Here is a 144,179-nt window from a genome sequence, read left to right on the forward strand (position 1 = left end):
CCCTACGGCGCTTTCACCCAGAAGCAGCAGCGTTAGCTAAACAATGCTCGGCATCAGCACCTGTCGACTCTGCAAAAAATGTCCCTCGATTGACGTTGACACTGAGGCGTGTTATATTTCTGCTGTTCCAGTGACAGGTTGTCTGCTCACAAGAGGTAGTTATGTTTATTGCCTCGGTTTCCTAACTCTTATATCTGACATCTGCTCCCCGCTCCACAAACACAGCTGAGGATTAAAAGAGCAAAGATCAGTCCGGGGAAATAACCTGATGGCTGTGTGGTCTTTGTGTGTGTGTTTGTGAGAGAGAGTGTCTGACAGTTAAAATCACAGCTCACTGGTTGAGGAAACCACAGATGTGTCATCATCAGAACAAGATGTTTGAATAACGTGCTGTTGTAAAACAGATCCTTTATTCACAGTGGATTGTGGATTATGTTAGTGTTCAGAGACATATGGGGGCCCAACACCTAAACCTCTTACCCTAGGCGTGACGCAATAAAATGGCAAGCCATAAAAAAGCTATGCTAATCCTAGTTCCTGTTCCTACTATTTTGCATTTCTGCAGCATTGTGATGGGAAGCCACATTCACACGGGATAATCATTGGGCGAAAATCAACCATTAAAAGTTTGAAAATGCCCAATTCTTTGAAATGCCTTTTGACAATATCAGCATAAATTCTTACAATTTTGTGAATACTTAGCATTAAAAATGGACAACACAAACTTTGAAAACACGTACTACCATTCGTAAGATTGGGGTCGGTAAGCAGGGTTGCCAGGTATGGGGGGGGATTTGAATTTTATTATATTTTAAAAGGTAACTGATTTGCATAAAGGTTAAAAGGTAACTGATGGCAAAGCTGAATTTTCTGCAGCCATTACTCCAGTCTTCAAAAGTATAAGAAAGTAACAAACAGTTGTGCTGCTATAGATATGTTTGTGGAACCCATTTTTTTATTTAAGGATTCCTTGATAAATAGAATGTTCAAAAGAATGGCATTTATTTTAAAAAATCTATTTGATCAATTTAATGCATCCTTGCTCAGTTAAAAACATTTTTTTTTTTTGAATTTTAAATGGTTATTTAATAAAATATATAATGTTTAATAATAAACTAAATAAATAAAAAGGCGCATGTCTGACATGTTTATATTGCCATTATGTAATGCAAAAGAAAAACATTACAAGTTAAGATACTTTACTGCATTTATGACAAGAAATGGAGGATTTATGCCAATATTGTCCAAAACCCCACTTTTCCAAACTTTTGGTGAGCACTATATTTAACATCAAACATGGATGAGCCTTAAAGAATTTGATTGTGGCTGTTTGTATGAAAAATCTCTCATGATAAAACATAAAACGGATGACGTCTGGATTTGATTTGATGCATCACACAGCTTTCAGTGTGAACGCACACATTTGCTGGAATCACGCCTGGTTATGTCACAGTGAGTGTTATTCATTTTCTTATGTTGTGTGTGTTAACATTTGGGAAAGCACCAGGTGTGCACATATGCTGGAGTTATTTGGGCCCTTTTACCATTAGATTGATGCATGAAACAGTTGACATGACAAATACACAATAACAGCACAATAAACACGTTAGAGTCCACGGAAAAGCACACACTCACAATTAGAGGACACATAGTGGAATGATCCCACAAACCCGAAAGAGTTAAGAACTTAGCCACACACACACACACAAAAAATAACTTTTTGACTTACACACTGGTCCAGCATGCAGTGAACATGCACATGAGAAAGAAAGAATGAAAGACAGAGGAGTAGAGAGAGAGAGAGATAAAGTATTGAGGACAGATAACAGAAAGAAGCAAAAATAAAACAAAACATGGTGTGATTTCAGCATTGAAAATAACAGACATTGTGATGACATACAAATGAGGGTGTTCTGTAAAAGAAAAATACATGGCTAAAGCTCTGTCTAACAGCCAAACAATCTTTGCAATCAATGACAGATTGGCAAAGTTGTATGATGCAACCACACAGAAATTGGATAATCATCATCATATACCACAAACAACACTTAAAGGGATAGTTCGCCCAAAAATGTAAAATCGTGTACTCACCTTCATGTCATTCCAAACCTGTATGAATTTCTTTTCTTCAGTGGAACACAAAATGAGATGGCAGAATGTTTACTCTTTTCCACATGATGGAAGTTCAACAATTATTGCTGAATTGGCGGCAATTTGAATGCACGTGAATGAGAAGCTATGGCAGAGAGCATATTTTTAAGCAAATCATTTATATTTGTGTGCGTTTCATGAACAAATCTATTGTATGACTTCAGAAGATTTGGAATATAGTGCAGAAGTTGTATGGACTACTTTTATGCTACTTTTTTGAAGCTTGACAGCTTCTTTTACTTTCATTGTATAGAAAACAACAGCCAGAACATTCTGCAAAGTATTTCCTTTTGTGTTCCACAGAAGAAAGAAACACACAGGTTTGGAACATCATGCGAGTGAGTAAATAATGACAGAATTAAAACAATTTTTTGAGTGAACTGTCCTCTTATTTACTGATTAAGGCTAAAGGACTAATTCAGACACACTTACAGAACATTATTACATATGTGATATGTGAACATCAAAAGAACCTTAAAGAGTTTATGTTGTTTATTTCTTTTTGTTTATCCTTTCTTAGGTTAGTTAGAACTCCTCCCTAAATTAGTTAGTGGGTTGTATCTGGTATCATCTTCACTCTGGGTCAAAGAATATAAGTGTGTGTTCCCCTTCCTCTTTCTTACTTTTTTTTTTTTTTTTTACATTTTACGCTTTTTCCTTTGTTACCTCCCCTCCCGACCCCTAGACGGGTAGGGGAACGTAACACCCAGGTAACAAAAGAAGTGATCTGACCACTGGAGGGCAAGAATGAGCTGGGTTGGGGTAAGATCCACCTTACTTTTCCTTCCTTACTTCACCCCCTACTCCTGTTCTTCTCTCTCCTTGCTGTCATGAAACTTACCTTCTTTCACAGGAATGGCCGGCTTCTTCTGCCGCAAGCCCAGGAGTATGAAGAAAAGCACCAGAGGGATGAAAATCTCAAATGCAAGAACCCACTGCAGAGATAAACAAAGAGAAACAGGTTATGAAAGCCACATGGGCTGCAGTGGCTGGAGCTTATGAACATTTATATTGCATGGATGGTTGCAACCTCTTTGGTTGAACATCTGAAGTGTTACAAAGTTCAACTAGGGGTCGTCAATAAAGATGGCCTGCTCAATTTCGGGGGCCAGTGTGAGAGAGTTTCAGGCCAGTTGATGGAGGTTGCCCTGAGGATGGTCGTTTGACCGAAAGCTTGGTGATTAAATTTGCTTAAAGGATTTAAGTGTGCAGACAGTTTATTTTTTGAGATCTTCAGTCTTGTTTGTCTGGCACCTTGGTCATCGTGAGTGCGGTGTAACTCCTTCAAATCAGGCCAGTTGATGAAAAAATTACTTGCCCTTTCCGGACAGTTTTGCATGTACACTGAAATCTGTACATTCAATGAGCTTGAACAATAATTTATTGTGCTTTGGTTTTCTGTTGCATTCTACATAGTTGTTGCAAATAGATGAAGTGTTGTTAAAAAATTGCTAAAATTACCTCTTGAAAGCATCAGCAAGAATATGCTAAAAACTACAAACTAATCAGTAATGAATTGCACCATATTCCATTGTTCAATGAATTAATAGTTGCATTTTATCTGAATCATTTCCATCTTATTAACACATTTTCTTCTTGTAAAGAAAAAAACCCATAAAAAAGCAAATTAATAAAAAAAATATTGCACTATTCAAAAGTTTAAGATCAGTAAAAAAAGAAAGAAAAAATGTATCATAGTTTCCACAAAAATATTAAGCAGAACAACTGTTTTTAACAATGAAGAAATGTTTCTTGAGCACCAATTCTAATATCAGCATATTAGAATGCTTTCTGGAAGATCGTGTAACATTGAAGACTGAACTAAACTCTGCCATCAGAGGAATAAATTAATTATACAAGCAGTAAAAATCTAATTTTTAAGCCTTGCCAACTGATTGAGTCCAGTGTCAGGGATTGATCCGGTAAATACAGACCGGTGGCCTGGCCAATTTAAGAGTTTGCTTGACATGCAATATTTGCAAGTGGGTTGGCTAACACACCTGCTAGAGCTTCCAAACAGCCCGTTCCAACGATTATTAAAAGAGGTGGAGGAGAAATGAAAGATATTGCGCACACACACACTCCACAGCAGGTGGTGGGAAGGAGATGTCAAACGCTTTCAGGCACATTGTTTAAAGTGTGCGTGTGCAAAATACAGCAGAAAAGCTGCATATCTTAAAAATTTCCCCTGCATCATTTCCTCTCTCTCTCACTCTCTGCAGGAGTCTCATTTTTAGACAAATCTGAACTGAAGTTAGTGAGAAATAATCTGTTGGTTAAAGTGTAGACTCACATGGTTATAGCTGAACTGAGATCAGCCTGTTATTATCACTCCCACTACAAATGCGTGAGGTGCCGTCTGTGCTTGACTAAGAGAGGCTGATCTCAGATCAGTGTCTAAGGGCATCCTGTCCCCGACCACAATGTGTCTTTCACTGCAGCACAGCATCAACAACACTCAGTCCACATCCCGTCTTGTTGACAAGTGACAAGAGAAGGTGAAGAGGTTTTTCTCTCGCTGTTATACGTTCTCCCCATGCATCTCTGCCATTTCTGAAGGTCACAACAAACAAGAAGCTCCTTTTACATGCATCTCTCACAATACACAAAGCCGCATCTGACATGACACACAAAGCTTCGCTTACGAGACCCTCGGAGCTGAGCACGGGGGGTGTGCACACCAGCCAAAGAGAGCTTGTTTTCTTTTTGTTAGAAAGTCCTGTGGCTCATAGAAGAGGCAAAGACAAACATTTGAGTTGAATCTCAACTCACAATGAGTTTTAAACTGTATGTTGGAGGTTGTTTTTCTACTATTTATGGAGATATTGTATCTGTTTATTAGCACTTCTCACAAGCATTACACAGAATCGGCCTGTAATTTTATTTAACATATGCACACTTTTACCAAGCTATCTAAATGAGGATGTACAATAAACGTCTATTGTCATTGGTCTAATTTTATCTAATCTTATTATATAGCAGTTAGATCCAATTATCTAATTGAATGAGAGAGCAGAGTGCTGATATTCATTCCACATTCATATGATATTTAGAACATGTATGTGTGTATGTATTTATGTATGTATATGTGTGTGTGTGTGTGTGTGTGAGGTGGACAAAGTACACAACTTCCTTACTTGAGTGAAAGTACAGATACTACTAGTCAAATATTACTCCGTTACAAGTAAAAGTTGTGAAGACCAATTTTTACTGAAGTAAAAGTACAGAAGTACTCGTTTTTAAAAGTACTTAAGTATCAAAAGTAAAAAGTAAATGTCAATGCATTGTTTTATTATTGTTGTATTGTTGTATGTAATTCTTACAGTACCTTATGCCTGAATCTATGCCTGCCTACCTACCCTCATATCAATATCAAATGTATTTCTAGAACACAGTTCCAGTAGTGGGATTGAATGTGAGATTGAATAAGTGCACTCAATAACGTCCACAATGGTTTCGGACACCCAAATGGCTGTTCCCTCAAACAGTGCCTCTAAAGTTTTTTGGCTTTTAGTATGACTATGTTAGCCTTACTGTTATCTATAAGCTAGTGTGCTCCAAAACAATGACAAAATTTGCATGTAGAAGACCAAACCCAACGTTGAAAATTAAAATCAGGTTGACAGAATCCAACGTCAGATTGACATTAATCTCCAACGTTGGACAGACGTTGAATTGTGGTTGAAAATAAAAATCGTGTTGACGTCAGAAACCAACATCAGTGTTGTTACTGTCCACCTCTGTGTGTGTGTATGTGTGTGTGTGTGTGTGTGTGTGTGTGTGTGTGTTTGTTTGTGTGTGTTTGTGTGTGTGTGTGTGTGTGTGTGTGTGTGTGTGTGTGTGTGTGTGTGTGTGTGTGTAGTTCTGTGTACACACAGTATGCATATAACTATGCCCACCCACACACACAGTGCATCAGTGCAATAACACTTCTAGTTAAAAATACACACCCAGGCACCATTATGCACTAGAATAGTCTAGTCAGTGTCTTTCAGCTGTCCACTCTTTATACTTTATCAGCTAAAACACACTTTCCATTCACCCAATGATTGAATTACATCTTTGTGCCGCTGCCCACCGAGCACAGCATCCATCACCAACCGACAGGCAAATAACGCAAGCTAAAACACTTATCCTCCAATAACAATGCATGCTGAGAGATATGAGGTTTTCTGTCAAGTAAATTTGAGATAATGGAATTGCTTTTACTGTGCGAGAACTGAAGAACGTCTCATATACCTCCATATACACCTCTGAAAAATCTATCTTCTCTTTGCTCTGCCTGTCTCTCCCCAGAAATCTCATATGAACGGAGCTCGCATAATCAGATAAAACTCACATGCACAAAACATCATTTAGCATTCATAATTACATTCTAACCAACAAACGCAAACAGGCCCCACAATCGCCTGGGATCGAGACACTGAGCACTGTTTGTGTTTGTGTTTGTGCGATCGGTGTTTTTGAAACGGGTATGTTTTGTAATTATAATCTTGTGCATGATCAGAAAGTCTGTGCGTTTCAGTGATTTTACCACAAGTAAGGGGGTCTTTATTGCTTAAAATGGAGGTAACAGCACCACTGTCCAAAAAATTTGTTACATTTATTATCAAAAATTATTGGAATAATTAGTGATAAGTATTATAGTACAAATCAAACACTGTAGCAACATTTATAGCCATTTTATGGGTCATCCAATTAGAATTAGACTCTGAACCATCCCCGTTTTTATATCTGTACCTGCTTGTAAGTGCAAGACTTGGGCGTTAGGCATCCAGCTACTGTAATGAAAGGTGCTTTACAAGACAAATGTGACTGTTAGAAGCCCAGTACAAATCTGAACTAAAATGAGTAAGATTAATTAATGGCAAGTGTCGAATGTGCTTCATCTAAAAGGTGTAATGCAGTTACTCGTTCCTCGACTCTACCCTCGTGCTCTAGGCAGCCAGGGTTTGAGGAATGGATCTGTGGTCATTCACACTGGATTGATTACCCATCTCCCCCTCTGTTAATACGCAACAGCTCCAGGCTATAGACATATTTCTCCCGAGACTCACTGGGACATTGCTGTATTTCCATTCCAAGCAGGTTATACAGAAACAATTCCACCCAGACAGCATCAAAAGACAAGGGATCTCGATACAACATGCAATGCTTTGTTTTTCATTTGAATAACCCAACTAGATGATGCATGCATGGATATAATATTTCAGGCACTGAGCACAGATCATTAAAGTTTATCTGAAAATGGAACCCATTTCAGTCAGTCTCCAAAAAAAGAAAGAAAGCTGAAACATTAGTGGGTTTGCTCAACCTCAATACAACAGCACATTCAGAAGTGATTAATAAAGTACATAATGTGCTAAAAGTGTATCTTGTATTTTTAATCAGTAATAATGAGATTTGTACCACAAGCTCCTTTGCAAAACTTTTTCTGAAATTAGACACCCACCAGGGTTACCAAACCTTTTCACCAATGATTTTTCTTTTTGTTTGTGATTACTGGATAAGGATTAAAATCATTTTATGTGTGGGATCGAGTGGATTTCCATTTGTACGTCAGCTAGAAATCCTTGGAATTAATGGTTTTAAAAGATTAGGCTTAATATACAAATGTCTCCAATAAATCTGTCCTAAAATGTCCTGAGGTTTGAAGGCTTTTACCCTCAAAGGCTAGATTGATGTTATCGCCCTATCTAGTGCTCACATTTTACTATATAAAAGCATTCATGACGAACAAAAACTAGCCAATGAAAAATATTTTAGAGCGTACCATAACCGAAAATAATAATAAAACAATATTCACCAGGGATGCGTGAGATATCAGTACATTGTCGGCTGACCTTTGTGGTAGATTTTTCCCTAAACCTAACTATCTGGGTCTCGTCTACAAATCGACGTCCCCGAACGTCTACTGTCGACGTTTAGTCTATCTGGGTCTCGTCTACAAATCGACGTCCCCATTCAATAATAGTCACCTAACTAACTTGTTCCCCTAAACTAGCTTCCTTCCTAAACTAGCTTCCCTCGCAGGAATAATCGACAAACAGACTCAAGCAAATGTCCTTTAAATGCTTTAATCATGGCCAGGAGATCTTCCCGAGCAGTTCTCAGGGAATCTCGCCCAAGAAGCAAGGCCGGAGGATCTCAGACAAATTCCATTGAGAATCCCACCACCGTAAAACACGGATACAACAGTTTTTATAGAATCGAGAAAACAAATAAGACTAACATGTCACCTTCAATATGATTGGTTCAATTGGTTCAAAAGCCCCAACCTTTTCCCTCTGTCACTGTCACAAACTCTGTTTTTGTGATTACTTATCACAAGGTTTGAGAACTAGTAATCTGTCTAGTTTCACTTTCCCTGTTTGTTATTTATACACACACACACACACACACACACACACACACACACACACACACACACACACACACACACACATACACATACACACTCAAAGTCACAAGTTTTCCCCAAAGAGTTTGGAAACATTTAAAAGCATATGAATGTCGTTCCTGCAAGAAAAACAAATGTTAGTTGATCAATTAAAAAATCCATCACACCTTCAATTGACTGATATTAAAGATTTTTTATTATTTAATAATGGTATTCTAATAATAATGATATTGGATATACACAGCTATTGGATATTTAATTGCACATGCTCATCTCCCCTATTTTTACATTCAGATTAACAGCATCTAATGCATTCTTAAAGTTGATATTTTAAAACACTAATTTAATAACACTGTTAAATGTAATCATTAGCAAATCTCAAAATGAATATCCATTTTCACACTGTACATTACAATGTTGCAATGCCTAAATTCACTTGTAACATTTAAAATGGTTTTAGTTTAAAATTAGATTTTAAATATATTTAGAAAAAAGTAGTATTTAAAAAAAAAAATTAAAAAATTTTGTTTTAAAGGAATATTGCAGTATTATTATAAATGTAAAATAAATAAATGTTTTAATAAATAAATTTATCTGTGCACATCTTTTTTTTATTATTTTTTTTTATTCATTTTAATTCATCCAACCATCCAATCAATTCCCTATGGACAAAATCAAGTCCCACCCTAAATTTTTCTTGTTGAAGAAGCAGTTTCACTCAGATATATGTAACAATATGGAAGAAAAGACTATCACAACATTGGTCTCATGGCGTCTTTAAGATTGCAATTTATTGGTATGGCCCAGAATTGTAATATTGGTGCATTCCTAATATTAATGTTATCCATGATAGACGGTGAGAAAAAAAGAGTGAGGCACTGAGTGGTTTCTCTCAAGGTCGATCCTCCTGACCCTGTGATCCTGCTCACATCTCACACAGCAGTGCTTAAGGTATCACTCTGAAAAGACTCTGTTCTTCATCTACTATGACGTTACGCTCTATTCAGAGATCCTGTTTCTGTTACTCACAAAGGCAAGACTGTGCTTCCCCCTGTCTTTATTGAGCTAGAAGAGTGTTTGCTCAGCCATTTCTGGGGAAGATTTGTGACACCTCATTTTGACAGAGCCGCTTTGAATTGATTAATCTAACAAAAGGTATAAATCATACAGATATATTTGCTCAGAAAAGTGTAAAAAAAAAATATAGAGGCCTATGTTGAAAACAAAACCGTATATGAATACTGCATATGTGAAAATGCACTGGCCCTATCTAGCGGCCAGTTACACAGATGGCAGAATTACAGAAAACGGCCCGCCTAATTTAAAGGTTAATTAACCTCCGTGTTCTTCCAGTTGCTAATTCATCTCAGTGTAATGACTGAGAGAGTCATTACAGATGAGCCCATTAACTATAAAAAGCTTCCGAAAGCAGGAGTCAGAAAAGAGGTGGAATCAGACAAGACATTTACACGCATGTGTTTAAAATTGTATGTAATCTTCTCTCTGTGGGATCATTGTGCATGTGAATTAAATAGAGTGGGAGTCAAAATGAGTGAAAGAGAGAGGTAGAGATTAAGAGAGGGAAAGAAAGAGTGAGAGAGCGAGAGAGAGAGGAGGAAGGGTTAAGCACAGGTCAGTGGTGGGTGGTGTATTTTACATTTGTTAACTAGCTTTACGACATGCTTCCCGTATGTCAACACGACCACAAAGCAAGATAGCACACGTAATGCAAATAACTGATAAACGAATATGCAATATGTATTTCCTGAACAACTTTTTTTGTAGGGATCTGCATGCAGTTTCTATGTAGGTACGGTAAACCTAATAATGACAATAAACCCTTGTAATATTTTGCATGATATTTCTACAAGTATACCAAGGACGAGACATAACTAATAAAATTACACCAAATTCCGTCCTCAAGAAACAATGAGTCCTAACCAAAACAAAATTAAACCGCAAATACCCTTGACACTCAGGTAAAACTGGTAAAAGTAATCAATAGCAAATCTCAAAATAAATGTATACTTTTCATACGATGTTGTGATGCCTAAATTCTTATGTAGCATTTAAATAATCTACAAATATATTTAATATCGCCATTTATTGGGATGGGCCAGAATTGTAATATTGTAATATTGGTCTCTAATAATATGAAAAGTGATGTATATGCGAGAGAAACGGCTTCTCGAAACATTGTAGGGCGGGACTTCAGGAATTGATTGGATCGTTGCTGTGATTTCATGTGAGTGACAGGTTGTACAGTATATATACACAGCATGAAACATTGAAAAAGAGAATAAAAAATTAGGCAGCCATTCATAAATGTCCAGTGGGCATTCAGTCTTTTGTACTAAAACAGGTGTCTGAGAAAGGGCAAAGGGAAAAACAGAACTCGACTGTGCCGCTTCCTTTCAGAGAGAAAGCGATAAGGGGCAAATGACAGCATGTCAATCCTGCCATAAATTATGCACGGCCGAGAGAAGATGAATAGGCATGTAAAGCTTATCGGAGCTCAAGGTCCGGAGCCTGCCGATGGCACAGCTGCTGTAATCTACTGTAGACCTGATCAAACTCATAACCTTTAAACACTCCTCGACTCGACTCTTTTTCAGATTATAGCAGTTCAATAAAATTTGACTAAGAAAAAGGATGGGAGAAAAAGCAAACAAGATAAAGAAAAACATGAAAAGGATAGTGAGGTAAAAAAAAAAAAAAAAAACAATGCTTAAAAAGAGTAAATGAGGTATTCAAGTTTAAAAAATGAGTATGTTTCTGTAATAAAAATTGTTATTTGTGGGCCTTAGTGTAAATGTCCAGAGACTGTAAATGAAAATAAAGCAAAAATTATTTAGGAAAAAAAGAGAAAACTTGCACAAAAGTAGTTTCTCGTTATCTTTAATAAAAATTAACTTTTACCTGGAAATCAAAGTTTGCCACAAGATGCATGGCATGTTGCAGGACTTCAAAATGCAAGAAACATGTGGCAATAAAACCATAAAACTCAAACTGAAATAAGATACCAAAAAACTTGATTTTCATCACTCAAAAATTCATGTAGGCTACTGCAAATAAACAGTCTGATTTTTTTTACATTGAAAAAGATGCTTGAAACAGAAGGGACAAGAAAGAGAGAAAGAAAATGGAAGACAAACAGCCTTAGTGAGAAAGAATGAGGGAGTAAAAGCTCCAGCTTCGTTTGGTGCAATCCAGTTTTTTTCTGTTTTAATCGGGAACAATCAAAAGCGGGGTCGTCAGAACTAACGTAACTACATTTTTCATTAGTGTTAAGTAACTCAGCTGTTCAATAAAGAGTATATAGCTTTCCAGTAACAAGCCATTTGTTTCAGGAAGTAGTGGTTTAGTGAGACAACATTGCAACATTGCTGGTCATTACATCACATTGTATAAAGCAAAAATGAGCTTAGGCAATAATTGAGAACACTCTGAATCCAACTCATTTTAGCAAACTGCTTCATTGGGACTGTTCATTTGAATAAACCATTTTAAAACGGCAATTCACTGATTAATTTGAGTAGCCTCAAGTCCCTGAACAGTATTCTTTACAACATTACACTCTTAAAGGGACAGTTTACCCAAAAATGGCAATTCTGACATTGTACACTCCATGTTGTTCCAAACCTGTATGAAAAATAAATTATATTCTGAGAAATGTCTCAGTGTTTTTTTCAGGGTTGTCCATACAATGGAAGTCAAAGGTAACCAAAATTCAAATCTTCTTTTGTGTTCCACAGAAGAAAGCAAGTCATACAGGTTTGGAAAGACCTGAGTATGGATTAATTCATTTTAGGGTGAACTATCCCTTTAAATATCTTCAATGTAGTTTAGTGTTACTAAACTACTTTTTCAAAAGAGTCGGCTGACTTCAGCAGCACTTTGAATTTTAAGTAGCTTGTAACTTAGCAAGCTAGTTTCAAAGTAGCGTCCCGAGCACACAAAGACAGTATGGGGGGAATCTCAAAGGGTTCACAAATCTCACTCGTTTCTTCATCCTTATTCCGTCACCATTTTTCTATACAAGCAATTCTTAGTTCTTTACTTTCTCCTTCTCCAATTCAAGGCCTCATTTCTGCATAAAACAAAAGTCTGCCCTAGTCTCTCCCACATGGCATTCTTGAGATTGCAGACAGTTTAAGGTCTCTCGTCGTCCCTAATCACATTCCTCCCCTTTCTCCGTCCTTTAAAGCCACTGAGGATGGGAGATAATCCCTCTATCAGGCAGAACTTAAGATCGTCTCATGTAGGAGTCTCTTGGAGGGCAGAATAGTTTTAAAGACTCCTTTCCCTCTAGTAAATGGAGCAGTTAGCATTTTTATTCTAACGGCTGTGCGCTCTGCAGAGCGTAGGCTGCACTGCGATAATGAGCGCAATCGCACAATATGTCCTCACATGATTCATTCACAATGAGAATGGGATTTTGGACGTGAGAGCAATTCACCATAACCTTATTTCCATATTGAAGCAAGTAAAGGTCAAAGGCAATTTCTTAATACTTTTTGAAACTCATTTTGAACCTAAAAGCTGCCCATTTTTAGGGTGTTTTTACATGACAACGATGTACTAAATATGAAAAAGTTTTTCCGCGTACAGATGACAACGCCGTCAAAACGATCCCCATTCACAAGGATCCACGAAAACGACTAAAAAGCTGTATTATGCTGCCAGGCCAGTAGTTGGCATTCTGACTTTGTAAAGAAACACTACGCCCCTCTAGACTGAAAACATAATTCGCATGACATCACCGTTTTCACAAATTCTCTCTTTTTTTTTTTTTGCATGTAGACGACAGCGGTACAGTATTCAAAACTTACACTTTAAAGGAGAACTCCGGTCAATTTTAACATTGAGCTTATTTTTTGTAAATTTGGAGTGCTGTCAATACAGAGAACAACGACAAAAATCGGTGTTGCCTACACCGTGTTATCCTCTTTTTAAAATTTGCACCCTGTTGACTTCAATGGGGCAAGTTTTAAACCTGCTTTTAGCCTCTTAACATCCTTGATGTGTCATTACAAGTGCACAGCCATGTGAGTGATTCCTTCAGAGTGAACACGGTGAATCTGACTGCAGTAGATGTGAAAGATATGAATAAAAATGATGTTAATTCAGCCAGCGCACATACCTGTATTTACTTCCTGTTTTCGGTCGAAGTCCACAGTAGTCGATTGTCGAGTTCTCCACTGTTGCTTAGTTATCTATGATCACGCGCGTGAACTCGACAATCGACTACTGTGGACTTCGACCGAAAACAGGAAGTAAATACAGGTATGTGCGCTGGCTGAATTAACATCATTTTTGGAGTTATTTATTGGAGTACATTTTTCAAAAAAAAAAAAATACTATTTCAGTCTGCCTTCAAAATGTAATTTTTAATTCAATGTTAATTCCATTTGTTAGTAATTTTTTGTGTGAAATTTACTAAAGTTGCTTACATACTAAACCCTAGATGACCTAGCATCTATTCACAAAAAATAACAATGTCCAAGACATCTCTGTAGGCCACTGACTGCTGAAGACAGGTCCAAACTATCTTTCTTTGCCCATGGGAATTCAACCGCAATGTTCCGGTTTGTGTCTGTAACCTCTGTGCTGTTGACACATTATTCCCTTAAGAGGACTGTTTCCCACTCTGTAAGTGCATGAAGGTGACAACAGTGAAGACAGCAGCTGTCACAGGCACAAATTAAACCACAGAAAGGTAAGCCTAATAAGAAAAGTCTCACTTTGAGCTGCATCATTTAATTGAATGGTGGCATATGGGATCCAACTGACTTGGAAATAACAGAATAGAGCACAACTGTCGGGTTCCTAAAAAAAAATCTATTTATTTTCTCAATAGAGAAATGAATTGTTAGTATATGCTTATGTTTTGGCAAATAGACAGTGTGAATTCTATCTCCATTCTTTAAAAAAAGATTGGTTATTAGCCAAATTCCTGTTGAAGAACTACTAGTTTAAACAACTTTCATGCTTGTATACACTACCATTCAGTTATCTATGTGCACAAACCATTTCTTTGATCAAAGATACAGTAAAAATAGCAATATTGTTTTAAAATATTATATTATATATAATTATAATAATTATAATATTATATTTATTCAGCAAGGATGCATTGAATTGATCAAATGTGACAGTAAATGCATTTGTTTTATTGATTTATTTTACTTTGATTTTCAATAACACAACAATGGTACCTGGATTTCAAGGCGGTATATACAACATACACTAGCTTGTAAATACATTCACATTGCTATACAAGATTCCTATTTTAAATAAATGCTGCTTTTTTTAACTTTCTATTTATCAAAGAATCCTGAAAAAAAGTATCTTCAAAAATGTTAATCAGCACAACTGTTTTCAACATTGATAATGATAAGATGGCAGACCAAGGCTGCGGACACAGTGGGCAGTTACAGTACCATTGTGCTCCTGTTACACCTGCACCAACATGACCCTCCTGAGAAAATGTATCATCTTACAACCAGGATACTGAGTGTGAATCGAAGATGACAGGATCAGTTACAAACCCACAAAATAGACCATCTTCCTATAACATTTCTCCTTTTTTGACTTGGTAATCTCCCTCCCTCATCCTTTCTCTCTTTCTCTCATCTCCTCTAATTCCATTCAGTGTGTTCACTTTGCATCTGACTTGATTAAAGGGAAACTGCAGTTTTCTTTCCCTCTGTTCTCTCTATCTCTAAGTACTGGGCTGTGAAAGGGGAACATCTTGGCACATAAACACCCTCTGCAGAGAAAAGAACAGAAAAAAAAAATTGATATTTCAGTCGGCAGTAGAGTGCGAGTGGGCCAGGAATATCATGATTCATTAGTTCAGTGTTTGATGCGTGATGCCTGGGAAGAATAACACTATCCGACAATAATAGAAGCCTTCTGGGAACACCTTAACACGTTCAAGCCTACCAGATCTGTAAAGGTTTGGATAAGACTGTAGTACTCTCTGTTTAAACTGAGTTACTTACCACTCAAACACACACAAATGTGGAAAAAACAACAACAAAAAAACAGGTTACTACGTCAAGGACCAAACAGAAGTATATCTAATCTAAAATCTATCATTTTCCGTTTTATTAGACATTTTTGATTAAATATTGTGTAAATAAATATTTTTATTTTCATAGTTAATTTATTTCATTTAAATGTTAACAATTGTGCAATGTGCATGTATATTGCATTCATAATCTTAAATTGTTTTATATCATTCAAATGCATGAGTGAAATATCAACCAAGTCACCCTGCATGTCTATCATATCAGCAGTGGAACTAATTATTGAAAAGCCCATATCATAAAGCATAAATAGCAAAAAATTATCAAAACAGTTTAGAAACATCCATTTCGTTGTTCAAGACTGTGACCAATTCTGCTGTCTTTCTAATAGAGTATTTCTCTTATTGTCTCAGAGGGTATTAGCAAGTTTGCATGGCAAATTAAGGTGAAAAGGAGCATTTATAATAGCTGAATATTTTATGTTTTTCAAAGTGGTAAATATTTCATGAAATGCTTTATACATGAGGACAAAATTAGCTCAGGCTGAGAGCAATTGCACCTCATTTCAATAAGAACACACGCTGTTATTCCTCATGAGGAGGGCGAGGAGGAAAGACAGAATGTGAAAGCAGGAAGAAGAAAGGAAGAAAAGAGTTGAAAGAGCAGTTGAGCTGTGGGAAAAGAGAAGTAGTGTTCTTGAGAGCGAGTGAGTGAAGAGACCAGTCGAGTTCACACTCCCCATGGTGGATACATAAGGGAACGTAAAATGAATAATAATTTCTTTGATATTAACAAAAAATTCAATTAAAATTATACAAAAAAAATGAATGAAGTGGCACATTCATTTGATAAGGCAAAAGTTTAGATTTGAAACAGAAGTAGCAAATGTCTTTTCTTCACTATTTTTCCGCATATCCGAGTGTAACAGCTTCTTGAACTAAATGTAGGACAAGGCTTGATTTTGTCCATAGGGAATTGATTGCATCTTTGGATCATTTCATTTTGGATCATGGTTTGCTACTGCTGTGATCTAGTTTGAGTTAAAGGTTGTCCATGTCGAACCAGCAAACACGTCAGCAAATTAATAAATACTGCAATATTCCATAAAAACACAATAATTGTTCATTTTGATTTCATGCTGACTTTAAGGAAATAAAGCAGTCTGTTCATTTTACAATTGTAAACAGATCCACACTTAAAGAGCAGACTTTCTTTCTTTGTCATGGATAACAGGTGACTCACACAGCAGGACTAGGAGAAGAGCCATCTATGGAAGGAACTTACACACACACTGCATGTACTTACACTCTTGATATCCATCATAAAAATCTAACAAAAACAGATCAATAAGACACTTCCGTGACACTGTTTGATGGACGCTTTTCCCTGCATTTTCCAGGAACTGGGGCAGGTGACAGTGAGTGAGGAGCGTTTTAAAGCATTTAAAAGACAAATGCATCAATGAAAAAGGGTTGGAATTCTGTACTGTTGTTGAAACTGTGTTTCTCATCAACTTTTAGGTGATGATTAACTGTCACACAAGATAACTGTTTTTTTTTTTTTTAAATGTCACTTAATAGATTACAAACAGCTTCAAAAAGGAAAATACATTTATAACATTTTATAAGACATTTTATTTTTTGTATATTCATCAAATGCATCGTCCATTTTCACAAGTACTACACAAGAATAATGAGGAAATATTATTAAAAATATTATCAGAACTTTAATCATAGGCTGGGTAGTTGATGTGTCATGCAAAATGTATTGCTTTTTACTTTAACTGCTGGATCACTAACTCCTGCTCACAGTAGGGTTAGGAATATAAACATGGAATATAAAACTTTAGAGCATAACTTCCTTATTTGCACATTATAAATATTTTTACCATCTTAAAGGAGAAGTTCACTTTTAAAATGAAAATTCTGTCATCATATAATCACCCTCATGCTGTTTCAAACCTGTATGAATTTCTTTCTTCTGCTGAACAGAAAGGAAGATATTTAGAAGAATATCAGTAACCAGACAGTTTTTGGGTCCCATTGACTTCCATAGTAGGAAAAAAATATACTATGGAAGTCAATGGGACCCAAAAACTGTCTGGTTACTGACATTCTTCTAAATATCTTCCTTTCTGTTCAGCAGAAGAAAGAAATTCATACAGGTTTGAAACAACATGAGGGTGATTATATGATGACAGAATTTTCATTTTAAAAGTGAACTTCTCCTTTAAATAGCTTGTGATTACATAAAGATGAAGTCAGTGGAAATATGGGCCGGTTCACAGACACCATGTTCTGGCATGAGAAAAATAACTATTTTGGTGAAAAAGTTATGATCCAGAACTAACCCGGCTCTTTCCATCTCTCTCTCTTTGCCCTAATTTATGGCTCCCTGTCTGAGCTTGGTTTTACAAGGTGAACATTGCTGCAATAATTATCATTTAAGAGGGACCGTCCCTTACTCCGGACACATATTGTCATTCAATTAAGGTGGGCACACATTGAGGGGCTTAAGGGTCAGGCTTTTAAATGAAAGGATTGCCTCACGAGTCCTGTACTCCACAATCCCTCTTTCCAGTCTCAATTCATTCCATTTCCATCTCATCTCACGTCCCCTTTATGTCTCTCTTCACACTCTTTCTAATACCTCTATTTTCTCACTGGATCCTCTTTTAACACAGTGCCCTACCTGTCCTCATTACAGTCTCTTCTCTCGCTCCAGCACTCACGTCATTGGCTTTCGCTTGTCAGTGCCGCAGTGGCAAAAGACATTTCCGTCCATCAGCTCTCTCCTACTCAAGTCCTGTTCCTCCTGAACGGCTGACCATTACAGTACTTTCCTCCTGTCGCTCTCTCCCTCATTCCCTTTCTCCTCCAGCTCATGTTTATTTCATCCAATTTTCCTCCAGTGCTGCTTTTCTCCCAGGAGCATGGATAGATCTCAATAATTCAGCAGGCTGTCTGAGCTATGCTGGGCTAGCAGGACACCCATCACTGGACATGAGGAACTTTCAGTGCCCCACTTACTCCATAAGCAGATAATCATCAATATCGCTCCAAAGCACTGCTTTCTACTGACGAGATCACTATGATATAAACTGTCCATGAACATCGATGCCATTTTCAATGCTGCTTTTTCTTTATGAAACCGATGGATGAGTCACAAAGCTCCATTATTACACAAAATGTTAATGACATTCATGTCACACAATTATCCTACTGTAGTAAATGTTACTTTGCACTTCAGTTCAATGTGTCCCATGCACGTCTTCCACACAAACCATTTACATCTAATAACAATAATAATCTTGCGCATGCATAAATAATAACTAGATTTGCAAATACCAGTGCTCGCAAACCAACAACAGCACCATGCTAAAGTTTTAGGGAAGGTTGTTGGCGTAGGTCTTGCATACATTTTGTGGTTCTCTTGATTTCTGTCGTGGTGTGATGTGTGGTTCCGTAAATGCAGGACAAAAGAGGGTCACATGAACCTTTAGAAAGCATTATAATTTGCTGATTTGGTGTGTAAGAAACATTTCTTTTTATTAGATTTGCTACAGATAAGTGGTTGTTTTTTTTTAAGATGAATTTTAAATAAGCATTAAATGATAAAGATAATCATATGGTACCAATATATTGTGCCTGCCTATTCAATGTTACATTTATTTAAAGTATAAAGTTTTTAAAGACCAAAAAGAGAAATTATAAACAAACCAAAGTTAGAATGGAGTTGTGGGCAGTTTGTAGGCTGAATTAACTGATAAATTAGTTGAGATAAAAAGAAAGAACTGAAATTAGTAAGAGAAATTAATATCAGTACAAGAACAGTAACTGTTGCCATATTACTGTACTATAACATATTCCATAATGTGATTACAATCCAATGGATCTCAAATACATACTGCTTCTCAATTAACTTCCTTTTAAAGTAATTGAATCATTTTGTCCTTGTATATATGAGATCAGTTTTCCTCTGAAGAAAGCTTAATCTCAAAAGGGGCTCACTACTGCAGTATAACTTTATTGCTTGCTGAATTAACAGTCTTTGAACACTTAATATTTCTCATGGATCTTCCATCTAATTTTCATCACAAAAATGGAGCCCAGCAGTTTGCCAAACTCATATTAAATTTCGGCCGAAGTAGTATCGGAGACCACTGACTTGCTCTCTTATTTCACAACACTGACAGGAAGTTAATGCAACTAACGTCTAAGGGCGCAGACTTTCTGTAATGCTATTCTGTAAATGGTATATTCACATTGTCTTAAAACGCTTATGTTAATATAATTGGCATATAGGCTAAACGTTACATTATTATAACACAAATCTATGATGTCATCATAGGAAATCTGAGCCTTTTAGACAGCATTTTAGCAGACGTTCTTAATGGAAAGAAATGTGCAATACCCTCATCTCCACATAAACAAAGTGAATTTTTAATGATGAAATGGTAGAGTATCTGCGTTTCTATTAGTGAGATCACAGCATAAAACCAGCTCACAGAACACATTCTGTGATTCCATTAACGTACAGTCTGCATGTATAATTCAGACAGCTGGCATACACTAACTCGCTCTCTCTTGATGACTGTCCAGTTATCAGACTGCTGTTCGTGTCTTGACTCTTTCTCTTTCTCGCTTTATCCATCTATCAGTCTCTCTTTCTATCTCTGTATCCATAGTTACGCAGACAGTTTTGCCCATCCCTGCCTCAACCAATTGTTCAGGGATTGAAGCTTGTAGGAAGTAGGTCAGCCTGTGTTGCACTTGGCATAAGGTAAAGGCAGCCGAGGCATTAAAATACCAATTTTGGGTTAATATTCATCCAACCTTCGAGCAGGGACCGTAACACAATCCATAAAACAGACTCAATGAAATGGGAATTTTTTTATGATGGGATAGGACGTGGAGATATCGCTTTGTTAAAAAACAGCAACAGTCACCCAGACTAGTGGGTGAGAGGGTTTAATCAGGGCTCCAGACTGTGACCAAAAGAGTCACAAATGTGGCAAAAAAACAAAACAACAAATAACAATGGTTTATGAACAAATGGCTCTTATGATGAGTCTTTTTTAAGAAGAAGTCTCCATCTCAAAAGGTATCGCTTTGAATCGATCGAACAACTGACTCGTTTATTATTTTTCAAAAAAAATATTTTTCGTCATGTCTAATTTGAAATGAACAAAGTCGTTACTGTGATGTGTTCATTACTGATTGTGTGTTCATATGACAATAACATTTCTAAAGTTACACATTCTGAACAGAATTTATAATAAATGGTTTTCTAAGTTAAAAAAAATACATAATTATAATTTTTATATAGCACAAGTAGAATACGAATTCACTGTGACATTAACAAATTGGAAAGCAATTTTATACAAAACATAATTAGAAAATCAAACCAAAGGCATCTTAACACAGCCGAGTTAAAGGGGACCTATTATGCAAAATTGACTTATATATTGTTTTTGAACATATTTGTATCCGCAGTGTGTGTACACAACCACCCTATAGAGGGTATGCGTGTGGCAGAAAGACTAAGCGGCAGCATTGGTTTTCAGCGTGAACAGGAAAGAGCTTTGAGATTGACTGTATAAATAGATTTGACAAGAAATCTGAGGTATATTTTTACAGACTGCTGAAAGCTACAGAACAGAGAAGGATTGCTACAATTCACAGAAACAACTGGATCCAGGCACCGAAAGGTGGATTTGCAGTTATCATTGTGTCAATATGCTGAATTTAGGGGTAAAATCATACCCTATATATTGTTTTGTTATATATTGTATTGACAACTCATCAATTAAATATTAACCATCGTATATTCTGCATAATTGGATGTATTTAAATAAACACTGACAAAAAACTATACAAGTTTTAGGGCTGGACGTTATGATGATATATATAACATTGATATAAGTGATCTACCTATATTGTACTTATTTAAAGTGTTTTTACACAGGCAAATTTGCTTTATGTATTTCCCTAAAATTTGTATTTCATCAAAATCAGGCACATTTAAATGTCATGAAACACGATTCCTGCCTGCATGTCAATATCCATGGATCACTGGATCTTTGGTCAGTTATAAGTTGTAACAAACACTAAATCGAGTCCAAACTTTAGTTTAAACTAATAATCGTTTGTATTACTGCCGTTTTGGCAGTATCCCCTATTAAATCCAGTCATGCAGCAGCTCTTCTGCCACTCAGTTCGGCTGAGGTGACGTGTTCCAGCGGGAAAATGACATCAATGCATACCCTCTATTGTGGTAAAAATCCATCTATTCCATTTGTTATTTTCCCAATAATTCTGAAACAGTGTCTCAAAATGAGCTGTTCAGGAATGTGATGTGTTGTCACATTGGAACAGGCCCCGCCCACGACGACTGGCACGGAATCTGCCTAATTATCTTAGCTCCTCCCCTTGAGTGAGGTGTACACAGTCCGCCATGTTCATCTCCTCACCAGAGCATTTAACAGCAGCATTCACGTATTCTTTATAAAGCTACTAAAGTTATTCAATTCAAATCAATTCAAACAAATTTTCTGTTTTTCTTTTGTTTTTTGAAACGCATTAACATCATATACACAGCAATAGGTTATATTACGATGCTTTCACTTGAATACACGGATCTAATACACACATGCGATTTCTTTCCCTGCGGTTTACGTTCACAGACATAACCGACTGTGTTTATGTGAATTTCGGGTGTTTTTGCCAACCTTGTATGTATTTGACGGTCTAAGCACATTCAGCACAGAAATTCGATTAATACTTACGGCACAAGGCATCTGACAGCCAGCTTTCTGTGCACGTGCTTCGGGTGTGTGCGCTCAGAAAACCATAAACTGATACTTAATAACTGAAAATAATAACTTTCATGATGATGAAGAACTGCAATGTCACGTGAGCGTGATCGCGAGATAGGGATGATCATCAAAACCAAACATATGTTTTGTTACAGATGTTTGTTTTGTTGTTGGCAGAGTTTCCGAGACAGGAGTTGTAAAGGCTCCGCCCTCTTTTGGAAAGGGGGTGGGGTGCAGCAGCTCATTTGCATTTAAAGATACACGCATGTTTTTTCTTTCACTCAAAAAAATGGCATTTACAACATGGTATTATAAATGATCTGTGGGGTATTTTGAGCTGAAACTTATATTACATCTTGTAAAAGGGGCATAATAGATCCTTAAAGACTGCTCTATGCCTGCTCAAAATTCAGTGTAAAGACGCAATGCTGCATAAAATCCAGACTAAATTATGCCTACTCAGCCCCTAGTATCACAGTATACAGCTGTAATTGTGTTACACTTCAGAGGCACTTCTGTGCCACCTGTGCAATGTAAATTTTACAATAGTGATAAAAATAAGCATTCTAATTTTGATATTATTCACTCCAAAAAGAAAAGAAAAGAAAAGAAAAGAAAAAGGTCAAGTAAATGGACACTTTTCACATTTTTGGTCTAATTTGAGCGATTCTTTTGAGTTTAAGGAGCCAGAGATTCCCTGGTCATTAGTCTGGAGTCCCATTTTTGCTTGATCAAATATTGTGATTGGGTCATAGAGAAACATCAGTGGGATCCAGACAGCTGAGACAAAAAATACAAGCTGTGAGGTATTTTATGGAACATAAATGCATCCTCATCATCAAATCAGCATAACATATCAGTCTTAGAGTGCAAACATCAAGATAATTGTCCTACATAAAACTGTTAGCCACCAACTGCATCCCCATCAACTTCCTTTTCTGTAATCAACCCAGATTGCACAGTAAATCATTACATCAAGTCTAAATCATAAAAACATCATCCATACCATACAACTTTTATATGTGTATATGCGTCTTTGACAAACATCTGAACACACCTGCACTCCACCCCCATTAAACCACAAACACTCTTGACAAAGAGCTGACAGCAGTCATCACTGACATTGGTGAGTAACCAGTAAAGGCAGGCAGCCAGTAGAGAGCTGAACTCACTAGACCTCATTCATTTAGCATCCACAGGACAGAGCAGGCTGAACCTTTTGCTGACTAACCACTTCACAGGGCCCCATCTATCTACAAAGCCTTCAAACTCCCCCTGAAGTGGACCTATGTGATCAAACCAACCCAGTGACGTAACTGTTTCTATTCTTACTGGGGCGATCCTTGCCTCCAGGGTGCATGACGTCTGCTGCTAACATGAGCTATTGTAAAATGCTACTGCTTCTAAAAATAACAATGGAGCAGCAAGACTCATAAAGATAGGAACAATGCTTAGTAATTCAGTATCTTCTCGAGGTCAAAAATGTTACTCAAGGTAGTGTTGCTTATTTACTAATTGGGCGTTAGGGCAAGGCTCTTGAGAGCCCACTTTTGTACCAGATTTGGTTAGACAGTTACAGAAAGCTAATTTGATAAAGATAATAATAAAGTTACAAGCACTCTTAAAATCCTGCTACATTTACTCGTACAATAAAATTGGCATGCCCTTTATATAAATATTTTGACTGTTTTATCACTCCCAGAAACTCCCAGTTGTGAGCCAGTTTGCTCTAAAAGAGCACATAACGCTAGTATTTAATATTCAAAATGTAACATGTAAATGTTGTGTTGTCAATATTATATTTCATTTAGTATTTTGTATATGGATACTTAGGCACAGTGTATTTTTTTCTGTGCATTGTATATCGCATGTACAGTAGGGTCCCAAAATCTGCGAACACAAACGAAAAAGCATCCTTTTTGCATTTTTTTTAAATAACATTTTTCCATTACAAATAATATTAGCAGCATACTAATTAGTGAAAAACAGTAATTGAAAAATGAACATTTAATCAGATCTGAAAAGGTGATTTCAGACTTTTGGATTCCACTGTATACTAAAAATTACTTTTTGCTCCGCAGCCAGTGGCAAAGAATGCTATTAGTAATAATACCCATTACATTTGGGTATTTACATTAAGGTTTTCTGTGCAACTGGGCACAGTTTCAATTTTTTGCTTTTGCATCATTGCATTTACCCCTCCCACGAGGATATATAAAGGTTACTCTGCTCCTACAAACGTATTAAATTTAGCCCTCTGGAGATAAAAATGACAAAACTGCATGATAACTAGCACTAACATTTTCATTCAGGGCTGGATGGTGAACGCCACAGTACTTTAGTCCTTGAAGCACCAGGATCATGTTTCCTGGTAGTTAAAGGCCAGTGACATATCATAAGGCAGACATTTTGCATATTGCATGTTTGTTTAATGTACCTGAACGTTAGAGGGGGTTGAATTTCATCTGGTTCAGTACACTCTGATGCACAACAGGGATAAAATGGTTATTTTCTCAACATCAGCACCAGCTAACAATCTCACCCTGCTAACAGGTTGCCTGAGATGTGTGGTCAAAGTCAAACTAACATGCGTTGTTCAGACAACAACCTGTTAGTTTCCAAAAACAACCTGTTAGTAGGCTATGTGATCGACTGTCAACTTCCTTTAAGCTATTTGGTTCCGCCCACGTTGTTTCAACAGATTTAGAAAAACCAAATCGAGATGAAGCAGTAGCATATTACAGCCATGATAAACATTTTATTTGCCTGTAGACTGTTTATGCAATAGGCTACCTCAATCCGTACTGACACCCGCCTGCTCGTGCATCTCTAGCGATGTTTAAACAAAAAAAATCAAGGCCTAAATAAAATAATAATACTTTTTTTTGTTTTTAAACGCGATACGTGTAACACAGTCTTACCGGTCCCCTCCGCTTTAAAGTCACGTTCTTCCACAGGAGAAGGTGTAGCTGGTGAAGAAATCCCATTTTCGATGAGTTGGAGAATGAAGTCGCAAATTATAATCTATTCATCACAGTGTTGTTGTTGTTGTTGTTGTTGTTTTGAGATTCCGCTTTAATTGCATTTTGTCCTCCCCGGCGTGTGACAATGCCAAACATCCTGAAATAGCAGGGCTGGGTTTGTGATCAGCTCTTTTGGTAGCAGCAGATACAGATATTCGCATCTCATTAAGCAGTGGGCGGATACCCCTGTCAGCTTTGGCCAAACGTAGCGAGCGAACGTTTCTTATTGTTATAGTAGCCTATATTGAGCTCTTCATTGAGCGCGCGACCGATGTGTCAAGTAGATCAGATGTGATTTTATGGTAATCTAGCGGCTGCCTCAGCTGGATTACTGATGCGCTGCTGAATCCTCATCATTCTGCGACGCTGGGCTATTTATAGAAACTCCATCGATGTGAGAACATTTTAATCTCCTCATCTTTAGCTTTACTTCTGGGACTGAGGTAAATCCCTCCTGGGTGGACAGATTTATCCGAGATCACTATTTTGTTTTTTTGTGGCTGTCGTGGATTGCATGAAGTCTGTGATCTTTGTTCAGTGTGTTATTATAGCGAGTTACCCTTGAAAAGAGTTTTGAGAGTGAGAAAAGCGAATGGCACCCTCTGCAGCATGGCACTGGTTTCAACAGTAGGCGGTTGGAAATAAATAGCACGACTACAGTTCCTACAGGCATCACGATTTGTACAGAAAAAAAAATATGACAGATTAATAATTATGTTCCAACAATCATTAGACACGCATAAAGGCCAGATGTTCTGGGGCAACTCTGTGGGAGACCATTAACTGGGGGATTTTAATATTGCAGAGGCAATAAGCAAATAGTTTTGTTTTTTTTAACGAATCATTTGAAGGAGTCGTTCTCTTTAACTTCAATGTTCTGACTCATAGACAGAATACAGCATACTACTCTTACTATGTCTACCTTATATAGTAAGATTAGAATTCTGTTCTGAAACCCATAGGGCCTATGCCAGGAAAATCGTTCAGGGAATGTCGCTCCCTGTCCTTTCTGCGATTAAATATATTTTTCACTCTCTCGCGGTACTTTGCTGTAATTAAAGTTCATTAAAGGACATACAATCATTATGAATGTTTATTAATTATGATACTTAACCCAGTCCTTTTCATTTTTTATATTATCTTTACATATTACCTTGTTGTTCTTTGAGAGATGATTTTTTCTGTTCACTATAAACTTCTGTCATCAAGACAAATTCCTTTTGTGTGTAAAACATACTTGGCAATAAATCTCACTTCTGACAAGACTTGTTTCGGTTGATTCCGTGTTTTTAAGAATCGGCTAAGTGAGTGATTAAATGATATTGAACCACTTGATATTTTTTAGGCCTTGTCCACACGGAGACGCGTAGCGCTGTGGCTATAGTAAAAAAAAGAAAGAAATATTGTATTGGCGTTTGGGGTAGTTTGCATGGCAGAATATATTTCTATATAGCATTGCTTGTTCCACCACGCAAATGACTGTTTTTAAGGTGAATCTGTTACACATTTGAAGATTAACTGTATCTTGAAGATTGTTGTATTGTATTATTAGATGAAGATTGACATTTCGTTAAATAAAAAATAAGCACATAATGTTGTAAAAAATAAACAACTTATGTTCTGTTAGATGTTCTGTGTTTTGACTACTTTTTAAATTTTGTATAATAATATCTCAAAGTAATGAAGATATATTAAAGGTCCCGTATTATGCCCCTTTTCACAAGATGTAAAATAAGTCTCTGATGTCCCCAGAGTGTGTATGTGAAGTTTCAGCTCAAAATACCCAACAGATCATTTTTTACAGCATGTTTAAAGTCCACATGAAATCAAAATTGACCATATTTAGCAGGGCTGTGCACAGGGGGGTGGCCCGGTGGCTAGAGCCACTGCCCCTCTGCCCTCATCGACTGAGGTGCCCCTCTTCCCCACCCCCACCGCTCCGCTCAAAGCATTCCGCTGATTCCGCTAATCCGTTACAGGTTTTCCCGCTCGCTCCGCAGCATCACTCACAGTATACGACAGTTCACGAAAGCTGTCGCATTAAAGGAGAAGTTCACTTTCAAAAAAACTTTTGCTGATAATTTACTCACCCCCATGTCATCCAAGATGTCCATGTCTTTCTTTCTTCAGTCGCAAAGAAATTAAGGTTTTTGATGAAAACATTCCAGGATTTCCCCCCATGTAATGGATTCTATTGGGACCCAAACGGTAGAAGGTCCAAATGACAGTTTAAGTGCAGCTTCAAAGGGCTTTAAACGATACCAGATGATGAATAAGGGTCTTATCTAGCGAAACGATCGGTCATTTCCAAAATAAATAAAAAAGTTTAAGTTTTATAAGCACAAATGTTCGCCTTGCTCTGTTCTGTGATGCGCGTTCGTGACGTCACGTAATACGCAATTACGTTGAAAAGGTCACGCTTGGAAAATTTCTGTCCTGAAGAAAATGTTCTTTTTGGCTTTTTAATATTAAAACACACAGGATACGCACACGAAATGGGCATTTTAAACGATAAACTGACACAAATACATTTGAAAATGTGTATATGGTCCTCCTTCTGCACATTTGTAAACACGTCAAGCGTGACCTTTTCAACGTAATTGCGTATTACGTGACGTCACGAACGCGCATCACAGAACAGAGCAAGGCGAGCGTTTGTGCTTATAAAACTTAAACTTTTTTATTTATTTTGGAAATGACCGATCGTTTCGCTAGATAAGACCCTTATTCATCGTCTGGTATCGTTTAAAGCCCTTTGAAGCTGCACTTAAACTGTCATTTGGACCTTCTACCGTTTGGGTCCCAATAGAATCCATTACATGGGGGGAAATCCTGGAATGTTTTCATCAAAAACCTTAATTTCTTTGCGACTGAAGAAAGAAAGACATGGACATCTTGGATGACATGGGGGTGAGTAAATTATCAGCAAAAGTTTTTTTGAAAGTGAACTTCTCCTTTAACAGGTAGGCTATGCAAGACAGTGGTTGAATCTGCGAAATTAGTCATTTGTTTTTGTTGTATTTATGTCGGTAATGTTTTGCTCTTGGTCTTCTGGCTTCTGGCTCTTTCTACTAGTGCTAACAACTTGTAGGCCTACAACCAGGGCTGGACTGGCCATCGGGCATACCGCGCACTTTCCCGGTGGGCCGACGTGCTTTTTGGGCAGATACATCTCATATACTCATACATTATTTTTATTATTAGGCCTATTATTTTTATTATTAGGCCTATTATTTTTTCTTTTTCTTTTTAACGGCCCATAAAATTTGTACATCGGCGGCCCATTCGTTTTGTTTTGTTTTGCTTAATTGGCGGTGCTGGGTTTGTGCCGGTGTAATGCACTGGTCAGAAAAAGTCAGCGTTAGGGTTTTTTTTTTTTTTCTTTTGACAGACCAGTCCATGAAACACGTAGATCAGCGGCCCATTGGTTCTTTTCTTGATTGACACTGGGCTGGGCCAATCACAACTTTAAACGAGTGAGTGAGCGAGCGTGCAGCAGTGTCAGTGTGTATCTGTCAAAATAGTCAGCAAGATGGAGAAGAAACGCAAGGAATGTGCAGAAAAACAGCGTGAAAAAATAGAAACAGGCCCTTGAAGCAGACACTGTAAAATGTGTCTAAATATACACTACCGTTCAAAAGTTTGGGGTCAGTAAGATTTTTTAATGTTTTTAAAAGAAGTAGCCTATCTTCTGCTCACCAAGGCTGCATTATTTGATAAAAAAACAAACAGTAATATTGTGAAATATTATGACAATTTAAAATGACTGTTTTCTATTTTAATATATTTTAAATTGTAATTTATTCCTGTGATCAAGGCTGAATGTTCAGCATCATTACTCCAGTCTTCAGTGTCACATGATCCTTCAGAAATCATTCTAATATGATGATTTGATGCTCAAGAAACAGTCATTATTATTATCAATGTTGAAAACAGTTGTGTAATTTTTTTTTTTTCAAAATTCTTTGATGAATAGAAAGTTAAAAAGAACAGCATTACTCTATATTCACATAGAAAACAGCTGTTTTAAATTGGAATAATATTTCAGAATATTACTGTTTTTGTTTGCATTTTTAATCAAATAAATGCAGCCTTGGTGAGCAGAAGATTCTTCTTTTAAAAACATTAAAAATCTTACTGACCCCAAACTTTTGAACGGTAGTGTATGTTTTCTGACCTTCATCAGCTCCTGTGGCAGATGATGATAGTGAGGAGGATCAGGAGAAAGATGAGAAAGCGTAGAGCCTGCGGTAAGCAGAACTAACAGTTACTTTCAAAACAGTTAGGCTATGTCATGAGTGTAGGAACCCATAACCGAGTTACAGATCATTTCCACATTGGCATAGTTGACGATTACCGCAATTCACTAGAAATTTAATGAGAGGCGTTTGTAAACCATGTTTTCCGCCAAAATAAAAGCTTGATGCAGTTTCCGTCAAAATAAAATAAGATCATGTGCTTATCTCTTTCAAGTACAGAAATTGGTACAAAACTAATTATGAAAGTTTCCTTTATTGTTTTACAAAATATGGCTATTACTGTCATTTGATTAATATTATAACTATTATTATGTAGTAGGTGTAATGTAAATAGACACTAACTAAAAGGTTTGAATATTTCTTTGTTTAATTTGCACACTGAATATGGGTTGGAGCTTTTAATTTTGAACTCTCAAAGTGCACCAGATTGATGAATTTAACATTAAAATGCACAACATTTTCTGGAGGCATGCCCCCAATGATTGTTGACCAATGATATTATGATCATATAGTGGGCCAGTCTGGACCAAAATGCCAGGGCCGATTTTTTTTTTTGTTGCCCCAGTCCAGCCCTGTGTACAACATATCCACGTTCTTAGAATTAGCTGCTTGTCTAATCAAATTATTGTACTCTCGATCAGATCTAATACAAATAACTACATTTTCTGTTGTTGGCACACTTTATAGTGCCCCTTTTTTGGTTTAGGCCACTGCCCCTTAAAATGTCTGTGCACGGCCCTGATATTTAGCCTACTTTGTTTGCCTAAATTGATCGTTTTGTGGTGAACAATTCATCCATGGAAGTCAATCCACACAAAAAAAATTTTTGGCTTCGTAATCTTTAATCAAAATCTGAAAATGCCCCTCCCCTCTGCATTGGAGGACCTTCCCTGATGACGTAGGTTTGAGGACTTGGGTTGGGAAACGCTTAACCACTCCCCTCAAACCGTTAGTCTGTTATGAGCGAGAGATGGAGAGGAGGAGCGCTAGAGTAAAGGCCCGTTCACACCAAGCACGATAACTATAAAGATAAAGACAAAGATAACTATATATGCGTCCACACCAACGAACGATAACGGTATTTTTATTCTAAGCACGCGCGCGCGCGCGCCCCATTTTAAATGCGCGAGACCTTTAAATTAGAATGGATTCTGATTGACTGTCAGTGTTTTATCGTTTGACAGCTGAAAAAAAATCGTTCTGAAAGTGATCCCAACGATATCGTTCCTCATATCTTTATCGTTATAGTTGTGGTGTGAACTCTGTTATTCTTTAATATGGAGAACGATTTTTAGAATTATATCTTTATCGTTATCTTTATAGTTATCGTCCTTGGTGTGAACGGGCCTTTAAACCCTGCCCTCTGTTCAATATTCCTTTTCACTGGGAAATACGTCACAACACTGGAGAAAAGTCGTTTGCAACTTCCGGTTCACGCGGACTTTAAATTGTCATTTTTTGGGGCTCAGAAAAACGCGCTGTTTTAGTGTGTGCCCTTTAAATGCAAATAAGCTGCTGCTGGACGACCCAGGGGGCGGAGCTTCATGAGCTCGTGCTCAGTCTCTCAGGACAATTTCATCTCACGGAATGATGATAATATCAGAAACTCTCAGTAACGGTGTTCATTTCGAGTCAGACAATAATGCCTACAGAGTCAGAGTGCTGTATAGAGATGGAACAGGTATAGTTTTGTAGTTTAATTACGGTTATCATAACATATTTGTCATCTGCTTGTTATGTATCCATTATTATACGCTAGCGAAAGCGGTCATATAGGGATTGTCAAAGTTTTTTTTTTTTTTTTTTTTTGTCAATCTACTGAATTTTACGTCAACGATACCAGGGACACCGAAACACCGGGGAACATGAAATTTGGTGGGCATGTAGCCCCACTAGACTTTTACGGAAAAATTTCGTTTGGTCCCCGGGGGCCAGTCCCCCCCCCCGCACTGGGCCCCCCCAAACCCAAAAAATGCAGTTTTTCCTAAATAACTACCTGAACCGTGGCACCGAGGATGAAGAAATTTTTATGGTATGTTGGTCTTAAGGGCCCACATCAACCTAGCCCATAATCACTCATTTGTGATTTGCGCCCCTCCCATAAAAAATGAAAATGCAATATTATTCTGCTTTAATCGCCCCTATCTTCAGTTGAGATGTTCAGAACTGCACCATATTTCATGTGTATGATTAACTTGACATCCTCTGGGGGTATGCTAAGTTTCGTAGAATTTCACCCATGGGGGGGTATAAAATAAATTCATTTATGTGCACATTTAGTGACTGTACACTCATCGGCCTGTAGATGGTGGTGTTGAGCGAAGGATTGCTGGTTTAGGATGATACTTACTGTCACACACACACATGCAGGAATACAAACAAACGCAAGCATGCACACACACTGACATCCACACGCACAGACACACACCCATACACACACATACAAATCCACATGCACAGACACACACACACACAAACACACACGCGCACACACATGTACGCACGCATACATACACGCACAGACACACACACACACATACACAAACACACACACATACACACACACACACAGACAGACATGCACATACTACTACTTTTTTTAGGTATCAGCCATATACCCGATTTACCAATACCCAATGTGTTATGCTTGGGCAGTATACTAATGACGTGGGTGGGACATGTTTCATGCCATGTTAGATCACATCCTGAGAGTCTACGCTTTCAGAAAATATATAGTTTATATAGTTGAATCAGTTTTCTCTTCATGGTACAGACCAAAATGTATTATGTGTACACTTTCTTCACCTAAATCCATAAAATCCCATTAATTTCAATGGGACATTTACTTAAGTGTTCTACTAGGTACAGTGGGAATGAGTTTAATTTTGTTAACATTGTTTTTTTACAACTCTGAGACCAGGGCTACAAGATAAAACCACTTTTTTGGGGAAAAAATGTTTTTTATTTCAGTAAAACACAACAAACCCATGCCGAAATCAGATAACTGACTTTTACCATCAACAGGCACCTCAACTGTTTGGTAGAGGTTTGTAGAAATTGAATGGGAGGGTCCTTCGCCCCTATCTTCAGTTGAGATGTTCAGAACTACACCATATTTCATGTGTATGATTAACTTGACATCCTCTGGGGGTATGCTAAGTTTCGTAGAATTTCATCCATGGGGGGGTATAAAATAAATTCATTTATGTGCACATTTAGTGACTGTACACTCATCGGCCTGTAGATGGTGGTGTTGAGCGAAGGGTTGCTGGTTTAGGATGATACTGTCACACACACACATGCAGGAATACAAACAAACGCAAGCATGCACACACACTGACATCCACACGCACAGACACACACCCATACACACACATACAAATCCACATGCACAGACACACACACACAAACACACACGCGCACACACATGTACGCACGCATACATACACGCACAGACACACACACACACAGACACACACATACACAAACATACACACACACACAGACAGACATGCACATACTACTACTTTTTTTAGGTATATACATAAACACGCAATACAGCCAAATTACTCCACGTCATTTATTTTTGTGGAAAGCCAGTGCAGGCCTGAGCGGCGGTCATATTTTGTACCGCCATGCGGTACATCTAGTTTATTAATAGCCTACAAGTCTGCTGTTTCGGACCAGGTCCGAATGATGATCAAACATATACTGATGAGTTTAATAAAGTTTATTGTACATCACACAAAAGATGAAGCGTCAGTTTTACTTAAGAAAATCACCATAAGAGCTGAGTAAACACAGTAAGTTATAAGAAGTGCGCAAGTACATAAACGAATTTCGGTAGAGTTGAGGGAGCATTCCTGTGGGCGGAGGTTAGTCAAAAAACTGTTCTAGTGACGTCATTAAAGAAGGAAGTAGAGAGATGTAGTCCAAATGGGCCGTTCGATGTAGGCGACTTCTGTTAAATAAAATATCTCGCTTGGCATTGAACTTTGAGCTTTATAATTTTACAGATATTATTTATGCTCTAACAGCAACATTACACACTAACTAAAGTTTGAAACATGGGATCACGAAGAATGGAACCTTTAACAAAAAAAATCTTATATATTATATAAAACATATATATATAAAATACATATATATAGGCTATATAAAAAAGGGCCTCATTGATTAATTATGCCTGGGGCCCCCACTCAGTGTTATTTCGCCTCTGTGCTCACCAGTAACGGCGTTCGCTCAAATTTCGCTCCAACATTAAATTTCTCTATAGCCTACTGTAGGCCTATTATAGGCCTATGTTGTAGCCATCAAAGAAAACGTATTAGTTTCATATTTATGTTTAAATAATATATTTTGAATCTATGCTGATTATATGAAAACTGAACAGAATGATAAAGATAGGATCATAACTAAGATGCGCGACGGGTCAGACATAATTTCGACCACTTCATAAAGTTTTGTTTTGTATAAAACCTTTCTTTAAAGTGAATTTCGTTTTGTATTAATTGTATCGTAATTTTAATCAATTTAATGAAATTCAATTTAATAAAATAAAAATAAATTTAAATAAACTAGAAGCAAATTAACATAATCAGGACATGGAGGCGCTGGCGCGATAACTTGTAGTTGGAAACTATAGCTTTCCCTATAGAGTACGCAAAAGATTCGAGTCACTGGGATGAATCATCTCCCCACCGCTAAATGTTTGAATCTCCCTATAAATAAAGAGAGCTTGCAAATCAATAATGCAACAGTATGCTCGTTTTTGTGTATATTGTGCTAATGCCTTTATTGATTCAATGTATTGTACATAAAAAGCTTCGACATGATAGTTTCATCCAAATTTTTTGTCAACACCTCCCTCCAGTGTCTAGAAATAGGCTAGCCTATTAGCGCATACCATACTAAGTAAAAACGATAAAGTGACAAATGAATTTACTTAGGTGAATAACGTTTGTGTTCACACTTCAGATAGAGAACAGGTTGTGGTTTCCTGTACAGCATCAGCCCACAACAGGAAAAAGAAAAATCCACCCACAAAGTTTTCAAATCATTTAAATGGCCAACTCACAAAAAAACAATAAATCATTAAGACCCCAAAACTGTGACATCCACTAAACTGACATCCACTCTTTAAAATCTGAATGTAAAGTATATTATATAATATTATACTGTAAGAAAAAACCTGTTTAATGTATGCCTAGGCTACTGAAGGAAAATTAGCCTACCAGTAGCTGTACATTTTCCGTCAAATGTACTAAAATACAAGTAAAACACATACGGTTGTAAAAATCAACAGAAGATTAATAACACATCATATATTGGTCCATTGTGAATATTATATTATATTATAAATAATTTATTTCCACACAAAATAATTACTGATCACATTATTTGCCAAACAAGGGCAGATTCTAAAAATATCTTTGAATTTGGTGTTAGGATTTAAAAAAGATTGCAGTGGGACCAACCAAAGCATTTCAGATGGACAACAGCTCAATCCATACTTTTAAATGTTCATTTTAGATGAACAAATGTTTCCTTAAACCCCTTATATTAAAATCCTCTCAGTAATTTCTGTAAAATATTATCTGAACCACATGTACAGTGCTAGAAGTTGTAGTTTTGTATAATATCACCGAGACATCTTGCCTGCTCTGTGCCAAAATAGGTGTGGCTTTTACACATGTGCAGGGTGAATCTTTGCACCACATTGATTTCATGTGTCCAACATTCTGCATTGTGAGTTTGTCTGCCAACAGGCGGGGCAGGGCCGGATACGCACTGTCACTGTATCATTCGCCCACGAAGTAGTGGCACTCTGCTTACTTAAACTGCTTGCTACAATTGCTTACTTAATTTTCATTTCGGTCCTGGACTCTGAAGCCAAGGTAAGTAGCCTACATTATTTAATTGTGCCTGCATTATGTTAGAAAAATACAATAACAAAAAATAAATATATTTTTTATATGTAAATTATTTACCTTTATTGTGAACATATTAGAAAAATAAATATATTATTTTGCTATTAAAATGGCAGTGCATAGTATGATTCCAACCTGCTTTAATATTAATGCAATTTTTTTTTTTTGTAACAAACATGCAAAGTTGTTACTGAAACCATGCGAAGTGATGAGTAAGTGATGCCATCACATCAGGGTTTAGTCATACTTTCAAAAGGAAGAGACTAAATTGATTTGATGCTGTCTGATATCTGTAACCACCTCACTTCTTTGTCTTCACAGTAGTTGTGCCATGCAATTACTGAAACAACATAACCATGCCCTCTGTTGTGTGTTTGGCTTTGTACTGCTCTACAATTTTTTATCCTGGAGTATAAACATGCTACTCTTGAGTCAGATTGAGACCAGCGGACCAAAAACTCTTGACCATAACATCACCATCCTCCTGTGGCACTGGCCTTTCGGAGTTCACTACAGAGTCGGGAGAGGCATCTGTATGGATAAATATGAAATCCCTAGATGCTCTCTGGAGGATAACCAATCCAATTTTGCTCAAGCAGATGTCGTAGTGTTCCACTTCTTTGAGCTCTGGACTGGTCACTCCAAACTTCCTCTCCACCTTACGCGTCCACCAATGCAGAAGTGGCTTTGGTTATCGCTGGAACCTCCCACAAACAACCACAACCTAAGCAACTACAACGGCTTGTTCAACTGGACGATGAGTTATCGCCGTGACGCTGACATCTTCATGCCATACGGAAAACTTGTTTCTAAAAGGACTAATGCCACGTACATCATTCCGAAGAAGAGCGACTGCCTAGTTTGCTGGGTGGTCAGCAGATACAAAGCCACTCAGAGTCGCTCTCTAGTTTTCCAGCAGCTGAAGAAACACATTCCATCAAATCTGATAGAAGTATACGGTCAGTGGTCCAAGCGGCCGCTCTCAAACGAAAAGCTGCTTTCCATGATATCTCGATGTTACTTCTACCTTGCCTTTGAAAACTCAATATCTACAGACTATATTTCGGAGAAGCTGTGGCAGAACTCCCTTCAGGCAGGGAGTGTGCCGGTGGTGCTCGGCCCACCCAGGAACATTTATGAACTATCAATTCCACCGGAATCATTCATCCATGTAAATGACTTCAGCAGCGTTAAGGCGCTGGCTACTTTCTTGAGTCAAGTGGCCGCTGATAGAGAGCGTTATGAATCTTATTTTAGATGGCACCATTACTATGATGTTAGAATGTACACAGACTGGAGAGAGAGACTCTGTCATATTTGCAAGCATTATGACCAGCTCTCTAAGCATAAAAAAGTGTACAGTGACCTGTATAGCTGGGTCAACAGTTAACCCTACCTCTGGCATCTATTTTTTTTTTTAAATGTTTTTTTGAGTCATGTGTTTGATGGAATATTAAATAAATCTATAATAATAATAAATTAATATTTATAATACAATAATACTGTGTTTTTCCCTGTTTTGTTTTGACTTTTCCCTTGTTTGTTGTCATGGTTTTTAATTTGACCTACCTGTGTCTAGTTAATCATTTCATTTTCTGTGTATTTAAACCCTTGGTTTGTTTCAGTTCAGGGTCAGTTGTATTATGTTGGTTTGCTTCATTTTCTGTTCTCTTCTAGTCTCTGCTGTTTCTGTTTTGGTCTTTTGTAAATAAAACTGACTGTTGCAAAAAGATACTGCTTCTATAGTCTCTTGAATTCCTGCAACCAGCCATGACATCTATTTTGTAACCTTTTTGTCTTAAAATTTGTGAGTGTTTGAAAGAACATTAAATAAATCTGTATATTATAAGTGCATTGTATTTATAATAAAAAATCAAATTTAACACTTTATTTTAGTGTCCTTGTTACATGTACTTACCATAGTAATAACAGCAAATTATGCATAATTACATGCAACTAACCCTGCTCAACCAAATCCTAATCCTACCCTAACCTAATAAGTACATGTTGCTAATTAATATTACTCAGTACTTAAATATATAATTTCTGTCACGATTTGAGTCTGTTTGTCATGTTTTGAGTGTAGTTTTGTTCTGATTTTCGGTTCATGTCTGAATTCTAGATTAGTTTTCATTGTTCAGTTGTTCATTGTTCCCATTGTTCATGACTGTGTACCCATTCCTTTGACCCATATTTCCATTGTCTTATTGTTTGATTCCTATCACCTGTTGTTTATCAATTCCCTCGTTAGCTGTCTCGTTACTTTGATTAGTCCTTGTGTATTTAAACTCTGTGTTTGGCTCTGTTCAGTCTATGGTTAGGTTGTTCTGTGCAAGTTTTGTGTAAATAAATAGGCCTACTGCCTGCATTTAGATTCTGGGACTTCAATAAGTGCTAGTGAATTATAACATTAATTTATTCCAGTGTTACTTTATCAAAATACAAACAATTGGATCTGCTTTCAAGATCGAATGTCATCGTGTTACCGAGTTGTTAGCGCCACTCACTGTGACTCTCCATTGGAAATGAATGATTTCTGGTCCGACGGCTGTCGATTGTCATGTGCAGTGGAAAGGCGGCTTCAGCGCCGCTCACTGTGTCGGAACACCCTTCCGCTGTGATGTTATCAAGTTTTCATCAAGTTCTCTTAAAATTTAATAAATGCAATTTAAAAGCATCTATGCATGCTTCTAAATCATATATTTTTTAAAGTTATTTTTTTAAATAACTTATTTGCAAGATTTCATAGGAGCTCACTTTAATCAAAGTAAACTAAATCTTTACAATGCCATGGTAAACAATTATTGTGAGACCGCCACACCCGCTGCCCACAGAGAAATAAAATTAGTCAGAAAGAAGCATGGTTGCTCACTCTTGCATCCGTAGGGTGTTGGTTGTGTAGGCTATGCCAGGCACACACCCACCCACCCCCACCCCTACCCACACACACACAAAAAAACTATTATAACAAGCTGGGTGTCAGGGGTGTATAACATCAGGGGTTCTATGAGTCCTTGCAAGATCTCAGTTTTTTTATAGTGTTATTTTATAGTTTATTATTATGTTAAGTGCCTCAGAAGGTATCAATCTCAGAGGGCTGTAAATTAATAATACATTTGAGACTCAACTCTTCCTATTTTCTTTTAAAAGCTGAAATTTTATGGGGGCAGTTGTGGCCTAATGGTTAGAAAGTCAGACTGGTACTCCAAAGGTTATGGGTTCGATTCTCAATACCGGCTGGAAATGACTGAGGTTGCCTTGAGCAAGCCATCTAACCCCCAATTGTTCCCTGGGCTCCACAAAATGGCTGCTAACTGCTCCTGTCCAAATAAGAAATCAAAGTTTGGAGTGAAACCATGCAACACCTTCACAACACATCAGATCTGTGCAGGATTTTATGCTTTCTAAAATCTGTGATCAAATCACATCTTTGTCTTTTTAGGTGCTCTTCTGCATAACCCAAAGGAAATAAGATCTCAACTATTGACATGTTTTAATTTGGACTGATAAAAATCAAGACGATTGGCACCTTAAAGTATCTTTCATCTTAGTGTGTTGATTTGAAAATTCTGATCACAAAACCCTTGATAGTAACTTTACAGAGCAACAGTTCATTGTGACCAATGTAATTTTGCAATCGATGTCTTAAGATCGGAAAAAAGCTCACAGAGGACACAATCTCACATCCTCTTCGAAAATGAGACATCTTAAACTGTCTGTTTCTGTGGTTTCCTTTCATGCATCTAGAAACTAAGTTTCAACTTAAGTCCCACTCCGATCATATTTTGAGCTATTTTTAAACATTCTCAGTGGTCTTTAAATGATGATTATGCCGTTTTTAGCCAAAATCACAAAACCTGTGCCGTTTTCTGGGACTTTGCTTCAGCAGAGCGGCAGTAGCTCATTAGCAATTCGCCTCTGCGTTGTGGGCGGAGCCGTTGGCACGGAGACGACCCTCCCCCTCGTTCACACCGCCGCCGACTTGAGCTTCCGAGAAAACGGAGGAGAAGCTGATCATCGCCGTTGCTGGGTTTCCTATCATTATCGGATTAATTGCAGTTTAACCATCAGAGTGAAAGTTTATCATTTGCATGTGTTTTTAAGTCCTGTAAGTTTAATAGGGCGCGCTTGACAGGGCATATAAGAACGCAGAGAGATAGCAGAGAGAGAGAGAGATCCCCGGCCGCGCGCGCGCACTCACTATTAATAATAATAAATAATAATGTGACCAAAACGGTTATACAAATGCTGTCATTATAAAAGGTTTCTAGTGTCAATGTATTGCTTGTTTATTTTGTTTACTTTTCATGGTGTGACACTTCTCTTCTCCCATGATCGAACATAGAATGCTGCTACGTCAGAGCGGCCAAAGCGTCAACAAGCTTCCTCGTACTTTTTGACAAGCGTCCTTAACAGGGCGGCCAGAGCTTCTTTGCCGCTCAAGTCGGCGGCGGTGTGAACGTACAGTTAGCATTGCAACCCGCTACCGCACATAGCTGTACGTTCACACCGCCGCCGACTTGAGCTGCAAAGAAGCATGGCCGCCCTGTTAAGGACGCTTGTCAAAAAGTACGGGGAAGCTTGTTGACGCTTTGGCCGCTCTGACGTAGCAGCATTCTGTGTTCGATCATGGGAGAAGAGAAGTGTCACACCATGAAATGTAAACAGAAAAAACAAGCAATGCATTCGGCAATTTAGGATATCGCGCAAGATTTGTCAACACAGAAAACATTTCATCCCTGGAGAGTTTTTTTTCGACGCCATCGTATCAATTGATTTTGATTAATATGCGCGAGGGAGAGAGAGAGAGCAAGAGTCTTGCATTGAAGACAGCGCTCGGATGAGTGCGCGCGCGCGGCCGGGGCTCTCTCTCTTTCTCTGCTCGTTCTTATGCCCTGTCAAGCTGACAGGACTTAAAAACACATGCAAATGATACACTTTCACTCTATGATGGTTAAACTCTGCAATTAATAATTTTTTCTCGGAACTAATGTTTTGGTAGGAACGAAAGTTTACATCGTATGTTTCTCCGGAATCAGCCAGCGCGAAGGACGTCTATATTCCGATTGGTTACTGGCGTTTGCCGCTGCTTGCCGCTGAACCGCGTCATAGCTCATTACCATAAAGTTGAGCTTCTCTCAACTTTCAGATTGACGCTCAAAACGCTCAAAACGCCCAAAACGCGACGCCGAGGAATTTGACGCTCCTTGCAGCTGAGAGAAGCCAGCTTCCATTGAAAATGAATGACTTCCGGTAACTTTGGAAGCTCAAGTCGGCGGCGGTGTGAACGCACAGTAGGTGTTGATCCGCCATCGTCTTCTCTACTCCTCAGAACCTGAGCCACGCGGGCGGGGGCGGAGGGGAGTATGAGCTTGTGGCACCGCCCAGTGGAGTTACTACGTCACAACTCCAGTCTATTTTAGCCAGCATTTTAGCGTCTGCTACTGATTCACAGCCATTTGAATGCAGAAATACTCAGAAATACAACTTTGAGCTTATTTTTCTCAAGATATGTCCTCTAACATCAGAAAAATGCCACAAGAACATGTTAACACCTAGAAAAACATGATTTTCATCGGAGTGGGTCTTTAAGCTTTTTGACAGGTAGGAATTTTTTTTGATTTTGTAAGAATTTTTTAATGGAAATTCAAGAGATTCCAAGAGTTAAAAACCCATAATTTTATCCTGTTTCCTGTAAATTTTAGTGGTGGCATTGTGTAGAGGATCTTACTCTCATCACTTTGTGATCAGTAAACTGTTAACTTAAAGGGGACCTATTATGCAAAATTCACTTTTGTATGGTGTTTGGACATAAATGTGTGTTGGCAGTGTGTGTACACAACCACCCTACAGTGATAAAAATCCACTCACTCCTTTTTTTTTAAATCTCCATAAATCAAAAGCAGTCTCTCCAAACGACCCGTTTTCAGAATGTGGCTTTAGTGACGTCACTAAAGCCACAGGCCCCGCCCACGAGTGTTGACTGACACCGCCGTTATAACTTAGACCCGCCCTGATCGAGTTCACTGCGAGTTGTACACATCAGCCATTGCTGCAGCAATGCACTCACGAGAAGCGTCGAAGCATCTCCCAAGCGTTGAAGGTGTTGTAGCTGGATGTATTCATTCACATAGCTCTCTTTATTTACTCTTGAAATCTGCCAGCCACTGAAGACGAGGTGGATTCATTTTGTTTTCAAAGAAAATGCTCCCTCAACTCTACAGAAATTTTTGTAAGATACTTATGCACTTCTTATACTGTTTACTCAGCTCTAACAGCGATTTTCTGAAGAAAAACTGATGCTTCATCTTTTGTGTGACATACAGTAAACTTTATAACTCATCAGTATATTTTGTGTCATCATTCAGACAATTAAATCGTCAGACGGAGTCCTACAGCAGGCTTGCATTAATAGTGTATACAAGCAATGCCAAATAGGTTATAATCGTAATTAAACTAAACTATACCTTTTCCAACTCCATACAGCATATATTCTCTGACTCTGTAGGCATTTTTATGGTCGAAATGAACACCATTACTGTGACTGTCTGTTTTATTATTATCATCTTCCCTGTTCTAGCTCTGATCGCGGGATTCGCGGCTGCTTAGGCTCCGCCCCCTGTGACGTGAACCAGCAGCTCATTAGCATTTAAAGGAGAAGCACTAAAACTGCGTTTTTCACAGACCCAAAAAATGATGATTTAAACGTGCTGTAAATAAAATTCTGTTGGGTATTTTGAGCTAAAACTTCACATACACACTCTGGGGACATCAGAGAATTATTTTACATCTTGTGAAAAGGGGCATAATAGGTAAGCAGTAGCAGTAACTTAAGCAGTAGCCTAGTCTAATGTAAACCAACAAACTGTTGCGACATACGACTGGTATTGTCTTTTCTGCAAGAGCTGTTGGACGTGGGCAGCACCCCCTCCACGCTCAAAGTCTATGTGGCGGCCATAGCAGCATACTTAATACAGGAGGAGTAGGCTTCTAAAGACTTTAAACATTCAAATGGACTTCAATAAGTGATAGTAAATTTGAACTTGGTCGTGAAGCAACCGTTACCCTATTCAAAAAGGTAAAATTAATGATTTTAATGAATGTAGGCTAATGCATGCATGAATATATCCACACAAAACAAATTACCCTCAATACATCTAAAATAAAAACATAGTAGATTTTATATAGCTAATCAATATAAAAATGGATTTAATGATTATAAAATATTTCTACCATGATTATTAATAACCGACATTTTACATAAATAGCGTTTACATAATGACGTTGAAGTGTTAAAATATTGATAATTCTAGCTTCGCGCTCATAATTTTGATTAGAATACATCACATCCGGTCGACCGGTCGCATTCGGTCTAGCCGCAGAAGTTCATATATTTCAACGCATTCGAAGCTCAAATCGGATCCGAAATTTCCGCATACGCATATGATCGGAACTCCCCGCAGCTCCCGTACGACCATAGATATTATAGAGATGTCTATGCGTACGACTCTCCATTGGAAATGAATGACTTCCGGTCCGTCGGCTGTCGTTTCTCATGTGCAGTGGAAAGGCGGCTTTAGTGCCACTCACTGTGTCGGAACACCCTTCCGATGTGATGTTGTTATCAAGTTTTCGTCAAGTTCTCTTAAAGTTTAATCAGTGTAATTTAAAAGCATCTATGCATGTGTGGCAAAAGAGCGGTATTACAGGTAGAAAGAATTTCGACTACGCCACCCGGGGAATTTCGCCCCGGGAAATATGGACAACACTCAAGTTACTATTACTAGGTCACTCAGGTTCGATTCTCTAATAAAGGTAGGCAGAGACGTGGATATGAAAATATACAAAAAATTTATTTATACAAAATTTAATTTAAAGCAGCAGGGTAGTCACGTTAAAAAGGCAACCTGGAGCTATACTGACAAGGTTTTGAGTTACAAACACATTCAAGTAAACAAAAACACATTTGAATAAACACACACTCTTTCAATACACTGGTTACACAGACACCATAGAAAAAAAGACACAGACTAACAGGGCTGAGGCAAACCACGGGAGGAGGGATCACTAAACTTAATTTACCAAAAGCACACTCACACACACAGCAAAGACTTCAAAAGTGTCACGGCAAACATTCGAAGAAAGCACCACCACCACAAGAGATCCTCCACCCGTGGAACCTCAGCACCTGAAACGAAAATCACAAAAAATAATTAATAACCAAACTTCAACATACCAACTGCACTAAAGCCCAGTTGGATGATGTTTAGGGTACGGTCATGAGCAGATAATATCACCATTAATAGACAATCACGAATAACATACAAAGGTGTAAACACAGACCATAAATAAATAACTCAATTCACGCAATGAGCTCACAAGCAGATAGTTTGGTGTTCCATTTTTGACACCAAGTGTTAACCTCAAAAGTTCAATAAAAGAAACATTAAATCAACAAATAATAAATAAAACCAGACAGCAACGGTCCCCCTCATCAGTGGGGTGACGATCTTCTCACAGATGGCAAAAAGTTTGTATTGCACACGGTAGCGACAGTGGAGCAGGAAAATACGATGCGCTCTTAATCTGGCAGCAAGGAATCGACGGGGCTGTAATAGCTTTTTATAGCACCAGCAGGAAGAACAAGATCGCCGGACGAGAGGGAAAATCCGGAAGTAGACGATGCATTCGCACAATGTGCTTGTCCTTTCACAGGCACGGGTACTCAAATCATGCAATCCGCTGTTCAGATAGACTACAGGGACACTGAAAGGCGAGCAGCCAGCAAATGCAACCACTGCGACAAACCGAAGGAAAACCGGAGAAGACAGACAAGCTACAGCCACTGTAAACAATGGAAGGAGGCGGAGTCGAACATGACGCATCCCGGGCTACAGCCAACCAGCTCTTAAATAGGGTGGATTACCTGCTGATAGGTGCTCACTAATGTCCATCACCTCATTCATCCGGTTACACATGCTTCTAAATCATATATTTATTTAATTAAGGTATTTTTTAAAATAACTAACTTATCTGCAAGATTTCATAGGAGCTCACTTTAATCAAAGTAAACTAAATCTTCACCTATAATGCCATGGTAAACAATTATTGTGAGACCGCCACACCCGCTGCCCACAGAGAAATAAAATGTGTCAGAAAGAAGCATGGTTGCTCACTCTTGCATCCGTAGGGTGTTAGTTGTGTAGGCCTATGCCAGGCACACACACACACACACACACAAAAGAAAACAGTGTGTGTGAGGTTACTGTAGCTTCAGCGGAGTGCTCATTTTCAAAACTGAAGCTAATAAAATGTTTTTTGCTGAACACCATGTCGCAGAACATCTTTTTCACTGAGATGTTCAAGGCCGCACAAAGCCGAATTAAACACCAAGGACATCGTGGATGAATTTGCCAAAAGAAAGGCCTGGAGAATGCAACTAAAATGAGTGATCAGTTTTGTGCTTTTACATTTTGCACTGCTTGCTTTTTTAAGTTCTGTTCTGGTTGTGAAAAGTTCTTGGCAGAGTGTGTTTTTTATAGTATTGTTTGACAGCAAAATAAATGGACACAGCGACCCCACTGGATTCAATGGAGAAAAGTGAAGTCAATTAGAAGCACTCACTTCCTGATGGCTTACTACGCAGACTCAAACTGAGCTTGACGACGTAGATGTGACGTGAGCAACCCGTCTGTCTTCAAGTAGCTGTGCCAAGAGAAATCTGAATCATTCCCTTCTGAAACTTGCACAGACGGAGAGTGTGAGTAGGAGGTGTCCATGAGCTAGGAGCAACTTTTGCTAAGTATTCTGATTAATTATTTTGTCATTTTGCCTCCACGTCCCCCCGATTGCCCACAAGCTTCTCCTCCTATTCATACGGTAATCTCTCTACTGTGCGACAGAGAGTCGCGTGGTTATGACGCAATCGTTAGCCTATTTTTACAAAAACGGCTTATATGGTGCCATAACGTAAGATACAAGGTAATGGAGCCTTTTATACATTTTCGTGTTTCTTTAGAAATAAATAATGGATAAATGGAGTCTTTAAATGCCTCAGATGTACAGTTATTCGCTGTCAGAGTGACGCTAAAATGAATGGGAGTCAATAGGCTTGTTTGAGATGAGCAAAATCTGCGCAGAACCGATCACCGGTGATCAGCGCGAGATGCATGCCGGTTAGAAATGTGTCCGAGTGCGTCCGCCTTGCTCTGATGTCATGCTGACGTATGTCAAAAATCTCTCGCGAGCGCAAGGCGCACGTGTCGGATTCTGCAGTCGAGCGCAGTTGCTCTCCACCGACTGCGCTGATCAAAAGCACGATGGGAAACGACTTGCTGACGACACAGCTTAATGCTCATTGGTTTAAACAACTGTGATGTATTGTTCTCTTTTAAAATGTTTTGATTTTAAAACTCTAATATCATGTTTTATGTGTATATGTTATGTGTGAATATTCCCAAACTATCTGACAGTGCGATCTCTTTGGGTTATGCAATTTAATTTTTATAAAATAAATAAAAACACATATGTCTGTAAAGAAAAAAAATATTGATAAACATGTATTTGGTATGGAATTAAATAACAAGTACTTTGGGTGTCTTGTTCATTTAATTTTTTTTCATATAAAAGCAACAGAACTTGAATTACATCCAGTTTATTAGCAACACTGTGCACGAGCGTGAATCCCGCGATATCCATCTTTGATCTCACAGGTGTCAGATCCACTGCGAGAAGAGAGATCTGTCCGGCTTGCCTGCGCTTTTTTCACTCCTCCCCTCACTGCAGCCGCCTACTCTCGCACACATTTCAGGCGAGGCAAGGCGCATCTCAAACAAGCCTATTGGAATGCTAACAGCAGGTGGGGGTCCGCTAATCAATGGCGGCGCCCAGGGAAGCTTCAATGTTTTCCGAAACATTGGGGGCTTGGTTTTTACACCATATATTGTAAAATTAAAACATACCCAAATGTCAAAAAAGTTACTTGAATCAATGAACAGCACTAATAAAGCCCCATTCTTACAGATCATTAACTAAAAAAAGTTGTTTTAGGGTTTAGTTACCCTTTAACATTTAGGTGTAACATTTAATATTTAGATTTAACTATTTAAAATATCTCTAAGTTGACAAATATTGTTGTAAATGTGCTAAAAAGTGACCGTCAAAAATTCATACCAGTTTTTTAAACAGTTTGAAGCTAAATGTGACAAAATGTTGCTGTTATTTTCAGCGTGAGCCGCTTTACAAACAGCGCCCATAAGGGTGCCCGTTCAAATTTTTATTCTCCTTCAGCGACGATCTTCACGTCGCATTGATTCTCCTGCAAGAAAGTCTTCTCACCGTCGGAAGAAGCCCAAGCAGTGGAACAAGCTGAATCCTTACTAGGCCGTCTGACAGATCAGCGCGCTCACAAGCAAGCTGACTCGGCGCTGCTGACAGCTGATTTCACCGTTCCCCATCGGCCATCCGTCAAGCATTAAAAAGAGCACATTTCCTGCAACGTTGATGCAAATGTTGCGCCATGATTGTGGCACGTGCAGAGCCCCTCTGCACCCGTCTGACAAGCACACAGACTGGACGAGCACAGTGAGTACGTTACCTGTCTGGGGAAATCCCACGCAGAAGCCGTGCTCACAGAGACGAGCTGCTCTCATGGCCGTAGCTAGAGGATTCGGGGCCTCCTGAAAAAATATTGATGTGGGCCCCCACCACCCTCCACCAATATCATATAGGCTACTGTACAATAGATGAGCATGGAGGCCCACATATAACAGAAGAAGGTGATGTAGAAAGTTAAGAAAGTTAAATGTAGCCTATATAAAAATTACAACTAATAAAAAGAAATTGTTAAATAATAATAAAACCAATTTTTAAACAGTAACAGCAAAATAATGTTTTTGTTCCCCATCAGTCTGTTATAATTAATAAATAAAAAAAGTAAACATTTATAAATTGACAAGAATGCAGTCAAATTTAAAAAATAAAGTCATTTATTGTCTTTTTAAAAAAAAAATTATAAAGATAATATTAATAAAGCTAAAATGTATTCATTCAAGTGCAGTGTGTAGGCTATTCATGTTTTATTGATGTAATAAATACATTATCAGCCGGCAGGTCAGGTGCATAATGCAATGCGTCGTGACTCGTGTCAATTTTTAACTCTATTTACAATAGTGTAAAAAGCAGGGTTCGAATTATGATTTCATCTTTGTGGGGGTCTCTTTAAAAAAAGAAGAAAAAAGGTAGCCTATGAGCAGGCGCGGTAGCTTAATAATGTAATATAAAAATATAAAAATTTGTAAATATAATACAAATTTAATAAAAAAGCGTTGGTAACACAATTCAATTTAAATAGTACATTTGGTTTAATTTGTCGTTTAATGAGGTCTAATATATGCTGTTAGTTGTAAGAATTTTCACGCGAGTAAATAGATAGATCCGACACATTCGAGTCCGTGTACTTAAGTGGTCCAGTGGTAGAACATTTGTCAAACGCGTCAGAGGTTTTGGGTTCGAATCCGCACTCATATAAGTTTTTTTTTTTTCATCAAATCCGATTATGTTTATAAGTGGTTCTATATCAGGCAGATACACGTTTGTGTGCATTTTGTTTTGTAATTTTACTGGAACGAATAGAGAGTCTCCACAACGGATTGAAGCGCGCCCGAGTGAAGACTGTGCGCGAGCCACAAACAAACACAGTATCCGCGCAGCGGCACTTTTATCACTTGATTTAAGCATAAGGATGTACCGTAGTGTGATGACGATCCGAGATCCCGCGAGATCCATGTGTTTGGCATCTTGTCCTATCTTTTAAGTCATGCTACAGTAGTCTGAAGGAAAAAGTGCTTTATTTGTAATTTAAAATAATGGTGCTGATGATTTTTAGAGACCCCCACAGGTGTATGATTTTACTGCTTTCATGGGAGCTTATCCTCTCTCTATGGGAGCTCAGCTCCCACTGGCTCCCACGTAATTCGAACCATGCCTGTGGGGGTCTCTAAAAATCATCAGCACCATTATTTTAAATTACAAATAAAGCACTTTTTCCTTCAGACTACTGTAGCATGACTTAAAAGATAGGACAAGATGCCAAACACATGGATCTCGCGGGATCTCGGATCGTCATCACACTACGGTACATCCTTATGCTTAAATCAAGTGATAAAAGTGCCGCTGCGCGGATACTGTGTTTGTTTGTGGCTCGCGCACAGTCTTCACTCGGGCGCGCTTCAATCCGTTGTGGAGACTCTCTATTCGTTCCAGTAAAATTACAAAACAAAATGCACACAAACGTGTATCTGCCTGATATAGAACCACTTATAAACATAATCGGATTTGATGAAAAAAAAAAAACTTATATGAGTGCGGATTCGAACCCAAAACCTCTGACGCGTTTGACAAATGTTCTACCACTGGACCACTTAAGTACACGGACTCGAATGTGTCGGATCTATCTATTTACTCGCGTGAAAATTCTTACAACTAACAGCATATATTAGACCTCATTAAACGACAAATTAAACCAAATGTACTATTTAAATTGAATTGTGTTACCAACGCTTTTTTATTAAATTTGTATTATATTTACAAATTTTTATATTTTTATATTACATTATTAAGCTACCGCGCCTGCTCATAGGCTACCTTTTTTCTTCTTTTTTTAAAGAGACCCCCACAAAGATGAAATCATAATTCGAACCCTGCCCACAGGTGTATGATTTTACTGCTTTCATGGGAGCTTATCCTCTCTCTATGGGAGCTCAGCTCCCACTGGCTCCCACGTAATTCGAACCATGGTTTGGAGCACAGTCTCTGTCTCGCATGCGTGCTCGCTCTAGATTCTGGGAGATTTTTTAACTAATTTGCGCCATAACTAGTGGTCCATCCAGTAGTTAAGAGCCTGAATTGTTTATAGTAATTCTGAAATTTAGTGCACATGACTGAAAAAAAATACAGCACAGAAGAATGTCTATTTTTCTTTGTTGAGCGTGAGAGCGTGAGATTGAGGCTGAATCAGGGGCGTAGTTTGTGGGGGGGATGGGGGGGAGATAACCCCCCCAATATTTAAATCTATGCATTACAACCCCCCCAATATTTATACCATGATCACAATATCAGGAGGCATACCCAAACTTCAACCCCTCCAATGTTCAAACCAAATCTACGCCCTTGGGCTGAATGCGTGACTGTCACGCGAGATGCGTGAGAGTTGGAAACCCTGGGTTCCGGGCTCGGTATTCGGCCCGAACCCAAAGTACTCCCCTCGTATTCCTGGCTGTGGAAGAACAAGCCAAGAGTGAGTGGAGGGATGCTGAAAACTGTCAAGGAACGTTATGTCAGAATGAGAGTCTTAGATCAAAATGCAAGCAGTTTATTGAAAGCAGATAGAACAGATGAAACATTCAAAACACCACGTATAGCAGGCGGGCGACCAGGATATAAATACAGCGGAGAGGATGAGTGATATGAATGATTCTGGGTGGATGCCAACCGGGAACTGGAATGAAGAGAACTCCACACGATCTCCAGAAGTCTGGGAACACAGATGAGATCGAGGAAAACTCAGGCACTGGAACTGGGCAAGAGAGCACAAACAAGAGTGACGAACCGACACCAGGCAATAATCACTCCTATACTAGATATAATGTTAGGCAGCTAACAACAGAATTAATCATTTTTACTTTAATTACAGACATGTTATATATATATATATATATATATATATATATATATATATATATATATATATAACATGTCTGTAATGAAAGTAAAAATGATTGATAAACCGTTGAATGCTTCGAGAGGAAAGTCAGCTGTTCCCTGCGGAAGTGGTTAGGCCTACCACAAAGCCTCAGTGATATCGCCTTGTACGGGAGGAAGAACAAGCTAAAACTGCCCTTCAGCAGTCTGAAGGAAGAGTTTATGGTAACCCGATCAAGAGAGGTGCTACTGTACAGAGACTCCAGTGACATCAAGGTCTCTTCGGCAGGCATAGAGGTCAGAACCGGCAGGAAGTGGAAGGCCCAAGAGGCAGTAGACCAGGCTGAGTCACGGCAGACATGTTATATATATATATATATATATATATATATATATATATATATATATATAACATGTCTGTAATTAAAGTAAAAATGATTGATAAACCGTTGAATGCTTCGAGAGGAAAGTCAGCTGTTCCCTGCGGAAGTGGTTAGGCCTACCACAAAGCCTCAGTGATATCGCCTTGTACGGGAGGAAGAACAAGCTAAAACTGCCCTTCAGCAGTCTGAAGGAAGAGTTTATGGTAACCCGATCAAGAGAGGTGCTACTGTACAGAGACTCCAGTGACATCAAGGTCTCTTCGGCAGGCATAGAGGTCAGAACTGGCAGGAAGTGGAAGGCCCAAGAGGCAGTAGACCAGGCTGAGTCACGGCTGCGACACAGTGAGCTGGTGGGGGCAGTGGCATCTGGATGGGCAGGACTCGGGAGCAATCCAAGACCTCGCTTTAACAAGGCCCAGCGAAAGGAAAGGCGACAGCTGATCCAAGATGAGGTCCGAGCTGGGGTGGAAGAAGCCCGCTGCAGTAGGACAGTAGGGATGTGGCAGCAGGGGGCATGGACCCGATGGGAGCAGGTGGCAGACCAGAAGATATCGTGGACAGAATTGTGGAAGTCTTTTTGTTTGGATATTTTTATTGAAAAATATGGCACATTGAAAAATACATAACAATGAGGTAGAGATGACACAAAAATAAAGCCATACTTCGCTGTTTTTTCTTTTTTTAAACGTACAATACATAAAAAATAAAATAAATAAATAAAAATAAAATAAAAACGAGTACACAATGCAAGCTAAGTGCAAAGTTCAAAACATACAGGCATTCACAAATTCACAAAAGCAGAAAAAAAAAAAAAAAAAAATGAAACCAATAACTGATAAACAACAATGAGGGAGTGAGGGAGTGAGGGAGGGAGGGAGGGAGGGAGGGGGGGCTCAATCAATCAGGGGGTAAAGAGGGAAGAGATTTAAAGAAAGTTAAAAAGGGCTGCCATATTCTGTAAAACTTGTTGGAATCACCTCTCAGAGAATATTTAATCTTTTCTAATTTCAGAAAAAACAAAACATCCCTTAGCCATTGAGCGCTGGAAGGGGCTTTTGTAGATTTCCAGTGGAGAAGGAGATGTCGTCTCGCCAGTAAAGATGTGAAAGCAAAGATGTCTAATTGCTTTGATGTAAATCTATCATAATCCTCTGGGCATCCGAATATGGCAATATGGGGAGAGATAGTTACAGTCGTCACAAGTATTTCAGAGATAATATCAAAGTACCTCCGCCAGAAAGAAAAAACTAACGGGCAAGAATAAAACATATGGGTTAGATTGCAGGGAGAGGTATGGCATTTATCACAGCTGTCGGTGACAGTGGGAAAAATTTGTGACAAACGTGCCTTGGAGAAATGGATCCTGTACAATACTTTGAATTGTATCAAAGTAAGACGGGCACAGGTTGAGGTAGAGTGGATTTTGTTGAGGGCAACGTCCCACCAAGTGTCATACAACTCCAACCCAAGTTCACCCTCCCAGGCAGCCTTACTTACTTCTTGCTTAGCGTCCTTTACACCCCTGCAGGGTTTGGACGACATCCTGTGTAATGCACTTCCATTGTACTCGGTCCATAGCCAAGGTTTGAATATGTCCTTGCCATTCTTTGTCATATTTCTTTCTACTCAATCCAAAGGGTACCATGATAAAGGATTCGGCAGCCTTGTGAAAGTATCTTTTCGTTGTCATACGAACGCCTCCTTTAGGGCGTTTCCAAAGGGGGCCAGGAATGGCCATAAAAGTTTGTAATGGTAAGCGATTATTTTGCATACGTAAAACATGTCCAATCCATTTCCAGCGGCGTTGCATAAGCACTGAAGACAGGGACTCCTTTAGGCCACAACGTTCACGGACCTGTTCATTTGAGATGAAGTCAGACCAACGGATTTTGGCTATGCGTCTTAGGCAGCGGTGGTCGAATATTTCCATCCTTTTTTGTTGGTCAGCTTTTAGAGGCCACGTTTCAGAGGCATACAGTAGTGTCGCCCGAACTATAGCACAATATATTCTTGTTTTTGTTTTGATTCGGATGTCACGTCTATTCCAGAAATATTTCAGTGCCGCAAAGATTGAGGAAGCTCTTTGTATTCTCATTTGAACTTCTTCATCCGAGCTTCCTATTAGGGCAATTTTGCTTCCTAGATATGTGAATGAGGTGACAAGTTCCATTGGTTCATTTTCGATGGTTAGGTTGTTATTGGGATTTATGGAGTCAGTGTTAGCAGTCATGTATTTAGATTTTTGGCAGTTTAATTTCAGACCAACAGAAGCTGCCATTTGAGTAATATGGTCAATCATTATTTGCATGGACTCCATTGACTCTGCAAGGACTGCTATATCATCTGCAAATGTAAGATCAGTAATCGGTCGTTCTGATGGGTAAATGGTTACTCCAATAGGGTTATCATCTAGCGCTTTTTTAAGCACATAGTCAATGACAATGTTAAAGAGGCAAGGTGAAAGTATGCCCCCTAGGCAGCCTTAACTTTAGTGATGGATGAGGTATCATGATTCAGGAGTTTGTTATAGATTTCTGAAATGAATGACTTCTGAGGGGGGTCCGGAGAGAGAAATTCTTCCCACAATTGGAGTGGGGGAGATGAGGGAAAGGCCGGGAACAAGGATTTGGCGCAGTGTCTGATTTGGAAATAGCGGAAGAGGTGAGATGGCGGGAGTTGAAATTCACTAGACAAATCTGCAAAGCTACGGAAAGTACCATCTCTATAGAAATCTTTAAAAGTTTTCAGGCCTTTGTCATACCATGTAGAAAACGTGGGATCAGATAGAGAATTGTGGAAGTCTGAGCCACACCGGATCAAATTCCTGGTTCAGTCTGTCTATGATGTCCTCCCCAGTCCATCCAATCTCTTCCGCTGGGGCCTGGCAGACACACCACTGTGCCCACTCTGCCAGAGGAGGTTCATTGGAGCACATCTTGAGCTCGACCAAGTACTGAGGGTCATTGCAGAAGTCATCAGTACTGGGATCGCCTGCAGTAGACACCAGCAAGACAGAACATCGCCTTTGTTAAAGCCGGGGAGAAGCCACATCAGCGCCTGAAGGAATCAGGGGGGCTGCTCGCAACAGCAAAGGACTGGCAGCTGAAGGTCGACCTAGGTAGACAGCTCAAATTCCCAGGAAACATCGCAGTGACCACGCTCAGGCCAGACATTGTCCTGGTGTCAGAAATAACAAGGCAAGTGGTCCTGCTGGAGTTGACTGTTCCCTGGGAAGACCGGATAGAGGAGGCATTTGAGAGGAAGAGGGCCAAGTACGAGGAGCTGGCAGGCGAATGCTGAAGCAGGGGGTGGAGGACCCGATGCAATCCCATCGAGGTCGGGTGCAGAAGATTCATCAGCCAGTCACTCATCAGGGCCCTCAAGATGCTTGGAGTGAAGGGACTGCACATCAGGAAAGCCGCCAAGAACATCACGGATGCCGCCGAAAAGACGTCAAGATGGCTGTGGATCAAGCGGGGCGATCCGTGGAGCATACAAGCTACTCAGACACAAGCCAGGGTCTGATCAACCCTGGCTGGGTCGCCTGGGCAAGGGTGTATGATTTTGTGAGACCCGAAACACCCAATGAACCCAGGATACATCACTGATGATGTGTCTGAGTTGCACCAGAGGTGTATTTCAAGAACTAAACACGTCTTTGGTATGTAATTAAATGGGTGTCTACTAAAATGTGTATTTTATCTAAAATATTAGATAAAATATTTTTTTTCTCATGAAAAACAAACAAACATTTAAAGCATAGATTGGATATAAAGTCACACAACAATGAAAAAAAAAAAAAGATTTCTGAAGGATTTTAATCATTATATTTCATGGTAAAGTTTAAAAAGAGAGAGTGTGGTTACATGCAACAAATGCTATTTATTTAGTGTTCTAGTTATTTTTTATTAATGTTTTTAATCATACATTTTAAATTTGCAGGTAGCTTAATGTGCGGGACACTTTGCTTAATAATAAAATGTATTTTAGAATTAATTTTCATGGGACAGACATGTCACCCATTCGGTGGAATGGCTCTTTTGCATTGTTTGTGCTTGTTGTTTAATAGCCTAATTGAAACAGCAAACTGGCAGCTCCAGTAGTAATGAAAAGATTTATCCTGAACTCTGTTATGGAAACTAGCATGTATAAACCGTTATCGTAAGTAAACAATTTAATGATCAATTAAAAAGGATGATATATTATGCTGTAATCTATTAATTACAGCTATGTATTCTCTATCTATCATCTCTATCTAAATAATGATATAGGCAAATTATCGGTGCTGGTACTACTAGACCTCAGTGCTGCATTTGACACTGTTGATCACAACATACTTCTTGACAGGCTGGAAAACTGGGTGGGGCTTTCTGGGATAGTCCTAAAATGGTTCAGGTCATACTTAGATGGGAGAGGTTATTATGTGAGTATAGGAGATCATAAGTCTGAGTGGACATCCATGACATGCGGAGTCCCTCAAGGCTCAATTCTTGCGCCACTCCTGTTCAACCTGTATATGCTCCCAATGAGCCAAATAATGAAAAATAACCAAATTGCTTACCACAACTATGCAGACGACACACAGCTCTACTTAGCCCCATCGCCTAACGATTACAGCTCCATTGACTCCCTGTGCCAATGCATTGATGAAGTCAACAGTTGGATGTGCCAAAACTTTCTTCAGTTAAACAAAGACAAAACTGAAGTCATTGCGTTTGGAAATAAAGATGAAGTTCTCAAGGTGAACGCATACCTTCACTCTAGGGGTCAAACAACTAAAAATCAAGTCAGGAATCTTGGTGTGTCACTAGAGTCAGACCTTAGTTTCAGTAGTCAAGTCAAAGCAATAACTAAATCAGCATACTATCATCTGAAAAATATTGCAAGAATTAGATGCTTTGTTTCCAGACAAGACTTAGAGAAACTTGTTCATGCTTTCATCACCAGCAGGGTGGATTATTGTAATGGACTCCTCACTGGCCTTCCCAAAAAGACCATAAGACAGTTGCAGCTCATACAGAACGCTGCCGCCAGGATTCTGAGCAGAACCAGAAAATATGAACATATCACACCAGTCCTCAGGTCTTTACACTGGCTCCCAGTTAGATTTAGGATTGATTTTAAAGTATTATTACTGGTATATAAACCATTCAATGGCCTAGGATCTCAATACATTGCAGATATGTTCACTGAATATAAACCCAACAGATCACTCAGATCATTAGGATCATTTCAGCTAGAAATACCAAGGGTTCAAGGTGAGTCCGCTTTTAGCTATTATGCCAGCCGCAGCTGGAACCAGCTTCCAGAAGAGATCTTTTTATTATTTTAATTTATTTTATGTAAAGCACTTTGAATTGGCATTGTGTATGAAATGTGCCATATATAAATAAACTTGCCTTGCCTTGCCTACGCTGGACCAGCGCGGTTTGGAAAATGGATGGATGATTGATTCAGCTGCGGCGCCATCTCCTGGCAAGACGCGGGAATTCATTCAGCGCGCGACTCACAGTGCATTATGGGTATTATCTAGCCGTTGAGCGCATAGACATTATAAAAAAACTAAAATAGAGAAAAAGTGCTTCTAGCAACTAAGTCTACAATTTTGGTATTGACAGAATGTCTGCTTAAATATTACCACAAATACAAATTTCCTTAATTTAATTTGAATAGGCTACAGACTATTCTTGTGTAAACATGCATTATTTACTCAATGCATGTTTAAAATGGTGCTTTTGATTGAAGACAAAGGTAGTTCAAATTCTAAATGTGTTGCAGAAATCATCATAGAGACATTTATTTACATGATAAAACATTTCACTATCTGACACTGCTGTAGCCTATTCGTTATCGTATGACTAGTTTAACGATTCATTCTATTAAAAAAAAAAAAAAAAAAAAAAAGACTTGTGTTGTATGGCATCCTTAATACATAGCTGTTTTTGTTTAGTATTCCTTTACATAAAAACAGATAATTTATAAACAAAGTTGATACATTGACTGTAGTTGACATAACACAACAAACTAGCGAATCGATCACGATCAACGAACCCACAAATCGACTGTGCAGGTTCCATTATCTTCCCTGTATTCAGTTATGTTGTCGATTGTCGATTACTTACGCCTACAGTGAACGGCAATGGCTGACGGCAAGGATGAAACAGTGGCAGCTTCCAAACCAGAGGTTTTTTACAACTATCGGGAGAGGATTACATGTTCACCCGAGGAAGAGGCGCAATTAGAGAGACAGCATTTCTGGAATGTCATGAACGCGTTTAAATACTACAGGTAAACATTGCTGGAGCATCAAAGTGAAAATCCCATCTGCTCAACACCAACACAAGATGAGCCACTGATATTTGAGCTTTAATTTTGAACATGCGAGAGCATTAAAATATCCGTATTGATATATATATATAGATATAGATTTAAATCTCCACTGCTTATAAAATTTGGATTTGAATGGTAAAATAACGCCTGTGGTGCCATCAATTAAAGTCCAGATTTTATAAATACAATTATCTATCTATCTATCCCTCCCTCTCTCTCTCTCTCTATCTCCCTCCCCCTCTCTCAGATTTAAATGTCTTCATTGGAATGGTGAAAGAAATCTTTACATTGCCAAAGCATTAATAACACGATACAAAAAAAGAAAAGAATAATAATTAATCATAATAATAAAATAAAAATACAAAATTTACATTATAAACAGAAATACTTTTTTAAAATCTTCTAATATTTATAACTGTCTCTAGGAATATAGTGAGTGTTGGTAGCTCTGTCCCACTGGAGGCTCTTTTAAGACCTTACAGGTTTCCGCTTGCTGGGCTTTTTCCTAGCAGGTACGGTAGTTTGTCCATAGAAAGGTTCCCTAATGTTTGTATAAGAAGGGCAGGATGTCAGGAAGTGCAGCTCCGTTTCCACTTGATTTTCTTTGCAGTGAGGGCACAGCCGCTCTTCCTTTGGCAGCCAGGTCTGTCTATATATATATATATATATATATATATATATATATATATTCCCTTTAATTTACTTTGTCCTCTGTCCATATATATTGTGTCTTCCACTGTTTTCAGAATTCACGTTCACGAACGAGTGAATCGAGCCGAGCGGCAGTTCCGATGCCTTCCAGATCACCACCAGCAACTTTTGACAAACTTCCTGCCCAATCTGAGCAAGATCCGCTACTGTGTTGACCGAAACCAGGAGGTGATGCAGGCCATAGTGAACAACTGCCTAGATATGTTTGAGAACATGGAATATGGACAGGATGTAGGTGGCAATCAGTAGGTCTTATAATTAATGTTGTATTTTTTCATTTGGTTGTTGTGATGACAGAAGTGTGGCTTTAATTATCCTGTTTAGTAGTAAGTCAATTAATATAATAGTTTTCCTGCTTTTCAAAGGGTGACCCAAGGAAAGTACGGCCTTCTTCAACTTTTGACATGGACAAGCTGAAGTCAACCATAAAGCAGTTTGTCCGTGACTGGAGTGCAGCAGGAAAGGCTGAAAGGGACAGCTGCTACAAACCTATTATAGAGGAGATCCAGAGACTATTTCCTCCAGACCAGTGGTAAATATACTTTGATGTCATTCTGTGGTTAAGTATACGGTCTACTGTCTAAGTATAAGGTGCATGCAGTATCTATGTACACTACCTAAAAAGTTTGGGGTAATGTTTTTGAAAGAAGTCTCTTATGCTTGCCAAGACTTTATTTTATCAAAAATACAGTAACACAGTAATATTGTGTTACAATACTATTACAATTTAAAATAACAATTTTAAAATGTAATTTATTTCCAGTGAATTTTCAGCATCATTCCTCCAGTCTTCAGTGTCACATGATCCTTTAGAAATCATTCTAATATGCTAATTTGGTGCTCGATAGATATTTCTTATTATCAGTGTATTATCAAGCTTTTACTTGATGTAGAAATCTTTTGTACTTTTGTTCAGTTACCCTAGCTGAATAAAAATGTACCCAAACTCTTGGAAAAATGAATTCTTTTTGGAAAAATGTCTGCTGATTAAATGAATTTAGTGTTCTTATGTTTTGTGTCAAATGGGCTCAACTTATAATTTGGAAAGAAATGAGTTTTGAGTTATATTTCTCTCTACAGTGATGTGTCCCAGGTAAGAGTGTTAGTGCCCGGGTCCGGTCTAGGTCGACTTGCATGGGAAATCGCTCATCTGGGCTATTCGTGCCAAGGCAACGAGTGGAGTTTCTTCATGCTCTTCTCCTCTAATTTTGTTCTGAATAGGTACAACACACTAAAATCTTCACAATTTAAGTAGTACCATTAACATAAATATAGCTTATTATATATGTTATATTTATCTTCCTAAAATAATTGCCTAAGTCATTTTTTGACAAAAATGATTTTTTTGCATAAGTCATCTCCTCATGATGCTGGCCACCTCTGGTAAAATCCCCACATCCTCAGTTGAACAGATCATGCAGTTCTACCCCTGTAGTGTAATGGCCTATGTCAAGAGTGTGACTTAGGCCGTTTTATTTGGCCTAAGTCAAAAGATTTTACAAGCGATTTTAAAATTTTAAAAGGCAATTTTACAAGCTTTTCAAGATGGGAGCTGCATCAAGAAGAACGAACCTCTGAAGTTATTTTTCATTTTTTTGTGTGTTTTCTGAGAAACCTGAAAAATGACTTAGGCAATTATTTTAGGAAGGTGACGATATTCAATTATTGGTTCCGTTTTTGTGTTTTCTGAGAAACCTGAAAAATGACTTAGGCAATTATTTTAGGAAGGTGACGATATTCAATTATTGGTTCCGTTTTTGTGTTTTCTGAGAAACCTGAAAAATGATGTAGGCAATTATTTTAGGAAGGTGACGATATTTCTCTCTTGGTCTTAACAACATGTTGTAATAATATCCTGTTGGGGTACGCCCTCTATTTATTATTGGTGACATGTTGTGTAATTTAAGGGCATAAGGTAAAGTATAGTAGAACTTGTATCCCTGGTTGAACTTCTTTGAGTTCTAGGACAGCAAATTTGAATCGAGCAATCAGAATGGTATATAACATCTTTAGTGAGGAAACTAACTGATATTTTGTCTCTCAGGTGTGATGAGGAGAATGCTTTTACTCTGTATCCCTGGATTCACCAGTTCAGTAATAACAAAATGTCCTCAGACCAAACAAGACCCGTTTCCTTTCCTGATGTCAATCCACAGAGTCTTCCAGCAGACTCTGACTTCTCTATGGTCGCTGGAGACTTCCAGGAAGTATACAGTGACCCTGGTGAGTTTTTAATTTTTTTTATAAACATCAACGTAATTGTAAATGGCACTTAAATGGAGACAGGGAAAGATCTGAAACTTGAACATTTTAAGTTGTATCTCCCATACAGAAATGTGGGATTGTGTTGCTACTTGCTTCTTCATTGACACTGCCCACAATGTTCTTGATTACATTGAAACCATCTGGAATATTCTAAAACCTGGTGGTGTCTGGATAAATTTGGGTAAGTCATATTCTGTATAATCTTAATCATTCACAGTCAAACGTTATCTACTTATGAAATGCTGAAAACAGGTGTGGTTGAAAGATATTTTTTGTATTTGTTCTCAAAGGTCCACTACTTTACCACTATGAGAATATGGCTAATGAATTGTCCATTGAGCTGAGCTATGAGGACATAAAGGATGTCCTTTTAAAATATGGATTTGTCCTAGAGGTAAACAGTTAATTATCAACTGTTTAAATTATTATTAACAGTAATACTGTTATAAACTGTTACTGTATTTCTTTCCACAGTTGGAGAGAGAGTCTGTGGCCAGCACATATACGGAGAACGATCGCTCCATGCTCAAATACCTTTACGACTGTGTCTTTTTTATCGTACGGAAACCTGCAGAACAGTTGATGAATGGAGATCTGACACCTAAAGATGGCCAGATTGAGGATTCTTTACAGATAAGAAACTCAACATGATGTTTAGAAGGCTGAACTTAGGGCTGAATTCACAGACAAATGGCCCAAATAATAAACTGAGGATTTTAATCATGAATGTCAGCATTATATTCCTGGTAATACAATAAGACTGGAGCTTTATTATGTACTGAATTATTTCAGACATTTACCAAAAATATGTCATGTTTTGGTGCATTGCTTTGCAGTCATATTCCTCAGGTTTCAGGTGCTGGTTCACACCTTACTAATGCCGCCTGTCACTCCACACATACATTTCAGTGTTTTTCTTGCAGTTGTTTACACTACCACAGTTTTCATGTCCAAAATCGTATTCACAGAGCCTACTCTGGATCTTGACTTGCGCAGTTACTCCAGCCCTTCTGAGGAAACTTGCTGGCCATTAAAATTGTATTAGTTGGTAGCACTGAAATAAAGTTGTTTTAAACTTAACAGATTTTCATGATCTTGTACATACTGTAATAAAACTGTTTTACAATTAAGAAAATGTGGAATGTTGTTGACTGAATGAAAGCCTTTTAAGACTGTTTATTGTTCACCACACAAATTTCACATTAGTTATTAGGAAGTTAGTTCATGTGTTTTAACATTTACTTTTATAGTTGATATGGATATTATTCACAACCGTTTAGCTTTTTACTATAAAATAAAACATAAACGATGTTATTGTTGTTCGACCTCTCTGGCCACAGAGGGCGCTGTATTCAAACATGCGGTTCAACTTCAGTTACGACGACACAACTGTCGTAAATGGCTAGAATATTGAATGCCCCTCTGCGTACTAAAAAAAAGTCTTACCGCTCTTTTGTATAGGCTAAGTTTTAACTTTTCTGGATAACTTAGGTCGTACGTCGCACAGATGACCAAGCGGAGAGCAGAGAACATTTTGCCTCCCGAAATCCCCAGTAAAAGAAGTTTTCGTTCTCTCTTCAACATCGATAAACCTGTCGCAGGTGTGAATGGGATCCAAAACGCCAATCCATCCTCGTTGTCATTCTCTGGACAACGCTGCAGGAAAAGACCAAAGTTTATCGATGACCCGCTGGATACCATTAACCTACCGAGAAAAGTGTCTGCAAGCAGGGTTGATTCAGTGCTGGCAGACAAGAACACATGCAAGCCTAGAACATTCGAGGATGCTGGTAGATCTGCTGTCACGCGGCGGTCATCTTGCGCGCTTCAAACTGAGTCAAATAAACAGCCTGACGAAGAAAATAACCTTACTGCAGGAGACAAGGTAAAGTTTCACACATACTAGTGCAAAGTCACACAAGAGTGTGGCGTCCCGTAGAATCCTGTGCAATGATGGCTGATGAACATATGGTGACGGTACATGATCTCTATCTATCTATCTATCTATCTATCTATCTATCTATCTATCTATCTATCTATCTATCTATCTATCTATCTCTCTATCTCTCTATCTCTCTCTCTCTCTGTATATATATATATATATATATATATATATATATATATATATATATATATACGGTCTGGTTTCACAGACAGGGCTTAGATTAAGCCAGGATTTGACCATAGTTCAATTAGGACATTTAAGTAGCCTAGCTTTTATAAATGTGCCTTAGAAAAAAAAAAACATCACTGGTGTGCATCTTGAAACAAAACAATGGCACTATTTTTAAGGGGTCCTATTATGCTTTTCCGCTTTAGTTAGTGTGTCATTTGAGCATAAAAAAGATCTGCAAGGTTAAAGCTCAAGTCCACTCCGAAGGTATATTATTATTTAAAGGTCTCACTGCAGAACCATACGTCATAGCAGTGTGTCTGATGCCGCGGAAGTGGGCGCAGCAAGGCATTGCGCTACTTCCGTGTTTTGGAACGTTTCAAAGTTTAAAACAAAGTTATTATAAATAATTTTTTTAAACGATTTAATTGAAAAGATATATTTAAGATATATCTATCAAATAGTATAAAATATAAGAATTATGTTTTTTCCTATTAACAAAAGACAGTATACTACTACTAACAAATGTTAATAGTTTTTTTAAAGTTAAAATGATACTTTATCCATTTGTTTTGTTGACTCAAATGATTAACAATATAACTGAACAAAGCTTAAAAAAAAAAAAAATACAATGAAAAAAAGCTTGAGCGTTTGAACTTTTGATTTAATTGAAAATCATTTTTAATTCTCAACCAACAATTTTTTTTCATAGACCATACACAACAATATATGATGGACTGAAAAAAACAAAAATTATTAATTTAAATAATTTTTTTTTCTTTCTCTGAAATATCAAAAGAATCACACACTAGCTGTACCTGCTCCAAATAAATAATAGTAATTAAATACAAATACAAAATCGAACTAAATAATAAATAAATTATATAAAACAAAATCAAACCAAAGAAAATAAATCTTATAAAAGTTATGCAGGCACACATTTAACAATAATTCTCAAGAGAAAAATAAATAAAATAAATCAAAACTCCATACAAATGGAGTTAATCCTGATGTCTTCTTTAAACTGGAACCGAAACATAAAAGGCTCTTTGGCCAGTTCCAGATCATCTTGTTTTTCCGCCTGATCAAGTTTAAGAAGGGCCTTTTCCTGGTCTTCCATTCTTTAAGTTCAGATACCACGGATCTTCCACAGAACCTCTGAATGAGTGGCAGTTTTTTCGCAGCCATCCAACTGCGCTCCTGAGGTCTTTGACTATCTGTAGTTCCATCTGTTGTCCCTGGGGAGATTGGAAGTGTCCTCAACAATACATTGTGTTTTAATCAGGATGCATGTAAATTAATGTTTTGAAATTATGCTCTTTCATGTGCTCGTTTGAGATGATAAAAACATACCTCATCGCCGATTTCAGTCTCTTGTGCTTTAGGTGGCACCTGCACATCCAACTGTAAAATAACAATACGTGATCAAGTGCCTTCGTCACAATTCTCACTTAGTCACATTTATTATATAGCGCTTTTTACAATACAGATTGTTTCAAAGCAGCTTTATAGGGATAGATTTAGCTTTAGATTTAGCTTTCTAGACAGATCTAGAACAAAATAGTGTCATAATCCAGCTTAAGTAAGTTCAGTGTTGATTCATTTCTGTTGTAAAAAAGTTATTAATTCAGTTAACGTTAATTAATCTATATAGCCATTCTGGAGAAAACCGTAATGTCATCGTCCAGCTCAGTTCAGTTCTCATATAATGGTGTCAATGACAGATCAATAGTATTGTTGATTATTACATTGCTTGGTTGAATTCTAATGTAGAATGCTGTGAAGTATAACACACCGTTGCCATGAAAAACAGAGCGTTGCTATGGACGCAGGATTCTAATCGTAGAGACGAAACGGACTATTTTCTTTAGCGGAAGCAATACAATCGTTTTTAAATCAATAAACTCCTTTTTAAATCAATATTTTGTGTCAAATTATTGATTTTTTTAAATTAATATTTTGTGTCAAATTATTGATTTATTTGGTAGTCAGCCATGTAATAAGCGGGATAATGTAGAGCGAGGCGGATGTTATAGCGAATACAACCCAGACAGGCTGATCAGGACCCCGATGCGAAGCTCTACATTATCCCTTACATATTAACTTACAAAATACTTAGATCCGTTTTGTATAAGCGTGTAACGTTAAGTATGTTGCATCCAACAAAGATATAACTATTTTTACCTTCTTCTCTTCTTCTTTTCCTTGTTCTACCGTGTGCTCTGCCATAGTTAAACATGAACTCCGTCCACTTCTGGCATCAGACTGTTAGGCTGGCGCTGTCGTCCTCACACTGCTATGACGTATGGTTCTGCAGTTCTGCAGTTGGTTAATATTGGGGGCTCTAAGCGATGTCACGCGTTTTTTAGGCCAAAACATTTTTTTGGCACATACAGCAAACATCTCCTCACCATCCGCTAGCTGCCTGTCCCCTGAACACACTGTAAAAAAAACGCGGTCTCTGTAGACAGCCCAGGCTCCACAAACGGCAACAAAAACAAACTGGGCCAACCTGCACCACGAAACATAACAAACTGTTCCAGCCAATAACCGACAAGAAGGATTTGGGGTGGGGTTTGGGGGGTTAGTGCGCGGATGAGGAGGAGGGAGGGTCTAGCTAGCCTCCGTTTTGTTTGACAATACTTTAAACGTCAACAAGAAGTGACGTCACCCAACATCACTTAGAGCACCTTTAACAGAATCTCTGTTCAAGAACTACAACAAACGGCTCGTTTGGACTAAAACGCACCTTTTCCGGATCTTATGAAGTCATAATGATCCTCCTAATAATCCACGCCCACAGAATATGCAAAAAATGTAAGGGTCTGTCTGTGTCCCGGAGTACTACAAACCACGCCCCTCAAAGCGTGGATGTCATTGACTAAACAATCTTTTGAAGAAAATTATTGGCTGCTGGCCAATGGAGGTCGACGTCCGCACGTGGCGGCCATCTTGCCACAGACAGCTCGCTCACTCGTTTAATGGTGCATGTACTTTTAAATAACCATAACTTGCTCAATTTTCTACCGATTTTCAAACGGTTTGGTTTGTTATAAACGTCAGAGATGTAGTTATGACACTGCATACATACACTGCATACATATGAATAATTATAACATACATGTTCAAGCATTCGGAATTATAGCCACGTTAATAACGTTTGTAAGAAACCAAACCGTTTGTAAATCCGTCAAGATTTCAGCGAGATAAGAGGATTTGTGTGCGTGCTGATCACTCACCTTACATTAAGCCTGCCTGTGACAAGATGGCCGAACGGTGATGCCGGAAGTGACTGCGCCATAAGACATCTAGCGTTTATATATGATATCTATGGCTCTGATGACATTACAAATGGCTGTTTCATTATAGGGGTGTAACTTGAGGTAGGGGGTGTAATTTGAAGGGGCGTGGTTTGTAGTACTGTGGGACGCAGTCGGACACACTTGAAAAATTTGGCTAGGCCTGGTTGAGCTGCTCTAAATAAGATGAAGATTGTTGCCGCTGTTGTTGTTTTTTCTCTCTGGAAAAAGTTTGTCCTAAGGCTGACAAACTTAGACTGGTTAATTTATTTTTAACACTGTTCCTGAACATTATAAAATCAGCGTTTGTCTGTGTGCTGCACATTTTACGGAGAACAGCTTAGAGAGTACAATGCAGGTTATACCAAGCGTGCCGCACAAGCCCTGAAAAGTGAAGCCAAAACGTCTCGATCGCCCCCCGGTGACTGGTCCTAGTATAGGTCATAAGCCCCGCCTCCCCATGTTATTCAACGGGACGTGAGACCAACTAAACAATTAAATTACACTTCAAATATCTTTTTTCCAAAGGTGGTTTCTTTCATTTGCTGTCGTTTTTATCACGCTGATGTTAGTTCAAGTGTCTGTTTCAAAAATAAGTTGTTTTTTAGTTAGTTACGTGATGCGGTGGTGTAACGTCATGACTGACAGCTGTGATTGACAGGTTCTCTGAGCGAAGTAGTCACTGAAGCACCAACGGACATTTTTTCGGGATCTTCGGAGGACTGAGGAGATTGTATTTACTTTATTTTAACAAGCCTCTTGACGTACTGCAATCAATTTTTAAAAAAGTGTGCAGAATCCACTCTCCCTGAGTGCATTCTGCGAGAGTGAGGGCGGAGCGTTGATTTCGCGGCTTTACTTCCTGCTCACTACTGCGCAGGTCTGGTCCCGAGATCGCTACTGCGCAGACTCAAGTTCCAATATGTCAGCGCCATATCGGGACTCTGGCGGCTTCAGTTCTCATCAATGGAAGAGAGCGTCTATGAGCGTCTTTTTACAGTCTATGAGGTTATACGCACAAAAGCTTTTGTCGGGACAATCTGTTGACAATCAATGGTATTATTTGTAGTTGTTTTTTCTATTAAAGGGGTAGCTCACCCAAAAATGAACATTCTGTTTGTAATTACTCACCCTCATGTTGTTCCAACCCCGTAAGACTTTCGTTCATCTTCGGAACACAAATTAAGATATTTTTGATGAAATCTGAGAGCTGGCTCACTCCTTCATAGGCTGTTAGGAAAAAAACAAACAAAAATAATGACTTTATTCAACTATTCATTTTCCTCCGTGTGGACCTCTGACGCGAGTTCATGAGAGCACCACGATGCATGCGCGAGAACTGAGAAGATGACGCAGAGGGGTCTTGATGTAGTGTTTAAAATTGTTCTAAAGTGTGCATTTCCTGGATGTCCGAATCGTGAGAAACCAACGAGAAAATGTAAAAGTGCATTACCAATGCTGCAAAATCAATGGCTTACCTTTCACACTTTCCCATCAAATGATCGTGAGCGTCATCTTCTCAGTTCTCGTGCATCGTTCATTTGTGGTTTCAGGTACCACAGCATCGTTGCGCTCTCGTGAACTCACTCAGAGGCCCACGTGGAAGAAAATTAATAGTTGAATTAGGGCTGCACGATTAATCGCAATAAATTCGCACGCGATTTGGCAAAGGCTGCGATTATTTTGTGCGCAGCTTGTCAGTGGAGTGCGGCTGATTGGTAGTAAATACTGCCTCATTTGAACGCCAGAGGGCGCTCTCACGCAAACACGCTAAATATGCCCCACCGCAGAAGTACAATAATGCGCATCATTCCAGGAAATCCCTATCGCTGTAGCTGAATATACAGAAGATTGAAACGCTTTGATTAAACATGACTTATACACGACTGCCTTATTCTGTGTAAGAAGGCACATCATCTCACAGAAGGAGGAGCTCAACTGTCGTTATGAAGTGAGTTTGGAGTTAATGCATGTTATTAAATGTTGTCTGTTTTTGGACAAGAGGTTCATAAATGCTTCTCATGTTTTGGAAAGATGTTTGACGCGTGTTGTTTTTTCAAATGCACGTTATAAGTGACTCAAACTCACAGTGCTTTCAGATGGAGCAGCGTTTACAGAGCCGTAACTTACATCAATGACAAACTGCGCGTAAAAAATAATCGCAGCCTTTGCGATTTTAAAATCGCAATAAGCCATCTCGATTTAAGTGCGATTACATGTAAATTGTGATTAATCGTGCAGCCCTAAGTTGAATAAAGTCGTTATTTTTTAACTATTTATTTTTACTTTTAGCGCACTAAAAGTATTCTCGCCACTTGATAAACTTAAAGTTGAGCCACTGTAGTCACTTGGACTATTTTAACAAATAGGGCCGGCAGATGCAATTACCTAACAGCCTATGAAGGAGTGAGCCAGCTCTCAGATTTCATCAAAAATATCTTAATTTGTGTTCCGAAGATGAACGAAAGTCTTACGGAGTTGGACCAACATGAGGATGAGTAATTACTGACAGAATTTTCATTTTTGGGTGAACTAAACCTTTAACAGTTGCAATTATACGTTTTATGTAGCTGCTATGATAGCTATGTTGTAAACGAAGGGCAAAGCTTTACCTCCGCTAGCCTGCTAACTAAAATGACAGTATTGATATAGTGTTTACTGTAGCTTTTGTAAGCTCTTGCTTTTGTAAGACTGTTCACCGTCCCTTAGGAAAAGTATCCATGATTTTGTGATCGGTTAGTGTTTGCATTACCATAGTTTTCTGACAAGTATGATTAAATGGTGGATAACATCATATCTATAAGAAAAATACCAAAAAACATACCACTCTGAAGTGAAATCCGTGCTTGCAAAGTCTGTGCTTGAAATTGTTCGTTAACATTGTCAGAGTCTGAATCAGACTCGAATTGTTTTGAAATTGACGCCATCGTTAATATTTACATCTGAGTAGAGGTCACGGTTATGGTAAGGTGCGGGACATTTTCCGAACACACGCTAAGCAGTGCGAATCACAACACACTGGGCCAGCTAACCAATCAAAGCACATTTCATGTTTTGGAAGGAGGGACTTCCAACGAAGGAAAACGACACATTCAGCTAGACTGGGGAGAGAGGAGCTGCAATAATGTAAAATATGTGTTTTTTAATGGGCCTAATATGACCCCTTTAAGATCAGTGCATTCAGCAAAAACAGCTCAAACATGCATTTTAGTCTGGGACTTGGCTTAATCCTTGTCTGTGAAACCGAGGGCAAAACTATTACACTTTCAGGTACTTTTAGCATATTCTATTAAACTTCACTCTTGTTGGTGCATGTTTGCTGTAGTGAATTCTTTGGATATTCAGCTCTGCTTGTATCCCACTAGGCGATGCACACAGATGAGGACCTCTCTCCATTCAATTCCTTCCAGTTCTGGCAGGTTCCACTGCCTGAGTTGGATCTCTCTCTCTTGGAGACTGAACCCTCAGCTGGGTCCTGCACAGCCTCTTCCACCAAAGACTTAGAGGCGATGGAAACCTGAGGAGATCGCCAATGCACAGTGACAGGTTCATTCTTGTTTAGATGTTGTATAGGTGTTGCCAAATTACGCGACTGGACATGAGATGATTCCCCCTGATCTGCACTAGATGAATGTATGAACAAAGCCTTGTGCTTTGTATAGTTTGTAAGCCCTCCAGCACAAGCATTCGTTCTCATGGGAACGCATCTTGGTCATGTGACCTCAGTCTTCTCCTATATGGTTCATGTGCTCAGAAGTGTGAAAGCATAATGCTGTATTGAACTGTAAAAGTTACAACTTTTGAAGGTGACACAAAGCCTTTCTTTTGCTTGAACTGAGCCAGATTTTTTAGCACTGTTTATGTTACTTAAAGGTATTAGTCATTTTTATTCTTTAGTTAAATAAAATTTGGAGCTGTGTTCCTTTCCTCTGCCCAACAACATTATCTTTTTGACAACAGTATTTGGTGCTTCTGAACTTAGTAGATGGAGCAAGAACTTTGTATGTTCCATTGGCCTGTAACTGCAGTGTTTTTGAAATTGCCCAACAGCAATAAAATTTATTTTTTAAATACATGATATCGGCTTGCATTACATTGTCTTTGGTGCCTGTCTGATTTCATGATTCTTCTTTTCGACATTGTAAAGTACATTACAGTGAACCGTTACAGTTGGACTACGGTCCATTGAGTAGTGTGATCTCTTTCCTCATTCCTCATCCAAAGGAAGTGAAACATACCTGTCTCCACCCTGTTGTGTCAGGTGCTCATGACCTTTGGTTTAGGAGGGAATAAGTGCTGAGAGCATGCCAGCTTTATCAGGAGATTGCATCGCAAGTGATCAGCATGCAGATAGTCATGCTCATCTGCTAAGCTAAAATAAGCATGCAAGTAAAATAATACAATGGTAAGCCAAGTTTTGATACTTTGTCCCATTTAGGTGGTCTTCTGGGAATACATGGAAATATCTGTAAATGGGATGTGCATGAAAGATGAAAACAATGTGCGGTCTTGTTAGGATTTAAGCTAATGAAACGGCTCAGTACTTTAGAGACATGCTTTAACCTCAAGGACAACAAAGAAGACAATTACCAAAAACCTAATATTGAGCTCACTTGTTGAGGTCGTTTTCCTTATTCCAATCATTTAGTATACTAGACAAATTTGTTTTAGACTTAACTGGTGCATGGCATTAGTTCTTGTTAGGGCAAGTTCTGGGTGGCACAATTCGTAAGATTGTTTGATCGTTCGTCAGAAGTTTTTTTTGAACTAGAAATAAAATCAGAAATGAAAGCATGTGAGAATTTTTTTTTCAATTATTATTTAAATGCATACATATTTTACATGATGTAGCCTGCATGTGCCATTATAAAATGTTACTGCTATGGAAAGTGGAAAAAAAATATTAAAGATATTTTTAAGGCGACATCATATTTAAAAAAAAACATATGGCTTTCATCAGCTAATCCGATTTCATAAGATGCTAGAAAAGATTAACAACAGCAAATTTTCAGTAAACTTGGTGGGCTAATCAAGGGTCAGAAGCATGCAAAGTTTCATCCGGTCTGGACAGAAGAGGGCGCTATAACAGTGGGAAACAATTTACATACCAGTTATACATCTAAATGGCACGGGTAAAACTGTATTATTAGCTATTAATAATTGAATTATAAATATGAATAATGTGCAATGACTGCTCCTTGCAACAATGTTTGCTACTTATTATGCAGAAATTAATATTTGTTTGTTTGTAAAGATGCCACCTCGTGACTGTATGGCCTGACTTTCCATTATTTGCGTTCCTCCTTAACTACCTTTAACAGCCTGCGCGTATTTAGTTAGTCATTCACGAACACATTTTCCCTTTTCGCTCCAATGCTCTTGGAACCAGTGCGAAATCATGACACTTTAAGTCATAATAAAATTAAAAAACTAAAATAAGCATCTGAAAAACATTTCGAAACTGTTACTGGAAGAGAGTCAAGAATGAAGTTACATTTGTGATGTTATGCAACTACTATTGGTCTGTCTTGAACAAGCACGAGCTTCCCAGAACGAAACACAAGTTCGCAGTTAAAGTTCCAGTTGCATGTCCACACTCGACACTTACAGCACTTGGTAAAGCCCACCCATTTCCTAGCTTATCGCACCTCTTCAATTATTCGCGTATAATGCAGGAATAAGAATACGCTGAATTTATGGAAAGCATGACTGGGAAAACAAGACTATTACACAGGTAAATAAAGCGCTAAGCAGAGCAGTGTGTTATCTCGGGTAATTGCCTTTTTTGGATGAAACGAAAACTTGTATCCTACAGGGATTTTCTCTCAGGCATGTTAAAACTTGTGTTTCAGTTATCTCATCTCCCATTCCGCACAGGATTGTTGTTTTGCATGCGTAGTTACAAGAGTTTTCGACCTCTTTTCGTTAAAATGCACGAATGTATTTGTACAGTAAGTGTAAGTACTGTATGTTTTGTTTCGTCACTGTTTCTCCCTTCTATTCGTTTTCATTTCTTCGGCTAGATGGCGGTATTTTAAGTTCTGAATTTTGTTTCTCTTTGAGTCTCAAAATTTCACCCAATAATTCCCGGAAAAGGATGTGTACATGATTTTCCACCGCACGCTAAAGCATTGTTTTTTGTCTGGCAAAGATCTGCAATGCTGGAAGTATTCAGGAGTGCCTGAAAGTATTCACAACTGACTGACTCTACTGTAAAAGAGATTTGAGGGGAAATGGTATGTTGCAACACACACACACACACACACACACACACACACACACACACACACACACACACTGGTTTCTATGTTTTATGGGGACTTTCCATAGACATAATGATTTTTATATTGTATAAACTTGAAAACTTTCTGCATTTTTACATTTTCAAAAAAAACTTTCCATAGACATAATGATTTTTATATTGTATAAACTTGAAAACTTTCTGCATTTTTACATTTTCAAAAAAACTTTGTTTTTCTCATTGTAACCAACAATATCCCCACCACATAAGGTTTACCACACACACACACACACACACACTGGTTTCTATGTTTTATGGGGACTTTCCATAGACATAATGATTTTTATATTGTATAAACTTGAAAACTTTCTGCATTTTTACATTTTCAAAAAAACTTTGTTTTTCTCATTGTAACCAAAAATATCCCCACCACATAAGGTTTACCACACACACACACACACACACACACACACACACACACACTTATCAGTATTATTTTAGTAATATTTAGCTTCATGTTTAAGTACTTCAGTTGTTTTTGTCTTTTTTTTTTTTCTATATCGCTATTTAGCTTTAATTTATTATTTCAGTTTTAGTTTTAAGAATTTTATACTTCCTTCGTTTATTTCAGTTAGTTTCCAAGACAACTTTTCTCATTTTTATCTAATATTTTATTTCACATTTATTTGAATGAATAGAACATTTTAATTGGTGTAGTTAACAATAACAACTAATGTAGTGGAAAAAGTGGCCTATAATATGACAAACATTACAACACTTTTCCCTTCAGTCTAGATGCACTTGGATCCAGGCCACTTTTTACAAGAGAGAATGTGTCAAATTTCTGCCAGCCTCACGTGATCATCACAGGTGTGCTTAATAATCTTGGTTGTCATATCTGCATGTTATCTTTTATTGATGATAATGTTAATCAAGTGTATTTTAGGTTCTTAATTTAGTCTTAAAAGACTAATGAATTGCATTTTTTACTGTTTTGCAGGTGTTATCCAGTGTGTCAAGTGTGCCAAAGCTTAGTAAGGTATTATTTATTTTGATCATCAGTACATACATTCTCTATTTATTTCCATGAAAATGTTTTTCTCATTTTCCTTCTTTTTACGTAAAAGCTCGCAGTCATGGAAATTTTTATGATTCGTAAGAAATCATTGTAAAATCAGGGAAATCTTTTTTGTCAATCAAAATGTTTCTAGTCATACATGGTCACGATTTAATTAAAACAAGGGAACAAATTATTGCAAAGTGGCCACGTTAATAAATTAAGGGTACAAAATATTATATTGTGCGCACAATTTACTTAATACGAGGGAACGAATTAGTAAAACGTGCGGCGCATTAGTAAGTTGTGGGAACAAATTGTTAATTTGTGGCCACAATATACATATTTTTTTCTCGCATGTTATGTGCGGGGCTCCGTATAGTCATGCTCAGCCATAAATTATTTCATTGTAAAGATATTGCTCTTTGTGAGTGCGATCTCTATAAAATAATTGTTCAGTTCCTTACCCAGTAATCATGACTGGAAAAGTCATAGTAAATCGCTGGTCAAAAGCTGTGGGAAACCTGAAAATATGAAGTTTCAAACAGTCTCAAAGTGTCATCTCTGTCCTCAGGTGTTGCTGTGGGAGGCTGATCGCGGAGCATGTGGGTCCGTACTCTGGCTTGCTGGGACATGGCCATAGGGCAGACCCTACTGATGAGGATTGGTCAGTGCTGCGACACACCAGCATCAGCCCCACCGATGCTTTCGGATCGCTGGACTTCCAGGGCAGCACAAAGCGCACATGTCGTGCCAAGGTTAATGCATACAAGGACAAAAAAACTCATCATTTAGATGCCTATTAACAGTGCATATATAATATGGGATCACGCATAGTACATTAAGAGCTATTTTCTCTACAGTATGTGCGTCTTTCCTGTGACACTCCACCAGAGCTCCTGGTGCAGCTGATGCTGAGAGAATGGCACATGGAGATGCCCAAGCTGGTGATATCCGTGCACGGAGGGTCTGAAAACTTCCCTCTGTCTCCACGTGTGTGTCAGGCCTTCAGCGCAGGGCTCATCACAGCTGCAGAGAGCACTGGAGCTTGGATACTGACTGATGGGATCAATACGGGTTTGTGTTTGTGGGTGCTAGTGGTATATGTGGAATGCACTTTAAACATCTTGTGTTTGCTATCACACTATTTTCTAGTGAAGTAGTTATATGTTGTATTAAAAATATGAATAAATACTACAATAGCATATAAATAATATTAAAATAACACTGATAAGGCCATAATGAATTACAGGTATGCATAAACTCTCTTCGATATCAAAATTACCTTATCAGTGTTATTTTAATATTATTCATATGCTATAGTATTTATTCATATTTCTAATACAACATATAACTACTTCACTAGAAAATAGTGTGATAGCAAACACAAGATGTTTAGATTTTAGACAATTAAATTTTATTTTAATATTTACAGTTTTCTTTTTATTTGTTAGTTTTTATTCGTTTATTTCAGTTAGTTGACAAAGCAATATTTTTACTCTTAAGTTTTTTTTTTTTTCTTTCAATCTAATATTTATATTTTATTTTATTTCAGGTTTATTTTAATTACTGACATTTTTTTTAATAGTTTTAGTTAACAATAACAACTGGACATTATTTTTCCTTGCATCCAGGTGTGTCTAAGTATGTTGGTGATGCTGTAAAACTGTATGGGTCACATGACCACAGGAAGAGGAATGTTGTAGGGATCACACCTTGGGGGATTATTGAGAATAACAGTGACCTTATCGGCCGTGATGTGAGTTTTTATTCTTTTTCTACATTATATTATTGAATTATATTGCACAGTGGGATCTGAGGTCATTGGAATTCAAAATCAGATTGAGGGTACGGTACGTTCACACGACAACGATGTACAAAAAAACGTAAATGTTTTTCCTTGTTTTTTTGAAAAGTTTCACTTACAGACGACAACGTTGTCAAAACGATCCCCATTCATACTGATCCACGAAAATGACTATAGATTGAACACGTAATACACATGCGCATGACATCACCGGTTTCTCAAATTCATGTTTTTGTAGTTACACAGAGACGGTAGTGGTATCGTTTTCAAAAACGTGCCTGTGGAAACCAATTTTCAAAAGTTTGTGTTTTCAGGCCCCCAAAACGACGTTGTAGTATAAATGAACTGCCAAAACGCATTAAAACCGTTTCCGTTACGTTATTTCACAAATACGTAAATTTGTGACATTGATCATGAGACTCTTTGTACCAACGGTCAGATGTTAGATCTCTTTAGATCATTCTTAAATACTACTGGAGAACATAATCATCAGTTTTTACACAAACTTATGGAATTCATGGAGCTCAAGTGCTGCTGTCATTAGTACAAAAAAGGGACAAACCAAATATTCTGAAATATTAATGATTAAATTCAAGTTTTCACTCAAATTGTTATACTGATTTTTATAAAACCTCTCAATAGAACATAATTTTCACTAGTGGCCCCTTGTGTTGGCAGTGCAAAGAAATTAGCATCTAGCATTGTAATTGTTGTTATTTTGTTATATTATTATTTCCTGTATTTTGTTCTGGGTCTGCTATACTGATGTTGGGGTTTATGGTCCTATGTCAGGTTCTGAGGCACTACCAGGCTCTGGGTAATCCCCTGAGTAAACGTGCCAGTCTGAATGGCATGCATTCGCACTTCCTGTTAGTTGATGATGGTACTATGGGTAAATCAGGTTGTCAAAACGACCTGAGGAAGAGACTGGAAAGGCATGTACACTTTCAGAAGATCCATCCAAGTAAGAGTTTTCAGTCTATGTCAACTGTTTTTGTTAAGTTAAATGATATGTGCATGTGTGATGTGTTTGTGTGTGTGTGTGCTCATTTTAAGGGCTGCCTCAGCATGTGCCTTTAGTGTGTGTTGTAGTAGAGGGGGGTCCTGCCATCCTCTCTGTGGTGCTGGAGTATGTGCACAGAAGTTCTCCTGTGCCTGTGCTGGTGTTTGAGGGAACAGGCAGAGCTGCAGACCTGCTGGCTTTAATACACAAACAAACAGCTGTAGACAGGTGTGTCTGACATAAATGTGTATGAATTTAATAATATTTTGGTGCTATTATATGGAATATTTTGACCATTGTTTCTGTGTATGGCTCTTGCACATATATTTGTCACAGAAAGTTGGATTCCGATATTAAAGAGGATGTCCTGCTGAGGATTCAGGATATGTTTGGTGTGGAGAGAGCAGAGTCCACTGAACTCCTTAACATACTTATGGAATGCATGGAACATAGAGAGCTTGTAAGTTCAGTTGCCTTATTTTAGATCTCTCTGGAATATTTGATTGTGATAGTTAAAGTTAGGGTTAATAAAGACATTTAATTTCAGCAAAGTTTAATGTTTGCAGTTAACTCTTGTGCAAGCCTCTTAATTTAAACTTAATTTAAAAAAATTTAATTTAAAAATAAAATTATTGTTTGAGACTGAACAAAGAACCAAACAAATGCGACTTAAAAGTATATAAGTAAAAATTATTCATTCATACTCATTCATATTAAAGATGAAATCTTGTTAAACGTGGTGTATGAGAAAAACAAATTGCGTATGATCATTATGGTTATTATTATTCTTTTATAGTTATTTCTTTGATTGATTCCTTTCAAACATATTATTCTTGTATTGAGATTGAGAAAAATTTTGGACCAATAGTTTCAGTTTTTATTTACGAAAATAACCTTTCTCTCGAGTTTCCTACATAGCTCTGCTAGCTTCATGTCTCTTGTATCAAACTAATTATTAAACTGTCTATTTTATTATGTTTTATTTTTGGTGCTAAGAAATGTACTAAGCTTCCAATCTGGATCCTGATCACTCTTTACTTATTATGAATGACTGTCTGTAAATGTTCTGTAAATTCACTGGGTAGATGACGATGAATTACTTGATCTCTTTAATTATGTGATCACCATAGTCAAAATGTTCTGACCCTTTAAATAATTTTTTTTTTTTTTAAATAAGGTGCTAAAATAAAAAAAGTACTGAGTGTAAAAAATGTACAGTGGTATCTGCTGTCTTGGTAACACCGTTCTCAGGAGATACCGATCAGCTTATTTGTAGATTGTTATCGTCAGTTCAGGAAATGTTATTCAGTCCTAACATTCTTGAGAACTTCAGCAATGTTCTTTTCTATCTAAGCTGTGAACCTAGTGCAACATATTCCAATCCCCTTCTGCATTTCTTTGGCTGGTTCCTCTTCTTCCGTCGTCTTCTTCCTCTCCCCTCCTACTTGGCGGTAAACACTGGTTGTTTTGTGTGATAAGATGCCTGCTGTGTATCGGTCTCTGTCACTACGCCGAAAGCTCTGATGCTAAGCCTCCATCAAACGGAATGTTGTAGTTTACCACACCCATCCCACATCTCTGTGCGTCTAAATTGAGAGAGAACAGAATAATTGGAATGATGGCGCATGAAACGTATTTCCATATTAATCGAGTAGAAGGGATTAATTTGGTCCCCAGGCGTACAGATTCTTTGATTGGGTATGAATCACTCTTGTGAAGACGAAATGCCAAAGGCATGTTAAGAGAAGAACATCTCCTCTGGGTGTCTTATAGAGTTACATGCATTTATATATTGGCATGGGATGCTGGTGGTTTCAGACTAATACCAAACAAAATAAATAACCGCTGGCTATATTGAACACGACACAACGGCAGTGGCACTAGTTTGCAAATCTGTTTTAATGCTGGCCATCTGTGTTGATTAAAATTCATTTTTTATGTGCAACTTATGGACTCTTTTTTTTTAATGAGGTCAAACTTCAACATTTTTTCATGTTAGATCACCATTTTTGACTCAGAGTCTGAGGACCTACAAGAGGCAGATGTTGCAATCCTGTCTACATCACTGAGAGGTATGTAATGCTTAATAATAATTATCATATTATTTAAAGGTTGGATTAATGTGATAATTCCCCCAACAATGAAAATACAGGTACCAGAGCTTCCCCTGAGGAGCAGCTGAATATCACGTTGGCCTGGGACAGGGCTGATATCGCAAAGGACCACATTCTGGTGTATGGACAACAGTGGCAGGTACAGTAAACAAGTTATGATTTCACAGCCAGGATTAAGGCTTTTTTGAGTTAGAACAGATGTGTATAACCCAGCACTGGATTTTGTAGGTGGGATCTCTGGAGCAGACCATGTTGGATGCCCTGATAATGGATCGTGTCAGTTTTGTGAAGCTACTAATTGAAAACGGCATGACCATGAGCCGCTTCTTGACCATCTCTCATCTGGAACAGCTCTACAACATAGTGATTCTCATTCTCATACCACTTAAATTAAGCTTTTGTCTCTGATATAAGCAAGCATCTCTGATCCTTCTTGTTCTTATGATAAATATATTTGTATTTTCCAGCATAAAGGCTCATCAGATCATTTCCTTCGACACATCATTGAGGATGCCAAACAGGTTTGTGTAGAGGAAACCCTTTAAAATCGGTTCTGCATTGTGAATTTCATAGGTCAAGGGTTGTCAATTGGTCAACTGTTTTGGAAAATATTCATTAAACAAAAATACAATATTAAAATAACTTTACTGAGCTTTGCCATCACGGCAATAAATCACATTTTAAAATATAGAAAAATTGAAAGCAATTATTTTTTATAATAATAATATTTGACAATATTATATACAGTGAGGAAAATAAGTATTTGAACACCCTGCTATTTTGCAAGTTCTCCCACTTAGAAATCATGGAGGGGTCTGAAATTGTCATCGTAGGTGCATGTCCACTGTGAGAGACATAATCAAAAAAAAAAATCCAGAAATCACAGTGTATGATTTTTTAACTATTTATTTGTATGATACAGCTGCAAATAAGTATTTGAACACCTGAGAAAATCAATGTTAATATTTGGTACAGTAGCCTTTGTTTGCAATTACAGAGGTCAAACGTTTCCTGTAGTTTTTCACCAGGTTTGCACACACTGCAGGAGGGATTTTGGCCCACTCCTCCACACAGATCTTCTCTAGATCAGTCAGGTTTCTGGGCTGTTGCTGAGAAACACGGAGTTTGAGCTCCCTCCAAAGATTCTCTATTGGGTTTAGGTCTGGAGACTGGCTAGGCCACGCCAGAACCTTGATATGCTTCTTACAGAGCCACTCCTTGGTTATCCTGGCTGTTCTTCGGGTCATTGTCATGTTGGAAGACCCAGCCTCGACCCATCTTCAATGCTCTAACTGAGGGAAGGACATTGTTCCCCAAAATCTCGCAATACATGGCCCCGGTCATCCTCTCCTTAATACAGTGCAGTCGCCCTGTCCCATGTGCAGAAAAACACCCCCAAAGCATGATGCTACCACCCCCATGCTTCACAGTAGGGATGGTGTTCTTGGGATGGTACTCATCACTCTTCTTCCTCCAAACACGTTTAGTGGAATTATGACCAAAAAGTTCTATTTTGGTCTCATCTGACCACATGACTTTCTCCCATGACTCCTCTTGATCATCCAAATGGTCATTGGCAAACTTAAGACGGGCCTTGACATGTGCTGGTTTAAGCAGGGGAACCTTCCGTGCCATGCATGATTTCAAACCATGACGTCTTAGTGTATTACCAACAGTAACCTTGGAAACGGTGGTCCCAGCTCTTTTCAGGTCATTGACCAGCTCCTCCCGTGTAGTTCTGGGCTGATTTCTCACCTTTCTTAGGATCATTGAGACCCCACGAGGTGAGATCTTGCATGGAGCCCCAGTCCGAGGGAGATTGACAGTCATGTTTAGCTTCTTCCATTTTCTAATGATTGCTCCAACAGTGGACCTTTTTTCACCAAGCTGCTTGGCAATTTCCCCGTAGCCCTTTCCAGCCTTGTGGAGGTGTACAATTTTGTCTCTAGTGTCTTTGGACAGCTCTTTGGTCTTGGCCATGTTAGTAGTTGGATTCTTACTGATTGTATGGGGTGGACAGGTGTCTTTATGCAGCTAACGACCTCAAACAGGTGCATCTAATTTAGGATAATAAATGGAGTGGAGGTGGACATTTTAAAGGCAGACTTACAGGTCTTTGAGGGTCAGAATTCTAGCTGATAGACAGGTGTTCAAATACTTATTTGCAGCTGTATCATACAAATAAATAGTTAAAAAATCATACATTGTGATTTCTGGATTTTTTTTTTACATTATGTCTCTCACCGTGGACATGCACCTACGATGACAATTTCAGACCCCTCCATGATTTCCAAGTGGGAGAACTTGCAAAATAGCAGGGTGTTCAAATACTTATTTTCCTCACTGTATACCTCTTTTTACTGTATTTTTGATTAAAAAAAAAAGCATCCTTGGCAAGCATAAGAGACTTCTTTCTAAAACAATCTTACCAACCCCAAAATATATACTACATATAGTTACGTTAATAATAATTATTTTAATCATCATAAAGTATGTACATATATATGAATAGGATAATAAATGCATGTTATTATTATAGGTCAGGCTTAAAATGTAACACTCTTTTTTTATCAATTTGTCAATCCACCAAGGGGCCCTTGACCTGAAAAAGTGTTTCCTTTTTGTTTTTGTAGACTCGTCTGCCTGCTGTTTATAAGATATCTTTAATTGACATCGGAATGGTGATTGAATACTTGATTGGTGGAGCTTATCGAAGCACATATACACGCAAGAGCTTCCGAGTCATGTACAGTCGCTTCCATAGCCCAGCAAAGGTCTGCCTCCTTTCTGCCATCCAGCTGCTACATAATGACAAATATATTGTATGTTGTTTGTGTTAAGTCTGACATAGTGTTTTTGATCTCTGATGATTCATTTGTAGAATAATTTAGCCAATAATTATGCATTTGTGTGTTTTGAAATCTTTTGGCCAAAAATTTCCATTTCCTTTAGACATTTTCTAACTTAAATTTAATGAGCTATGTTGATCGGGGATAGGAGGGTGGTAAGGAGACATCCAGCCCCTTCAGCAAGGCCAGGAAAGCAGCTCGAACTCCAGAGACCTCCCAATCTCGCTCCCATTTCCACAGAACCGCTCAGCCGTTCAGACACCAGGTCCTTTGTGCTTTTTCATTCTGTTCATAGATGCAACAATGAGTCATGCAATTACGAATACTTTCACAATCATTCCATTTATTAAAAACACCCAGAATTGTGTCTTTGCAGGAGGGTGCGGTAGCACCTCAGGACCTGAAGTCAGCCCAGAGCCCCGACTTTGTATGCACTTTTAACGACCTGTTTGTGTGGGCAGTGCTCAAGCATCGGCAAGAGATGGCGCTGTTCCTGTGGCAGCATGGAGAGCAGGCTATGGCCAGGGCGGTTGTGGCCTGCAAGCTCTACCGCGCTATGGCAGTGGAAGCCAAGCAGAGCAATATGAGTGACAGCATGGCCGAGGAGCTGAAGAAGAAGTCTCTGTCAGTTTCGTTTTTTTCCTCATTCCAAAGCTAATTACAAACTCCATGTGCCAAATGGCGTTTAATGGATATAACATTGGATTAGAAAGAACTGTATCTCGAGTTTAAAAATGTTGTGTTTGAAAGTTGTCAAAATAACGCAATGTGATTGTACTGATTTTTCTAGAGAGTTTGGAGAGCTGGCTGTGGATCTCCTGGATCAGGCTTTCAGAGAGAACGAGCGCATGGCGATGAAGCTGCTGACCTGGGAGATGAAGGACTGGAGTAACTTCACCTGTCTGCAAATGGCCGTCTCCTCAAGACTAAGGCCCTTTGTGGCTCACAACTGCACTCAGATGCTCCTCACAGACTTGTGGATGGGCCGCCTCAACATGAGAAAGAACTCCTGGTTCAAGGTGTGTTGAATTGCTTAATAATTGTGTTCGAAAAATGTGACATAATAACATGGATTAACTTGTATAGCTTAGCACTGTTTTTAATAGTTTAATTTTTTTTTTCAACTATGCTGCAGAAAGGATAAATATCTGTTGCATTTAAAGGGTTAATATTTGGGGTGTTGTTTAATTATAAACATTACCGTTTTGTAATTTTTCTCAATAATTACACATGCATAAGCACTCCATGCAACATGTTTCGATCCCATCCCCCTCTCTTACTCCAGAAGTTTCATTCGCTGCTGTAAGCTCCATGGTTCAAGGAGGCAAAAGTAAAACTAAGAAATTACTCAGGCAGGTCAGCTCTCCTAGAAGCAGAACGGAAGTGACACAAATAACTTGCATTTCAAACATATTTGTCAAGCTGGCAGCCGTGTGCCTACAGATTCATTTTATTTTCATTCTTTTGACATTTATCATTTTACAGCAGAGTTGTGACCCAGATCTGTTTTTTAACGGCTGTTGTCCAAAAACCACTTCCTTTCATGTCCAGATTATTGCCAGTATTCTGATGCCTGTGGCCATTCAGATGCTAGAGTTTAAGAGTCAGGCAGAGATGTCCCATGTTCCTCAGCCCCAGGAAGCCTTGCAGTTTGGGTGGGACCCAGGAAGCCCTGGGGCATCAGAACAAGAACACGCGGCAAATGCAGTAAGTAATTTAGACAGACTCACTGTAACAATACACCACACACCAATTATGTTTTTGCAGCTGGGGAGCCCATTTAGTTTGTTAGACTGATTCAAACTGACCACTCTTTTATTTTATTTTATTTTTTATTAAGTAATTAGAGTCATTCATTTGTAAATCAAACTACACTGGTCATGCTGTATAAACTACAATAAAGCTATTCTTTTGAAGAAGCAAAACTACATTTAAATCTTAAACTTAGTTTTAAATCTGTCACCCTAACTAACCTAGTTAATTCTGTGCAGGGTCTTGAATTGGCAATTCAATTAGTTAATTTGCCTGAACTGTCCAAATGAACCGTTTCACTAGGGGGCTATTCACACCTAGAATGCTAAATATAAAGATAACTATATTAGTGTGCACACAAACGGGTGACAACATTGTGCTTATTCTAAGCACGTGCTGCAGTTTTGTTGTCTGCCACTTTAAATGCTCGAGCTTTTAAAAAGCCTTTTGCATTCTGATTGGCTGTCAATGTTTTTGGCGTGCAGGAGCTGGAAAAATTATTTAAAAAATTGAAAGGTTGGGCTTCACTATTCTCATAGAATTAGAAGATTATTAAAACTTTTTAGTTATAGTTATCATTCGAGTTTTTATCCTTGGTGTGGACGACCCTTGATAGAGGATAGTTTGAAGAGTTTGTTTCTTTCCTCAGCTCACGCGGCTGTAAAACTGCTTGCACAATACAATGCGAAATTAACACAGGAATGTAGCCACATTATTACTCATTAAAAAAATTACTTCTTACTGGAAAAAGCTGCACTTTTTTTTTTGAAAACAGGTAAACTAGTCATGGTATGACCTCACTACTCTCACTAAGTTGTGACTCCACTACTCTTACTAAGTTGTGCCACACTACTCTCACTTCCCAACACTGTGGTTGTCAGCAGCCTATTAACATGCTACTCAGTCTTTGACTTCTTATTGCACAGTGTGTAATTTACATTGACAGTGGTCTTTCTCTAGATTCAGGGTGATGAGGAGAGAGGGAGCAGATGTATTTGTCCCTGGACCAGAAAGGTGTATGACTTCTATACTGCTCCAGTGGTCAAATTCTGGTTTCACACAGTAGGTTTCCCCTTAATTCCCCTGAGCTTTCATCATTCTTTCATTACACCCTCTCGCTCCATTTGTCACCCTTTTCAACCTTCCATCTCTGAAGATCTGATTTGTCCACACAGATGGCATTCTTGGGTTTCCTCATGATGTTCTCTTATACTGTGCTGGTGAGGCTGGAGGAGAAACCCAACATTCAGGAGTGCTTGGTCATAACTTACATCCTGACCATGGCAGTGGAGAAAGCTCGAGAGGTAAAAGACATATACAGTATGACATCATCAATGTCTGCTTTTGTCTGTGAATGGTTGGCTCAGTGCCCTTTGCAGCTGTTCATGGCAATTAAATAATAAAATGTTTCTTCGAAATGTCTTATCTTAACCAAGCTGGATTCCGAAGGTCTTCTGGAAGGTACTATCTCTTTCTGATTAGGGAGTTTTCAACTTGACCCTGAGAATGCCACTGTCCGACTCCCCCATCCTCTGTTATCTATGAACTCAGATACAGTTCATTGGTGGGAATTATTAACAGAGTTCTGACATAGACTATATGTTTGAGAGATTGTTTATAGTATTTTGATTTGAATTATACTCTGAATAACAAATATCTATCTATCTATCTATCTATCTATCTATCTATCTATCTATCTATCTATCTATCTATCTATCTATCGCTTATTGTTGGGCCTATCCACTAGTCAGTCCACAAGGGTATCTGCTCCAACAAACATCCTTAATATCACTGTGAGGTGGATAGGCCCAACAATATGCTAAATTATTAGTATGACATATATGTAAGTTTAGAGTTTTCATGTGCTCAACAGCTAATAATTCACAGTACTCATTATAAAGAAACCATTCCCATATCCTTATTGTTAGTGAACCTGTATTTCAATTTGGCTGGGTCGAATATTATTTTATCTTGCATTACGCTTTGTTCCTGATGATCAAGGTAGCATGTCAGTTAACCTGTTCATTTGCGTCTGTCTAATTCGGCTAGCTTTGTGACAGATGAATTTGTGCCACAATACAGTACTGTTTGATTTCATGCATAATATTGGATGTAAATGACAACAGATATGGGAAGAGTTTGAACTTTTATATGGTTATGAACATTTTATTATTTCCATTTAGCAGTTTTTATTTCTCTGCTGTCCATGACCCTTTAGAACAAACCTGCTACTCAATTTTGGCCACCGATTGACTTATTAAGTATATTATGTTGAGAGTTATGATAATGGGTACTGTGTGTTTTCTAGGTGTGGGTATTGGAACCCAGGAAGTTCACTAAGAAGTTAAAGGTGTGGTTCAGTGAGTACTGGAATATCAATGACTTCATGGGCATCCTCCTGTTCATGGTTGGGGTCTCCCTCCGATGGCATCAAGAAACGCGCTTAGCCAGTCATATTGTCTACTCTTTGGATTTTATCTTCTGGTCTGTCAGACTTCTGGACCTGTTCGCTCTGAATCAGCATGCAGGACCCTACCTGACCATGATCACCAAAATGGTGTGTAATTTAAATGTATTAGTAGATAAGTCTACATGCAACATTTACTGTAATGTTTTTCTTAAACTCAGAATTAAAGATCTTTTATAACTTTGAGATGTGTTTCACAATAATAGATAATACAATTTAAAATGTGTATATATGACTTTCTCCCACAGATGAGCAATATGTTCTATATCGTAGTCATTATGGCGATTGTGCTGGTCAGTTTCGGCACGTCCAGGAAGTCTATCCTGTCCCCTGATGAGGGTCCGTCCTGGAGTCTGCTCAGAGATGTAGTCTTCCAGCCCTACTGGATGATCTTTGGGGAGGTGTATGCTGGAGAAATTGATGGTGAGTAAAACAAAAAGACAAGACCATTCAGTCTGTTCAGTTCATCTGATTTGAATAAACCTTTTCCCACAGCTTGGATGTCAGAACATAGTTCACCCTTTACATCTTTTAGATGATTTACTCTATTGTTTTTAATTGTAAGACATTTTTATTTTATATTCTGTTGTGATCATCCTTTTTGTTTTTGCCAGCCTGTAGTAAACCTGAAACCTGTGTCCCTGGAGCCTTCCTCACCCCCTTCCTGCAGGCTGTCTACCTTTTTATTCAGTACATCATCATGGTCAATGTACTCATTGCCTTCTTCAAGTATGCACTTCATTTTCATCTTTAAGACTTGTCATTCGCTCACATATTTTGATCTGTTTCCTGGTGTAATAATGATACTTTTTTCTGTTGAGTTGTTGGACTAATATACGGCATGGCATCTAGATTGGAAGAGCATTGCAGCGTTGATGTATTGTTGGATCTTGGTTGCTTTGTGATGGTTTAACCTACTTTGCCTTATTATTCACTTCACAGCAATGTTTACTTTGACATGAGCTCCATATCCCGTAAGCTGTGGAAATATAACCGCTATCGTTACATCATGACCTATCAGGAGAAACCGTGGCTGCCGCCCCCTCTCATCCTTCTCAGTCACATGACTCTGTGTCTCAGTTCCATGTGGCAAAAGCACAGCAAGGCATCCAAACGGGGAAGAACTGGTCTAAGTAAGTGTGTGTTTGTATGTAATTTTATTAACCATCATAGTCCTCTGTGTTATGTCTTATAAAATTGACACACAGAGGTAGGATTGTGACAATACAAAAAAAGATGATAGTAGTGGATACATGGATATGTTCAGTGTTAGAACAATAGAACAAACATTAACAGCAGTATCAAGTATCCCAAAAAAAATCCATAAATTGAAGATTAAATATATTATTAAATTAAAATATTTATTTTAATTTACGCATAGTATTCTTCACATAGTATTCCTCGCTGAGTTTGACTGAGAAGCAGATCTGTCTATTAGAGGTATACATTTTTGTTCTGAAATTATTATTATTCTATTCCTATTGTGATGCATTATGAAATCTAAAATTTCACAATTCAATTGAGTCTGAATTCAATCCGATTAAATTATTTTGGAGAGATTCAAAATGTTTGCTGAAGAAATAAACTTTAAGGGGTGGTTGATTATGATTTCACTTTTCTAACTTTAGTTAGTGTGTAATGTTGCTGTTTGAGCATAAACAACATCTGCAAAGTTACAACGCTCAAAGTTCAAAGCAAAGGGAGATATTTGCTTTTAAAGAAGTCGTTTTTTAAGGGCTTCAACAAACGGCTGGTAGGGACTACACAACATTCCTCCCGGGTTAGTGACATCACTAACCCTAAAATGTACATAAACCCCACCCCCAGAACACGATTTATAGATTATCAAGACAGAAAAAGGACACAAGCTCTGAGCAGCAGCTCATTTGCATTTAAGGGACATCAGAGATTTATTTTACATATTGTAAAAAGGGCATTATACCACCCCTTTAAAAGACAGTATCTTATGCTCTATAGTCAAGATAATCTAGAAAATAATCAGGCTTTACATTCAGAGTCTCAAATTAGTCAAATGAGTTATTGATCCAATACAAAAATAGAACATTCTGTTGTTTCTTAAAGTCCCATTTGTATACAGGATATTATCACCAGTTAAGTGTATTGCTGGTACTGCATGTTTACAGAATTACTCCTGGCCCCAAATGATCTGAAGAAGTTGCATGAGTTTGAGGAGAAGTGTGTCGCTGGATATTTCAGAGACAAAAAGGAGTGTCAACATAGCAGCGAAATCAACCGGATTCGTTCTGCAGCTGACAAGTGAGTGCATCTCCCAGAACTCATTTGGATGCTGCAGGAAATTACATCAGTTTTGTTTTTAGTTAATCTATCAGATGACTGAACTTTGTATAGGAAGTTATGCATCTGAATTCCCATTTGAAATTGTTTTGAGTTTGAGTTTATTTTCTTATAAAGCACATTCCTGCTGCAACGAGTGCAGCCTAAAGTGCTGTACAATACAGACATTAAACCAAACATAACACAATAAAACAAGACTACTTGAAAGACCAAAATTGAGTTCTCTTTCTTGAGAACTAACATTTCTAGAGGGAGGCGCCCAAGTAATTAGAGATATGGGGCGAAGAGCTAAACAACCCAAGAGCTAAACAACAGATAAGGGGCCCTATCTTGCACCCAGTGCAATTGACTTTGTACACTGACGCATGTATCATTCCTATTTTGCACTCGCGCAAAGCGCGCTTTTCCCTCCACAGAAGCACGTCGCTAAACTAGGGAATGAACTTGCGCTCCCTGGGCGGTTCAGCGCAAAAAAGGAGGCGTGTTCCGGCGCAAACGTTCCTTCATGCTATTTTGCAGGTTTAGAAAACAATTGCGCCACTAACCAGGAAAAAATAGTTTAAAGTCAGTGGCGCGTTGCGCATGTTATTCATATGCTATTTTAAGGGCGCATGCTTGGCCATAATCAATGTAGCGTGTGCACAATGCGCATACACTTTGATTCTCTCATCTACACAGAAGCAGCAGTTTTCATTTTTGCAAATCATACATTATTATGATAGATAGATAGATAGATAGATAGATAGACAATTTATTATAAAAGCATACATCTAGCTTACACATTTACCCAAATTATCATACACCTTTTTAACCAAAGTTAATTTGGGTGGGTTTCTCCATCCCCAACGTCCCTGACGAGAGCGTTGCTCTCCTTGGCTGTGAACCGCTCCTGGCGCGCGTCTGGCAAATCCGCCGTTATAATAGGAATCCGCTTTAGAACAAAGCGCGTCTGCTCTTAAAGGGAATGTGAGATGACGCTTTGATTGGTTTATTTCACGTTACGCCCAAACCACACCTATGAATAATGAAGCTACTTCAGACCAACCCATTTTAGATTTGCGCCTGGCGCAAGAGTCATTTATCCCGCTGGGAAAATAGCAACAGCGCCAAGACCCGCCCACAAAGTTACTTGCGCTTTGCGCTTTGACACTTGCGTTTCAGATCGTTAAAATAGGGCCCAAGGTCCCAAAACAACAACATCAGTTTGCCCTCATTTAAGTGGAGAACATTCTTAGTCATCCAGCCTTTTACATCTTCAAGACACTTACTAATGTTGGAAAAGGACCTATCAGTCGAGTACAATGGGACATAGAGTTGTGTCGTTGGCATAAAAGTGGTATGCAATCTGATGTTCTAAAAAAAGAACCTGATGGTTTTGTTTATCTTAAATGGAATTGTAGAATAGTTTGTTCACTACATTGTTTGTTTCTAGGGCTGAAGAGATGGCTGGAATATTAGTTGAGGTTGCGGAGAAGGTCAATATCATCCAAGACGATCTGCGCACTTTAGATTGTCACTTGGGGCAGTTGCAGGACTTGTCTGCTTTAGCAGTGGACACTCTAAACCTCCTCTCAGCCACAGACAACCAGCAGCTAGAAGTGGCCCGTCTTGGTCAGAGTCAACCAATTACATGCCGCCATGAGCAAGTGTCCCATAGCTGCTGTCTCCGCATTAGTGGAAGTGTCGCGCCCAGCCAAGCACTTCCGTCTCCGAAGCACTACCGCAGTATGCCACCTTCCCTGCTCCGAGGTTTGGGGCCTGGCCGGCAGCGTCCTTCCTTGGAGTTGCCACCAGGGACGAGTGTCGGACCCTTTGAGGTCAGGAGCAAATGCATGTTGGCAAACCCTGAGGAAGAAGATTATAGTTTTAGGTGGCCCCTACAGCATGGCGATTCAAGAGAACGTGTATCAATGGAATGCGATCCCTCTTTACCTCACCTATGCACTGGATGGAGGGACAAGGGAATATATGGATCTGGGGAACCATCACGTGCCAGTTCTCCCACCATGCCATTTATGAGGGACTTACAGCTTCAACCCAGCCATGAGGAGTCTATGGAGGAAGAGGACGATGAGGACGACTTGCACGCAATATCCAGAGCCTCCAGCCACACGTTCCTGCTTGCAGACTCCCAGAGTGATGGAGACCGAGCAGTTGGGATCAAAAACCCGGCATTCTACAGGCTTGATGATGGCGAACGCTTCACAAGACCTCAAGGACTTTCAGGCAGGAAATGGGCCTATGATCTGGAGCAGAGCCGCTCGCTCTCAGCTAGTGTGGAGAAAATGGCAATGCCTGATACAGCAACATCAGAGCACGGCAGGCGGACGCTTCTTACGCCTCCCCACCACAGCCATGACCAGAAAGGTATAATGGATGCATGTCATAACAATATACTAAGTAACAACCTCAGTTTCTGTTTAATGACCAGTTTATGACTATCTGTAATCTGTAGGATTATCTAAGATCTTTAGGAGACAAAAGTCATTTGGGAAAAAGTCCATAAAGACCAAAGCAGGAACTCCTGAGAATGTAAGCCATCCTGCTGTGTCTGTTGCAAGTTGTGCATGAGTGGTGGTCTTCCATGTAGCACTAGTGATAGTCATATGGTCAAGTGGTGCCTCTGTCTCCTCTTAGGTAAAACTAGATGAAATGCGGGGATGCATGCATGAGTTTGACCCACGCAGAAAAAGGAAGAGGAAAGCAAAAGGCCTGTTTGACCGGAGATTCAGAACCTCAGTCAGTCTAACCCAGCTGAGTATGTTTTTTAAAATACATTTACAGGTGTAATTATATGCATATATGTAAAAATATATATATATATATATTTTTTTTAAGTATGTATTATTTCCCCAAAACCCCTGCTGTATGTCACAAAAAGACAAGGCATTATTTTCCAAAACAGGAGCTTAGTTCATTTTTGTTAAATATCAAGCAATTGAGCAGTCTGCTTAGAATTTGCTTTTCTAAATTAGTTTATACGTGTGGAATTGCTGGCAGAAATAAAATGCCAGTAACCGACAAAGTGTAATGGGATAATTTTTCATTTTATTTACTAGATGTTGACCAAGTGGATTCAACAAAACTGGCCCCATTATGGCTGGTAAGTTCACCTGTAGTGATTTGGTCATTTGATTTCTTTCCTGTTTGTGAGACATTTGATTTGGCTGTGTGTTATGATCTCTCTTCAGAACACTGTGAATCCAGGGCAGCCACTTCTAAGCAGCTGGGCCAGGTCTATCAGTCAAAGACCTTCGTAAGTTAAGTTTTTGACTTGATGAGACATTTTAAGTAATCACAGAAAACATTTCTAGCTGTTCACCTAATTTCTCTACTTCTTGTAGGGTAAGCAGTATGACACAAGAAGGTAATTGTACATACTTTATATTGTTATGATGTGAGTAAATTTCATGGGTTTAATTTTGGTGAAAGACATGTTTTTTTGTGCTCTCTCTTTGTCTGGTGTTAGTAAGGAGCTCTACGTTTAAATTGACAGAAGATTTAGGCCAGCATTACTCTGGTGAGTAATAACTATAATAATCACCCCAAATATATATATATATATATGGTTGATGTCTTTTGGTGATTTTCTTTATTTTTCTTTCAGCAATGGAGAGAAACAACCTAATGAGACTGGCTCACTCTATACCATTCACCCCTGTGTCATTATTGGGTAAATAATCAAACCATGGTTGTTATTTACCCAGTGATGGACATATTTGGCTATTTTCATAAATGTCCTCTGCACTATTCAGGTGGTGTTGAGGTCTGTATATATACACTGGAGGAGACAGAAGCAGGATCTTCTCTTGGGAATCAGTCCTCTGGCATCTCCGCCTGGCTTCAGCACGGGCGTACCGCTGTTCTTCAACCGTTAGCACACCAGGAAGTGCTGGATGGGGGTCTGCGCAGGGCCACCAAGGTGTTGTGTACCTGGGCTGAGGGTGATGTGTTGAAGCTGGGCTCAGTGTATGTCGTGAAAGCCTTTAGGCCAGAGGTGGTTCGCATCTGGCAGAAAGTTTTCCCAATCAGCACTTCTCTGCATCTCTGTCTTCGGGTACATCTTTGACATTTTGAAAGATTATGAACAGTAATGTAAATAAACTGTAAATTCTGCAATTGATAGATTTATGTAACTTTCATTGTCAGATCATTTTATTGATCTATTTGATTATCACCTATTATCTACAGACAGTATATACAGTATATGTATTGTTTGGAATAATTCGATTTTTTTAATGTTTTTGAAAGAAGACTTTTATGCAACCTAGGCTGAATTTATTTGATGAAAAATACATTAATGTTGTGAAATATTACAATTTAAAATAAAAATTCCTGTGATGGCAAAGGTGAATTTTCAGCAGCCATTACTCTAGTCTTCAGTGTCTCATTATCCTTCAGAAATCAGTGTAATGTGCTGATTTCGGTGCTCAAGAAATATTTCTTATTATTATCAATGTTGAAAACATTGTTTTTGCAGCTTGATATTTATGCGGAAATAAACCATAGTACACTACCATTCAAAAGTTTGAGGTAAGTAAGATTAAAAAAAAGAAATGAATACTTTCAAATAAATGCTGTTCTATTGAACTTTATATGTAAAAAGTATCAGTTTCCACCAAAATATTAAGCAGCAAAAACTGCAAAAACTTTTAACATTGGTAATAAGAACCATTATTAACAATTGAGCTCCAATAATAATTGATAATAACTGAGCACCAACTCAGCATATTAGAATGATTTCTGAAGGATGACATGATACTGAAGACTGCTTTGCCATCCAAATTACATATTAAAATATATTACCACTGAAAACAGTTATTTTAAATTGCAATAATATTTCACAATATTACTGTCTGCTATATAATATCACAACATTACTTAAACACAGCTTTGGTGAGCATAAGAGAGCCTAAAAAACAATTAAAAAAAAATCTTCATTAAAAAATGATTCCAAACTATTCTCTCTGCTTCTCTATTGAATACTTTCTCTCCAACCTGTAGGAAATCCAACAACAGAGAGCAGCACAAAAACTCATGCAGCGATTCAACCAAGTTAAACCCAGCAGCGTTCCCTACAGTTCTAGGTCAGCATTATGAATTCTATCTGCATTATTATGATGATAAGAAGTTGATTATGTATATGACTATGTGTAGTCTATGTATGTGTGCAGGTTTCTGGATGTCTCCTTGCTGCACTGGCGCTCAGACGGCCAGTGGCTGACTGTTGAGAAGAACATGAGTGGACATTTCAGGAAATACAACAATAACACAGGAGAGGAGATCTCGCCCTCCTCTGGTCTGGAGGAAGCAATTCTAGCGTTCTCTCACTGGACATACGAGTACACCAACAAGGAGCTGCTAGTGCTGGATCTACAAGGTATAGATAAGCTTACTCTAAGAGCTTGTATGATTATTATTATTGGAAAATTGATTGTGTTGGAAAGTTGATGAACTGAATCTTTATTTTTATTATAAGGTGTGGGAGTGGACCTCACTGACCCCTCACTGATCAGAGTAGATGATAAAAGGTAAATAAGCACAACACATATGTAGCATCATAAATGTTTAAATATATTTACTAAAATAGGATATTTGTTTTTGGAAATGTGCAAATGCATTTGTTTACTCTGCTCCTAAGTAAAGTTTTCTCCTGTTGTAGCTCCTCTGGAGAGATGGCGTTTGGACCTGCCAACTTGGGTGATGATGCAATCCAGAGCTTTGTTCTCAAGCACACTTGCAACTCCTGCTGTAAGAAGCTCGGTCTCTCAGGTGAGGTAACACTCATGTCACAGGTTGAGGGTTGAACTTTCAGGACTCTTTTATTTTTTACTTCCTGCTGTGGCAGATCTCGCAAATACGGCCTACCTTCATGTTTCCAACTTTAGAAGTGATTTGATAGTTCATTTGAAAAGAGCAAACTTCAAAATGAACAGGAAAAGCCGTCTAATTAAGCCTGAAGGTTTAGAAAAAATTCTAATGAGGCAGAAATTATTTCATTTCCATGACAGCAAAGGCATGCAGAAGAGGGGCGTGGTTTCCTTTGTGGCATGTGGAGTGTTCTCTTTGATTACATATTTAATAGTTCTTTGTGCGTTAGAGAGTGTTGACTTTGATTAGATATTAATTACTGTCTCATGGAAGACATATGAGATGCCTGTTGTTTGTATCAAGAGGGAGGCTTTGCTTCAGAAGTACAGGGATAAAAAATAAACAAACAAACGAAAACCACTCCGCCACATTTGTTTGATATTTCAAAGGTGCTTTGTTTTTTATTCGTCTTGCGTCCTCTCCAAGAACCACATCAAATCAAAACAAATTATTAATGTACAATCCACAAATTTCATTTCGGATCTTAAGAAAAGCATCTCTCTGTGATAAATTATGTATATGCACCGCAATTGTGTATATTGTGTTTGGCTTTTCAGATTTGAAGAGTTGCGGCAGCCAAAAGAAGTCAGTTCCTGCCTTTGAAGAGGCGAGCAGCACAGTTTAACCTCTGACCTGGAAATAGACTTTATCAAATCCACAGAGGGTATGCAAAGACTCCGAGACGCAGATCAGCTTCCAGTGGAGCTCGTCATGTTCACATCCTGTTTCCTCTAATCCCTACTATATATATATATATATATATAAATAAAAGTAGTAAAAAGCTGCTCAAGGTGCCAAAACATTTTTGTTTATGTTGTTTTTGGCTGATGCTAGTTTATGAGAAACAGTAACAGGTGCAAAAGTTGATAAGGGACGTCGTGTCAAAGATCTGATCTGACATTTTTCCATTTCTCCTTTTTTATTATTACTTCATGTCAATACCTATATTAATGTTTTAAACACTGTTTAAAATATGTTTTTTACGTTTAAAGAGAAATAAAATATAAATACAATATGCAACAACACAATCACAATGAGCAAATGACAGCTCTCTCACATTTGCTTTTAGTCTAGTCAAGGCGCTCCAATCATTGATACGTTAATGGTCATGGAAAACCTATTTCCAGGGAATTTTAAAATAGTTATTTCCAGGATATCATGCAAATAAATAAAATAAAACTTTTAAAAATTAAATATTTATTCTACTGAAACATGGAATATTTTTGCTCCGCCGCTCTAAAATATTATTGCACTCTTACAGTAGTTGTTTTCAAACAGCCTTTCTGAATAGTTGAGGTCACAAGTTTGCATACACCTTGCAGAATCTGCAAAATGTTAATTAAAAAAAATAAGAGGTATCATAAGTTGCATACTGTTTTTTATGTAGTACTGCCCTGAATAAGCTAAGCTTCTTTTAACATAACATAATGTCCACAAGACAAAATAATTGTATTATTATTATATGATTGAGTCTCTTGTTTGTCCTGAGCAGTTAAACAGTCCACTGTTCTTCAGAAAAATCCTTCACTAACTCTTTCCAACAGTGACTGTATGATATTGAGATCCAAGGAACTTGCTTGAGAAGCTTCTGATCATCCAGGTGACGACACAGTATTAAGAATCAAGCATATGTAAAATTTTGAACTGGGGCTTTTGAGTAAATTCGGTTATTCATTTGGTCTTGTAGTCTATTTAAACATCTGTTATGTGAAATAACATGATTTTGAAAGCCCGACTCAATCGGCCCAATGGAGGCATCCGGTCAGCGGGTGAAGGTTTTTGCGCGTTAATGTCTTTATGTTATTTGTTATTGTCCAAATGTTCCAAATGTCCAAAGTTATTTGATTAAATTAAATACATTTTCTCATATGTATTTTCTCGTTATTTCATCTGATTCCATAAATGAAAAGGTTTTAATGATATCTGTACATCATTAAATGTGAGCACATGTTTGACTATTCTTTTTAACGCTTTACTGAAAATAATGTCACAGTCAGTTAGAATAAAATCAAATGTTTACAATTTATTATGTCAGGTAAATGTATCATGCCAATTTCATAATCAGTTCAAAGATAAGCAATACAATAATATCAATATGCTCAGAGATAAAGAGTAAAAGATGTAGGCTAAACCCGACATTTAGAAAAGTCCTTGAGGTCCTTCAACATTATGGGCTGATCTGAGTTACAGAATCGCCCCGAGCCTCTTGTTGCATTTCTTTATATAGACAGACCAAGGCAGAAACCTCTTTTCAAATGTAAACATGAGTTCACAGTGATTTACATGAATCACCGTCCCAGACTTACTGGGGGCAGAGGTTGATTTACATGGAAACATTTGCTAACAATGGGAATTTGCATTGAGTTTACACCTTTCGAGAGCAGGAGGCCATTTGCCTGGAAGACCCATCCTCATTTGTGTGCTAGTTATCTCTAATCTCTTAAATACCTTATTACCTTTTGGTTTACTTCTTTGGGAATGAGACCTTTGTACCAGTCACACTGAGACATTTCAAATGATACCAAACATGTGTAATACTGTATAATAATTATTCACATTAAACCATATAGATTCTTGGGTGAATTTTGGTGATCTCAGCATGAGTTCAAATATTAATTTCCTTTGTTCTCTCAAGAGAGTTGCCCTCTCTTCCAGTTTTTCCAGCCTTACAATTTAAAACGGCAGTACTAAATAAAAACAAAATGCAATTTTTATGATCCCTCTTTTAATGTTGATTATGCAAGGGTAAACTTATGACCTCTACAGTACATATATATTTAATGTTACCACTGACTTTGGTGCAATGATGTAGTTTATTTTTCTTGCTCAAGAGACATTAGAGAAAGTAATACAAATATTTTGAATGCATTTTATTCAAATCTTATACAATTTTATTATGATTTGAAGAATTTGATTGCTTGTGAATTCAATCAAAAACCTATGAATCAAGTCTAACCAACCACGCAGTCCTAGAACTAGGCCTGTCCATGAGTGCAAAATATAATTCAGTATTTATAATTTGTGTTACAAATAATAATAATAATAATCTAAACATCCTTAAAACAATATATATTTATTTATTTATTGCAAGATAATAAGATCATGTATCTTAAAGTTGATTTTTCTTAGCCCACTGGCAAAAGTTATTGTCAATTTATTCCATGCGATAACTGCACAAGGTAACAAGACTTGTTCTCTGAAAATATATTTTATTTATTTTTCAAAGTTTATTTTTTATCTTGCACACTTTTGTTTCTAAAATAAATGTATATTATTTTAAGGATGTTTCGATAATTTTACTGGAACACAAGAAATGAAGACAAGATTGCATCCATAAAATTTTCTTTATTTTTTTTATCCCACAAAGAAATGTCTACAAAAGCCATAAAATATAGAATTTAACAAAAATCACTTGAGTCCTTCGCTTAGTATATACAACATGGAGGAGACACTTTAAGGTCTTGATTAATCAGCACTTTTGCATGTCCATTCCACAATGCTTGCACCTCAAGCCCCCCCCCCCCAACTCAACTCATATTCATTCAGACATATTCATTCACTCACCCAAAGTGCTATTCACCCTTAACTTATATAATGTTTTACAATCCAACTCACATTTATACATACACACATATGCACACACTCACACCGTTGGCAAGTTAACAGAACCCCCCACCCTCCCATGCTACATGTGCTTTACTTGTATTGTGGACATGTGCTAAAGTTCTGTCAATCAGAGCCCGTTCTCCATGAACAACAAACAGTTGGTTGTCTGAATATTCACACTTGCATCTGAATTCCACTTTTTGATTGCTTCTCAAGTAAACGACTTGTACAGTAAAGCATCTACCCCGTATGCCATTCAGCTTCACTTCACACTAGCTATGGCACTTGAAAACAAAAATGTTTCGTTTACATATTTAGTACATAAAAAGATTTTGCACACTAAGTACAGTCTTAAGGGTTTTGGTAACAGATGCTACCTTTGTTTGTTGTTTGTTTAGTTTTGTTTTCATCCAGGGAGACATTCTGATTCATGAATTAACAAAAAAAAAAAAAAAAAAGAAGAAGAAAAAAAGAATTAAAGAAAATAAAAAGAAAACAAAATGTTGTATGCATAAGAACTTCAGTAGACATCTGTGGCCGCACGTGAGTTTTTGACTCAAAAACACACAGACATCTGCTATTTCCTTCATGTTAAGTGTAGGACTAGTTTATGCTTAGCTGATATATTCATACGGAATTAGTCTTCAGCAAACTTGCAAGAACCAAAACGTTTAATGTACGCATGCGCAGACGCGAGTGCTGTGCTTGGTCAACGCACTGACAGCTTTTACATTGATCTGGCGGCTGTAACAAGTCTCAAGGGGGAGATTGAGTTACATTCAGGTAAGTTCAGTTGCCACAAACAAACATACTTTAACTAACTGTAGCTCAGCCACGACAGCAATTGACCTAAAAGAGAGAACAGACCGCAATATAATATATTTTCGCTAATTCGCGCCATAACGCCCCATGCGGTCAAGTAGAGCTTGCGTCTGCGTTCACATACTTGCGTAGTGTATGTTTTGAACTTTAGTGCCCTTATATTATTTTACTCCTACACAATAAGAAATACTTTGTGCTTATGTCAGTGTGTTCGCGAACAGAATTAAGAGGGTGTGGTGTTTTCAGTCAACATCAACCCAGAAACATTCAGAATAAAAACGAGCCCGTAAAACCAACGCCCCACCCCGACCCTCGTTGCCCACCCCCTTTCAGCAACACATAAGAAAACACAAAAGCCCAAAGGTTTCATTATTATGAACCAGCATGCAAGAATAACTGAACAACAATAGGCTAACAATATAATTATAATAAAATAAAAATAATCTTAGAATGCAAAGATGACTGTAGTAAATGCTTCCAGTTATTGCTACAGTACCTAACAGTGTCGAACCTCATATAGATACAAATTCCTCTCGCCCTCATTTCACAGTCTAATACAAAAAGCCTTCATCATATGTTTGAAATGATTTCTGACTGAATCCATTTTCTGTAATGAGCATAGAAATAGATAGAGAGCAGCTTATTCATGCTCTGTATAAATAATCTAACTTACATAAAATCCATTTAATTTCAGGAGATGCTTAATAATTACATTACATTTTAATTTGGAGCTCAGGACTGGCACCATTGCTGGTACACTGCTGCACATTGATATTTACAGAGAGAGAGCTGTTTGCTGGGACGTGCAACAAGCAATGCAGTGTGGCAATCGAGCCTGTTTCACCCCTCACCGATGGGTACACGCTTTAGCCTACACACACACACCAAAGCCTTGTCTGGGTAGGTTTTGTATGTGAAGAAACCGCTGTGATTGTATTTAATTCCCTAAAAATGTCCATATTTCTTTTAAAATAGTACTCTCTTTCTATTGAAAACATTAAAAGAGAAGTCCCTGAGATGGGTGCCAAGAAAAAATACACCCAGAAATGATTGTCTTGAACAGGACACTAACAATGAAGGAATTGGAAACATTCCCTTGAAGTTGGACTGAGAGCGTTTGGTTCAGTAAGAGGACTTGAACAGGTAGTATGATTGCTTCTCAGCAGACAACATTTGTGCATGTATTTAATACCATGTATCTGTAGTTATTAATCCTTCATACAGTAGTTAAGTGCTTTCAAGTGCATTTCACAATATAAATGCATCAAGATGTACAAAAAATTCACTGATCGGTGTAACCGAATGTCCTAGTTTGTGTATTTATGTTGTTTTTTTTCCTTTAGAAACTGACATATGGCTTTACATCCTGTACATGCCAAGAGAAGGGGAAAAGCGCTCTTAGTATCTCCACCTGGTGGTAAGAGATGGTACTTTATGAGATTTATGTTTGGACCAAAAGGGTCCAAACCCAAATTGCCCTTTCAGAATTCCTCCAATTGAACTACCAATCTTCCTACAGTAGCTGCATTCGTTGTTCTATACTGCAATATGAGTACTCAAAGATGATTGTCATTATTACCACTTGCATTAAGCTTTTACAAAGTATTTTAACAGTGGATTACAGCAGTTATTGAAACATCTCCGTGCTTAAGAATGACTGTTAATGCTGTCATATTTAAATCTGCTTTCCTAAAATGGATTCTTAACCCGTTAAATTCCAAGACAATCACCTAATCAGAATTATGTTCCTTTTTTATTCACAATTAAGCAATTTTCTCCCCCCAAAATAAATAAAATAAATACATAAATAAATAAAACATGAAAATTTTGAATTTGATTATGATAAAATAGGATTAGTTCCAAATTATGATTAAAAATTCCAATAGAATTCCTTAAAGAATGTCTTTGAATTGGACAATGCTCCAAATGATTGCTTAAATCCCATGATTGTTATCTTTGAATTTTTTGAAATAATGTTTAGATGTCTTCAGATATTCACCTTAAATTAAGTATTGCCAAACACAGAAAATATTTTATCTAATGAATATGTAAATAAATTGATGTTCAAAATAAGGATGAGTACTTTACAATTAGCATATGGTTAAGAATACCACAGACCCAGTCTGACCTGGGCACTTAATGACACAGATTAGAAATTATTGCTCAAATCAGAGAATCTACTATAAAGGCAGCAGAAAAAAAGTTCAGTACGCTTCATATCAGTGGCAGTAAATGATAGAGCTTATTTTGTACTAGCTATTTATGCCTTCACAGACAGAGGGCTGCAGCTTCACATACACTAGTGCTGTTTTATTTTTGGCAGTAAGAACAGCATTTTGAGGCATTAAGAGCAAACGGGATTATAGATTTGAAGTAGTTCTGAGGGCTTCCCATAATGTCACATTTGACTGGATTGTTTTTCAGCAGTTACAGAAACTGTTATTGCAGCTATGACTGACAAGATGGTAATCGGCCATACAATTTTTGTAAAATATATATCTCTATATTTTCGTATGGAAAATAATCATTAGCAATTATTTTTCCACTTCAAAAATCCTTAGTGGTAGGATTAATGTGGTGCTGTTTATACATATCTACATAGCCCAGACAAGGCTTTTAAACGTGACCAAACAAAGTTAGTCCCCCGTTAACCTTATACCAGTTTCAATTTCACATATTATGTACAGGTAAAACTACAAAACAAATACGAAAAATTACATTGACAAGGTACGGGCCTTTCAGGCCACCGTTGTTTTTAAATTATGACTAAAATATTAACAGAACAAAATGTAATACTGGAATACCGCTTTGTACTAAAGAAATGACTACATTATCATTTTTGAATGCACTCCCCACCTTCTCATTTCAATATAACAATATTTTATATAAAAAAGAGAAATCAAATTAAACAAATTAACTTACCCAATTTAAAGACAGCTTAAATTGTCCTAAAGTCTGTACATTTCTTGTCAAACTGAAGGCGCCTTTTGCTGCTGCCGCATATATACATTCTTATGACTGTACCGGTGAAATTGAGTTGTATTTTTGAAGTGCAGAACATTCCTAGAGTTTGTTGTTGTTGTTGTGGCTCAAAAATCTGTGGATGCTGCGACACGGTGTTCATCTTCTGCAACACCTTCCAGGGAGGGACAGCCTGTCGATTGTTAAATGTTAAATGAAAGACGTAGAAGTGTGGGTAAACGTGTCCGGTCATTTGGGCATTACGCCAGCGGCGTCAGGATTGAAGAGCTCCTTATAGAGAGGAGGAAAGAGCATGTTAACGGTCTCTGGGTGGAGCTGCTGGAAGGCCTGAAGCTCCTCCGTGTGGAGAGTGCACAGAGCCGACAGTGTAGGGATCCGGCTAATCAGCTGCGAAAACAAAGACGGGTACAGTGGAATAAGGGTCACATGCCTAAACATGATAAAACTGCATCTATTTAAGTCGTGATCAATTTCTGTCTGAACTGTGTCATGGTCACTTGAGACGTCCTACCTTGGCCAGGGCATCCTCGTCCAGATGGTTCTTTTGCATGATGTGCTGCAGGGCAAAGTAGATTTTCTCTTGTAGCTTCTGCACTTTCCTGGGCTCCATTAACCAAGGCCGGTCTAGAAACGCAAGATAATTATATATAAATATCTGCTGGTGTGTGTGCTATGATATGTAGGTCAGGGTTAGGGTAAGTACTGAATGTTGATTTGACCACATTAATACTCAATGAACACATCTTTATGTTCCAACTAAGATACTTGTCAGTTTTGTAGTCAGGTCTGACCTGTAGAAATGAGCACCGCAGCAGAAAAAAGGGCGATCTCCTCTTCCGTTAACTGCAGTGAACACAAACTCTTGGCAAAGTCAAACACCGCACTGACCAGGTCGTCACAACCTGCAGGAGGTAAGTATGTTAGAATCCATGCTTAAATTATCACTAATAATTTACAATTAATACAGTTTTTATTGACATGATGTTAAACTATATTTATAGCGTTTATATTTTGTAATGCCGTAAATGATTGAGCATGGGAAATAGTTGTACCTAGAGCTTTAAATATCTGCATGCCTCCATATTTCCCCTCAAACAGAACCATGTTGTTGAGAGGGTTGAATGCCCGGCACATTCTGACCAGCACTACCTCCAGACAACCTGAGTTTGAGAGAAAAGTGTTAAGCAGGCCAAAATTAGTATTTACAGTACTACAGTCTTAATCAGTGTGTAATAGAGTATATATCATGGTCTGTTCTTTACCTGATTTCAGCAGCAATATCTGGTCGTTCTGGCAAAGCTCCATGAATCCAGTGATGCGCTTAGCAAACTCGACCACATACTGAATGGCATGAGTTATCTGCATAGCACACTGCTGCCACAACACGTCCCGTGTCTGAAACACACACACGTAGGCCTCATAGGTAAGCTTGTCATCTGTTTTGTTCAGGAGAAATTATTACATGCTTCTGGGAATCTTTTTTTCTCTGTTAATAATTGCAGTAATTGCTAATTTTAAAGTAGACTCTTATGCTCACCAAGGATCAAAAATACAGTGAAAACAGTAATATTTTGAAATATTATTGCAATTTAAAACATCTCTTTTAAATATATTTAAATATAGTTTAAATGTAATTTATTCCCGTGATGGCAAAGCAGATTTGTCTGCAGTCTTTTCTCCACTCTTCCGATTGGTGAGGTGAAAAAAAATTAATATAGAATTTTCTGCACTCTTCTTTATAAAAGCTAAATTAAACAAGTAGAGTAAACTTTTACTCTTTAATTTAGTTTTAAAAAGTAATGATTGAAATTTTCAGTGCTCATCATGAAAAATCACAACAAAAAAGGCAGAATCTGTAGTTTCCCATTTATGAAACATTCTTACAGAGCACACAGAATACTGAAAATGTGATATCAGCAAATTGCTTTTGTGAGCTCTGCAATTCTCACCCTGTATAGCGAATCTTCATAGGCACTATTTCAAAGGGCTTCTCGGTAATTACCCATAATCCATTTGACACAGGGAAATGAAGAGGGCTTGTAGTGCGTCTGGCACCCTCCCCTATTGTGCTTTGAGTGTTCGTTAGCTAAATCCGTTAGCTCTCTTGCTTTCTCTTTTTCTCCATATCAGTGCGCAAGCTGGATAGGATCAGCTCTAGGGGGCTGAGATACTCTAATGAACTCTGATCTCAAGCGTGCAATCTGACTATGAAGAGGGAACGAAGTACGAGCAAAGAGGACTGAAAGGATGAGAGATGAGAGAGTCTGCACCAGGTGTAAAAGCATGTAAATGAATGTACGACTGAGAACTAGGCGTCGTGAGGGGGATGTGGGGACAGCGGAAGTATTTAGTATGTAAACTGAGGTATTTGCTCATTGAGAGAGTGACCTCGCACCTTGCTTTGGTACATCTTGACCTCTTCATAGGAGTGCGTCTGCCAGGCTAGCTGCTGAAGCTCTTCCGCTGTGTACTGACACGTCTCCAGGTGGGACTTTATGATGTTCTGTGCAATTCGGTCTGGTAAAGAGAAAAGCAGATGGGAATGACTGCAGTTGAGTTTTAAATACAGTGCAATGTAAGGAATATCAAATATTAGATCATGCAACCAAGGTAAATGTGTTTGCTAGAAATTGTCATACATCCATGAACCATGCAACTCAGAGGGCCAAATTTCCAACTGGCTTTACTATTAGTCGTACCTAATTCCCCCATAGACACTCCAGGTGCTAGCTGGCTATCTTGATAGGAGCCGTAGGTGAAAAGGTTGGGAACAGGGGTGAGATCATATATGGGTTCCTGCTTGATCTGCTTCATTCCAGTCATGTCCAGTCCAGACTGATCCGGACTGGCCTGTGTGGAGTCCATGCCATAGTAACCTCCAGGAGCGCCGTTCGTCTGACCCTTGGGCATGTCTATAATGTGACCATTGGCGTATGTCCCTCCAATTTCATGGTTGAGGGTGCTGAGGCCGTTGGTGAGACTGGAGGAGTAAACACGAGCGAGGGCCTCCGCTTCGCCCGTCTGCTGCTGCCGCTGCTCCTGCAGCCTCTGCTGGTGTTTTTGAACCTCTGCATACAAGGAGTCTCTCTGTTTCTTGGACATGCGGCCAAACTTAACAGCTGATGGGGGAAGGCGAAAGAAATCTAATTAGATTAGTGCAGGTTTTAAAGCTATCAATAAGATCAATCCAGCTTGTCGACAAGCAGATTATTAGTATGTTTTTTTTATTTTTAGAATGAATACAAGAATGTTACTATGCATTTCGGAAAAGTATGGAATTTCGAGGATGGAGAAGTATGGAAAAGCAGAGTATGGAAAAGTAATTGTGTTTCTAAAGTGTTTTCATGTAAAAGTTTAGAGATCATGCAAAACTGAGAATTATGCAAAACTGTTTTCTTTACCATAAGCAAGTCTCTTTTGAACTTCACTAAAATATTGTTTGCTCAATTGCAACAGATAAAGGAGCAAACTATCATTTAATTCAGACTGTACTTTGTTTTTTGGTGATCGTGCAACATCAAACCACGTTAACAGTATCAAACCAATGTGTCAGAGGTGAATATATGCAGGTTATAAAGCGTTTTAGGTTTATTCTGATGTTATCGCAGTTATCAAGTGCATGTTATCCCTTTGAGAAAACAAATGAAAAGAAATAAAAAATAATAACTGTACTATCCCAAATATAATGCAGAAAATTATGCTGTATGAATCATTTATGTTCAATATGGTCTGAAAAATCAGAGAGGTTTGGAAAATTAGAGTCTGGAAAAGTATGGAATTTTGAAATGGAAAATGTGTAGGAACCCTGATGTGAAATCTCTCACCATCCCTGGACATGCCCAAAGCCAGGCACTTTTGGAGCCGACAGTGCTGGCAGCGGTTGCGGTTTGTTCGGTCAATTAGGCAGTTGCGCTGACGGGGACAGGAGTAGGAGGCGTTGTTCTGTTGACTGCGCCTAAAGAAACCCTACAGAGGGCACAACAACAGCAGTAGATTTAGATACGTTACATGCAGAAAAATCATATCTACACTGTCTAAAACAAAAAGAGTGGCAGAAATGATTACACAGCAAATGTATATTCTTTTTATTTATGATGATTTGCAACATCGACACTGTTACTGAACTGAATTGAATCAATTCAACACTGAACTGACTTATTGACTGATTAATGTATATGTTTGCAGTGTAGGACCATTTGGAAAAGTCCATGGATGGCTGAATCACATGGATGACTAACAAATGTACAGAAGAAAAGGCATATCTTTCACTGACCTTACAGCCTTCACATGTGATGACTCCATAGTGGATGCCTGATGACTTGTCTCCACAGATTTTGCATGGTATGACTTCAATTTGGGCTAAAAAACAGACAAAAATGAACAAAAAAAATGCAGTTACATAACTATATGCCTTTGTTCCCGTGATGAAGACTGTACATCAGGGTTCCTCTCTTTACCACCATCATTCTAAGAGTGATCACTTTTAAAGTGGACAAGGATGTGCCTTTTACATTTTTGTCAAGACACTTTGACATTTTGTAATCTGCAGTTCTTGAAAGACAGAAAGAAAAACATGAGAGGCCATTCAAAGTCTAGTATTCTCTCAGGTTCACCAGTAAACCAGAATGGATTCTCAGTTGTGCTTTTGTCACCTCTTCTTCTATTATCCATTTTAAGCATAGTGTTTGAAAGATTGCCTTTATGAAACACCTTGCACATGTACAAGGAAAAGGCTGGAGCAAGCTACAGTACACACTGAATTACGTAATCAGAACATGGCAAGTTGTTTAATGAGGAAACAAACACAAATACATGGCCGTGAGGCTCAGCTCCAACCTTTCCATCGCTTGCACGTGTGACTAGGAAATGTAAAAGAAAAGATAAAAGGAGACAGAAAACCTTTAAGAGAGAGAAAGAGCAAGGGAGAGGAACACAGAGAGAGAAACCCATCTCCCTGCTGAGACGGCACATTCACAATAAAGAGATTAGCCACCCAATCTAATCCTAAATTATTTCTACACATGCTTGTTCCCCTGCTCTCAAATGGCTTATCTGATGCAACAATTCTCAATTAATCTTTCTAAAAGCAAATTCACATCTGCCTATAATGAAAATTTACAAAAAAAGAACAAATGTTATATTTCTCTTCCACTCTTATAGGTCACTTTATTCTTGTACATTTGCATTATAATATATACACATATCTATATATATTTTCCCCCTTTATAAACTCCCAATTAGTATAAGCACCTAGCTAAACGAAACACATACATTGCAACAGCAGTCTCAGATGAAATTCTGATATGGTTTAGAAGTAGAGACCTCTACAGTGCGAGTTCCATGTCAGATCCATCACTGCGTGCATTAATATAACTCACCAAAAATTATCACAATATTAATAATGTCATAATAAGTAGTTTGAGCTGAGATTTAACTGCAGTATTAGTTTACACACATTTTTGCTTTAGATTAAATCAGTTCAGCATAGAAAAGGTGCATCTGAGCTATGATTCTAGATCAAAATTATTACATTTCTTCCTCACTTGCGAGTTGTTTAGTTCCGTCTCTGCATCACAGTTTACAGGAAACTGAATTAAAGAATAAGACAATACATAAAACAAAATGAAACAATAAGATATTGTTTTTGGAAATCAAAAAGTTACTAAATACACAAAACACAAAGGCTATTTTTGTTACCTGCCAAAATCATTATTAACAGTAGCAAGTTGCTTTAGATATAAGTGATATATTAAATGTTACTGTACTTGTTTAAACGTGAAGTGAACGTATTAAACTGCAAAACAAACTAAGATCTTTTTAAACCTGAAATGTTGTCTTACCTACAACATCTGTCTTCATTGTTAGACAGAAGCACTGTTGATGGAAACACACACCTGACTTGAGACCGCAGTATGAAGCTCAGAGGTTTGGAAGTGTGAGTGCATATCTAGTTATGTGTGTGTGTGTGTGTGTGTCTGTGTGTGTGTGTGTGCGCGCTGCTAATCTGACTGTGAGAATATAACTCAGAGAGACTTGACTAGTCTATGTATTGCATGTTGGCCAGTTTGTATCTTATATTCATACTGTGAATAATATACACGTTTCATGACTAAATATGAACTTTTGTGCAAAATTTATTTCATATACGAAAAGTTTATGTTTGCTGTAAAGGTACATACACACTGTGAGCAATGTAATGGGATTAACACACACATACACGTTAACTAGTCTGGACTGTAGTAGCTCTTCCTGTCTCAGTCAAGCCCACTAGTTTTAAGCCATAGTGTCTGTGGGTTTGGTGTTTATGGGGGTGGGTGTTTGCCCCCAATGACCCTCAGCTACAGGAAGCACACACAAGGTCGTTTCCATGGCAATGTCACCTTGAGTTTACCCCTCTGTATGAAAATTGAAGCAGATTTTTAGCTAGATTTTTTACAAGGAAAAAAATACTTGGAGGAACATTTCAGTGTTCTACTGGGATAGGTTAATGCTGATGGATGCAAATTATTAAAACAAATGTTAAAAACTACATACATTTACAATACATTTTAATGTCTTATTTTTTTGGCAAATTGATTAATGTCCTTTATATTAAACATCTAATCTTTAATTTTTATATTTATATCTAATATTTTTTATTTTATTTTACAGTACAATAGTAATATTACAAAAGTAAGCTATTTTTAGCAAACATTTCATTTTTGATTAATTATGCAGCCAAAGACCTAAGGTAAAAAATTATTCAAATAAAGCCTTTTTTTTTATTACCTTTTGCTATTTTTACTCACCGATAGATAGATAGATGTAGACCTGCTTTGCATCAAAACCGAAACAATTCTAATTAATAGTAACTTATGAATGCTCCTTCATTCAGTGTTTTAATTTGACTCCATTACAGAATGAGTTATGTACACTTTAAGGGCTCTTCAGATAGATCATTTACTCTGTTATCACTGCATTTCATCTTGAGGCGCTAATACTATCATCTGCAGGGACTGTGGTTCACATTAAAACATGTGGAAATAGTTTTTCAAAAAGAAAAAGTAGCACACCCTGTCCTTGCTTTTAAGGTCATTGCAATACAGCATGATGTTTTATGCCCTGGTACTTAAATCTTCAGGCTTTGTGTGTGGTAACGAGGACTGTGAGTTCTGTGTGATTGGCCCCAGACTCAGAACACTGGACCGGTTCCTCTCATGACCCACTTTGACCAGTGCCAGAGCCAAACTGGGTCAAACAAGCACAGAGACTTGAACCTGTTGTGAACGCAATCAGACACAAAACGGTGTTATAAAATACTTGTTTAACTTTAAACTGCACACGACAGACATCAAGTTATTTATAGCCCGTTAAAAGCAGGGCACTGGATCGCTAGGCCTTGTCAGTATTGACCACCGATAAAGTATGCCATGCTGTGCATGTTGATGTTCTGTTAGTTTAGTTAGTATTATCAAGTGAAAATTTGCATCTACATGCATTACAGATGAAAGTTGAGAAATATTCAGTTAATGTGTGTTTGAACATTTTGTGTGTTGCATATGACAGTGTTTTGGTCTGAATGAATATATTGGATGAGTCTGTTTGTGTGAGAATGGCCACAGGGCCTGTGTGTGTAGACCTGTCATATGAAATAAGGAGACGTCCGTGTCTGTGTCACTGTTGCCAGGACGACCACAGCCTCCCTGGGTTTATGGGTAGGAGGCCTGTATAGTCTGCCTGTCAGAGCAATCATCCACACCACCATGACATTCCAACAGGACATGATGTCATCGCCATCCCTACCAATACAGCAATGCTGCACATTTGTCATTGTGGTACCTATACAGATTTTACTTCCTTAAAGGATTAAAAACCTAAAAGGACGAGATGAAATATGTAAATAGAAAAACCTAGAGGGATGTTAGCGCAGGATTTAACTACATCTTTAAATGTTAACATCTTAGTGTTGCTAAAACCATTACAGATTTGCAAATTCATTTTCTATTTAACTACACCAAGATGCGTGCATTTTGCATCTGTCAAAATACATCAGTGCTGAACCAAGGAATCAGAATTAGTGTACACACGTTCTATATTCATAAACGACGCTATTATTGAAAGAAAAAGAAAAACTAAGCTTGTGGTTGTTCTTGTAGGCTGCTAGGCTCCTTGCACCTGTCCGCGGTTACGCATAAGGGTTAGGCCTATCAGAGGGTTACGTAAGAGAGGGAGTGCAGCGCTGGCGATTCCATGGTTAAGAGGAGCTCAGCCCTGCAGGCTTAGCCGAGGACAGACAGGAGCTGCCGAATACCGCACACATGCTAGTCTCACAGTCAGCGACAGCAGCTTAGCACACTCAACTTACTGAGTGGGAACTAAAAGATTCATAAGGAGAAAATGTTTTGTGTGTATATTGCATCAATAATGTTGCTATATACTGTACATCTAAAAAATGAATGTTCTGTCATTGTTTACTCACCCTCATATATATATATATATATATGAAAGCAAATATAGACAGTGGGGCTGTAACATTATTCATCTTTATTCAGTCTCCTGTTCTTATAATCCTTTTGGCTTGAAATGGCTTGAAATGTAATATATAAATCATTTAAAGAACTTTTATGATATGTTGGTGATTCTTTGCCATTGTGGAGCTTAACAACATTATTCACTTATTCAGAACCTTATTCACTCATTACACTCTTTTGTTATTTATTGGCATTGATGGTTCCATAAAGAACCTTTGGTCACACTTTAAATTATAATTAATTTCTCACTAACTAACTATCAACTATGACTTTTGCCTCAATATCCCCCTAATTACTGCTCATTAATAGTTAGGTAGTTGTTAAGTTGTAGAATATGGTCATGCAGAATAAAGCTGCTTAATAAGTACTAATAAACAGGCAATATCCTAGTAATATGCATGCTAATAAGAAACTAGTTAATAGGGAGAACACTTAAACTAAAGTGTTACAGAACCTTTAATATCCATGGAACCTTTCCATTCATTTAAAATGTAAATAAAATGTTCTTCACAATAAGAACGGAAAGGATCTTTTGGCTTTTCTTCTAATGTCATCACTGCAAAAAAACAACAACTTTTGGAACCTTTATTTTTAAGAGTGTATATGGAGAAGAGTGGCCAAGATGCTCTTTAATATTTACTTTTTTACTGGATATGTTTAACAGAAGCAAGTAAGTCATAAAGGTTTGTAACAACAGTAGGGTATTTTCGTACTTTTAAGCTAACTATTTCTTTCATTTGTGTGTGAGTGAAAAAAGAGACACACACACACACGTGGATTGTATAATTGATTCCTAATGATATGAAGCTCTTTTCTGTCCCAAGAGTAGTTCCCTCTCTCTAAATAGTTCTTTAATTAGCTTCATTAAAGTGGATATGAGTACCCCTGCAACTTAATTTATCATCACGCATGCACACCCGTACACGCTGGAGAACACTGATAAATATTTGCTGTCGATACCAGCTGTCTGGGTGACAGATGTGTACCAAGACAGCCAACAATGCAATCATTTTGTAATTCAAAATTTAAATGACACCATCACTTGTGCTGCATCTTGAAAATGATAAAGTGATAGAGATGTAACTTAACATTATTGTACCAACAGCTTCCGTCTGATTTCTGCCTGTGCGTGTTATACTATTTTTGTGTATTAGTTTGATGAGATGATGATCTTATTTATCAGTTGCCTCAAATGATATCCGCAAACCTTGTTTGCAGCATTCCTTCAGGTGAATATGCTAATAATCTCACCGTCTTTTAATTTTAGCCTGCAGATGGAAGGCCATTTAAAGTCTTTGTTGTAAATCTTGCCTGTATGCATATGATAAGATGTTGTTTTGTCATTTGGCATCTGGCCCAATGATATTCCAAAGCCTTTTTGGGATATGCTAAACAGTGATACTAATACATCGTGTAGGTGGGAGATTATCTTCAGCTCTCACACTTGTGAGCATGTCAACAATCCACGTCTCTTTAATACAGACAAATATTAAAGGACGCAGTCATACTCAGAATGCCTGAGATTGTCCATCGCAGACAAATGTGCATGTGTTTTTGAAGGTTTAGGGGTGAGCTGGGGTGAGAGGGTAGCTGTAACGGCAGCTTGTCACCATTAGGTGGCACATTGTCCAGATTGACAGAGGCCTAGGGGGAAGTGGTTGCAGAGGGGCAGCCTGTGACAGCATGTGGTGTTCATCCATGTTTTACATCATTTCCTTCAGGGAAGGACTCTGAGATGAAGGCCCTGGGCACTTAGATACTAAACAGCTTTCACTGTCAGCAACATTAGCATTCTGATTCTAACATTGATCCCACTGTGTATTGCTAAGAAAATAATTAGGACAATTCCACAGGGAAATAGAAGAGATATTCCACCCAGTGCTTTAAAATATTCAGATATATGTATCTGACCTCCTGCAATATCATTACTTATATATCACTTATAAAGTCTTCAAGTTTGCAAGAGATCAGCTTCTGTACATGCAGCCTAACAAGCCAAACTTCCCAATCCATCTGGATGAAACCCCTACAGCATAACTAATCTTCCGGGCAGTCTCGTGGCTCATTGATATAATCCTTGACATGAAATCCTTAGCAATTGTAAATCATGTAAATGAGCTAATAATTAGCGTACATTGTTGTGAAACCCAGGATTGTTTAATATTCCATCAGAATGCAATTGCTCTGCATCTCCTTGATTAGCAAACTGCCCTGTTATTCTGCTACTTTTTCAGTCCCAGCACATCTGTTTAACATGTTGACATTTATTCAAATGAATGTATATGGCTATATGCTAACATATACTAATTAAGTTAAATTTTGCTGTACATTTCAGGCCATTTTGGTGAAGCCATCAGTGCCACCTGCTTGCACTGTACATCTTTTTAGCCTGCTGTGTAAATCTTTGTTTGATAGCACAGGCTAACTTTATCACTGAGCTCTTAGCTTCAGATGGCCCTCTGACACCTTCATTTATGTTATGTCAAAAAAAGACGGTTTCATTATGGGTAATAATACCCGTACCCCCATTCATTATTATAGTTAACCGAAACTAAAACCATAAAAAAGTAGAAGAGACCTGTGTTAGCAGGATCCCAGGGCATGCTCCCTCATTTGTTTATTTATTTATTTATTTTTGCAAAATGGTCTTTTGTGGTACCATCCACACATGCAAAGTTGGTTGATAACATAACTGCAAAAATGTAATAGCCTGGTAAACAATTAGAACACTTGTTTACATAGGATATATAATGTATTTTATATTATTTAAGCACTTGGAACATTATCAGTTTGACATAAATTTCTACTTCAAAGTGCCATGAGAAGTCAAACTAACTCTACTTAACATTTTCTTAAGTTTATGTAGCTGTTTCAGATTACGTTTGACTTTCTCCATAGCGTTTTAAAGTTGTAAATTCTCAATAGAATTCAAATGGGTCGCAATAGGAGAAGCTCGCACAAATCTTATCACACTTTTGGAGCGCACATGATACAGTGATTCACGCACCACTCATGTAAATAAACTGGGCTTCAGTCATATTGTGCTTGGTCTGTTCAGCTCAGATGGGAACTTAACTCTTATAAAAGCTCTGAATGGGCAATGTATATATCTGATTAATAATTCTGTTTCCATTAATCGTGGTATATATTGGTACATCACCTCATCCCCCCTGCAAACTACGCCCATGTGCCAAAGCAACATTTCTCATTTCATTTAACTTGATATACTAAAATAACTAAACCTGAAATAAAAATTAATAAAAACTTTATTTACATATTTAAACATAATTAAAAATGACAAAACACTACAAAATAACAAAAACTTTAATTAAAGGGATATTTCACTGCTGGAAAGATGAATGTGTATTTAAATTGGGTCATTTATGTAGTAGAAATGTGAAATTATTTTAGAAGTTGGTGCCTTCTAGACTGAGAAAAGCCAGAAAATGTATTTTTGGCTCATGTGGATGAAAGACAACAACTCCCAGAATGCACTTGCTTCGCTGCCCTACGAGGCCACTCCCAAGCCACGTCTACCGGTTACAGAGGGCAGTATCGGAAAAAATTATACAATTAGGCTACTAGTTGACTCGAAACTGAAAAGACGCCGTTTTATCGTGAGATCCCACCCCCTATGGGCGGGTTGAAAACATGCGGAACTAGCTCCTACTACTGGCTGTAGTCTCTAGCCTCTGGCCAAAAAAACCTCCGATGACACAAAATGACGATTTTTGCGTCATCTGAGGTTTTTTTCCTGACACAATACAGAAATCTCTCGTCTCAGGGGGACATGAGTGGGGGAAGCACGGTCATTCGAAAATACTTCTGGGTTTCTACTGATACAAAGCTTAATGCTAATCGGTGAAGTATCCCTTTAAGACTAAAAACAAATTCAAAATATTAATAAAAAACTATAATAGTATCTCAATTATACAAAAATTATAGTGACCCCACTACATTGGCTGTCTTTGCATCTTCATACACGTGTGAATGAAAGAGTAAGACAGTTAGAAAGTGCTCTCTACTGTATGTGCAACATTCCCAAATCATCTTGCTCCGCCACAGTGTGTGACAGAGTTTGCTGGGATTATTTCTCTGATAAGTATTTGTTGATGAGGCTGCAGGCATTTCCCCATTGGCTTGTCATCAGCTGTGCCAGACTCAGGCATCTTTGATCTGAGATGTGATTGGCCGCCTCAGTGAGGCTACAGAAGGGGACACGCTGGCATGCATCCAACATGTGAACCATAAAAAACAACATATATCTGAACCTACAGAACTATATACTACATACTCTGCGTGTTTAACCAGTCAGTGTATGCTACAATACTGAATTTCATTATTGCAGTTAGTTACAGAAAGATACCAGTAAAACTACTCTACTGAAAGAAGTCTCTTATGCTCACTGGGGCTGCATGTATTTAATTAATAATACAGTAAAAACAACTTTGAAATACAATTACAGTTATAAAATTTAGCATCACATATGATTCTAATATGCTGATTTGGCTGACTTATCAATGTTAAAAAGAGTTGTTCTGCTTAATATTTGTGTGGCAACCGCAATACTTTTTTTCACTCAAACATTTATGAAATAAAATGCATGAAATGCAATGAATTGAATTTATGTGTACATAAACAACTGTGTATGTATGAATTAATAGTGCTAGTACATAAAAAGCATTTTGACATCTCAGCTTCCACTAAACAACTTTGCACACAGGTTCTCCAATATTATATATATATAGATGTATAAAAATGCCAGCTTTTTAAAATACTTTGTCTAATATTTTGTATTAACATGTTTTGGGGCAATTTGTTATCAAAAAATGATAGCGATGCAATAACTTGGCAAAGTTTCATAGCAATATCTCATATTTCAATATTATTTTGTTGTTACCCTATTCGCCTGTTGTGTCTCCCTAAGAGGTGAAAAGCACATACAAATACAGTGAGATACAGCAGTCAAGAAAGGACTCCTATAGTACTAGCAAACAGTCTAATAGTATATAGTCTAACTCTGTGACCACCCGTGATTTTATCGCTGTCGGTGTGAACAGCTTTTATCTCAGAAAATTTCACAAAACTGAATTGCTGGAACTCAGAAAAAAGAAACTGCATGGAAGTCAGTTCTAATCATGTGAGTGTAACCGTTTACTAGCCACAAAAGGACTGGTGCTCCATAAGTCTGACCTTTATGACCTGCCCGGCCTCCACCAACACAAACTTATTGACCTCTTCAACCTTTGAACTTTCCTTTTAGACACTTTTGTGTGTGTGTGTGTGTGTCTGCATGTGCAAAGCTGGAATGAATAAGTGTTTTCAAGTTGTTTTTTTAAATTTTACTTTGTTTCAGTTAATGTTTGTTTGATTTCAATTCATGGAGATGTTTTTATGGTTTTAGTTTGTTTTAATTAACTATGATAACCTGAATAGGTAGGCATAATGAGCTTATTACATCTTATTACATGTTTTTGATAACCATTTATAGGTTGTTTCTTGTTGAAAGCTAAGTATACGCAGAAGCTTCATAGAGTGAGGTATGTCACCGTGGCCCAATGGGTTGTGTGTGTGTAAACTGTTAAAGTGGGTTAGTAAGTCACTCAGCCTAAGGGAAGCATAGCCGTGTCATATCTGGGTGTTTGGACAGTGTCCTCTCTCTTCAGAATTACATAATCCTACATGATTGGTAAAAGGAAGTATATTGATGCACTGTAATGCAGAAGAGATGACTTTTAGATAAGGAGCTATTTAATTGAATGAATCCGAAACAATACACTGTGAAAAAAAAGAAGCTTAATGTGGCATTCTTTAAAGTAACAGGTGTTACATTCAAAAAATGTTTTAATATGATCAGTGTTGAAAATATAAAAAGTAATATTCTCTCTCAAATTAGAATATTAATATTTGATAAAACTCATGGTAAATCTTGAGTGCCTGCCGTAGCTGACATGACTCTGATTATTGCCTTTTTAAAATATCTGTACATTATTGGTTTATAGCATTTTTGTAACATATTACATGCTATGGAAAAGGCTGGTGCTGTCAGCAGCTAAATATAGATTTATAGTTATAAATTGCCCTGATAATCATCAAAATGCCTGTTCTCTAAATGTTGGTATCTCGTAGTGTGTGTGTGTGTGTTCTGCATGCCTCTTTACGGCTTCCCTCTCAGGACGGGATGGTAATAGCTTGCCTTAGGCCACAATTTAATTCCATGTAACAAGGTCCTTCCCCAAAGTGGCCCCAGGAGCCCCTCTCTGTAAGAAGCAAATTGATCACAATCTAAGGGCCTCTCTTCACCTGAGAGCGCAGTCTCTCTCTTTCTCTCTGTCTCGTTCATCTCCCTTGAACACTCTATCTCAGTATCCTTATCTGTCTTAAGCTTTCTCTAAGATCACTCTTGCTCTTCATCTAAATCTCTTTAAGGGCCTCTGTTTCAAAAGCTCGCACAAACAGTTCTTCTGTTACACACCTTTTGTTCGACGTTTCCTCTTTACACTCAATGCCGTTCCTAATGTAATTTTCCTACAGGCTTCTTAAAACAGATATAATCACGTTGGATCTAAGCTAATGAGATTTCTATGTATATAGAGGGAGGTTTAGAAGTTTAAAAGAGACCCCACTGAAAAGGTACGTTTTTTTTTTTTTAAATGAGCAGGAAATATGTAAGATTCTGCATTAACAGGTTGTTAATTAAAAAAGCTAATTTTTGGCATTGAGTGCTGCAGCAAGTATTAAAAATACTTAGAAATTCAAATTGTCACACAAATGATGCTGATAATATAATTTATAATGATATATGACATTTGCAGTGGTCTCTTTTCTATAGACCTCTCCATGGACATGTCTGTCTATGACCAAACAAGTCTATGCAAACTAATTTTCTGATGCAACTGAAAGTGAAAGAAGTGGAAGTGAGCATTGTGCACACAAACCTATAGACTTTAGGAGGGAGAGAGAGGGAGAGCTTCAATCTAGATCCGATTTCTGTGTTACATAACTGTGTTTTAAAGACAAATGTTCTCCTTCCTCCGTGCCAGAGGTAGAACAGTAAGCCTTATAGCGGAAAGTTGCTTTCTGGACAATATATATCACGCTGAACTGACTTTGGGATAAAACCAGCTCCATTTTAAAAACCTTACATGAACCCAATATCGTAAGCTCAGAATGCAACATCACTGTTATGTAGAGGAACGGTCCCAGTGGTGTCAGGTCCCCTTCTGCACCATATCAAAAGCCCCAGGTGTCACTATCCAAAGCACACATTACTGAATGAATGAACACCTAGTGAAGGGTGAGACCAGTCGAAGAGAACTAATAAAACCGAAACGCAGCAAAGCAGAGAAAACATGCAGAGGTACTGCAGGGAGGGCAAATTGAAAACATTAAATGGACATGTTTAGCCTTACAATTCAGTCTCTCTCAGAGCTTCTCTCATGCAAACTCAACAATCTGTTGAGGGCTCTGCCAACATATGACACACTCTAGTCGATATCAAGATGTGTTCACAAAAACACTACAGGGGACAAAAGCCGACATGGTCACACTTGGAAATAGATGTCAAGAGGCTATCTGGTTGGTGTTATGTAGTCACCTAGAAAGTAAAGTTCACCTCTGATCTCAGTATGCAGAATACATTTACGTTGCATCCAGAATTTTGTTATTTAAAGTGTAAACGCAGATAAAAATGAGAATAAAATAGATTGAAAAAAGAACACATACTGAATGGATTGGTTTTGTGCTGGCTGTGCAACTCTGTTTCTGCCTCACTTTTAGGGATTACATATCTTGGTTTTCTTTGTGTAATCTTTCTCAGGTTACGTAAGAGCAAGCCATTAGTCAACCAAGCAAAGACTAGCAGCTACTATAAACAATTGACCAGATCATATTAGTTCCTATATAAACCTGGGCTTTAAACTGAAAGATCAGACCGACCCTCTCTTGCAGTTTCACAGTCAGATATATTTTAAGATTTGATTTGTATTTTTAAATTTCACTGAACACATTGGATGTAGTGGTAACAGCTGGTTATTGGTAGTTTTACTTATAATGTTGGCCTACTGCCTGGTTAGAGATTTGGAACAGTATAAATGCGTAATCCATGTCTGTAATAATGTCGTGTATGTTTTCAGTCAAACAAACAGTGCTGTGCTTATTGATCTGCCTCCAAACTGCAATATGAAAAACACATTTAAAAGGAACAAAAAAAAACCAACACGTTGGTAAGCTATATATATAACAAACACATACAGTACGTTCGTGGGACAAAAGATCTGTCGACTGGATCCTTCACTTCACACAGCTATAATATCTATACACACGATTTATGTTAGTTTATAGTAGGAATAAAGCTTATGGTTGAGTGGGCCATGCATATTGATCCTACTCTTTCGCAAGCTGAGCCACGCAACGTCAAGCAGGTCGATGGAGAGATGGCCTCTCACTCTGGAAGCCAATGTGATGCTAAAAGCTATTGGCATTAGCAGTTCATGCGTAACTGTCTCTCTTTGTGTCTGTGGCTCAGAGTTTCAGGGGTGCCGCAAGCACTGAAATGAGCATGGACAAAGCAACAAGGCAACGCAGCTATGATTTTCATTTGTGAAAATCACAGTCAGATATGAAGTAAACAGAGGCCAGATATGTTTCTGTGCTTTAAAGAAAAAGCACAGAAAAAAAAATTAAAACTTCTTGTGCTGTGTATGTGTGTGTGTGCAAACGCAGTTTTAATGTGATCTGCGTGTGACAGAGTTGTGGGAAAACTAACACCAGCCCTGAAGCAGCTCTGCACACTGTAATGGAGAAGACAAGGTTTGGAGCGGATGTAGATCTAGAGTTACTAGATTGGGTACCACAGTCTATCAGATATATGCATTGGAAGACACTGCAAGTTCATCTCTGATCAATGAAGGAAACTCATAAATGTTTTGACCAATAGGGCACATCTCTGTGTACACAAATGACACCCTCAAACACAAAAACAACAAACAAGTGCACTAATGATGTGTTACCATAAAGACAGTTTTAGTACTTAATCATTTTCTACCTTTGTACATTTAATATTGACCAAAAATCTGTAAATATGAAACAAAATAGATGTTTTAAGATTCATTTAATATAAACGAAATCATAGCTGTTCCCAAACACTTAAAACGTTTACCCAAAAAGGAAAATTCCATCATAGCATATACCATATGACTTTATTTATTCAATGAAAAGAGAAGTTAGGTAAAAGTACAGTCTCAGTCCCCAGTACTTTGATTGTATGGAGAAATTAAGCAAAAAAAAAAGGAAAAGAAAAGAAAAGAATGGTGACTAAGACTTTCATAATATATTTTGTGTAGCACCAAAAAAAGAAAAAAAAAGTGATTTAGGTTTGGAACAACATGAAGGCGAGTAAATTATGATTATTTTTTTTTACTTTTTTTTTAAACTTTTTTTTTTTTTTTTTGATGAACTGGCCCTTTAAGAAAAAGCTTGCTGCCTAAAGTTGTGCACGTCCATAATCAGCTCAAAGAAGGAATCAACAGACAGATAGGCTACATTAATTATAAACAAACATGCGGATTCAGTGTGTGGTAATCAACACCCACCATTAACTAGAAATAATTAATAACTATGTGTCACTTTTACTACCTGTATATCAACAATCAATCAGTGAAAGATTTACGCAGTTTTATTTTTCTCATTATATCGACTAAAATGTTTCTCTTTCGGGCAGTTGAGCCACCCAGAATGTAAGGCAGAAGTACAAACGGTAATTTAAAAAAAGTTTTAATTGATTAATCCCATCACTAATTAAAACAAATAGCAATTATTTCCGTCCTGACACTGACATTGAAAAGACAAGTAGAGCGTAATCTGGTCTAAAACCTATATATGCTGGTTCGTATTTCTGAACACACTGCCCATGCAAGGAACAAAACAATAATTGGACATTTTATAAGTTTGTAAGATTTTGTTTGTAAGAAGGTTACCTCACAGCGAAGTAGTTTAATTGTTATTTTAAAATCGTGAAGCCCGCGCTATGTCTGATGTCAATGTCGGAGAGTCGGGCTCCGTGAGAGGCCCCAGATACTGATGTGATTCTTTCTGACACGGTCCTCTGGGGCTCAGAAAGAGAGAAGCAGAGAGGTGCTCTGGGGGCGTGTATAGGTTGTGAACTTGTGACACAGAGATGGGGAAAAAAACGGAGTTTTTGGTGTTTCGCAGGGCACACGCACTAAACTTATTTCCTCCTTGCAACGAATAAGCGAGAGAAAAAAGCTGCAAATTTACAGATTTTAGCTAGCCTACTTGTAAGTGAAGACGCGGCCTATTGGAAATAATCCAGGATATGTTGATTCGTGTAGGCTAATGTCATGCGCGTGCGTTGTGTGCTGTATTTATTTTTATATTTTACTAGGAAACTAAAATCGAATAACGAAATAACAGCAGAAGATTACAATACAAATAAATGTATTTAAATCAATCAGTTGCCTATGAACAAAATCTTTTAATCTGTATTTTAATTAGGTTTCTAGTTCAACATCTGCATTTCTTTTTGTAATAATCTGAATAGGCCTATATTTATCAGTTCAATGATAAAGACCTGGCTATGAACTGTAAATATTCTATAGCCTAGATCTCCAAATGTTTAGAAAAGGATTATATCTATTTCAAAATATCATCAATAATCTAAAATAGGAATTTAAACGCCTATTATATCAAATGGCAGAGCATAGGTAACACTTTAAAGCATAAAATAGACTACGACAAATAATGGAAGTGTTCTGACTTTGAATTAAAATTGACACATTCTTCTGTTCTTTTTGTACTTTATTATTGATGCATATCTGCCGGGTTTCTTTACAAAAGGTCAATAAACACTTTTGCGTTCATCCATTCAGGTGTAACTGCAATAAGTCCGAAAAGAGCGCGTGGGATGGGCAAAGCGCGCGCTGCCCCACGCGTGTGTGAACTCTGCTCGCGCGGACGTTGCTACTGCACTTCGACGCTTTCAGCGCGCAGCGGCGCCTGACTGACGGAAATGGGTCAGTAGATCGCACGACACTAACTCCACTTTACCCACACAGTGATGGTCTGACCGTCTGCCCTTAACACTTACAAAAAATACCACGAATAAGTTTTGATACAACTGTTTCCCAAATGCGATAACCTGCAACAGTCTAAAAAGTCATATAAATTAAACACAAAGCCCAAGGATCAGATTAAAATACATAATTGTACATTTTCAGTGCGAAGTCTTTATAGGCTCATAAATAAATTTCCACTCTTAAGGAAAGTTGGAGTGAAGTTGTCTCAGATGAACTGTCTGAGGAAGTCGCGTGCACTCCATAAACACGAGACTGGGAGTGATGTGCGGTTCATTTCTCTTCGGATGTCTTACGAGCGCCTGAATATAAAATACAGCTGACCAAAAACACGTTTTTTATTTTATTTTATTCATGTGCACATTAATCTGGCAGAGTTCTGTATCATATATCGCATATGAATCACTTCACTTCAGTATGACTTTATGAAACAGACAGAACCAGGAAGGATATGGTCTCTGGGATGAGACTAAAAAGACACCCTTATACTTCATTATTCAAATGAGCTGTCACAAACAGTTGTATTCCTACCTCGCATAGTGGTGGCGACTCGATCCCGAACGTTTCAGTCATGAAGAAACAAACATAAACCAGAGTAAAAAAACAAAATCCTCGGTGGTGAAGTTTGGTCTCGTCAAAGTGGGAGACTACTGTGCAAAACCATTCCAGAAGTGAGTGAAGCGGTGCTCGGACTCTTCAGTTGTGCGGTAAGGCCAGCATGCGGGTTTTCACATGACATCTGCGAGCGCATATACCCAACGGAGGTTTTCACTGCCTCCGTGAGCGCAGGGGAGAGCGCACAGCAGGCTGAAGGCAGCCCGGATTGGGCTGACACTTTTCGCTCCGCCCACTTTCTAGCGTCTTCAGAGGCATGGAGCAGATATGGACACTGTGCGGTCTGCGCGTACGCGAGCGCGGCGCGGCGCGGGGCTTTGAGTTCATGCGCAGACTTCGTTTTACAGCAACGCTTTGAAGTCAACAGAAAACATGTAAAAACCTTATTCTACCTATCATGTTATTATCCTTTTTTTGTTTTATCTTTTCACGGATTGCTTTTACTGTTAGTAGTAATTGTAGAAATAGCCATTACTTGTAGGCCTAGTCTGAATATGACACATGAATTGTGTTGGGCATAACGGAGTAAAAATATGTGCATGCTTTTTTAGTTTCTTTATGTATTTAAATTTCAAACAAACTTTATGGCAGTAGCTACTTAAACACTAGTCACTGTGAAATGTATATTTTATCATTTAGAAATGTTGCCTGCTAGAGAGAGCAAACCACTTTAAAAGACATAATATCCCCCTCTTACACACAAAACATGGGCTACTTTGTATATTCTGTCATTTAAAAAAAAGAAGACAACTAATGTCTTTTTAATATATGATGTCTTAATGATGGACATTTGGCCCTCCAATACAGTGTATAATAGAAAACAGAAGCTATGCAACCAGATTATATAGCTACTATACATATCATAATGACCCACTGATGTTTTCTTTAAGAAGTTCACCTGATCAGCAAAGATGGCTCAGTATCTGTATCAGCAAGTAATAAGCAGATTTCTCATCAAAGCTCTTAATAAGACCAATCGTGCAAAATATAACTGCCTTCCCATCAACATAGTACAGAAGACTGCCAATCAGTTGATTTTAATTGGATTTTTTTCTTAATCCATGATTTCTTTTTTTTTTCACTCTCTTCTAACAAAGCTATTAAGATATTGAATCTAATGTTACATTGTTTTTTTGTATGACACATTAGTAAGATGTTTGATTAATGTGCAGTAAGATTTTTCTTTTCTCTTTTTCAGTGTAATGTAAGGTGCCAAATCAGACAAGAGCAGTAGTCTGTAAAAAAAAAAAAAGGGTTTTCTCTATGGTGCAAATCAAAAATACTATATAATTTTATTATTATTATATATTTTTTTTTTATTGCATTATATGGCTTCACATTTCTATAAATCTGGCTGATGTACAAATAAGTTTACTAAATGTTAAATCACTTTTTCATTTTGGTTAATCTACGAGCCATCAGTTTAAACAGCACATAACTATAGGAGAGTGTGAAATTGCCCACTGCCTGTGTGTTTATGGGGGGAGGTGGAGACAGAGACTGAGCTACAGACCCATCCAGGGAAAGGCAGAGACTAACTGCCCAGAGCACATCACCACTGACCTACATTTCCTTCCCCCTTTTTTATTTTCCATTTCCCCTATATGAACAAACTCATAATTGTGATGTAATGACAAAAAGCAAGCATGACAATAAAACTAGACCAGTCCATTGGAGATTGTAAAGCACTGTCCTGGAGTGACAGCACTGTTGTTGAACAAAAAGCTTTTCCTGGCTATTCAGGAAAGGGCTGAGTGTTGCAAAAAGAAATTCATGTAACCTGTGAAGTGGAATTGATAGGTTAAAGTGCGCGTCTTTTGTGAAATCAACATGCAATAATTTGATCATAAACAGAATTAAAAATCATTCTGGCACTCACCTTATGAACTGTATTATATTTTACAGAGCTGCAGATTCACAGCAGACCTACAGGAATAAATGAATGATCCAAAGACGGATGCAGCCATATGGCGTCTAAAAACCAATCAAAGTAAAGGTAAATATTTTTGGCACTACAAAGGCTTAAGAAAGCGTAGCACTATGTATTCATGCTTGTTGTGAAAAGCTTGTGTATTCTCTTCTTTTTATTCCATTGCATTTGTCTACTTTTATGACATACTGCTGTCAAACAGAATAGCCCAAGAACGTCTAAATTGTGATGTTATTTCACATAAGTGCATTGTTCTCCTCTAACTGGACTGTTGGTCGGGCCACTTCACTGTTAGTCATTATTTTCGAGAGAAGACAGAGGTCTAAAGATAGAAGCATTAAATGAGTTGATAGATCTCCATGGTTTTAAGGTTAAAGCATATTTGTGCAACTCCTTTGTCCTTGAATCGACCATCAGAAAGTTAACTTAAATATAATTGGATAACTTTCCATTGAAAATAAAAATTAGGGCACTATTTCTCAAAGGGATTCCCCTTAACTCTCAAATGACACATGCCTTTATATTGTACTCTGGAAACAAGCAGGTGTTTTTTTAAAAAGAGAATGTTTTACTGGGAAATTGATTTAGTATTATATAGGCCTGCAGAACATGATGCTTATTAATATACGTAAGGTGAGTTTGTGTTTGAATCTCTTATCACTGATCAACATAGGTAAATAGATCAGAGTTCACTCAATAATTGTCTCCCCTTGCAAATCTACATGTGAAATGTCAACATGCTGAATCTCAGACGAAATCCTTGCTGTGGTAATGAGTCGAGAGAGAGAGAGAGAGAGAGAGAGAGGGGGGAAAAATACACTTGAGAAATTTACAGAAAGATACCACAAGTGACAGAGGCAATTTTCTGGGAAAAAATTACTTCATCATAATTTCAATCCCAAAAAGAATTGGAAAGAAAGCCCTGAAGGAGCCGAGTCGTGTCACCTTGAAAAATGGCAGTGGAAAAGATCACTAACTTCTCTACACACACACACATTCTTTGATGCACACATGTACACACAAATAATTCAATCTATACTGTTTCTTTTCCACAATTTTGTTCTTTGTACTACACTGTTTTATAGAAATGCTGTGATTTCCTCATAGTCAACAGAGTGAATACTGTACCTTTTTTCCATACATAATTACACTATAAACCTTGATAGCTTACTTATCAAAAATATTAGTAAAATTTAATATAATTAGACAGTCTAAGTTTTGCACACTAATAAATGATCAGATCTAGTATATGAAATCATTTCAGTTGGTTGTCAAAATTACCCAAATAAAGCCAAAGGGACTGTATTATAATTTTATTGCGAGACTAATAAAGTTGGAGCCCATCTCATCTGTATCAGCAAGTAATAAGCAGATTTCTCATCAAAGCTCTTAATAAGACCAATCGTGCAAAATATAACTGCCTTCCCATCAACATAGTACAGAAGACTGCCAATCAGTTGATTTTAATTGGATTTTTTTCTTAATCCATGATTTCCTTTTTTTCACTCTCTTCTAACAAAGCTATTAAGATATTGAATCTAATGTTACATTGGTTTTTTGTATGACACATTAGAATATCCTCATATGCCCTGAGGCAAACTCTCAAAATAATTTCTCCTGCTGATTTAGTTTTCAGAGCCTAATAAATGTTGATGTCGGATAGGTTGAGAGAGACTTTTGTACAAAACACTGCTTTTAAAACTCTTGCCTTTGAAAACACCACTACTAACACAAGTCCAGCTACTACTGTACATCATCTAATTCTTACAGTGATAAATGTCTGAACAGCTTCTGGTATTAAGACTGTCAGAAACTGGCTAAAACAATGATGCATGAATGAGGAAAAGGTTCTTTAAAATGTTGCTCTGAAATGTAGGCTACTCACCTGATTATGCGTCTCTCCAGAATACTTGATTCTAATTGGTCAATTGTGCCGTCTAGAGATCCGCTGCATCATCCATGGCTACTCAGTGTATCAGGCCACTTTTGCAGATAGTGGCGCAACTTTCAAGACTCTCCGTATCACACTGTGGACTCTCGTCTCGTTTCATACAAATGCAACTATTGTGTCTCAGTTATCTATTGAAAATGACTTTGGAGGACTTCAGTATTAATATTACGGTAATATTGTAGCGATGTTCATCTTGTTTGTTGGCCGATTGTTTTGTATCTTATATGTTTTCATAGCAGAAGCTTTAAGATAATTGACTATACAGGTAAGATTATTATATAACTTATATTTCATGTCCATGTTTTTATTCATTTGGTGAGTAGATGTGAAATATTTGGCATAATGTATAGTCAGCCACAGTCATTATTGCAAAATAAACTCAGACAAGGTGATGAGGACTCCGACACGGAGTGCAATTTAGTTGTAGGTCTAAAATCCCATTCCAATTCAGATCCTCATTTGTTGCAGTTAGAGTCACCCGAAGCGACCGGATTCTGTGTCAAAGCGTGACCTCCGTGTCCTACATAAGCCAAGTTCAAACAAATCGACACTTCTCAGAACTTCTTAGTCTGCCACAGATATACACCCTTAACTTAACATTCCTTATTCATCCACGGACATAACTCGCCGTTAATAATTCACACCTACATACTTGATTTGCGCAATCATTTTTAAGGGACCATTATCGCAAATTGGCCTTTTTTCGAATTTATGAATCTAAAGGGACGGATCTAATGGAGAAGACCTTCACCTCTCTACACCCTAAAGAGGAAGTGTCTGATGAGGAGAAGCTAATGGCTGCAGTACAGTCACCTCAGGGGCTGAAGACTGAAGTCAGAGGGGTTGAGGTAATGGAACATACGCCTGCAGTAGCTGAATTATTCACTTGATCCACTGATGCAATATACACGAACACACAATACACACACACACACACACACACACACGCTACTGGCTGTCTGGAGTGAGACTAAGTTTCTCTCTCTTCTCTGATGAGCAACTTGCTGTCGTGTGCACATTTTCAAAGAGTCTCCCTGCGTTTTAACATCCCATTCTTCACTTTGATGTCTGCCATTTATCTCTCATTTGTTAGTTCCACAGATTGTCACCGTTCAACTCAACACGTTCCTGGCTACGTTTGGCCGATGACCAATCCAAATCTCCTGGCATGATTTTAAACAAAACACAACACCGTTACGGATTCCAGCACTCCTTCCCTCCCTCCCGCCTTCCTTCACTCGCTCATGAAAAACAGATTAAGTTAATGAATTGATGGGCATCTTGCCTGTGCAAGCTGAGAGTTAGGCTATGCGGACAAATAAAGTAGCATTACAATACAAGAGCACAGACAGAGACAAAAGAGAGGCTGCATAGCTTACCTATTGTTCGTCTGGGAGAGTATAGAAAGGCTTACAGACAGCTTGCCTCACGAGCCAAACGTGAAACAAAGGGGAACTTGTTGCCAGTGTTGAGGAGAAATTACAGTAGTGTCAGGATGCTTATAGGGCTGTGGGGGGACCAGACTCATAAACGCACAAACAGAGACATGTTTACTGTAGCAAACATCCGAGTGCCGCTGACAGCTTGGACCGTTGGGGGATTATGGGGCTTCTCAAGGGAGTCTGAGTCTCGGAGAGCCATAGGAAGAGGATGAGGGTGGCTTGCTTTTATCATCCTTGATATAGATGCCAGAAAAGCGAGGAATATGTTAGTGATGCAACCGTAGAACAACTCTCACACTCTCTGAAAACTGTGACTGAAGAAACATCTTCTTGAAAAATCTGTTATATCATGTCACAATTTGTCATCTCCATACAGCACTCAAGAAAGTTGCCCTCTGACCCATTGGCATCATCCCTGAACCCTATCAGAAATCACGTGGGCACCAGGGGCTGGGGTCTTGCTATATCCTCTTAGTGTCTGCCCAGTCAGCAATTGCAATTTAATCTTCACTAGAACTGTATAGTGTGCAAGTGTTCGCTGAGGAGTTTGAGGGGGACTGGTGTGTGCCATGTGTGTGTTTCTAATGACAGTGATGGGGGGTGATGAGACCTTCTGTTTTTAACTCCACCCTCCCTCTCGGCCCTGGCTGGCTTAATCCTGAGTCTAGGAGAGGGATTAGAGGGCACTCGACCATTACAACATCTCACAACAGGCAACAATTCTTACCGCACACATCCAAGATTATGTATATAAGCAGTTTAGCGTATGATGGCTGTAGGAATATTATAATCTGCTGGGTGATAATGATCTTTTATACACAATTAGATGATGCTGAAAACACAAGCATGTAAACATGCAGACAGACACACAGATAATAGACGGATTGAATTTTTTTTTTTTTTGCCTTGGGAAAAGTCTTTCTGATAAACTGACTGGTTTAGAGCAATTGCAGGGGTTATATTTGGACACTTAATCCAGACTTAAAATGTCTGAATATCAAATCAAGAGGCATCTGCAAACAAATGATGCTAGAGCTTTTCGCAGAATTTTTTTCGCTATAACCAGCTGTGACTTCAGTGGATGTATGAAGTCATTTTGTGTTTACACAGGTGTCCTAGCAGATTTTTAAAATGTCCAAAAACTTTTTGGAGTCAATGTACACTACAGTGTTAAAAGTAATATTTTATACAGCATGGGCACATTAAATGGATCATATGTGTCAAAATAATGCTCTTTTGAATTTTCTATTCATAGAATCCTGAAAAAAATGTGTCATGGTTTTCACAAAAATATTAAGCAGTTTTCAACATTGATAATAATAAGAAATGTTTATTGAGCACCAAACACTAAAGACTGGAATAATGTGCTACTGAAAATTCAGCTTTTTCAACAAAGGAATAAATCACATTTTTAATTATATAAAAATAGAAAACAGTTGTACTAATATTTCACAATATTGCTTTTATACTATATATCTGATTAAATAAATGCAGCCTTGGTGAGTATATGTGAATTCTCTCCAAAACATTTAAAAATCTTTTGAACGGTAGTGTATTCATTTATGTATTTCTGTCTTTACCTGATTCCTCTTTCCTCTCTGTAACGCTGACTGCCAGGCAGATCATTTGTCATGTCAATTTGTCTTTGTTTCAGCTGAAGAAAAACTGTTAATCTTGAGGATTAAGTAGTTGCAACAACTCTAACAACTGTGTGTGTATGTGGGAGAGGAGGGGGAGGTAGAGTGATAATAAAGGGATGGAGAAAATTCCTCAGCTTTCTTATTGAAACAAACTATACACACATGTGTATAGCTGATTCACTTGAACAACAACAGCAAATTTGACATTTTTGATATTGCAAACATGACAAATGGCTTGATAACTGAAATAAACAAATTTGCGGCATCATACGAAATTATTTTTCAAGTGCAAACGCTCTCATAATCTTCCAATGTCTCTTATTGTCTGTCTCTTATGTCTGATAATTTGTATTTGTGGGAGGAGGAAATGGGTCGGGGGGTAGGGGGAAACACAGCTCCATATGTAGGGGATATAAGCCTTTATTTCTGTGGTATTATGTCTGCTTTAATGTATGCCTCAAAACCACACACACTTTTGTCTAATTCTGTATGCTGTCTGAGCTCAAAAACATATTTTTTTACACATGCACACACTCATTCGCGCAAGCACGCACAGACACAGACAAATACACATTAGCACACTCCAACTGACTCATTCAATACGTAGAGAAACTGAATGCAGAAAAGTGAAATTTCTTTGACAGTCTCAGTCTGGCTCCTTTATCCTCATCTGAAAAACACGGGTGAAATATGTGCTCTTTAGACTATATGTTTGAACTTAATAGGTCATGTGACTTGAAGTGCATTTCCCCCCTAATCTGTTTGCTTCCTCCAAACAAGGGTTAGGCTGTTGTATTTTCTGTTGTGTCATTTTTTTATATTCTATGCAATGCCTTCGGTCTGGATGCTTGATTCTTAAAAGGACAGTTCACCCAAACAACCATGAGTAAATTATAAAAAAATCCTGCCATAATTAACTCTTTCATACATTGATAGTGGATGGAGACTGGGGTGGTCAAGCTTCAAAAAGGACAAAAAAAAGCACCATAAATCCATCATAAATGTAGTCTAAACTACTTGTGCACTATATTCCATGCTATATTTAAGGGGACAGCCGTAGTCCCTATTCACTCTCATTGTATGGAAAAGAGCAGCTTCTCTTTTTGTATTCTATTAAAATAAAAGAATCAAGAAAGCCACACACTGTAAAACAGTCAAATTTACTATATGAAACTAGTTCATTTTACTCAAATATTACTTAAAGTCCACTGTATTAGGGAAAAGGTTATGTGAACTTAATACCTTATTATATTAAGCAACAAAATTAAATGGAATGGGTCACAGCTGATTTCTAATTCCCAGCATGCTTTGCTTCTGACAGTTAAAGGAGAGTTATTTTATGTATTTTGCAATATAAAGGGGGTGATCTGTTAGTTTTTAATGTTGTTATGATTGGAATTTAAAAGGGTTTCTGATATGCCTGAGTTTTACATTGTGGTGTAGAATGGAGCCTGTGGTTGGGTCAAGGATTGGCCAAATACCATTAAGAATATGTGTTGCTTTATTTAAAAAGGAATAGCTGTGCACATCAGGACAACAATTGTCTCTTTGTTAATTACTTTAGTACATGCAGGTGTGCTTGTGCTGTTACTAAGTTAACAGTAAAAGATTTGAGTTAACTTAAAGATTTTGATTTTAATAGTTTTATACAATTTAATTAAGTTTCAGCTACAGAAAGTATTTAGGTGGAATTATAATTTAATAGTATGTGGACTCAAACGGAGTGATTTCACAGTACTCATAAATATTCGTTTTTAAACTTAAATGGTTTGAGGCAATCGGTTTCCTCAAATGGTTTGAGTTAAAGCAAGCTCACACTATACAGAACTATGATGAGTCGCCATGGTGCTCACACTATACAACAAGTTTTCTTGTCGTCTGTCATCGTCTTGTCTTAGCAGCACTCATACTACACAACACAACGGCGATAAGGTGTACAAACTATAAGATCTTTGGCCAAGAGGCAGCCCTAGACCAACAAAGAAAAAACGTTTTCTCACATGAATTCACGCGAGACCCTCATACTCGCTGCCCAAGTAATATGTGCATAAAAAAAGATGAGACAAAAAAAGAAAATTGGGCAGAAATACACACAGGCTGGCTGTCCATATCTGTTCAGCAAAAACTGATGGTAAATAAAATATAATATAATGTTAAATATAGAGCAAAGATAAAAATATATTTCTTGTTAGTTTATTAGTGTAAACAATTATTATCAAATTGTCACCTTGCATTCTTGTACATTAAGGTACATGAGCAGTTTGCCATGTTGTTTCATGAACATCTTTGACTGCTCGAGACAGGCTCAGATCACGTCGCTGACCTGCTCATATCTGACGAGCATCAGCGACCCGAGCACCGGTTTGGCCACGATCTGGGTTTTTTTTCAGATCTTGGATATCTGTCTGCGACAGAAAAATCCAGTCAAAAGTCATGTAGTGTGAGCCTGCCTTAACTTGTTGGGTTTTACAGTGTACAGGTTGTTAAAGATATGTGAATTTTATTTATTTATTTATTTAGTCCATTAATTGTTCTTGCATTCCGTTTCTAGTTAAAACTACCCTAAACAACCCATATCACCTCCTTATCTGTGAACAAACTCTACATCTCTCTGTTTGTTTTCTCTTTTATATTCCACATCTTTGTTATGCTTCCTCCCCAACTCACTCTGTCCTTTCTCCCTCCACACTCTCACATGTTCCCCATCTATCTCCCCCCCCACCCCTCCCTCTCTCTCTCTCTCTCTCTGTGAATGGAATGATGTCTGTAATAGTGGGATGTAGGTCATCAGGGCAGCTTGGCTGGCTCGTGTCTAGACTCAGTCTTCAGGGCATGAAGTCACAGAATTGTGCACATTGACCAGCACAGTCAAAACTCTGCTGCTAACTGTGCTCACACACACTAGCACGCAAAAGAGTAAAATATCTGACAAGCCTTCATGCAAACTGCTTGAAGTGTCTGATTTGCCAAAATGTCATTAAAATGCCATGTGATATTTACATTAGGGTGCGGTGTCCTGCGGTCTTAATCATTAACAGCTTAGAAAACAGCCATTGAAATTTGCTATGCTGGCAAATATGCATGCCAGATTTGTTGACAGTTTCTGTGCAGTTTTGAACACACACACACCCTCCTCTGATGCCCAAGGTGAGCATTTGCAATATGCTTGTGTATCTCTTAAACTCACACTAACATTGACAGCGCAGCAGAAATGTACGCAAACTTTTCATCTGTATTTGATTTTAATTGTGGTCAAAAAAGGTGAAAAATGGGCTGGGAAAACTAAACATACAGGCTAAGTATAACAGAGCTATACTTTCTGGGTAAGCCCATTCTCAATAAGCATTAATAGCTAACTGACTGTCTTGTTTAAATCCATCATCACTAGCTTAGATAGCTCCATCCATTATTGTCATCATGCTCTGTCCGTCAAAGCTTGTCACACCTAATATCAGTCTGTAAACTCAGTCAGTGCAGTTAGCGCATGCAACATGTATTCTCTTCACCCACAAAATAATCTGCGGACAGCGAGTGTACAATAGCGCTCATATTCACAGCTAATATTCAGTGAGTGTAGGTGAAATCTGGTGGCCCAATCTGCCTAGCAACGCAGCCTAGTTTCTAACTATAACACTAAAGTATTCATTTATGCAAAGGATAAAACCGTACATCACTTAAAGCATGTCTGTGGGGTCAGGTTTTGCATTCGTTATGGGGACCAAATAAGGATAGTAAAACCTGAAATCATCTCCAAATGTTGGGATCAGCCAAAAGTTTCCACAGGAAAAACAGCTTAATAATCACATCAAATAATCACATGATCCCAAACCACAAATGTTCTTTATTGTGAAAAATATGTGATGAGTAGAAAATGTGATTCAAAAGTTGATTTTCATGTGTTATCCACCATTTCTATCTTTCTCGCTTTCTCACTTGCTCTCTCACTCTTTCTCGTCTCTCATGGGTTGAGATGGTAAAAGCTACAGTCTGGCATACTTTACGATATTTTATTCATGGCTATCAGACACTGTTTTTTACACTAATGGAAAAACCCTAAGTGACCTTTCACCCTCTTACTGCAGCATAACCAAGAAGTGACAAGGTCCAACATGTCCACATCAGTTTAAATCTATGTGTATATAATATATATAATATTACCTAATGTCTCATGATTCCATGCCTTTTGTAACCTGGTGTTGACCACATTGTTAAAGGAGCGTCTGACCTGGCACAGTGCCGAAACCATGACTCAAATGCAAATGTTATAGAGAAACAGCTGAAGGGAAAAAAGGCCCTCCATGACCTGTCAAAGCACATTAACACACGAGGACTGCATGCTGCATGTTTCTTTGAGACAATATTCTCCTGTAATTTTCTGTCTGTATGTTGATTATTTAATATTTCCATTCCATCTGAGTGCACACATCAGTGATGATAATTAAGCAGTTTCACACATAACTTTTTCGCATGACTTTGTGCAAAATGCTTTTTGTTTTGTTTTGTATTCCATATGTGGTCTGTGATCAACTCAAAATTCCTTATACACTCCCATTCTTTAAAAGGAAGTCTGGCTGCTTGTCTCAAACTCCCTGCCCTTCCCTGCTGCCACCTTCTTAAGCTCCACCTTCTCAGGGGAACCCCCGGGCGGTGCTGTCAGGTCCCATCATGCAACTTCTACGGTAGCGCAGTTGCCGGGTAGCTAGCCGTTAGCGGATCCATGTGTAGGTTTAGAGCTTAGCTGTTAGCGCCAGGTTTAATTATAGATTACAATGAGCTACGAGCATCCACTCTCTTTTGCAGCAGGCATGCTTGGTCATGCATGCAAAGCCTAGAGCAAAAATGACTCTGTTGTAAAATTTGTAAGGAGGAGGAAGTATAAAAACTAGAACCTTATATGCCCAGTCTGATTAATACCCACATAAATGACTACACCTGACCGTATGCCTCATTTGTTCTTAATATAGCAATAATCAGTGCTGGGTAGATTACTTACAAACTGTAGTCGGTTACTGATTCCAAATTACATGACAAAAATTATAGTTAGTAACGTAATCCATTACGTTACACATTTAAGGTAATATAATCTGACTACTGATTACTTTTAGATTACTCGGATAATCTTGATATAAAAATACAAAGAGAAAGAAAATATATTATCAACAACATGAAGTGCATTAAATATTACATCACATCAGGGTTTCCCAATCTGGGGTTCGTGAGTTTAATGAAAAGCTACTAAGTAATTAAATCATATATATATATTTTCTATTAAAATAAATGATTTTAAAATAAAAACAAAGATGAAATATGTTATCTGACCATGTCATGTGACCATTAACCGACATCAGAGAACTGTGAACTTAATTTTATTATTTCATTATTATTGACTTATTATTGAAAGCAGTAGGCTTTTTTAGAAGTGAAAATTTAAAAGATAAAAAAAAGTAGTAGGGAGAATCAATGAATTATGAATAATTGACTGCCATTGTGAAAATAACATATCATGTAATCAATAAAAAAGTAACTGTAGTCTGATTAAAATGTAATATAATCTAATTACAAGTACTTCATATTTGTAATCTGATTACGGTATCCAGATTGCATGTAATCAGTTACCCATCACTGACTTTAATTGTATGACAGGTTGCATCAAAGCCTTCACATTATCACCAGCTATCATTAGTATGACCAAATCCAGGACTAAGCATGATGATTTCTCCATAAATCACCCTTTATAAGTCATTAAATGGATAGTTCACCCAAAAATGAATCTTCTGTCAATACTTACCCACCCTCACGTCGATCCAAACCTGTATGACTGTAAAATCTTCTGTGGAACATTGAATTGCTCCCTCACGACGAGCCGCTGACTGCCACACTGACGGCTATTACATTTGTGATTTTTTTATTTTTTTATTTTTCAGTGAAAATTTTGTACCCCAATGACTTTCATTGTATGGACAAAAACTGTTTTTCAAAATCATTTTTCATCTTATTTTGTGTTCCACAGAAGAATAAAAGCAATACAGGTTTGGAACGACATGAGGGTGAGTAATGATGACAGAATTACCATTTTTAAATGAACCATCCCTTTAACTAGCACTCTCTCACTATTCATTAGGCTACAAGATATTCATCCATCCATATCCTGTCCCTCTCTGTTTAGTCTTCCTGTATCCATAAAATGTAAGTCCGTCACTCTCATATTTGTCCATTTGATTTACCCTCTCACACTCCTGCTTGAAGCCCCCACCCCCAAGTCCTCCATTAAACTTTAAGATCTCAAGCAGACTATGCATATTTCATTTGGCATTTTGCAAACAAAGGCTAAATAAAATATAGATAAAAACAAAGGTCTGAACCCTGTGTGTAAGCGCATCCCTCGTCCCCTCCCTATCTTGTCTCTATATCCCCCTATCTTTATCAGCAGATGAGTAATGTGGGTTCAGAGGTAGTCGTCCGGCGTTGTTCGAGCTGGGGAACATTGTATTGCTCCCTCACGACGAGCCGCTGGGCTGCCACACTGACGGCTATTACATGCATCAGCCATTGTAGACCATTATTTCTGAGATGCATTTATATAATTTGTCTGTCCATTAATAGACAATAACACACAGGCCTTAGCAGAGCAAATCATATAATTACTGTGTAGAAAAGAGTTTCCATTATGTTTCAGAGAGATGAAAAACAGAAAAAGAAAGACAGGGGGAAAAAGAGACCTTGGGAGGGTGTCATATTGCTCTCATCTTACATCGAGTATAAAACAGCTACTGTATTTACAAAACTAACAGTTAATAATTCAGGTCATGATGCTTGATTTTAATTTTTCATGCATTTAGGTTTCTACAGCTAATTATAAAACACTTCACCTGTGAAAAGCATGCTATAGATTTTATTCTCAAATTATTCTCGGCCTGATTCCATTATCACTGATATTTACACTGATACCTCTTTTCAATTGATTTTTTAAAATTTATTTTATTTTCATAATTTAATTATGGCCTCTAAACATTAAAAATACTTTATTGACAAATAGGCCGACGCCGCAAATTATCTAGTGTCTATTTAAGTTTTCCATTTACCACAATTATAGAACATGATCAGTAATTTTTCAGCTTATACACTACAAAAACCTTCTGCTCATATTCAGAACAGAAGAATAGTTAGAGAAGATGCATCAAGAGCATAGAGAATTATTATAATTAATTATAAAACATACAAATTAAAACACTGTGGATAAAAATATGAGAAACAATGCACTAACGTTTTAGAAAAAGAAAGATAATAAAGAATTGATTCAGATAATCCAGTCTGCTGAGAACTGACCCACTTGATCTGAAAAAAGGCTGATCACCTGTAAAATGAACCGCTTAGCTACAGTTAAAAAGTTAATGCTGAATAAAATACATGACATTGAAAATGATATGAATATAAGATGGACGGACGGACAGACAGATGCAAAGGCAGGACAAAAACGTGCCCATTCTGAGGAACTCATAGCCTGCAGTGATGCTAAAACTACAGTCTACGTGTGACTCAGACACCAAACTGATCAGACTCTGTCAGAATCATGAATGACCTTCAGTCCCTCTGTCTGATGGACAAGACTGAACATGTCAAAGAGGCCCACAGCAAAGACACACGGACAGCAAACAACACCAATTCAGACATGTTTCTCCAAGGCAGCGTGTGCTCACGTGATCGTAGATACTGTAACAATAGTGCATAATTGTCGGTCAATAATTAATGGCTGATGTCAAATGTTAAAGACCAAGCATTTCATTTGTTTTGCAGACTGATGCTCTCCTTGCTGAACCCCACAGGGGACCTTCCAGCTACGAGATGTAAACTACTCTCTATAATTTATGGCTCTTTTTATTATAGATGTCCTTAGAAATGATGCAAGCCAAATCTCTGACATAATGGTCGACAACACTGCTTCCTTCTGATTGTGACTGCTAGAGAAAAACTTGGGTTGAAACCATTAAAACCAATCACACACTTTAGCAGTCGTTTGAAGCACTCGACCAGACAACCTCTTCAATCAGGAGGGAATATATTGTGAGAAAAAGCATTAATGCAGTTGAAGTGTATTGTTTTTCTCTTACATAAAATCTATTTCTCTCATCCTCCTTATTGACAAAAATATTTGTACACACCCAAAGGAAGGGTTTTGTTTCATTTAGGTACTGCATCACCTATATTTTTCAGATGTTTCTCCTAAAATAAAATGAAAGTGCGGTTAATGTTCTGAAAAAAATAGCTCATACTGTAATCACACACTTTATTCAGATGCCTTCTGAAACTAGAACTGGTCTTTTTCTCAGTAAAAAGCAAGAGAATTAAGCAAAATCTGACGTCTCATTTGTGTTTTTCTTTCCTATGGGCAGTCATGATACATACTTTGGCTGAGTTAACTTTATTTAAAAGTCATTGTATAGGAGTAACTCATTAGAGCGCGCCGCAAACTCCAATGTGAAACGACTAAGTTTTAACGAATAAACACTGCAAATGGTTAATGCCACAGGACATTTGTGCAGCTAACGTGGAGTGGAGTGTTTATTGACCTTACTAGAAATGTGTAGTGTTTGCAAAGCTTGGCTTTTAACAGAGCAAAGCTTGTGTTTTAATGGAGAGTCAGAGGCACAACAGAATTGGTGGAGGAGCGTGTGTGTGTGTGTGTGTGTGTGTTTGTTGTGGGGGTGAGGGGAGGAAGTGGGTGTGGCTCTGCCTCTCACTGTCATCCAGATCATGATTATTATGTTGGCAGGATCTAAAAGATTAGACACATCAATAGTTTATGACTCTGTAGAGAGTCTCACTCAATTCCCACATCTATAAATTACTAAACAGGGGCATTTACATCTCTGTTTCTCAACTTCTATATCTCTGTTCTTTTTCTCTCTTTTCTTCTCTGTTCTTTGCTTTTGTGCCTTTATTTTTTTTTAAACTAATGTTCCAATGAACCATTGAAACTTTTAAAGTGATATTTAACCTTTCTGTAGGGGCACTCCGTTACATCCAATGTAGTTATCGGTCCTCTTTTAGGCAGGAAAAAAACATATCATTGTAAAAATGTAAGCACCTAAAAAGAAAGACATAATTAATAGATGTGGTCTGCCGATACACATGAATAATGCAGCTTTTATATTCAAGAAAATTACAAACTATACCCATCGGGAGAGAATGGAGGGGAATCATTAACTGCAAACTAGAACCTTTGCAAAAAAAATAAAAAATCCAGCAAATTTTTAATAATTTATCCACATAAACAAATAACACATGAATAAAGAACATTTTTAAAAGAAAACTATTCTGCCACCGAAGCCACAGAAGCTGTGCTCACTTCACTTTCTGTGCAACTTTTTGCATCTGGGAGAAAAAAAAGGTGGAAATAAATAAATATATATATAAAAACAAAGTTTAGATTGAGCATTATTCAAATGAAAATAGTTAACTTTGCCTTTCTAAGTTTGCTTGAGTTTTTTCCCCCGTTGTGTAAAGTTCCCTTTTGTCGGAGATCTATTGTATAGGCCTGCATGCAGAAACCTTCTGAGGTAATATATTGTAAACTTTAGTATGCTGTGGGAAAGTTTCATTCAACTCATATCTGTTTAGAAGAGATTTTAGCTTCGGCATTGACATTACAGGAACTGAACGAGTACAGTATATAAACACAACTGTGAAAAACATCTGCTTATTAGATTTTTCCAACCTCTAGAAAAATAGCAATCTGAAAATGATAGGATTATATGATAAGAAATACAAGTCTGAGATCGACGGTAATCCATCACTTTGAAGCCGGACCCATTAGTGTAAATAACTGGATGAGATATGCAATACAAGACACTAAAGCACTACTCTGAAAACAACACTGATTTGCTGATATTTTGATCTAAAGCTAACAGAAAGAACTCACTTTGAAGGAATGTTCCTAAAGAATTTAAGAGCGCAACATCTTTCACTGTGGTCTATTAATTTTGCCTATAGGTAAAGTGTGCGTGATGTGGCTGTTGGTACAGGTGGGGTCATCCTCCCTTCACATCCGCCTGGTTGTGATGAATGGCGGTTACATTAGAGTCAGCCTCACACACAACCTTGATATCCTGCTGTGTCTCGGACACATGGGAAATCAAGGGCATTCATCAGCTGCAGTTAAACACACTGTCAATTATGTGCGGTAGTATGTGGGTGTGTATTTGGGAGGGCGGGGGAAGGGTGTGGAAAGACACCCTGCGGCGCTGATACCGGAACGCCCATGGAGATGCAGTTACTAACTGGAAATGACCAACCGAGTTGTAACACACATTGCACTTGATTAAACCACGGCAAATATATTCGCAATATCCAATGTAGGAGTTTTGGTGTAGGTTTGTCTTCTTTGCATTTGAAAATAATAAAGTAAAACAAAATAAAATAAAATCAGTCCAAGCAGGTCCAAAACCACAAATGTACAGAATTCAGTCTTAAAACACACAGACATAATCTTGGTCATTCCTATACTATTAAAATAGGCAAATGTTTTAATATTTGCAAAACTCTTAATTTTACATCTAGCAAGATGCACTACGGTATACAAGATGCGTCTTACAGTAGTCAACATTTGAAGTGGATCAAAACCTTTCATCAAAGTTATACATGAATTTTGAACAACTCTGATGAAAGGTCATTTCATTTCAAGGTCATTTCAAGGTCTGGGTCATTTCCTCTTTTTAACCTTCAGTACCCCTCCCAAAAACCCACATAATTCAAACAGATAGTGTTTTATTTTTATGCCTGGGAGTCATGGGATGGCTGGTTATCAATGAGGTGTCCCATTATCTTCATACTGAGCTTTGGGTAATTGCCTCTGAAAACATGATGATCTCTCATTGTACTTATCTAAAAGGATGTATTTAGATAAGTTGCCTAAGGAAACTATACACAGTTATTCCCATTTACAACAGTCATTGAAAAGAGCTAATTAGAACATGCAGACTAAGGAAAAATTAACAATGTTTTGCTTTTGTCAAGACCTTTCTTAACAACTCTACACAGAAATCATGCTATAAGAACAGCAGTTTGAAAATGGATAGAAGATTGCAGACTTCAGTCAGTAAGCTATCTGAAAGTGTTTAATACTTTTTAAAATGACTAAAATAGAGTGATATGATAACCGAATAATGATACTGTCACTAGTAGTTTATATATTTATATAAACACAGACACATACTCATGGCTGCATTTCCACTATGAACAATAAAGGCAGATACTTTGAGTGTTATTAAAAAGGTATTTAAATGCCAACTGTCCACTGTTAAAAACACTGAAACTGCAACTGTTACCGTAAAGAGCTATATCTTATCTAACCCTGAAATTTAGCTTTGTTGGATTAACTTAATTTATCTAGTTTGATTCAGTGATTTTAAATATTATTTGGACTTATTTATAACCACATTTTTGGGTTAATTAACTTTTAATTATTAAAAGTTAAAAAACGCTTTCCTTTTAATGGTAACACTTAACAATATATTATTTTATTTTTTTACATTAGTTAACTACAATAGGTAAGGAACTAACAATGAAACTTGTACAGCATTCATCAATCTTAATGTTAATGTCAACATTTACTAATACAATTTTAAGATTTAAAAAATTGTATCTGTTATTATAAGTTAATGCACAGTGAACTAACATGAACATATTATTAACTAACATTAACAAAGGTTAATAAATGCTGTAAAAATGTATTGCCCATTGTTAGTTCATGTTAGATCATGCATTGAGACCTTATTGTAAAAGTGTTACCAAAACCACTATGAAAAAAAATTGTGTTCATATTCTGGCCAAAACTTGCAGTTTGTTCACATATATTTGGTTTTCTACTTTTGAGAGGTGATCTACATTTCTGCGTCATGAAACAGATGGAAAATTCTATCGATGTTTTACCCTCCAGGTCCTCGTGCCAGTCATGTGACTGAAAAACTATGAATTGTAGCGAGAGAGCAGACATAATGTGTGTGGCATCATGTGGTAAGCATTAAACAAGACACACACACACGCACGCATGCACACGCACACACACACAGACACACACACACAGGGGAGAATACTATTTGTAGCTATACATGTCTTGATATAATTGAGTATATAATGGATCCTCAGAGCTTTCCTACAGCCAGAGGCCTTTCTATTAAACTCCAATGATTCACACTTATCAGTATCAATGCTTTGTTTGCACCCAGCCATCATTTCATCCCTCATTCCTCCACCTCTTTCTCTCTACCTCTCCATCCATCCCTTTTTTCCCTGAGCCTCTCCAGTGTAAACACTCACTTCTCTTTTCACAGGAGCACAGTCATTACAACATTTATAATTTTTTCATTATACCACCATTTACCAATTACCCACAGCACATGTTCCCTGCTCTAGATGTCATTAACCTCTCCCGAAACTCTCTTCTCACCCCGTTCCTCAGACTCTCGCTCCGTAAGGGGAAGGCTGAGTGTGCCGATCTGCTGGACTGATACAGGAAGAGTCTCAGTGAAATCATCGGAGTGCTCCTCGGTTCTGCGGCTCCTAATTGCTGTGTGCCACAGGGTCCTTATGAAGCAATCAAGCAGGCAATCTCAGAAGACGCCTGTGCCGTAACACGTTAACAATCCTTCCCCATCCTCTCTCGCTCTCTCTCTCCTTCACCTCTTAGTGGAGCTGGGCTACCCCAGGTCCCAGCTGCAATTAATGACCTTGCTTGGGACCGAGCTAATAAAATACAAGCATGTTTAATGACAGAAAGAGACAATGGAGAACACTATAAATGTTCAAATTCCCTTGATGGACAATCAAATAAACCAACAAGGTAATAATCCACAGACATCCCAAACATACTCTGGGGCGAATTCACTAAACAAGTGGGCCACTTTTGTGTGAGGTGTTTCAACAAAAAAGGCTCAGAGAGCCGGTGGTAAATGGATTTTCATTTTAAAAAGACAACTGTATATTTTCTTTTAATCATGGCAGCAGTAATTCATCAAACAATGATCAAATAATGGAAGATAGTGTTATCACTGGGCATATATCCAGACATGTGTTGTATATGAACAAAGTTTCTGTATTATAAAGAGCCAGTTCAGGTACCAGGATCACAGTGGTGGAGTGATGATGAGACTCAGACTTGAGTTGCACCTACAGGGACAGTTCTCTCAAAATGACCCACTGACTTTTACTGTATGAACAAAAACAGTTCAAACTTTCTTCAAAATATCTTCTCATTGATATTTCTGTCGAAGAAAACACGTTTGGAACCATCCCTTTAAGTCACAAAAATATATTCAAATTAGACACAAATTTAATCAACAAGACTTGAATTCAAACTATATATATATATATATATATATATATATATATATATATATATAAACAATATAAATAATTATCAATCAATAAACACTAAATATTTATTTGAGCTATACATATATCTTCTTTTAGATGAACAAGGAAATATGTGATATGAATTCATATAATACTGTGTATATATACATGATTTAGATGGGCAAATGCTTAAGAGTCAATGATTGGATCATGATTTTAGTGATTATTATGTTTCTAGCATGTTATATGTTTGGCAACAGTTCTTCTAACCCCAATTGATAGAGTATATAGCTTTTTATTTCTTAAATAACTATGTAGGAAGATACAACATGACCATATTCCAGGATGACAATGTCAAGATTCATCAGGCTCAAATTGTGAAAGAATGGTTGGAGGGAGCATGATGAATCATTTTCACACATGAATTGGCACCTCTGAGTCCAGATCTTAAATTCATGGAAAGTCTTTGGGATGTGCTGGGGTAGACTTTAAAGAGTGCTTGACTCTTGTATTGTCAATACAAGATCTTGACTAAAAATGTATGTTATTTACATCAAGACATGAATCAATTGGGGTTAGAAGAACTGTTGCCAAACATATAACATACTAGAAACATAATAACCACTGCAATAATGATCCAATCATTGACTCTTGAGCATTTGCTTATAAATCCAAACAGGGCCGGGCAGATATAATCAAAAGGGATATGAGATTTTGATTTAACTTGTGACAGAAGAAGACAAAAGAAGAGACTTGACTTGAGAGATCTATAGTTTTGAGACCTGACTTGGATTCATGACAAAAGCCTTAACTTAGACTTAGTGTGTGCAAATAATAACACTATCTACGGCCACAAATACATCCCCCCTCAGTCTGTCAAAGAAAAGACTGCATTAGTTTTGGTTTACAATCATTCTGTCAGACAGCAAAGATCAGTGCTGAATTACATTTAATTATAGTAAATGGCCCAAGTCCAAGAACAGTCTCCAAAATCAAATAAAGAGCTAAAAACCTGCAATGACCCCAAATCATACACATCTTCCTCGTCTTCTGTGTGAAATTGGCTCTGTGGGACAGGTAACACAGAGTTCAGAGCTGTGTTAGGTGTCGGACAGCCACTCCCTCAGCCGGCAGGGCGTGAGAACAGACCAGCTGCACTCCACACCGGACCCAATCAAACCCAAACACCAGCCTAGAATTTCATCTGCCTCTTGTTTTGGACCATAAATTTGGCAGCGCCGGCGTCTCTGTGAGGGAAAACCACTCTTTTGTTCACTCCTATCACTCACATTGTGCTTTTCTCGTCTCATTGTCAGCTGAAAATGTAGACTAGAGAAGTTCTGTATCGCTCACTATTCCGTTTATGAAGTGCCTGTTTTAAAAGATTCCCTCACATGCAGCACAAAGGCGGCTTTGTGGCGTCTATGTGAAGACGCGTCTTTTTACTGCCAACATGTTTTGATGGTGGCGTATGCATGAGCCAGAGTCAGACGACACCCCTGGGAGTCCCCAAACTGAATTGATTTCCTTTCATTTGAGTTAATCCAAACTTGCACCTAGAGCAAGGAGATATACAGACAGCCTGTTCCAAACAATCACACGCATGGTATTATGAATTCATTCCTCATTACGTTTTCTACTGTGGAATGGCTTTATCAGATCAAATCAAACAATCTCACATATATGATAATAAAAACAACTTTTTATGAACTTATTAGCATATGAAGTTTTTTCGTAATACAGTAAAAATCTTTCTTAAGGCACATGCTCAAGAAGAGCAATTTAAGTGTCTTACGAACATACAAATGAAAAGCATTAGTTACTTTTTAAAGCAAGCACTCTCTTTCATGTTAGTCACTGTGGTAGGAAAGTACTGTAATATTCTACTCTAAACTTTTTAAGCCTGACTTGATATGACTTTCTGTCCATTTTTTCAGCATTCGACCAATGGATTCCAGGAAGCCATTTACTACCTAACGTAAGAAGATCTGATAGATAAATTATAAACACAGGATGGGATTTCATTTATCATAATCAACATTATGGGACAGGATGAATAGTGATTATGAGGCAGAGGAAAGATTATCTTATATCTCTCTCAAAGCATCAAATTAGCAAAACAACTAGCATCTTTTATAGGACAGATATTACAGCCATGATTATGCCAGAAGTTAAATGCATTATCATCATTAATTTGAAACATGCAACAGCATCTGCATGTGCATAATAAAGACTGCACATGGAATAGAATAACAGCTGACAGATTTTGAAATTTAAGGAATATATATTTAAAATATATGGTTATAAGCAGTTACATACAAAGAAACATCAAAGGGAGGCTTGAACAATTAATCTAAATTGTGTTGGTTGATAAATTAATTTCTATAAATATAGAGCACTTAAAAAATTCTATAACATATTGTATATCAATTGTTATTTAAAAAATAAAAAATAATCTCCTTAGTCTACTTTTCTGCCTAATCTCCTACCTACTTTTCTGCATTGTGACTCAGACTTGACATTGTGTTTCTGCATTAACTGCTATGTTATGATAAACTGCTTACAAGGTTCCTCCTTTTAAGTCATTTAGGATAAAAGCATGCCAAAGGTATAAATGTAAATATAAGTGATTTAAATTTTAAATATATCAAAGTTCAACAAGGAGAGGAGCTCGCACACAACACTGTTACGACACTGATGGCGATGTGAATCAAAAACGTTTTGGGCCCTATCATACACCCGGCGCAATGCGGCACCAGGCGCGACACAAGTGTTTTTGATAAGTTTCAGCCCGACGCAGTTATCATTTTCACATCCTGCGCCACATTGTTTAAATAGCAAATGCATTTGCGCCCATTTGTGTGCCCATGGGCGTGCAGGTCTGAAAATAAGTTGTGTTCAGGCGCATTGTTGGCGCGTTGCTATTTTGAGGCAACTGAAATAGGGCCCTATTTTAACGATCTAAGCGCATGGTCTAAAGTGCAGGGGTCAAGTGCACTTAGGGCGTGTCCAAATCCACTTTTGCTAGTTTAACAACGGGGGAAATGGTCTGCACGCCCGGCTCATGGTCTAAATGGGTTGTCCCTATTCTCTTAATGAGTAATGGGTGTGTTTTGGGCGTAACGTGAAATAAACCAACCAGACTCTGGTTGACTGATGACAATGTAAAAGATTAATATTGTGTACATAAAAATATGGTGGAATCCGGCTTGTCCCGTAGATGGTCCGCTTTAACCTCGTGCACGAGCAGATCCGTTTCCTCGCCAGGGAAGCATTCAGTCTTTCTGCTTGCAAATTCCACCATCTAAATAGCGAATCCACCATGGCGTGAGCACAACTGGCTTTT

The 144,179-nt window shown here is 37.9% G+C and overlaps 6 protein-coding genes across 10 annotated transcripts in view; 4 read left to right on the forward strand and 2 right to left on the reverse strand.

Moving 5' to 3' along the window:
• Positions 1-25,784, reverse strand: part of abca2 (ATP-binding cassette, sub-family A (ABC1), member 2) — a 59,618-nt gene extending 33,834 nt beyond the window's left edge. The window contains exons 1-2 of the mRNA XM_084114049.1: positions 25,324-25,784; positions 2,993-3,086 (exon numbers count right to left, since the gene is read on the reverse strand). Coding sequence (XP_083970175.1) covers positions 2,993-3,086; positions 25,324-25,389 — 160 coding nt within the window. The 5' untranslated portion in view covers positions 25,390-25,784. The remainder of the gene's footprint in view (positions 1-2,992; positions 3,087-25,323) is intronic.
• Positions 25,785-35,163: 9,379 nt separating this feature from the next.
• Positions 35,164-37,344, forward strand: LOC311082428 (alpha-(1,3)-fucosyltransferase 7). 2 transcript variants are annotated; one of them, XM_084113254.1, is made up of 2 exons: positions 35,164-35,581; positions 35,939-37,344. In XM_084113254.1, the coding sequence occupies exon 2, from the start codon at positions 35,946-35,948 to the stop codon at positions 37,002-37,004; it is 1,059 nt and encodes a 352-aa protein (XP_083969380.1). In that variant the 5' UTR covers positions 35,164-35,581; positions 35,939-35,945; the 3' UTR covers positions 37,005-37,344. The 2 variants fall into 2 exon arrangements, with proteins under 2 accessions (XP_083969380.1, XP_083969379.1); XM_084113253.1 differs by having other exon boundaries at positions 35,165-35,581; positions 35,936-37,344.
• Positions 37,345-56,819: 19,475 nt separating this feature from the next.
• On the forward strand, positions 56,820-61,138 carry carnmt1 (carnosine N-methyltransferase 1). The gene is made up of 8 exons (XM_084114104.1): positions 56,820-56,985; positions 57,774-57,969; positions 58,104-58,270; positions 58,819-58,959; positions 59,783-59,961; positions 60,071-60,184; positions 60,294-60,397; positions 60,478-61,138. The coding sequence occupies exons 1-8, from the start codon at positions 56,837-56,839 to the stop codon at positions 60,652-60,654; spliced, it is 1,227 nt and encodes a 408-aa protein (XP_083970230.1). The 5' UTR covers positions 56,820-56,836; the 3' UTR covers positions 60,655-61,138.
• A 200-nt stretch (positions 61,139-61,338) lies between these two features.
• On the forward strand, positions 61,339-69,493 carry LOC311082922 (uncharacterized protein). The gene is made up of 2 exons (XM_084114108.1): positions 61,339-61,888; positions 68,781-69,493. The coding sequence occupies exons 1-2, from the start codon at positions 61,511-61,513 to the stop codon at positions 68,934-68,936; spliced, it is 534 nt and encodes a 177-aa protein (XP_083970234.1). The 5' UTR covers positions 61,339-61,510; the 3' UTR covers positions 68,937-69,493.
• Positions 69,494-70,972: 1,479 nt separating this feature from the next.
• Positions 70,973-94,761, forward strand: trpm6 (transient receptor potential cation channel, subfamily M, member 6). 2 transcript variants are annotated; one of them, XM_084115429.1, is made up of 40 exons: positions 70,975-71,149; positions 71,567-71,651; positions 72,447-72,526; positions 72,657-72,695; positions 73,288-73,471; positions 73,577-73,790; positions 74,348-74,472; positions 75,313-75,484; positions 75,577-75,751; positions 75,860-75,983; positions 77,523-77,595; positions 77,676-77,776; positions 77,866-78,000; positions 78,105-78,158; positions 80,271-80,411; positions 80,635-80,751; positions 80,863-81,110; positions 81,277-81,505; positions 82,038-82,193; positions 83,199-83,300; positions 83,414-83,542; positions 84,547-84,795; positions 84,954-85,128; positions 85,320-85,434; positions 85,648-85,838; positions 86,850-86,982; positions 88,454-89,388; positions 89,477-89,553; positions 89,659-89,779; positions 90,081-90,124; positions 90,213-90,277; positions 90,366-90,388; positions 90,491-90,541; positions 90,629-90,694; positions 90,777-91,078; positions 92,026-92,108; positions 92,196-92,401; positions 92,501-92,552; positions 92,684-92,793; positions 93,450-94,761. In XM_084115429.1, exons 2-40 carry the CDS (start codon positions 71,649-71,651, stop codon positions 93,515-93,517), a joined length of 5,667 nt encoding a protein of 1,888 aa, XP_083971555.1. In that variant the 5' UTR covers positions 70,975-71,149; positions 71,567-71,648; the 3' UTR covers positions 93,518-94,761. The 2 variants fall into 2 exon arrangements, with proteins under 2 accessions (XP_083971556.1, XP_083971555.1); XM_084115430.1 differs by lacking the exons at positions 92,501-92,552; positions 92,684-92,793; positions 93,450-94,761 and having other exon boundaries at positions 70,973-71,149; positions 92,179-92,380.
• Positions 94,762-99,222: 4,461 nt separating this feature from the next.
• On the reverse strand, positions 99,223-120,706 carry rorb (RAR-related orphan receptor B). Of its 3 annotated transcripts, XM_084114013.1 has the most exons (11): positions 106,143-106,293; positions 105,833-105,890; positions 104,576-104,661; positions 104,127-104,268; positions 103,002-103,421; positions 102,698-102,819; positions 101,565-101,697; positions 101,355-101,462; positions 101,094-101,204; positions 100,814-100,926; positions 99,223-100,689 (listed from the first exon to the last, which is right to left on the reverse strand). In XM_084114013.1, exons 4-11 carry the CDS (start codon positions 104,137-104,139, stop codon positions 100,531-100,533), a joined length of 1,179 nt encoding a protein of 392 aa, XP_083970139.1. In that variant the 5' UTR covers positions 104,140-104,268; positions 104,576-104,661; positions 105,833-105,890; positions 106,143-106,293; the 3' UTR covers positions 99,223-100,530. The 3 variants fall into 3 exon arrangements, with proteins under 3 accessions (XP_083970139.1, XP_083970138.1, XP_083970137.1); XM_084114012.1 differs by lacking the exons at positions 105,833-105,890; positions 106,143-106,293 and adding an exon at positions 120,437-120,706; XM_084114011.1 differs by lacking the exon at positions 105,833-105,890 and having other exon boundaries at positions 106,143-106,273.
• Between the last annotated feature and the right edge of the window lie 23,473 nt (positions 120,707-144,179).

Source organism: Abramis brama (assembly GCF_963993115.1).
Source record: "Abramis brama genome assembly, chromosome: 5".
Lineage (NCBI taxonomy): Eukaryota > Metazoa > Chordata > Actinopteri > Cypriniformes > Leuciscidae > Abramis > Abramis brama.

Coding starts and splice junctions, on each gene's coding strand:
- LOC311082428 (XM_084113254.1), top strand. CDS start 35,946: ATGCAATTACTGAAACAACATAACCATGCCCTCTGTTGTGTGTTTGGC.
- carnmt1 (XM_084114104.1), top strand. CDS start 56,837: ATGGCTGACGGCAAGGATGAAACAGTGGCAGCTTCCAAACCAGAGGTT. Junction 57,970..58,103: donor ACATGGAATATGGACAGGAT/GTAGGTGGCAAT, acceptor TGCTTTTCAAAG/GGTGACCCAAGGAAAGTACG. Junction 59,962..60,070: donor GGAAGTATACAGTGACCCTG/GTGAGTTTTTAA, acceptor TCTCCCATACAG/AAATGTGGGATTGTGTTGCT.
- LOC311082922 (XM_084114108.1), top strand. CDS start 61,511: ATGACCAAGCGGAGAGCAGAGAACATTTTGCCTCCCGAAATCCCCAGT. Junction 61,889..68,780: donor ACCTTACTGCAGGAGACAAG/GTAAAGTTTCAC, acceptor GTATCCCACTAG/GCGATGCACACAGATGAGGA.
- trpm6 (XM_084115429.1), top strand. Junction 74,473..75,312: donor GTGACCTTATCGGCCGTGAT/GTGAGTTTTTAT, acceptor GTCCTATGTCAG/GTTCTGAGGCACTACCAGGC. Junction 81,111..81,276: donor GAGCTGAAGAAGAAGTCTCT/GTCAGTTTCGTT, acceptor TGATTTTTCTAG/AGAGTTTGGAGAGCTGGCTG.
- rorb (XM_084114011.1), bottom strand. Junction 101,205..101,354: donor GCAGATATTTAAAGCTCTAG/GTACAACTATTT, acceptor TACCTCCTGCAG/GTTGTGACGACCTGGTCAGT. Junction 100,927..101,093: donor TGCGGTGCTCATTTCTACAG/GTCAGACCTGAC, acceptor TTGCGTTTCTAG/ACCGGCCTTGGTTAATGGAG.